The sequence below is a fragment of the Cibotium barometz genome, chromosome 11 (assembly GCF_041138505.1).
Source record: "Cibotium barometz isolate CiBa-2024 chromosome 11, ASM4113850v1, whole genome shotgun sequence".
Taxonomy (NCBI): domain Eukaryota; kingdom Viridiplantae; phylum Streptophyta; class Polypodiopsida; order Cyatheales; family Cibotiaceae; genus Cibotium; species Cibotium barometz.
The window spans coordinates 50069162-50213340 of NC_141056.1; the positions used below are offsets into that span (position 1 = coordinate 50069162).

General features: G+C 44.9%; 1 protein-coding gene across 1 annotated transcript; it reads right to left on the reverse strand.

Annotated features, from left to right (window-relative positions):
* Window positions 1–20520: 20520 nt before the first annotated feature.
* LOC147634290 (Sugar isomerase (SIS) family protein) lies at window positions 20521–118063 on the reverse strand. The gene is made up of 23 exons (XM_086805421.1): window positions 117731–118063; window positions 117494–117570; window positions 94780–94861; window positions 94635–94682; window positions 94351–94506; window positions 94168–94264; window positions 94035–94077; window positions 93618–93685; window positions 93418–93502; window positions 93282–93330; window positions 93115–93187; window positions 92971–93031; window positions 92782–92848; window positions 60132–60188; window positions 59977–60030; window positions 24802–24930; window positions 24570–24633; window positions 24398–24471; window positions 24187–24240; window positions 24027–24095; window positions 21417–21506; window positions 21206–21313; window positions 20521–20773 (listed from the first exon to the last, which is right to left on the reverse strand). The coding sequence occupies exons 1-23, from the start codon at window positions 117773–117775 to the stop codon at window positions 20708–20710; spliced, it is 1716 nt and encodes a 571-aa protein (XP_086661547.1). The 5' UTR covers window positions 117776–118063; the 3' UTR covers window positions 20521–20707.
* Between the last annotated feature and the right edge of the window lie 26116 nt (window positions 118064–144179).

The window sequence follows — 144179 nt, forward strand, 5'->3', positions numbered from 1 at the left end:
TTGCATCATTATCCCAAAAAATTATATCATGAGGTTCATTAAGGTGCCTTTCCCTTTGGCTCCAAATAACTCCTCCAACGTATCCCATGCCTTTCCCTTTGCATTGTTGGACTCACATGAAGAAGGCATGTTGGGCTTACAAAAAAAATAGTGATTAATGTCCACTAATCACTCATTAGTGATTAAGTTCACTATTTTGAAAAACCAAAAAACTGGGCCACCTTGGAGTGAAAGAATGGATGCCTTTCACTAAACATTTTCAAAAAAGCTTCAACAGGCTTCAATAGCAATGTGTCCACATGATAATAATCACCCTAAATACTTGATTAAGCAAAGAAATCATTACTTAATCTCTATTTTAACCAAAGTGCCTTCTGTAGTTGCCACAGTGCTAGAGGAGCTACAAGCAAACATTTTCAGCTAGATCTGATGCTACACGCGTGTTTGCCATGCCCAAAAACCTTCGGGGCTAAGAGGAATTAGATCAATTCGTGGTGATTGGCTCAATTTTTACAAAAAACCAAAATTTTTCCTTCAGGACGGCCATGGCGATTCCGCCTCTTATGAGCATCGTTTTGCTTCGAGCCTCCACGTAGAGGGTCACCTAGGGGTAGCTTGAAGCCCCTAAGAGGGCTTGATCATTGTTGAAGTGGTTTATGCACAGCAAGGCAATGTTCAGCTGTGGGTGCAGATGGGCTATGGTGAGAAGAGGTAAAAGTGACTTAATTAATGAGGGATGATTAGCAAATGAGATTAGGGACTACACACAGCTTGAGGGTGACTTACACAGCTCTAATACCATGTTAGAAAACATGGGAGCTCAAGGATAGATTGAGCACATGATTAGAGCAAGGATTAAGAACTAGGAAGCAAGACTATGCTTAAGCATGGCTAGATTAGCTAAAGACAAATCATATGAGCATAATGACAATGTGAATAAGGCAAAAACTAAAGTGTATTCTTCATTAGATGAGGAGCCTTTAAATAGGCTGAAGTACAAAAGGATTAAGGAGGAGATTAGGATCTAATCCTAATCAAGATGCTTATCACTTGCCTAGAAGTGAGCACCCAAAGCCTAGAGTAGAGAGCAAGAAGTAGAGATTCTCCACTAAGGCATATAAAAAAGCTGAAAATAGGACCATCCAAAAAGGAGCTACTAACCCTTAGAGAAATAATCTGCTAAGGTCCAAATCTAAAGCCAAGCTACTAAACCTTAGAGAAATAATCTACTAAGGTCCACTACTAAAGCCATGTAGAGGGGCCATAAATTCCAATAGGGCCCTCAATTTGGACAACATTTGAAGGAATTAGAGCGGGATTAATCTCTGGTTACTTGTTTTTTCTCAAAACAGAGAATTGGATTAGTACACATTTGGGTTGTACACATCTTTGAAGAGTGTTTATATATGCAACATTGAGCATATTGGGATGATGATTCATGTTTCCCACACTTGATTGAAGTATTACATTGCAAATTGATGCATTTCGAGCCTTGGGAAGTGTTCCAAAAATAGGGTATTTTGAGCCTCCAAAAATGGGTATTTGTGAAGTGTTTTGAATACTTTGAAGTGTCTGGGACATTGTTTGGAGATTATTTGGGCTATACATAGCTCATTTGCAGGTGTTTGAGCTTGTGGCATTGTGTTGCCAATATGGGTGATGGCCTCGTACAAATTGTTGGTGAGAAGCTTAACAGGAACAACTTCCAAGTGTGGAAGTACAGGATGCAAAGGCTATTGGGCCTTGATTATAGGTGATGAGGAGGAGCCAAGGCTCTTAGTGGAGAATGTAACTCTCATACAAAAAGGACGGCACATAGGACATGGACAGAAAGAACATTTAAAGTGTTGCATTACTTTTCTATATGTGTGACAGATGCCATGCTTTGTCATATACAGGATTGCTAGAGGCAGGGGGAGATCTGCTTCTAGAGGTCGTACAAGTGGTTGTGGATGGTATGATAGACCTCCACAACAACAACAGGATTCTCAACCATCATATGGTGCTCATGGTGGTAGAGGTTATGCTCCTCATGCTAGAGGCAGGTCCATGCCTAGTAGAGGTTATGCTCCTCATGCTAGAGGCAGATCCATGCCTAGTAGAGGACGAGGTCACTGGCAACCTCAACAACAACAGGGAAGTGGCATTGATTGTTGCCACTATTGTAGTAAGCTTGGACATATGGCCAGAGATTGCTATAAAAAGCAGAATGATGTACGAGGTGGTAGAGTGCAACATGGTGGACATTATGTGCATCTATTAGAGCAATGTTGGCAATGAGGATCATCTGTTTGCCATGAAGCATGTAATGGGCAATATGTCATCACACAAGGAGAGTGATGATACTTGGTATATGGATTCAGATGCATCAAACAACATGACAGGTCATGGTGAGTGGTTTGATAGGATGTTGCCTACGCATACATGGGGCTATGTGGCTACAGGGGATGACACTCAGCATCCCATTACACATGTTGGTAATGTTCCGTCAAGATGCATGATGGGAGAGTTAAGACAATGTCAGATGTCTTGTATGTGCCAACTATAACAAAGAATCTTGCATCCGTTGGTCAAATGGTTGAGCAAGGAATGCAAGTGAGATTCAATGAGCATGGATGCTTCGTTGAAGATTTCAAGAATGGTTGCAGGTTGATTGCCAAGGGGCAAAAGGATGGAAGGCTATTTAAGTTGGATGCAGGTATCCCAGAATTGAAGTCTGCCATGTTCTCAAAGAGCCAGGGTGTTGTGCCTGACATAGACATATGGCACAAAAGGATTGGACATGTGAATATGCAAAAGTTGAAATCTATGCAAACCAAGGGTATTGTTTTTGGTGGTTTGCCTAGGTTCAAATATGATGGTAGCAACCATGTGTGTGATGCATGTTAGTTTGGAAAGCAGGCAATGTTGCCATTTCCAAAGGATGGCCAGATCAGTAGGAGGCCATTGGAGATCATACACAGTGACATATGGGGTCCCGCACACAGACTCCATCTATTAGTGGTTTTGCAGGTACTATGTCACCTTCATTGATGATTTTAGCAGGATGACATGGATCTACTTCTTGAAAGAGAAGAGTGAAGCACTTGGGAAGTTTATGGACTTCAAAGCATTGGTGGAAAAACAATATGGCCAATGGATAAAATGCATAAGCACAGATGGAGGTGGGGAGTACACCTCACATGCATTTGACAGGTTCTTGCGAGAACGTGGGATTTGGAGAGGCAGATTACTTGCAAGTACTCACCTCAGCAAAATGGTGTTGTTGAAAGAAAGAACAGGGTCATTGGTGAGATTGCTAGAGCCATGCTCAATGAGAAGCGTATGCCAAATTACTTTTGGGCCGAAGCATGTGCTACAGCAGTGTACTTGTTGAACAAGACACCTACAGCTGGCATACATGAGAGTACTCCTGAGATGAGGATGACAAGTTGTAGGCCTGACATTGGACATTTGAAACTTTGGATGTGTGGCATATGTGCATGTGCCAGATGAGAGGAGGAGAAAGTTGGATCCAAAGGCCGAAAACTGTATATTTATTGGGTATGCACAGGACAGGAAAGCATAGAAATGTTACAATCCAATGACTAAGTAGGTGGTCTCATTAGTAGGGATGTAATATTCTCAGAGATGGCTAGTTGGTACCATGATAGTGAGGATGTCATGGTTGATGACATTGATGCAAGTTTGGATGTGAACTTGCCTATTCAGGAGGAGTCCACTAGCATGTCTGGACCACATGATACATCTAGTGAGAATGTGGGTTCTTGGTCTAGGAGACTAAGACATGATGTGAGCACATATGGGAGTGCATTGGACAAAGGAAAAAAGAAGGTGGAAGGCATTGGGATTGGAAATGCAGGTTATGACTCATTTGGCAGAGTGAGAGCCTTGATGGGGAGAGTTGGGCATCCCAGTGGTGAGTGAGGACTCTAGGTGTAAGGTCCCTATCTTGTGTTGATGATTAGAATATAGATCTCGTGTGTGTCTCCTATGCACTGCCCTCTTCTATTTCTTATTAGTTTTTGAACATGAGCTCTTGACAGTACTCAATATAAGGTCAAAAATCTCATTGCGTCAAGTGAGAACAGACTTGGCAAATGAGGATGACCAATGAGTGTCTGATGATTATGTGTTCAAGTGCAACAACCATAAGGTATGTTATTCAATCTAACCTCGAAAAAGTATTCATTCCAAAACTAAGCCATAATCATTATTACTTATATATACATTACTTTGATTTTTGGAAATAGGTACCAAGGAGAAAAGAAAGGACCATTCAATGTAAAGACATTACAAGGAAGCAAGTTTTCGTGGTGCAAACGACCATCACATAGAGATAAATGGATTTTTGACAGCATATAGTTGCATCAATCTTGCATCAATCATGACAACATTTTGTATTTCTTAGAGCAATAGAAACTAAGACAAATATTCTACATTTTCTTATCGGATGTTTAAAACATTGATAGCATGTTCTCATTTTTTCCTATGAAGCGTGCTATTGTGTGTGGGATGATTCTTGTTGTTGGGGTGGTGAGGCTTGTCGTTGAGGGGGTTCGGGACGCTCTTGGGTTGGTTTCTCTTCGGGACCCTCTTGGGCTAGTTGCTCTTCCGGACGCTCTTGGGGTGGTTGCTCTTCTGGAACTGAAGCTTGCTATCGTTTGCGAGGTTGAAGTCTTCAAATTCATTAGATTCTGGAAGCTCGACAACAAACCTGTCGTCGACTTGTGTTCGGGGGTACTGCCGTGGCAGTGGTCCTGGTCGTCGCGACCGTGGTGGAGGGGGCACAAATGCAGCAAAGATATTAGGCGGCTTGCTATGAATGTCGAGAGCAGATCTGTACGAAACAATACTGTTGTCACCTTCATGAGGAAGAGGGTCATACTACGGGGTTTAGAGGGAGCTCCTATTTTCTTGGATGATGATCTCACGAGGATGCAGCTTAAGCATAGGAGAACTTGCATGCCACTACTCTTACACGCGAGGAGAGAAGGCAAGAAGGCCTTCTATCGAGATGGTCGAGTCATCATTGATGGCCGGCCTATGGATTAGCAGTTTGGGGCCTATGGGACACAAACCAGGCCACTGACAGAGATACACATGGCAGTATGAAACTGTAATGGTTCACTATGGGTGGTGCAACCTGGACGACTGGAGCATGTTATGGTGGGGAGAGATATCATACTTCTGATAGAGACACATCAGAGCCCAGAGAGAGGGCTACCTCGAGTAGAGGGATTCCAGTGGGAGTCAGCATATAGGAGGACCACATGCCAAGGTACCTCGAGAGGGTCGGGGGGGGGAGTAGCAGTTCTATTTAGACGGGAGCTACAGGGGAGACTGAGAGTGGTAGCACAGGATCCAGAGGCCAGATACATGTGGATCAGCTTATAGCTCTCATAGGACAGGGTTATATACATAGCTCTATGTTACTTTTCTCCACCAGGGTCCTCCTATGTCATTACAGAGGACATGCCACAGGAGGAGGAGACAGGAGCCTCACCATACACTTGTCTGTCAGAGGAGATTATGCATTATTCTACACTAGGGGAAGTATTTCTCACGGGCGACTTCAATGCCCACACACAGAGCAGACAGTGTGAGGTGTATGACTATGATGACATGGAGATCCTCCACCCTGTGGATCCAGAGGAGATAGGGGCTAGTCGGGCATCAGAGGACACTGGACCAGACAGAGGACATTATGGGGACCACTTACTAGAGTTGGGAGCCAGGCATCATCTCGTTATTTATAACGGGATGCTACAGTGGCCGGGATCAGGAGGGCTGACATGCTTCCCACATGGGGGTCATACACGGACCAGAGGCACGGTGGTAGATTACATTATGGGGTCTTTGGAGGCATCACAGCTTGTCACCTCATTCTCCATTCCACCTCATCCTATTGGGGCAGATCATACATACTTGGCATTTTCACTAGCTGGATCACCAGTATCACCAGCCCCCCACATACCGACGCCACACACTACCATCTACTTCACACATGACATGGTAGACATATACACTGGCAGAGTAGAGGATGGGCTCCTACTCATGGATCCCCTGGCACCTATGGATACCATTAGAGCCCAACTGGCATCACTCCTACACACGGCTGCATTACAGAGCTTCCCACATCGTGTACACTCATCAGGAGAGCCTGCGAGATCTGGGACTATGCCCCAGAACAGATGGTATGATGACGAGTGCAGAGCCCTATACTCACGGCTCCATATACAGAGAGCCTTGGGAGCCATCACAGAGCAGGATTCGAGGAGAGAGATGAGGAGACTTACTCGCCGCAAAAGGCGGGCCTTCGCAGAGATATAGGAGCTAGAGATCTTTCATTTCTTCATGAGTAGAGATAGCCCTGTCTCATGGCGGCACTTCAGAGAGCCCTAGACATCCACACCTATTGCAGACCCACAGACATGGCACACATATGCAGAGGGCCTATACCACGCCCCACAACAGCCACCTATACCTCAGCCATAGGAGCCTCGACCTACCACAGCTAGCTTCTTTACCCACTCAATGGTACAGGAAGCTATCCGCCGCCTATAGCAGCATGGACGGGCCGCCGACCATATGGGCCTGCAGGGTGAGCATCTCATATATGCAGTAGATTCTTTGGCTCTTTTTCTTGTTGCACACCTGTTTAACAGGGCACTCGTCGCAGAGGGTTTCCCTGAGGAGTGGACGATGCACACCATTGTGCCGATTCAAAAAACAAAGGATATGCTCAATCCGAGCAACTACAAGACGGTTATGGTTGGCCACGTGTTGGCCAAACTCTATGGTGCAGTGCTAGAGCAAGAGCTTAGCTTATATGCTGAGCGAGCAGGTTTACGCTCATCAGGGCAAGCAGGCTTCAGGAGAGCTTTCTCTACCACTGACCATGTATTCACTTTGAGATGTATGATTGATCAAGCTAGAGTGAGGAAGAGAAAGCTCTATTGCTGCTTTGTGGATTTCTGGAAGGCATTTGACACAGTACCATGAGAGAGGCTCTTTCAGCGCCTGCAGTCTCTTGGCATTCCAGTAGATATGACATGGGGCATCTATGCATTATATGAGCAGGTTTTTGGGCGAGTCAGATGTCCAGGAGGTATGTCTGAGACTATTGCTAGCACCATTGGTGTGAAGCAAGGATGCCCACTTTCCCCCACGCTATTTGGGTTATACATTGATGAGGTGGTTGACTTCATTACACGGGGAGGTGGAGATGGAGTTGATTTAGCAGGTACCTCAGTACATATTATGCTCTATGCTGATGATATTGTATTAGTGTCTGAGTCTCCAGGTGGTCTACAGTAGCATCTACATGCACTCGATGATTTCTGCACACAGAGGGGTCTTACTGTGAACCTTGGGAAAACCAAGGTTATGGTCTTTCATACATCGAGACAGAAAAGGAGTCAACCGACATTCACTCTCGCAGGACGCCAGGTGGAGGTGGTGACATCATACATGTACCTAGGGGTTACCTTCTCTGCAGCAGCCACACGCTTCACCATGGGTTCAGTAGCCAGAGCTAGATTGACACGAGGATATGTAGCATTGGCTATGCTAGAGAGACAGTGCCACCAGGTGCATTTTCAGGATCCCCGGACGAAGGGGTGGCTATTTGACACATTAGTCACACCGGCATTGATATATGGAGCAGCGGTATGGGCGTCAGGCCTTGCTACCCATTGGTGGACACAGATAGAGAGACCACAGGCCCTCATGATGGCACGCATGATACGTAGCAAACCGTCAGTACCTCATGACATTATTCGAGCAGAGTTTACTGTGCCTCCTATGATGGTAGAGGCCATATTTCAGACTATATGCCTACTAGACAGATTCAGAGAGATGCCACAGGAGGACAGATTGTCATACAGAGCTTTTGAGGCATCTAGACAGCTGGCTGAGGCAGGAGATAGAGGATCATGGTATGCACAGGTCACACATTGGTTCTTACAGCATGGTTTAAACATGGATCATCTACCACCATTCCAGTATGACAGGGATGCACCACGTATCCGTCTCTCTCATAGTGAGAGGAACAGAGTATTGAGACAGGATCTATGGCAGCTCTCTATACACGAGAGACATGGATATCGCCTACACAGCCTCTTCCACCGAAGATGCTATACTACAGAGATCACTTCATGAGTATCACTGATGATGGATTTATAGAGAGGCCTAGATTGTGCGGAGAGGAGGTGGAGAGTGAGGAGCATTATGTATGCAGATGTATGTATGCAGATGCAGAGCATATACAGCCACCATCAGAGAGAGAGATCCCATTTTATTCAGAGAGCCACATTCCCTACGCCAGATCTTTGAGGCAGCAGACCAGTGCATATACTGGGGAGATTCATTCTAGACATACAGCGCCACAGAGAGACATCATTACAGGCTCAGACAGCTCCAGAGGGGGGACGACAGACATAGATTGCTACATTTTTTCAGAGATCCACCCCCTCCTCCTAGCCCCCCCTACACGGCAGGGAATTACTCTCCAGAGAGCAGAGACACTTAGAGCCTGCAGGAGACAGAGGACACCTGGCTTTCGGACACCATGCCTATACCAGAGAGAGATGACAGAGATCAGAGCTCAATTTCACAGAGAGGGTACGGAGCGACTGGCTCGCTTCACAGCACACCCAGGCATGTTCTTCAGGGAGCTGTGGACATCCCCTTCATTGATGTATACCATTTTATACCCCCAGTATGGTACAGGATGGAGCTAGCTAGGTTGCATATCATGATTGTATACTCCACGCATATAGCTTTGCATTCTCCTAGTAGTAGAGCTCCACCCCCTTCACCACTCATTGTACTTATTGCACACCTAGATTCAGCTTTTTTTAGTTCAGTACTTTTTCATTTTGTTGGGATGACAGGGAATACCCAATACAGGTACTCCGATTTGTCTCATAGGCCGAGTTCGATCTTTTGGAAGACGTCAATAAAATCTTTCTCTCTCTCTCTCTCTCTCTCTCTCTCTCTCTCTCTCTCTCTCTCTCTCTCTCTCTCTCTCTCTCTCTCTCTCTCTTACGATATATAAATACTGAATGTATGGACTTACTGTCTCACGGTGCCATGGAATTCTTCACCTGAATTGGCCAAGTAACAAGTCTTGGATTCCATATCGTAAAGGATCAAACTCCAGTGAGAACTACAACATGCAATTAGGAGTATCAGAAGTAACATCAAAATATATAGTAAATATAGGTCACAATACTAAGACTATAAATGAGATTGCATGTCACTTACTCTTCATTGTATGCCATTAGAATTATTTGAGCTACATCAAAATTTATCGAACTAAACCACGGACATACATCAACTAATGAAGTATGTTGTGTAGTAAGAACCGAGGAAAGAAGGGAATCTATAATATATACACGATTTTGAACATCAAATGGGAGATTTGATATAACCAAGCTGCACAAGAAAACCACATCATATTAGTTACTTTGGACAAGCAACCCACTTTACAATCACGATGATGAAAAGGACGTAGCAAACCTTAGAACTATTATGATAATTCTATCGTTGACCTCCCTTAAAACATTGGATAAAACATCAATCTCCTCTGCATCAAAAGGGAAAAATTGCGCAGTGCCTTGCACCGGAAGTCTAACATGAAATGAAGGGACAAAATAACTCAAAGCTCTCACATTTGACTTATGCATTTCCCGAATAGCCGATTTATTTAACCGCAATTCTTGGAGCTCCTGCATCCTGGCTTGGTCGCCAATCCTTTGTGCGTTGAGCCTTGTGTCACATGAATGACTAACCTGTGTCACTTCTATGATCTTAGCTTTCTTCGTCAAAGGCGAGATTTCCAAAATTTCCTTCATTCTCTTGTCACTTAGTAGGGCGGGCTCCAGTGTATGGTCATATCTGAACCTGAGCAAACGAAGCGAGTTCATGTCTTTCGGCATCACGTCGATTCTGTGTGCATGCGTAGCAAGGACATAGCTATCCTGAAAAAACTCGACAAGCCGATCTTTCACCACAGTCTCTTGCAAACATCCTAGGGCAAAGGCCTCCCAACGCATATTAATGCCAAAATTCTCGCATGCAGACCGGACTACACGCTAGAATGGCAACTTCGGAGCCACACAATGCATATGTTGAAACCCCAGATGAAAAGTTGTTCGACTTCCTATAAAGTTCGACAGCATCATCGCCATCCTGAAATCTCATGCATGTTTAATTTCAATTGCTCCATCGAAGACATGATCGTTTCTGCTCGTTCGTATCTTGAGGAGAAAGGGCAGCAATTTTAGCAGACCACTTTGAGTGGTACAGTCATGTTTGACGGCATCCAGCACGTGCACGTGAATGATATCGTGCCGTCAACAACCCTGAGAAAAAAGTTAAACAGGGATGTTTTAAAGGTGCTAGATGATAAGAAGAAGACACACAGTAAGTGCCCCATTCACAATCGCAAGTGTCGTCTTGTTTCTTACCACTATGGATTTATCTGCTACCTGCATATGTGCTGCTTGAGGATGAAAAAGTTGCAAATGAAAAAATTGAGGAGAAGCCAGAGGAACCTCCAAGAGTAGAAGATGAAGTTCAAGAGATTACGGAGGAGATAAACTTGGCTGCGGAGAGGGACTTAAGTGAGCAGTTGGATATTGATGCGCTCACAAGAGAAGACACCTTAGTGGTTACAGGTGACGAGCAGCCCTCTATGATAGAGGAAACAGGGGACATTCCAGCCCCACTACTCCCCACATTTCCTATTGGTGGTGACAAAGAATATTTGTTAATTACAAATTTTCAAGCTGTCTTTGACATAAGGGAAGACTACTGTCTGGTCATCATTGCATAGAATCTTGAGGAAGATGAAGATTTTGTGGATCCAGATTTGGATAAGTATCTCTTATTGGATTCAAATGTCAAGGAGAGTGAGTTCCATTCTGCTGCTGTGCCGACACATTATCCATGATGTACAAGGATGCAAAAGGCTATGAATCCAGCCTTCCCACTTAAGGAAAATTTAAGGCTACTTAGCAAAGACTTAATATTTCACACATGGGAAGGGACGGTCCAAGACACTAACTCAACAATCAATATATGGACAAATGATTTACTTGTTAATGACAAAAATCAGAAGGTGTGTTTACTTGTTAATTACCTTTTATCGTGCTGAGTAGCTTATTCTATTTGTTGTGTTGGCTCATCGACAATATTGTTTTGCAGCTGGTTGTGTTTGAGGATGAGTTTCTCAGTCGAGCAGGCAAATGCGTGGGAGGAGTCGGAATGGACTCAACACTGGGAGAGTACATAAACCGATTTAAGTTTCCACAATACATTATATTCCACAAGAAATTCTCAAAAGACAGTGCAAAATTTCCTTTGTTTGCAATCAAGACATTATCCAGATACCTTGGGGCATATCTCGTCACGTGGAATGCAGACAGAGTCATGCTTTTGGAGAAGCAGTTAGCATTGTGAATCTTTGGGCAGGGCCCTAGAGTCTATGCACTAAGGAGTAAATATTGCTTAGCCTATGCTACTTATGGATTGGTGTGTGGGATAAAGGATCCCGATATGCTAAGTGATTATGGAAAAAGGGAGCTTCTGAGATTCACAAAACCGAGGGTTCCTCCAGTTTGCTAGTTACAGGATGTTGCAGAGCCATCTTCAAAAAGGGCAAGGCTTCATGCACCCGAGGATGTTAGTGAGCAGGTTAAGGAGTAGTAGTATATTCCTATCTCTTGTAATAATATTCTCTCGTGTAATGTCATGACAATTTTGCATATGATCATTTCTGAATTTGAAATGTTAATCATGGATCTATGGGTATCCAAATCTTCCCATTTCTTTGTTTTGTTACTCGACCATTCTGCATGCTTAATACTTGCATTAGATCTCCTCCATATATCTTATTTTCTTTCTTTCTCACAAGTTTTACTGCTTGATTAATTTGGGATGCTTTGAACTGCTGCTTCTTTTTGGCTTTGTGTACAAGCTTCCTATATGTCCAGTGATGTAATTCCTCTAAACTGTTAGCTTTTTATGCTCCTCTACCATGTCTTGTATGACTGAAATAATGTGTTTTCTCCATTCCTGGGTTGACCATATTGATAAACTACCATACTTCTTTGCAAACCAAGGGGTATGATAGTATATAATATGCTTCAAGAGAATAAAAGAATACATTAATTAGTATATTTTTTAATATACAGTATTAAAACTAGTTCAATGCATAGTCAATCTCATACCATATGGGTGATGTGTTGATCCATCCATGCATCAATCATTGATCTCTTGAACTCATCTAGCACTGTTTGAAATATCTCATGGTCATCCTTCGTTCACACTTTCTTGTCACAGAACTTAAACGTGGTGTCTAGAGATTTCCACACCTTGGCTTTCCGTGTTCTTGCTTGACCATTGTCTGCATGGTCTACTACTGCATTATAAACGCACTTCCATCTCTTGTATTTTACGATTTGCACTGGTCGTCTTCTTCTACGACCTTCTGGTGTTGGTTCAAATAGAAACCTTCTTGCTCTAACACCCCCAATGGAAGGTTTCTTAGGTATAATCTTCCCATCCTTAGACCTTTTTTCATCTTGTTCAATTTTTGCATGTACACCATGCAAACCAATGTCTGATATAACTTTCTCTAGTGCTTTGATGGATGTAACCTTTGCTGTGTATTGGGCTGTAGAGTCCATGCAATAAAAACAAGAGTTTTTCAATGATTCTACAAAGAGCATGCATTGTACAAATGTGGACACTTGACAATGGAATATCAAGAATTGGCTTGAAGTTTGGATCTTTCAAGTGCCTATCCGGTGCCTTCTTCCAATACCTCTTATCAAACACCTTTGTACTGCACATGCAATATAAGTAGGGACTTTTTGAATTGGCATCCTTTGACACATTGTGCATACATTTCAGAGTTTAAGATCACCCGCCATATGCCACTCCACCTTATATTGTCCCATGCCTTCCACATCCAAGATTTTGTCATTTCTCTGCTCTCGCTGATGATCTTGAGTATCGATGTCTTATTAAAGAGCCAATGCAGAACATCAAAATTCTCTGATTCTACCTACAATACATAAGAAACATAGGAATGCAACACCCATTAGTGTTTTTTATATGCAATTCTTTTTTCACAAACATATTTGAGTCTAATAAATTTTACCTCAAACGATCCCAATGACAATATATTGTTTTTAGATTGAACACTAAACCATCTAGGATCATCTTTTAGAATAGATGTATCAAGTGTCCTGTTCATTAGTGTGTAACCCTTTCTAACTTTCTCTCCTTTCACAATTTGACACTCATCAAGCTTTAGCACAAATTTGAGGACACCATCACATTCTTTAGGAGTAACTTCAAACAACTGAACAGCATATGATTGTAAGGCCTCCAAGTCCTAGAAAATATTATTGTATCTATTGTAGACAACATCTCCTGTTGGTGCAGCATAGGTGTCTTCAATATGAAATGGGGTTCCTAGTGCTTGCAGTACCTCTTCGTTTACTTGTTTACATATTTTTTTAACCAAAGAAGGATTTGGAAATAATGATCCTTTCATACTAGAATCCTTTATCTTTTCCTGCAAAGTCTTATAAATGGCTGAGTACCCTCTGTGTGATATACCAACCTCATCAAGTATTGCCTGGATGTCCTGTGGATTGAGTTGATTATCTTTAAAAAAGTTATCTATTTGCTTTTCTGAGACCTTCTTATATTTCTTCTTGTACATCAGTGCTTCTGCATACTGGCGATCTAAAAGAAGACTTAAATGTGCGCCAAAAGTTTCTGTCATTGATTCTTTATCAGGGTGTAATAATGATCTGATATATCATATTGAAATGCAGAAATTGATATACATGAACATATGTAATAATGATTGCTATTCATAAAATATCACAATAAAAATAATAAACCAGTTAATAGAAAGGAGCTTACTTGATTGCATGTATTCTCTTCTTGATGCCACCACCTCCTAGCTTCATTTGCTCAATATCCCTTAGTTTTTTTTGTCGTCTACGGAGACCTAATGCGGTCTTCTTATGTCTTAATTGAGACATTTGTTTTTCAAGCCTTGAAATGGTTTTCTTATTGCTTAATAACTTCTGCACACAATGCTCCATGGTTTTCTTTAAATGAATGTTCTCCTTCTGCACACAATGCTCCATGGTTTTCTTTAAATGAATGTTCTCCTTCTCAAACAAATCTCTTTCTAATTATTTAAGAACATTTCTTGTTGCTTCCAAATGATGTGTATATCCTAGGAGCCCATTATAGCCATCTCCAACAAAGTTAAGCAGAGATGTCGTATTCCTAAATGGGGGTGTGGAGTTTGTAAAAGGGTCTTTTGGATATAACCTCCCACCAATCTATAAATCTATGTTTTTCTTCCCTTGCATCCTTAACATTTCTTTAGAAGCAGTACACAAAGTATTAGGTTTATTTCTCTTACTTAGAGGTTCATATTCATGTTCAAGCTCGATATGCAGGTTGTAAATGTCTCTTTTCTCTTTATTTCTCCTTGATCTTGATCCCTCTACCATCCTCTTGATTCTCTCTGTGTTCCTCCTTGCTCTTGATTAGTAGAAAAATCTGAATGGAAAGAGAAAGGTGCCAAAATAGTACAAAGAAGTAGAGTCCAACTAATTTGCAAGAAAACCTTGATTTTAAAGGTACCAATACCTGCAAACTTTGATATGTAATAACTTCAAAATTTAAGGTAAAGTTTCTTGCAGGGAGGGAAGTCGAAAACCTTCGAAATTTGAGGTGAAATTTCTTGCAGAGCGGGGAGGGAATTCGAACTATTTTTGGATGATCCTTGGTTCAAATTTCAAGAAATATTCTATTTCGGCTTGTACGTAGAGATTTTGAGATATAAGCCTTTAAACTTGGAGAATTGACCAATTCATGTAGTACATATAGTACATGAACAGATTGAAGACTTCGAGAATTGGTAATATTTTATCATTTTTATGTATATTTAAGAATAAAAATATATCTTCTATATCTCAAGAAAATGCCAAGAAAAAATACGCCAAAATCAATTTCACCTTATTTTTTAGGCCTTTTGGATTATCTCTCTCTAACCTTAGTTGGCACTTCTTTAGAGGGCCCAAAGTTGAGTCCAAAATTCCCCTAATGGCTCCCTACAACCTAGAGTTTCTCCCCTAGCTTTACACCCCCTAAACCTCCCTAGCTTTGCTTTCCCCCTATAATCCCTAGACCCTCCCCCTACCTTATTCCTAATTGTCACCCCCTTTGTCTTTTAGCTTTACACTCCCTAACCCTTAGAACCTCCTTCTACCAAACCCCCCTCCCCTAATGGGCCCCCATTTCTATTTTCCACTCCCTTTGTCTTTTACTCAAATTTGTACTCCACCTATGGCATGTCATTAGCTCAGCCAAAAAGTGATGTAGAAAATCTATCAAAAATAATTCTCCTCTAAAAAGTGGTGCTTATACCTCCAAAATTCCCCTTATATACCTCCCTATGACCAAAAAAATCCCTTTTTCAAACCTCTTCTCTTACCCATGCCCCATCTTGTACTAATCATCTACCCTTCCATTTCAATGTTTCTAGGTTCTCAAGCCTCCATAGCCTTGTGCTAGGTTTTTCCACTCCTTGCTTCATCGTTTGTAGCCTCTATAGGCCTTATAAAAATTGAAATAACCCTTTGCAGCCCTATCTCTATCATATATAAGGCTCCATATCTTCCCATCAAACATTGAGTTTTTCTACTCCTTGATTCATCCCTTGCAATCCCCCATAGTCCTTACCAAAATCGAAATAAGCCTCTATAGCCTTGTGCTAGATTTTTTCCACTCCTTGCTTCATCCTTCAATGGCCCCATATTCTAAATCAAAATTTAAATATCCCCTATAGTCCTCGTTACATCTCCTATTATCCTTATCAAAATTAAAACAACCCTTGCAACCTTCTCTCTATCCTATCTAATCCTCCTTAACTTCCCAACCACTCTATTTCAATCATTTTTCATCCACCTCTTCCTTGCTAAAGCTTGCATATTCATTTTGTATCCATTTTTGTTCAATTTCCCCTTGTTAGTTTTAGACATGTCTTCTCCATGCTCACAAAGATGCCCAAATGACTTTATGCAAATATCAAAAATGATTTTAGGCATTGGATGGGAGAAATTTTCAAGAAAAGGTTCTTGGGTGTCCATGCAACCAAGTGCAAAATGTCTCCATAGAGCCAACAAAAAGGCATTTTGAAGAATCATTGGAAGGGAAGACTCCTTAGGTTTGCTTGAAGCGTTAAACACATGTACATGGCACATAACTTGGATCTTGGCCCTGACAATGGCTATAACAGGATTCTATCAAAGATGCTTACGTAAAGATTTGGAATTAACAAACATTTTGTAACACATCCCTCTTTAGTTCTCGCGCGCCAGAAAAAACTCTTCTTTATAGATATATAGAATGATCTAGATCAAGACGATCTAGATCTTAGTCTTGATGATCTCAAAATTCCAAGACAAAACATGCATCTTTTTTGCTTCTTCTTTTTTTAAAAAAAATTCAAGATTTTACGAATGTTTTTAGGTTTTTTTTTCTAATGATAGGGTTGCTTTAGCAACACTCCAATGTCATATTTATCAACTCAATTTAACAAAAAACAACACTTACTAAGATTAATACCTTTATTGAGATAGTAAAAAATGCAAAGAATGCTAACGTACACTAATGTTCTAATTAATCTATGGCTAATGCTAACGTACACTAATGTTCTAATTAATCTATGGCTAATGCCCATAGTAGTTAGGAGGAAGTGGAAAGATAGCTTACCTCAATCACATCTGAGACAGATTTCTCTTCACTCAACCACTCCCATGAGATAAAGAATTGAACAAAATAAGAACCATAGAACACCAAAGAGATTAATGTTAGAAGTAAAAATCTATTCTAATCCAAACCTACTCCCAATCACTCCAATCATACAAACACATTTCCTCTCAACAATCAACTAAGTATTTACAACTAAGGTTAAGATATATGGGGGAAAATTAAAAGATTATTGAATAGAAAAATATCTCTACTCCTTTACCTCCTCCAAGACTATTTTGATCCCCGACGACAGTGGTGCCATTTATTCAAGTCAAGAGCCTTCTTGCTCTCTAATAAGAAATCATAGTACTAGTGATTAGAACTTGTCTTGGATCATGGAAGTCCCTTTGCAGAGGCTAAATAAGGCAAGAGGTGTGTCAATCCCTCTTTTTTAACCCCCCCTCTACTCATTAATCAAGGAATCATAGTACTAGTGGTTAGAACACTTGTCGTAGATCATGGAAGTCCCTTATTTATAGAGGCTAACAAAGCCAAGAGATGTGTCAACCCCTCTTGTTTAAGACCTTGCTCTCTACTCATTAATCAACTAAGGAATCCTTCCTAAACAAATGGTGAAGCTAGAAAGCTTGAACCACTCTCTTCTACAATCATGCTCAAGTACTCTTTCACTCAAGCAAGTAAGCATGCACACTTCATACACACCATCCACACACACAAGCATGCACATTATAATTAAGAAAGCAAGAAGGAAAGATCTCATGAGAATAATAAAGCTTTGCACTTGAGAAATGATAGAATTTTCCCATTCACATTATCAAAAGCTATAAATATACAGGGGGGCTTTGCACGACTGCCCAACATAAGTGGGTGCCTAGTTCCTATCTCTACCCATATATATAAGGTTTATGGCTATGTCGAAGGCTTCAATACAATAGTGGCCCACATCCTAAACATAAGCAAGCATAAGGTCAAGATGCAGGACGTGATGGCATAAGAGTCAAGTCCTACATTCTTGTGTGGATAGATCCCATATTGACAATGCATAAGGTGGGATTGTTGAGATAGCCTCTCTATCCTCGAGCTGAGAGAAGGGGAGCTTCCATATAATTCCAAATATGGCTAGAAGTTGTATCAAACCCAAAAGGGCATATACGACTTCTATTGTTGTTTGATGGATGCAAAATGATCATATTAACCTAATTGCCACCTACCAACACACAATGACCACAAATGGCTCCCAACCATGATCTATGTAGAGGTATAATCACCACCCAATTCATTCATTAGTTCTCTTTCTTCATTATCTTAATAGATCCACATCAATCATTAAAACTTCTCACCAGAAGAGTATATCTATAGAAGACTACATTAAAAATATCCAAAATCAATTATTACTTTCAACTTAAATATTGAGCAAAATGGATTTGAATGTTGTATTGAACAAAATCTTGCATGCTTTGAGAGTGTTACCTTGCCTCTGGCATGCAAACTAATACTACCCAACACTGTTGTCATGACAATTTACTTGAAGTATAATTGAAATTATAATGCCGTTGTAACACTCTAAAATTAAAAGGAAGGTAGATAGCTAGCATGATTAGTGAGGCATTAGGCACTATAGAAACATAAAAATTTAACCCAAGTGAAACAATTGGCTTTATAGCAAGGCTGGCTCGAATATAATCCTTTGTGCAAATAATACATTACTTGTAGATTTCTCACAAAATCTTGTATTACCCAAAAAAAATCACTGTATGAAAAGATTTTATACAAATTTCTTTGTCTTGCAAAAGCTTGTGGTTCAAAAACGTTTTCATATTTAATAAAATCTTTCCTATGCAAGGACCTTGATTTAAAATGGACATAAATTTCTTAGAACTTATCCAAACATATAGTCATAATTGTACCCACTCTAAATAGAACCAATTAATCCATCTACTATATTGAAATTGTACAAATATTCACCTTAAAATTGTCTAAAATTTTAAATATTATTAGTAAATATTTAATAAAATAGATTTACCATTTTTCTTACCTTGAAAAAGATTGTTCACATGACTTAAGAAACATGTGTATGTAGTTGTAATTTTAAACACTACTCTGAAAGGTTTTTTATGCATGAGATTGAAAAATGTGAACCCTTAACAAAGTTAGGGATAAAAAGTAAATAGTATCCCCTTTTATCAAAAAGCGATATTATTGCTCTTGGATTTTATGTGCAAATAGTTCTTAGTTCTGCATTGGAGATTCTTCGTTATATTATATTTCTTTTTCTCTTTTTTAATGGCGGCTACTAGAAGGGAGCAAAGTACTTTGTGAGGACCCCTCATATCCTCTACAAAGCGAGAGCAAGGTAACTATTAGGTGTCCAACCGAGGATTGGTCTCCAAGTTAACCCCCATCAACCACTAGAACAAGTTATATTATATTTCACTTATTATTGAGAAATGGGAAGCAAACTCAAGTACGTGTCAACTCCTAATTTTGCAAGCACTTGGGCTTGGGCTCACCATCTAGTCCCCAGCATGAAGACTAAGATCTTGATATCACTAGATTAGCATGCTTGGATATCATGCTAGGCAAAAAGTGCCATGCAAGAAAATGATTCATAATGAAGATACCAAGGGCAGAGAATTCAATTCAATTTGTGTTTTCAAGTTGCATTGAGACAAAGATTTTAATGTCAAAATGGTAAGAAGACTTAATAAGAAAGGGGCAAGTACTTGGAATGACTTGTGGGATTTTGACTTTAGAACCATGTTTGTCCTCAAAAGAATAGACAAATATTTAGTCATGAACAGAGTGTCTGAATGACATTGCTTTTAGATTTTATTTTTCCTTTTTAGGCATCTCCAAAGTCAACACCAAGAAGCACTTGTAACGTTCTTATTTTGTGTATAAAAATCTCAAGCATTATGTCATAAAAAAGTGCACATTAATTGCAAACACCAGCTGCAAAATAAAAAACTTCATCAAAAAAAAAACTTTGATAAATGCAAAGCAAGCTCAAGGACATGTTAAATTCCTAGCAGTTGTGAGTTAAGTTAGACTTTACTAAGAAACTTCAGGGCACTTGAGATACTTGGTGTGTGGTATTAAGAAGAAGTTGCTATCTAGTACACATGAGGTGGTTGAATGCATGTGAAAACAAAATGAGAAATTGTACCAATATATAGTCATCTCCCAATACTCCATAGGAGTTGGAGGCATCATCAATTTTGCCTTGCTTTAAGCACCGTTTCAGTAGTTGTATTTCAACCCTTTAGAAATTGGTTCCATGCAATTTCAAATGTTTTCCAAGGTCAATGTAGTTCAATAAGAGTAAAATGTGATCATTATAGTAGGACTATCATGGCACCCAAGTTGATAATCTGGACACATGCCTAAGTAGAGGACATACACTGCAAAAGACCATTTTGCAATGTCCTTCTACTCTTACCTTCCCTCACACTAGATGTTATAGTATTGCTTGACAATCAGACTTGATTGAAAGTGGCAAGTTTGGTGTGAGTCACTCTAGCACCTTGGCATGCAATTGGCAATGGTCTCAGGCTGCCTACAAAACCACCCCTGCTGTTGGACAGGTGAGATTCCTGACTGGCGTGGCAAGGATGGTCCCCCGTTGTTGGGCAGGAACAGTTCTGTATCTGGACTTAATGTCTAATAATGATGAGACAGCTTACTTTAAGATCTACTCCATTAATCGCAAACTTTCTGAGTTCTTTTGTCATTATGATTAGTCATTATAAATGAAATCAAGATTATGAAAATACAATACTTTTCAACAACTCCATTAATATTCAAATATGTGCAACTTGTCACAAAAATGCCGCATTTATTGACAATTTGAACTGCCTCTTCCTGAACTCCAGAATAACAAACAATTTCATTTCGTTGGTAAGATTGCTGGGGGGAAAGAGTCATGTGTAGATGTGTAAATATCGGATTTGACCTGCAGAGAATAACAACATCAAGGTTAGCTGCATTATTTCTGAGTGTTCTTTAACTAAGGTTGCATATCCACAAAGCTGAAGCTAGCCATTGCAGGCCTGTGTTCGACATGAGAGTCTGCTCACAAAGCTTCAAATCATCAACTCCATCATGCATGGCATAGATGCTGTGCTATGTCACCCTAAAAGAAATTGCAGGTTCATGCACAGAGATATGTCCACCTTGATGGACAATTCTTTATGGATAACCCACCTTACTGAGTTGCTAATGCTCCTCCAAAGGTAAACAGGCACACTCAGACATGATGGAGGTAGCACTAACAGAGAAATGCATGTACACACCCACCCAGAAAGCTCATGATGGCTATATAAAAGAACCTATGTAATGATTTCAGGTAGGAAAGATAATCGTGTTAAAAGATTGCATTGATTACCTTTATATACTGATTGAGCAGAGTTGAAGTGCTGTAGTTGAACCCGGTAACTGGCTTTCCTTGCACTCTTGACTCATTCATTTGCTTCCGTACACGAGATGCCAATGACTGACCTCAAGGTGCACAAATCCAAAATAAATCGACTGCTACCCAAAAAACAGAACCTAAGAGATCCTTTATCAAGACAGATTTCTTTGAGAGAGACGTTTACCTTGCCAAGTTCCACACCCCATTGATCAAAAGAGTTGATCCCCCAGATGAAGCCTTGAACAGCAATTCTGTGCTCATAAATAGCCAGCAGCTGCCAAAAAACCAGTTTACTATTGAACTCGTGATTCATAATGGGAAGCCCACATTGTCACAGGTAATGGTAACCAGAATGCACACTATAAATCTGGCAGACGTCTCTGTCCATGGATAGACTCCTTTAATAATTGAGCCCTAGGTACTTTGCTGTAGACAATCCTTGGGTATCAACACTCAACCCTATACTTAGGCATTTGACCCTTTTCAGCCATTGGCCAGCTTTCAACTTGACCCGAGGCTATCTACACCTCATCCTTGCAAACCCTAGGCCCCCACCCAGGGTCCTATTAACCCTAACCCTCCGCTTAACAGATCTTGGGTTAGTTCATCCCTTAACCATAGGCCAACTGACCCCCTGGTTAATACTGGATTCCACCAGTTTGGGATGTTACACAATGTTGCAATGAAATGCATTTCATTCAATACGAAACGTTTACATTTCACGTGTTTCAAACGTGCATTTTTCATGCTTTTATATTTAAAAACAAGAGAGGACCAAAAAATGTGTGCATGGTCAAATCGACCTTTTTCTTGAAATTTGTGCCGCCTGTACCTAGTCCTGACAACCTGTACCTGCCAGAGATTCCTCATGAGGAGCGGGATACATACGCCATGTTGTATGAGGAAGTTAGGGCACTGTCTCAACTCACACCATCCACTGCTGAACGATGGCATTAGCACACGTGTTGCAGTTGAAGGTGGAGAGGTTGATACATTTGAGTCAGATTCTACCTGAGAGTCCAAGGAATCTGTGGCTGTAGATGTGCGGGAGCTGAGAGCTCTTGAAGATGAGGGATTTAAGTTTTAACATTGAACATTTATCGTGATTCATTTCATGAGACCATATGTCATCTTTTAATGTTAATCTTCACGAGTCATGAGTCATGACATTTGGTCTTTACTATTGTAGCTTGTACCAGGTCACTCAGTACAGCCTTGATTCATAAATAATGAATAAATTCTGCTTTTATTGGGGTTTGCAATTCATAATGCATGTTGTTAGAGTCATTTTCCATTTTCCTTGAAGTAGCTTCTTAATTTTTGCTATTTCATACGATACCCCTGTCAAGATAGTACTTTAAAAAATCCCCCTCCCCCCTTTTTCCAGCCGTTTCTGAAACGTTTGGCAACACCCGGGATGTAACACCTCCCCAAATCAACAGGGTATGCACTCCCACAGCTCTTTGGGGGCTTGGGGCTTCCACCCCCCCCCCCCCCCCGGCGGGGGCCGCGCGCGGCCCCAAACCCTTCTGGCTTCTCACACTCCTCCACCTCACGGCAGAGCAGCGTCAGTGGTGGCACACCATAAGGCCAAAGATCAGATCCTCACTAATGTCGGCAATTCTCAGATTGGGTTGGAGTGGTGCACACCGGATACTTCCGCCACCTCCACCTTTGTGTGTGGTGGTCTTCACCCCTCTCGACGTTCCTTGACCCACAATTACATTTCCCCTTTGCTCTTGCCAGACAGCTGCATGTTTTTTACTAAGGAGGATATCTAACTAACCCCCATAACACTGAGCCCAAGTGATCATTCTTCAAGGAGACACCTGGTACATGATCCATCCCCCATTGTTGTCACAGATCTGTACTTGAGGCTATGGCTCCATCAGAGACGTCTCTGCCTAGACTGCAGTGGGGGATGCTAGGAGCAGGCAGTGACATGGCTACTTACATTTGTACAAATCTTTATGAGTGCAAGGTAGGGACTTGTTCTCAATTGAGGAAAAAAGAAGCTAGTTCTCACTCAAGTGAGAATTAGAGTAAAATGTTTTAAGATTAGGTATTTGTGTGAATAAAATGTTTTAAGATTAGGTATTTGTGTGAATAAAATGTTTGAAGGCTCTTCTTTTGGAAAAAAAGAAAAAAGGCAGGTGAGCAATTATTAGAACAGACTTGGAGAGGGGTGCACACCTCTACAGGTGGTCTCAGAGAGAAGCCAGGTTAGTGCTGTAGGGGCTGTGCTATACAGACAGCCCTGTACAGTCAGCATGACTGTATAGATGACTCAGGGTTGCACGACCTGCATGTGGACTGCAAAGATATAGCTTTCGTATCAAACTTGGTGCGCATGGGCAAACAAGGCAGCAAGCTTGCATGCATTCCATCACAAGAGATAATGTCGGGCTATTCTTAGCCATGTAGCACAGTTGTCATGTATGATGTAAGGGATGTAACTGAGTAGTGCTCATCAACAGCTTCATGTTGATACTGACCAACATGTAATGTGCTAGGTCAGCATTCCACATCAATGTGCCATCGTGTTATGTAAAGCAAGGCTTGTGTCACAAGCAGGTAGTCAAAGGTCAAGGCCACTTGTCGGCAGTTGTTGAGAAACTTCAAAAAGTTACCTTTGTAAGATTATTGCTAAAAGTTGTCCCAGAAAGAAAACCACTTGAAATCCTATCAATTCTAATCCCTAACGTAAAAATCTGCATTCATTTTATAGCACAACCGTGGGTGCATGTTGAGAGAAAAAAAAAACTTAATTATGAAAGATGGTTTGACAAGATACCTGACCAAGTGTGTATGGTGTAAGCTTGGGCAGCAAGATGCTAAGCGATGGACGATTGCCAGAGAACGTCTGCTCAAATTTCAACAAAAAATACCACACTTAGATAGAAGTGAATCAAGTGATGTTTCAAACATCATTATTTTATATTCAAATTGCTTACTTTATGAGGCACCAGGTGTTCAGGCACACCCTCAGCTTTCAATTCCTCTGCTGTCTGTGAGAAACCAGACATACATACTCAATGAAGAAAATATATGCTGAGATGAAGGCTAATTGAAGTCTGTGCTGTTCTTCCCTTTTCTTCAAACATATCAAAGATTTGAAAACCATTCTAAATCCCACAATGAATGTAATTCAACAAACAGTTGTACCTTTCCATAAGCAAGAGCATCAGCTTGTGCGAAAAAATTGCACATGAGCTCGTCATGGTTGTTCACAGTTTCTCCTGCACATCCAAAGCAGCTACTGAGTCACTTCCCTACCTAAACCGAACAAGACTTGGAACAAAAAATTTGAAGCCCACAAACTCCGACTGTCACACACCTTTCAGATATACTGGCTGTTGACTCTCGATAACCCCAATGAAATCACATGGAATAACACGACCCTACCAAGAACACATGTGAGACCTTTGCATATGATACTTACCATACGATTTCACCAGGAACAAGACTAGGTACAAGCCTACCCTACTTGGTCTTGCTGTGCCACCTACACTTGTCCAGTATGCCTTTTAAAATTGTAAGAAGGATCAAAGCTTGATAGGACAGCACACCTGGTGGATCAGTTGGTAAAAGCTGTGTTGCCCATTGGTTCCAGGTTCTCCAAAGTCAATTTCACCAGCTTCAAAGGGAAGAGGAACACCTTCTATCGAAACTCCTTTGCCATTGCTCTCCATACTAAGCTGAAACAAGATATATAAATATCAAACAATGTCACTTGGCAGCTTTTCTGTTATCCCAAAACTATATAAAATTGCTTATGACTTCTTTGCAATTGTCACCAGCCTGAACATTTCCCAATATGAAAGGGGTCTGGTGGACTCTAGGACGTCTAAATATTTGGAAAATACAAGCTTTGGGAATGGGGGATTATCCTGGAATACAAAGGATCACAGTCCTAAAATTTAGGAGAGTTGCCATTTTTGGCCCGACTCCGATGAAAATTATGTTCACGTCATTACGTATGTAAATACCAAGAGTTACCAAAGTACCTATGACAAATGGGCTACTAGTTGGGATATTTTTAGAGATAAAGTTTATGAAAGGACCCATCTCTTAGATTGGAACATGTAGCAAGAAAGTGGATCAAAGTGAGACAAGTGGCCTCACACTTGTTAGAAAGTGGATCAAAGTGAGACAAGAGGCCTCACACTTGTCACTTCAACTATTGTGTGGCTCTCCACTTGTCATTATAGCCTTCTCTTGCCATTTTAGCTCATGGGAGGCCCAAATCTATAAATTGGAGCCCTCTCTCTTCATTTGGAGGGGGCTCTCTTGCCGCACACTAGCCTCTACCATGTTCATTACCTGTATTCTCATCAACTACTACTCAGCTCATAGCTCTAGTCTTTATTTTCTTTTGTACCATGAGGAGATTACATGGACAATATTGTAGGAGCTCCCTAGTTGCTGCTTCCGGATGCTCCCTACTGATGTATTGTAGGGCTAGATACTTACCTTCAGTTCTTTCTTTTCTTTTCCAGATAGTGTATCAGTTGTCACATGGTTGTAACTTTGGTCTCATAGGTCACTTTGGCCTTTTGAAGACGTTAATATAACATTTCATTTCATTTTCATTGTATCACTTTTTCTTTTGAAGACGTTTAAAATAAGCCTCTCTCTCTCTCTCTCTCTCTCATATTACACCCCCATTATGATACTGGTTGGAGTTAGACAGATCTGCATTGCATAATAATTCATGGTTGTCACGGTACGAAAATACAATACCGTACGATACGATACCGTATGGGAATTTTTGGTACATAAGAAATTTTTGGATATCGTACGATAAAATACGGTTTTTATTTTTTACACTTACAACCTATGGAGCTTCAAGCTTGAATGTGAGGGAAGGTTGGGAGGGGAGGAGTCTACAGTGCTTGAGGAACCAGAACATGGATATGTGTCTCTCCCGGTTGGATCTCCCGATTGTCTCCAAAAAAGAACTTGGATGGGTAATGCAATACCAAAGGTCTCCCAGTGTAGCGTTTATGACTAAGGGACCATCCTTGCACAAATACGAGGAGTGCATCTAAGGTGATAAGTTTAGGGACTCCTCTGTAGATCAAAATGGCCATGTCCAAATCTTCTCCCTGGTACATAACTTGAGAATCTAATTGTCTAGCCTACCTATACCAGGGATCCCCAAGTGATGTAGCAAGATTCTCTCATCCTACCAATCAAGTGTACACTACCACTCTACCTCGCCAGATTTTTTAGGTCTCTCAACAACCCCATATGGAATACTGAGTGGACACGAAAGTTGCGAAGTATTGCGAGCATTTGGGATCTTTGTAAAGCAAGGTTTCTGAAACCGGCCTGACGGGCGGTGAAACAAACACTCGCACATAAAACACTTCAACGCCATTGAGGACCTAGAAAAGGAAAACAAACAGGGGGAGCTAGAGTGCTCCTGCAAACAGTACACAGACACCGATTGGCCCCAAATCGCAATCTGCATCATGGCTTCTTGTCCACTTGGCATCCACAAACAAGTCCAGCCATTGTTCGCATCGAAAGACTCTCTCACATTGAGTCTACATACAGAAGCTTTCTCCCATGATCAGGGCTGCCACAACCATCCATAGCCTCTCACACTATGAACAGCATCACACCCTAACACATCCAGTGCTTCTGCATCACAACACAGACTCCCAAACTGTCTCTCAAAAGAGAACTCATATCACAGCACAGCATACCATACAGTTGACACACCTGTACCAACCCTCTCTACCTTCCAAGGGTATATCCATCTCTGTCATGGATTCCTTGTCCCCTTTCCAATCAGTAGCAAGGCTGTACCAAACATGTGTCCATTCCTGTACCCTTTGCTTGCATGTGACCTATCTCCTGGAGAAACCCAAATACATGTTTCCTCAAGAAACCTACGACCTGTTTCCACATGAAACCCTTAGGCCTGTTTCCCTTTGAAACTTCTGTCCTATTTCCATACAGAACCATTCATTGCACCATTCAACAACAGTGCCAACAACAGCATACATCAAGTTACCTGTTCCCTCATGAAACATCTGGCAACATAGAGATGCCCATAACTGTAGGTCCCTCTGTTCCTTTCTAGCAAGAAGAAAACAATTTGCTCCATGAGCACGCAGCCATGCGAGCTTGCATCACTCCCATGCCAAGAAACACTACCTGGTGACCTGTACTGCGTATCATCCTCGAGAGCATCAAGATCTGTGGTCTCTCCAGCTGTACCCATGTGGAGGCTACAAGCCCTGGTGCCCAAACCGCTGCTGCATACATCAAGGCTGGTGTCACTAATGTATCAAAGAGCCACCCCTTCGTGCGGGGTTCCTGAAAATGTGCCTGATGACACTGACGCTCAAGGCCAGCAAGAGCTGCATACCCCCGGGTCACTCTGTCTCGAACTGCCTGAGCCATGGAGAAGCGTCCAGCTCAGCTAGTAAATGTGATGCCAAGGTAAACATAAGAGCTCACCACCTCGACCCACCCTCCTGCTAATGTGAGAGTAGTGTGGCTCCTGACTGCGGGTGAAGTGTGGAAGATCATAACCTTGGTTTTCCCAAGGTTCACTGTGAGCCCCTGCTGTGCGCAGAAGTCATCAAGAGACACAAGGTGTCTTTGAAGCCCAACCTGCGTGTCGGATACCAAGACGATGTCATCAGCATAAAGCATAACATGGACAGTAATACCTGATAGCTCAACCCCAGAGCCTCCTCCCTGTGTGATGTAATCGACCACTTCATCAATATAGAGCCCAAAGAGCGTGGGGGAGAGCGGGCACCCCTGCTTCACACCAATGGTGCTAGCAACTGTGTCGGACAAGCCTCCTGGGCATCGGACTCTCCCAAAGACCTGCTCATATAGCCTGTATATGCCCCACATCATGTCTGAAGGTATGCCTAGTGTCTGTAGTCGCCGAAAGAGGGCACAGTATCAAATGCCTTGCGGAAATCCACAAAGCAACAATAGAGCCGTTGCCTCCGTGCCTTGGCCTGATCAATCAGGCACCTCAATGTAAAAATGCGGTCGATGGTCGAGAAGGCTCGACGGAAGCCTGCCTGGCCTACTGCTCTCAATCCCCCAGCCTCTGCATGAGTGCTCAGCTCTGCCTCCAAAACTACTCCGTATAGTTTGGCCAATATTGCCAATCATGATGGTCCTGTAGTTCCCGGGGTCTAGTACATCTCCCACTTTATGGATCGGCACAATAGTGTGCATCGTCCACTCAGCCGGAAACCCCTCTGACAGAGCTCTGTTGAAGAGATGAGCAAGAAATGGTGCCAATGTATCAATAGCATAGATGAGATGCTCTCCCTGTAATCCTATATGATCTGTCGCCCGTCCATGTTGGAGTCGGCATATGGCCCTCCTAACCATAGGTGGGGTGAAGAAGGTGGAGACTGTGGAGCATGGCTCTGTGGGCTGTGGTATAGGGGGCTGTGCAGGCACATCATAAAGTCTCTCTGCATATGTCTGCCAGGTCTGAGGATCGGCAATAGGTGTGGGAGGACGGGGCCCTCTGAGTCTCCTCCAAGCAGCAGCAGCATCTCTGCTCATGAGAGAGAGAGAGAGAGAGAGAGATAAATGAAATGAAATGATGTATTAACGTCTCTAAGAGGCCATAGTGGCCTATGAGACCAAAATTGAGAGTACATTTGAAGTTGGTGTCTCATCAAAGAGAACAACTAAATGAGACTAAAAAGTATATATATATATATATATATATATATATATATATATATAGAGAGAGAGAGAGAGAGAGCTGTATTAACGTCTACTAGAGGCCGAACTCGACCTAGGAGACAAATCAATGTACAACTGTCAATGTCTTCTGGATGTCCAGGAAAAAAAAGGACAAAATGAACATGAAATAAACTATGAAAGTATTGAGCTAGTGGGGGGGTGTGATGGATGGAGCACTATTGCTAGAGGCTCAGTATGCAACCTATATGCGTAGGGTATAGTTGTTTCTCGTACCGGCTCGTACCGTACGGTTCGTATGGTACGATACCGTACGGCACGAGGTTTTTTCCTTGAATTTTTTTTTTCCAAATGCTTAAAAAAAATATAGAAACTGTCACGACCCTGTGTTTTTCTCTGGACAGTATGCAGGTGTGCACGGGGACATGGTGGACAGTGTGAATGGCATCAGGTTGGAGTCAAAAAGGGAGTCCATGTGTGGACAACCCCAAGTGTGAAGGGGGCCAAGTGATTAAAATCTTCACTCATAACTCATGGGGGCAAAGGGGTTTGGAGGGGACAAAGGTTTAAAAGCCCTTAAAAATAAAAGAACCTCTTTTAGGGGATAATCGTGGCCTTATGCTTTTCTTAGAGGGAGTCGAGCTGCAGTTCCAGTCGCTTGTGCTTTTTGGGAGGCGACTGCTGGATTCTGAAGGAGGGAGCTTCTAGGTCTTTCTCTGTCGTCTGATAGCATGAACTCCACGTGGTTGGACTGCACATGGGCTGGACTGCAGGTACAAGTCGGCTGCGTGGAGGAGAAGACAGTCGGGCAGGGACTGAACAGAGCGTGGGTCTCTCCCCCTTCCTGGTGAAAAGCTGCGCAGGCAGTTATAGGGCTGCTGGAGGCGGATAGAGCTGGCGCAGAGACTGTCGGCATGGACTCCACGTGGATGGACTGCAGAGGTGCTGGACTGAACAGGGCATGAGAGGCTCTCTTGGAAAGAGGGGACTCAAGGAGAAACAGGGGCGTACATGTGGGGACAGCCAGTACTGCTCTCTCTCTCTCTCTCTCTTCCTCTGCTGAAAAGTGGATAGGCCTGCAGGTAGTGTCTGGGCGGGCAGATGCAGCACAGACACATGCTTTACTGGTTTGGAAGAGAGGCTTGTGGGCTGACTGCAAGAAGCGCCCAGCCAACAGATTCTCACGCTCTCTTTCTCTTGGAAGGAGGCGGGCAGAAGGAGGCGCATAGCCGGGACTGTTTTGGGACAGTTTATGAAACGCGTTTTTTTCATCATCCAATTTTTTTTATTTTTTTATTTTTTTATTTTTTTATTTTTTTATTTTATTTTTTGTGTGTACAATGTAGAGACGGATTGCATTGAGAGTTCTCTCCCAGGATTGCAGTTCAGGGCCTTGTGAGAGAAACTGGAGTACATGGGCTCTTTTTCACACGAAAAAGAGAAATAGACTCTCCTCAGCACAATTGGAGAGGCTTGTCTTTTGTCATTGCAATCTCTGATTGCTAGAACAAAAGGGTCATCCCATTGAGCCTCGCCAAGTGAATCCAGATAAGATTGATATCATGAAGTGCAAGGAGATTCCCGACATTCCTCAGGAGGAGAGAGACATCTATTCTATGCTCTATGAGGAGATCATGGCTCCGGCTCGCACTACACGATCTTCTCGAGAGGCTAGCACTAGTGGTGCACCTGCACCTCTAGAGGATGAGGCATTTGAGGACTCGGCTACCGGCAGTGACCTTGAGAGTGAGGCTGCAAAGGCAAAAGATGCAGATGAGGATGAGGATGAGCATGAGGATGCAGATAGTAGCTAGCAGCTGCTGCCAGTATCATTTTATTTGGACATGTTATTTAGTTTGAACTTTGGACATGCTATTTATTTTGATCTTGGATTTTGAGTCATGACTCATCACCCACGTGGTGATCCTTTTGATTTCTGCTTAGTCATCAGTGATCACCCACGTGATTTGTGATATCATCATATCTTACATGTATTTTGTTTTTATTGAAATGAATTCAATGTGGTCTCTTATAAGTTATGTCAACAGTTTTTTCTTTTCTATATTTCAAGTTAAAAATATACATGTTTTTTCTATTTTGTATGAAACCTTTTTGTACCCGTTTCTTACCTTTTATGAAACGTTTCAAAACGTATGAAACCCGTTTCATACCTGTCGTTTCTGAAACGCCTGGCAACTATGGGCAGTGGAGGCATTGTTCCAGACGATCTCCTTTATATACAGGATGAGGGAGATGCCCACGGAGAGATTATCCCGCCGAGCTTTTGAGGCATCCAGACAGCTGGCCGAGGCTGGACACACTGGATCTTGGTATGCACAGATGCTACAGTGGTTCTCACATCATGGGATAGACATTGAGCGGTTGCCACTTTTTCAGTATGATCAGTCTGCTCCACGGGGTTACCTCTCTCTCAATGAGAGGAACAGAGTGATGAGACAGGACATATGGCAGCGCTACATACAGGAGACATGGACAGCACCAGAGAGCCCACTACCACCGAAGATGCTGAATTACAGAGACCACTTTATGAGCATCTCACGGGATGGGTTTATACATCGACCGCGCTACATGGATGTATACATGCCACACAGCTCTCGCGTTGCTATTGGACAGCTACGAGTCTCATCACATCAGATAGAGATAGAGGCTGGGAGAGCGGCACGGGTTCCCAGAGCTGAGCGGATATGCAGATTGTGCCGCGAGGAGGTGGAGACTGAGGATCACTTTGTATGTAGATGTAGAGCCCACCAGGGGGTCAGAGATAGATATGCAGGATCGTTTGAGGAGCACTCTTCACTACATCAATTGATGGAGGCCTCGGACCAGCGACAGCTTGGCAGACTACTACTAGAGCTTCATAGTTCTCGAGAGAGACTCCTCCAGACACCCGCTCCCACTAGGGGTGGGAGACAGTCCCAGCTCATAGATTTCTTCCAGAGAGCTATGCCAGTGCCAGCTGATGTACCACGTGGGGTGACCGCACAGAGAGCAGAGGAATTGAGAGCCAGGAGGAGACCTAGACAGACCGGATATAGAGCACCCCGACTCCGTCACCGAGAGATAGCAGCTATCCGAATGAGACACCAGATGGAGACACAGGAGAGGCTAGCTCGCTTTCATTCAAACTCAGGGTACATGTTCATGCCATTCACAGCCTCAGCATCGGCGATGTATGATATCTTATATCCCTCTTATGGCACTAGATGGAGTTAGACATAGATCTGCATAGCATGCTTGTACTACCCCTTCAGCGTATAGAGATGCATCTTGCCTTAGCACTCCATCCACATCCCCACCCCCTTATATTGTTTGTATATGGGCTCCACCGATCCATGATGATTCACAGTTGTATCCAGACACATGCACACTTTTTTTCTTGTTTCTTTTCTTCCGATGACCGGAAGAACACAGTTGTATTATTTTTTGTCTCATAGGCCTACTTTGGCCTCTCGTAGACGTTAATATATCTTTCTTTCTTTCTTTCTTTCTCTCTCTCTCTCTCTCTCTCTTTTCCCATTCCAGTATAGTATATAAGTGCCCTCCTTTGCTCTCAGCCGCATAGAGCTCAACAGGGTCATTAGGAAGGACATCGTGAGACTGGATACTCAGAGGACTTGGCCCCCACCCGTCCAACCCTTTGGGATAAAGATGGCCTTTTACAAAGACCATTTTCTTCGCCTGACAAAGGACGGCTTCATCACAAGCCCACACTTTATGGACACACATCTGTCATTTGGGGTGTGATGTGCGACTAGACAGATCTGCACCTCATCCCATCAGTTGAGAGTGGAGACAGCCAGATATGGGTCGAAGGCAACTGCACTAGAGGACAGCATATGTCAGCTTTGTCACACACAGGCTGAGACAGAGGCCCACTATGTATGCACATGCCCAATATACCATGAGATTAGGGGGAGGTTCCACTGCCTCTTCTGAGATGGATTTGGACCACTTTCCAAGATCATGGATTTCCCAAACCAGAGATGCTTGGGACTTTTCCTCCTGGAGCTTCGCAAGACACAGGGAGTGTGAGGGCAAAAGGCAAAAGGACCAGATGTATGAGAGATTAGAACAAAACCACACAGCATGAAATATGTGAGTGAATATATATATAATGGTGAGTGCAAATATGTACAAGAGCCCCTAGGTGTGAGGTGACTCTGAGTAGAAAGACCAGTGCAGAAGCAGAGATGATATTGAAGCTGAAGCACGGTCGGTGATAAAGGCTCACGTCGATGTGAGGCAAAGCACTCAGAGCGATGGTCGGTGTCGAAGGTTTGCGTCGGTGGATGCAGATGCACTCTGAGGTGGTAATGGCAGAGAAAGATGAGGTGATGCAGGCTCTGATAACAAGGGTGCCGCGCTGTACCTGAGGTGGTAGATGAAGAGCAGAGAGAGCTGCCGTCTCGAGTGGTGTAGTGGTGGTGCAAGCTCTAGTGACAAGTGTCATGTGCGCAGTGTGTATCTACCGTGTGCTACACGCACACAAGACTAGCTTCGAGGTTGGGGAAGCTTGGAGCTAGGCAGGCTGATTGGCGAGCTAAGTTACGGATAGACTAACGGGCGGGCACCCAAGTATGGGCAGGCAAACGCCCAAGTGTGGACGCCCGATGATCGGAGCCTGGATCTAGTGCAGACGTGCACCTGCTTCATGCAGCTGAGGCCGGCAACAGTCTCGAGGCCCGCGAGGGTAGCTTCATGGCGGTATGGGGCGTCACGAGGTAGAGATTGGTCAATACGTCCATCTAGTTAGCTCAGCTCATGGCTCGGTGGGGACAGCCAAGACTTGTGGGCTTGCCCACGGCTGTCGAGGTTGGGAGGTGAGTCAGGCCTGCACCCCCTTCACATTTGTTCGTTTGTTTGCAGGTTTCGAGTCTTGTACCAGGAGCGTTCCACGAGGAGATCCTATGGAGATTTGACAGTGGTATCAGAGCAAGCCTCGTGAATGAGCAAGTCGGTAGGCAGAGAAAAAGAGGTCAAAGAAAAGGTACGAGTTCAAGAAGCTTGCTGTTTTTTCTGTGCATACGGCTGTTTTTTCAGATTCAGTATGTTGCTTTTTCATCGTGGGAACCCGTGAAGAAGGGTTGGTTTGCTTAGCAAGAAGAAGGGCTAGATGTTCTTTTAACTGTATGAACAGTTTGGAGAGAGAAAAGAAGAAAAAGCCTGTTGGCTTTGTAAGAGAGAGAGAGAGAGAGAGAGAAAGAGAGAGAGAAGAAGAAGCAAAGGCTGTTCATGTCTGTGTATCGCCTGAGGGCTGCGCAGTCTACATGTATGAAGACGCCAGCCGCAAGGTCACCACACCAGTCACAAGCAGCAGTACACGCAGGCGGACAGGTTGGTGCACGTAAGCGGGCTGGTACACATAGGCTGTCGCACGTGGGCAGGCGGATCTTGCGCACGGGCAGTTAGGCGCAGTCAGCACAGGCGGGCGCACGTGGGCAGGAGGGTATGGCACACGGGTTGTATGCGCAACCAGGTGCAATCGGTCATCTCCACGCACAGGCCACCGGGTATGTGTGCAGGCGCAAGCAGGCGCTTGTGCGCAGGCAGGCGTCGAACCCCGTGTACATGTGCAAGCAGCCAAGCGTCTGTGTGGGCAGGCGGGTACACGCAGGCACGTGCGCAAGGAGTCCACGCAGGCAGGCAGCCGCTCATTACAGGTGGGTGATAGAAAAAAAAAAAGCGAAAGCATACTTGCGTAAGTTTTTTTTGCCTTTTGTTTTTTTTTAACAAATAAAAAAACAAAAACAAAACCGACGTCTTGTTTTCATTTTTTTTTTGTGGGTTAAACCTTAGTAAAGGGGTTAAAAAAACCCACTTATTGCTTTATAAGTGTTTTTTTTTCTTTTTTAAAGAAAACAAAATATATATATATATATATATATTTGCCCCAAAAAAAAAGCAAAAGCTAAGTAAGCTTTTGGGGAAGCCTATAAATCTCCCTTAAGCGGGCTTCTAGTCACACATCTCTCAAGTCCTCAAGCTCTCAAGCTCTCAAGTTCTCTAGCACTCTCCGTGTGCAAGATAAATATTTTTTCTCTCACCTTGCCCTCTTCAAGATGTCGACCCAAGAATCTGAGTTGGAGCCCTTTATCGAACGTGAAGACCTGCTGGCTACGGAAGACACTGATGTCGATCTTTTCGACGATTATGTGTCAAAATCAGATTTCCAAGAATTTAAAGTTGCTCTCGAAGCTTCTTCCTCGGAACGTCAAGCACAAATTGCCGCGCAGATGCAGGCTTTACAGAATTTCATCTCTTTGTTGACCACTACCCTATCTACTCTTTCGGGTATGGATACCTTGGCATCTGCTTTAGGCCCCAATATTACTCCTGAACAGTTTGGGGGCGAGCAAAAGCAGCGTACCAAGGAGATAGTGGACACTTGGCTACATAAATGGCAAGTCCATTTTCAGTTCCATCCATATAACGATGGGAAAAAGATCCAATTAGCAGCAGGTTTCCTCTCAGGCAAAGCTTTGCTTTGGTGGAAGGAACTCAACCCTAAACCAACGACTTGGGCACAGTTCGAAGACGTCTTCAAGAAAGAGGATAACTATGATGTTGTTGCCCGGTTTACTACTTTGACCATGACCTCGTAGAACCTCACTTATGAGGTCTCTCTCTCCAGAAATTTAGGGACTTGCAGATGAAAGCTACGAAGATGGATCCCACAACTCTTTTGGGTTTCTTCGTAGCCAGTTTACCCGACTCATACCATTTACAGGTTTTTAACAACAAATGCAAAACTTTGGACGAGGCCATTCATTCCGCTCGTATCTATGATGATACAATGATCTCTTCCAAGTCTAAATCCATTACCGAGCAGGGGAACAAGCACAAAAGAAAGTTCTCCGCACCAATGGTTAGCACGACTGAAGAAAAGTCTTCGGACCAACCTTCGAAGAATTCAACTTTGACACCAGCGAAGAAGAAACGTCTCCTTAAGGCTTTGAAGCTCAAGAAGAAGGAACGTTGCTTCATCTGCGAAGAAAAAGGACATATGCGTAACGAGTGCCCGAAACAAAAGGGTGCAAAGACCAACACAGGACCCAAGCCAAAGGTAGCTAACCAGTTGTCTTTGACAGGTACGTCAGTTACTATACTTTCTCGCCCTAGTACATGTTCTGATTGTCTGTTCAACTCTAAAGTTTTTGGCTTGCATGATCTTCCCCGAGTTTATGGAGAAGTGAATGGCCATAGAATCCACATTCTTCTAGACCCTGGCAGCTCACACAACTTTGTTAATTACAAACTTGTGCAAAAATTGGGTCTTGATACAACGCCAGCGATCATACCTACGAGGTACGCCTACCTACGGGTCGGCAAGTATGAGGTGGAGACACTACCGATCCGGATTCAAGACTACAAAGATACTCTGGAATGCTATATTATGCATCTAGAACATGTAGACTTGTTATTAGAGATTGAGTGGTTTAAGACTCTTCAAGTCCAAATAGATTGGTCTAGTCATATTTTTTCTTTTGAACATAGGAACACCCAGTATAGTATCTTAGGTGATTGTATACATTCCTCTCAGGGACCTCTTGTAAATACAGTTGATTTTGGCAATATAATGAACTCTTCTTTGTAGCTTTCCATTGTGTATTGATTCCACTTTCTTCATTTCTCATACCTTCTATGGATGTCAATGAATTAAGTGTATTTGAAAGTAAAGAATTACAGAAGATACTTGATTTGTTCCAAGATGTATTTCCTAAGGAACTGCCATCGGGCTTACCACCTGAAAGGGCAGTAGATCATCGTATTGACCAGATCCCTGGTGCTCACCCTATTAGTATTCCACCTTACAGGATGAGCCAAGCTGAGAAAGATGAGTTGGCTAAACAACTCGAAGATTATTTGAGGATGGGCCAGATCCGTCCAAGTAAATCACCTTGGGGTGCAACTGTGTTGCTTAGGAGAAAGAAGGACAACACCTGGAGAATGTGTACAGATTACAAGAGATTGAACAAGTTGACAATTAAGAACCATTATCCTCTCCCTAGATCAGATGACCTGATTGACCGGTTAGTAGGAGCGAAATATTTCACGAAGCTAGATTTACGTACTGGCTATCACCAGATACGTGTTCATGAAAGGCATGTCGAAAGAACCGCCTTTCGGACTAGGTATGGCCATTACGAGTTTCTCGTATTACCTTTTGGGTTAACCAATGCTCCAGTCACTTTTCAGCAGATGATGAACGATCTTTTTCGTGAACATTTGGGAAAATTTCTGGTTGTGTTCTTGGATGATATTTTGATATATAGTCGTACTCTTGAGGATCACGTTAGACACCTCATGATTGTCTTAACTATTTTAAGACAGAATCGACTATATGCTAAAATAAGTAAATGTGAGTTTTTCATGATAGACATCATTTACTTGGGACACAAAATCACTAGAGATGGATTGAGCATTGACTATGACCAAATTCAGAAGGTTCTGACCTGGCCTATACCGCGAATAGTAAAACAACTTTGTTCTTTTCTCGGTTTTGTTGTTTTTCTTCGGAAATCTGTGCCGGAGTACTCTCAGCTCACACTACCGATGACCGGCTTGTTGAAAGGTCGTGGACGTAAGTCAAATCAGCCTATCACTTGGAATAACGATCTGGATATGGCCTTCAGACTTTTGAAAGATAAAGTCAAGGAAGCACCTATCTTAGCATTACCCGATCCTAGTCGGTCTTATGTTCTTGAAACTGATGCTAGTGACTATGCCATCGGGGTTGCTCTATTTCAAGATGGTAGACCTGTTGCTTTTGAAAGTAAAAAGCTGGACGGCACTCAATCTCGTTGGCCAACCCTTGAGAAGGAGCTTTATGCTGTGATTCACGCTCTCAAGGTTTGGAGACATTATTTATATGGCTCCAAGTTTCTGGTATTGACTGATTATCAGTCAATCAAGTATGTGTGTGATGCGGATGATTTGAGAGGAAGGAAAGCTCAATGGGCTGAATTAATGCAAGATTTTGATTTTGAGATTCGTTATAGAAAAGGGTCCATGAATAGTGTTGCAGATGCGCTTAGTCGAATTAGAGAGGTGAATACTTTGTCGTTCACCGAGATTTCTACTGACTTATTTCAGTCATTGGCAGAAGATCCAGGACGGGAGCTCATTGATTGACCAAGACTCGATGACTGAGCAGCCTACCATTCAGGCTGCAGGAGGCCAGTGGATGATTCGGAATGGTTTACTATTCCGTAATGACAGAATTTGTGTACCACAGAGCCCGGACATTAGGTCCAAGATTCTTAAGGAGTGTCACAACGCCCCTTTTGCTGAACACCCTGGGGTACACATGACATTATTGTTAGAGAAACACACTTTTTATTGGCCAAAGATGAAAGGGTATGTTGAAGATTATGTTCTCAAGTGTCAAGTTTGTCAAGCAAATAAAGCTGAACGCTTTAGACAGGCTGGGTTGTTGCATCCTTTGCAAATCCCAGGTAATAGATGGGAAAGTATTTCCATGGATTTTATTACCGGATTGCCAAGAATACATCAAGGCCACGATTCTATTTGCGTTGTGGTAGATCGCTTGACAAAAATGACTAGATTTTTACCGACCCGGAAGACCATTACAGCTACGCAATTAGCAAGGCAGTTTATCGAGCAATTGTTTAGACTGTACGGGTTACCACAAGACATAGTCACTGATAGGGACTCTAAGTTTACGAGTGATTTTTTGAATCTTGTTTTTGAGAAGTTGGAAATAACTTTGAATTTGAGTTCCTCGGATCATCCTCAATCTGATGGCCAGACTGAAAGAGTGAATCAAATTTTGGAGGATATGCTTCGAGCATATGTATCCAAAAGACAGAGTTCATGGGAGGATTATCTTCCTATGTTAGAATTTGCAGATAACAGTACTTGAAAAGATGCAGGGGGGAAGAGAGCTTGAGCACTTGCAAGCACACACACACACACTCACAAAACCCTAATAGAGAACACACAAGGTGAGAGGCTGAAATCTTCTTCTTCTCTACTCAACACTCAACACACCATATACAAGAATAAGAGTACACATAATATGAAAGGTACTCAACCAAATACATACACGGGTTCTCTATAGTGTGAACCCGACTAAATGAGCTGGCGCTATAACTATGCCAGTCTCTAGAATGGCTGTCACACAGCCTGTCATCCCACTGGCCGCATATCACCCAAGATCTCACCAACCATGCCAGTGGTGTAAGTGTGGGGCCTATCCCCCAGGCGGGTCATCAGTGGCCACCGCCTCACTAGACGAGCTCGATATCTCAACACTCCCCCTCGAGCTCAACTCCATCTCATGTACACCAAGCGAAGCCCTGAATCTGCGGAGCTTCTCTGCACCCAATGCTTTGGTGAAGATGTCAGCTACCTGATCCTCTGTGCTGACATAAACAAGGTCAAGATCTCCTGCCAAGACCTTCTCTCTGACGAAGTGGTAGTGGACCTCTATGTGCTTCGTACGAGCATGAAAGACTGGGTTCCTGGCCAACTGTATACTGCTAATGTTGTCACAGAAAATGACAACTTGTCTATCCACTGATAGACCCAAATCTGCAAGTAGCTTTCTCAACCAAGCTACCTCACATGCTGCCATAGCAGCTCCTCTGTACTCGGCCTCTGTACTCGATAGAGCAACCGTAGGCTGCTTCTTGCTGCTCCAAGTCACAGCAGCACTCCCCAAAGAAAACATGAAGCCACTGGTAGATCTTCGATCTGAGATACTACCAGCCCAATCAGCATCTGTGTACCCATGTACACTTATCTCTGTCCCAGTCTCATAGAATAGTTCACAATGCAAAGTAGACCTCACATACCTCAGTATGCGTCTCACTGCATCCAAATGCGGTTTCCGTGGAATCTGCATAAACTGACTCACCAACCCAACAGCATAGCTCAAATCTGGTCTGGTGATCGTCATGTAGATCAAACTTCCTACTATGCGTCTGTACATAGTAGGATCCTCCAAGATCTCTCTTGAATCTGCACTCAACTTGCCATTCTGATCCAATGGCACGGAAATAGGCTTACAGCCTGTCATACCATACTTGGACAACATGTCCAAGCCATACTGTCTCTGCAGTAATCCAATACCATGTGGTGACCTAATCACCTCAATGCCCAAGAAATATTTGAGCTCCCCCAGATCCTTCATCTCAAACTTCTGTCTTAGCAAGATCTTTACATCAAAGATCTCTGCATCATGGTCCCCCGTAATGATTAAGTCATCTACATAGATGACAACAAGCACAACTCCTCTATCACCATGTCTCACATACAGCGAGAAATCTGCATTGGCTACATGAAAGCCAATAGTGACAAGATATTCAGAAATCTTGTCAGACCATGCTCTTGGTGCTTGCTTTAAGCCATACAAGGCTTTCTTCAACCTGCAAACATGCTCGGGGTGACCCACATCCTCATAACCAGGTGGCTGCAACATATACACCTCTTCTTGCAAATCCCCATGCAAGAATGCATTCTTTACATCCATCTGATGTAAAGACCATTGCTTTGACGCAGCCACTGCTATCACAACTCTCACCGTTGCCATCTTGGCAACTGGGCTGAAAGTTTCCTCATAATCAATCCCATATGTCTGCGCATATCCTTTGGCTACCAATCTAGCCTTGTACCTGTTTATGCTTCCATCACTGTTATGTTTAACTTTGTACACCCACTTGCATCCAATGGCTTTCTTGCCTTCAGGCAATTGCACTAAATCCCAAGTTTCATTTCCATATAGTGCATCCATCTCCTCATCCATAGCTTTCTCCCAACACACATTTCCAACAGCCTCATCAATGCATGTGGGCTCTACAACCTGCACAACCTTTGCCATATATGCATAGTGATGTGCCACATAACCATCATATGTAAATCTCTGCACAGGGTTCTTCACTCTCCCTGAGCTTTTCATTCATGGCTTCCATAGCCTTCTTTACACCAAGTGTTCTCATAGCTGGGATCCCAAGCTCCTCATCAAGGCTCATATCTGAGCCACTAGACTCTCCATCAACATGAGAATGCCCTGCAGAAATGTCAGGCATACCAAGGGGCTCAACCACTTTCTCTTTTCCTTTACGTGATGTACTAATCACATTTGCAGGACTGGTATTATGACGCAGCCTGGCACTCCATGGTCTATCGACAGACCCACTAGTAGATGAGGACTCTCCTGGTCCACTCAAAGACTGTGATTGCTGACCTGCATTCTGTGTAACCACACTTCCACTCACATCAACCCCAACAGCTTCTTTTTCAGCAACATACCAACTGCTCATCTCATCAAAAACAACATCCCTGCTTACCCTCAACTCACGTGTAACAGGGTTATAACACCTGTATCCCTTTTGCTCAAGGGAATATTCAATAAACACACATTTTTTAGCTTTTGGGTCCAGCTTAGTTCTCAGCTAATCTGGCACATGCACATATGCAATGCATCCAAAGACTTTCAGATGAGACAAATCTGGTTTTCTGCCAGTAAACCTCTCCTCTGGAGTTACATCATGTATGGCTGCAGTTGGAGTCCTGTTCATGATGTATACTGCTGTAGAAACAGCCTCAGCCCAATAGCAATGCGGCATATTCTTCTCTTCCATCAATGCTCGCGCAATCTCAGCCAGGCTTAGTTCCGTACGTCGTACGACTGAAATCGTACGTACTTGCTGTACGGTACGGTACCGTACGGATTTGTACGATACCGTACGATTTTTTTTTTTTTGTGTGTCGTCGTCGTCGTTGTTGTTGTTGTTGTTGTTGTTGCGTGGAGCAATTTCAGTCTTCTAGAGAGCCATTCATCGCCATTTGCAGCCTATAGGGAGCTGTTTGTCAGCGTGTGCACTTGCCATTGCCATATTAGGCAAGCGATCATATTGCCTGATGAGGAGGACGAGGCAATCTTCATGGAGCTCTATAGTGAGCTTGTGGCAGCAGCAGATACTCGCAGCACCAGGAGTCAGCATGGACGGGGGCCCGAGCAGTTGGAGACTGGAGTTCATAGGCCTCCGCCTTCGGCATCGGCAAAGGGTGGCCTTCGCACGTATGTGAGGCGGGGATCCTCGAGCTCCAATCCCCGCCTTCATGATGATATTCCATTGCCCCCTCATGATGATACCCCACTGCCTAGAGAGCCCTTGTTTGATGATGATGGCAACCTACTTAGCGAGAATGATCCTCAGAGTGTCTCGTCCACCTTCGAAGAGTCCTCTTCAGAGAACTCTCTTGATGGACACTCTAGTAGTGATCATGTTGATGATCATGCAGATGTTGGTGATGATGTAGACTTTTGATATGTTATAGCTCTCTAGGCATTGGGCATCTATCTCCTTCTAGCCCATCGATGATGTATTGTAGTATGTAGTATCATGTATGTACGCATGTTGGAACTTGGCGGTCGCCCATGCCATGAGTTTTTGGCCTATCCTTTTGTAGCAATTTTGTACTCTAATGGCATGATGACATTATGTTCATGGTTCTACTATTTTGTAACTTCTTGTCTACAATTTTTAAGTTTAGGAAGTATTAAAAAAAAAAACGTACTAATATCGTACCGTACCTCAAAAAATTTTAAGGTACCAATTAGTACCGTATTTTATCGTACCGTACCGTACCGTACCTTTCGTACTAACTAACCATGATCTCAGCAATGTGCCTGTTTTTCCGCTCAGCAACTCCATTTTGCTGCGGAGTGTATCTGCATGTGAACTGTCTCTGAATACCATTCTTCAAAAATTCAGAGAACTCATTGGAGAAGTACTCTCCCCCTCCATCTGACCTTAGGCACTTTACAGATTTCCCTGTTTGCTTTTCAACCAAAACTCTGAAATTCTGAAAGTGAGTGAACACCTCACTCTTCTCCTTCATGAAATATACCCACACTTTCCTTGTGTGGTCATCAATGAAAGTCACATAATACCTGCAACCTCCCATAGATATGGTCTTCGTAGGATCCCATACATCTGAATGCACAACATCTAGTGCATTTCTGCTCACATATCTGTTACGTGGAAACACATGCTTTGTTTGCTTCCCAAATTGGCATGCTTCACATATTTTCTGCATACCTTCCACTTTAAATTTTGGCAGTCCTGTCACAATTCCTTTTGTCTGCATAGACTTCAATCTCTGCACATTTACATGTCCAATCCTTTTATGCCAAATGTCTGTGTCTGCAACAATTCCTGAACCATTTGCAAACATCGCATCACTCATTTCAGGCATGTCTACATTCAACGTAAACATTCTGCCCACTCTGTTGCCTTTTGCAACCAACCTGCACTTGTCTTGAAAATCTTCAACATAACACCCATCAGGGTTAAACCGAACCTGCAAACCCTGCTCAATCATCTGGCCAACTGAAACCAGATTCTTTGTTATGTTCGGTACATGAAGTACATCTGCAAGGTACTTCACTTTGCCATCCTGCATAGACAATGGCACATCTCCAACATGGGCAATTGGATGAGCAGTGTCATCCCCTGTTTCCACAAAACCTGGTCTTTCCGGGTTTTTCATCTCCTTGAACCACTCCCCATGATTCGTCATGTGGTTCGAAGCGCCTGAATCCACATACCATACATTATCTTTTTGTGCTGCTTCAACATTTTCAGACATGGCATTCATGACATGCTGCATAACAAACAACCTTTCATTATCCTCATTATTTCTGCTTGAGGATGCATAGTTGTTTTGCTGCACTTTCCCATTTTGCATGTCAGCCTGCTTCTTATAACATTCTGCCTGCACATGTCCAGGCTTACCACAATAATAGCATTCACGTGCATCATTATATTGCCTTTGCCAATTTCCACGGCCTCTTTGACTCCCCCTGTCTCTGAATTTGCCTCTTCCACCTGCGTGTTGTTGCTGTTGTTGATTCTGGGACTGTTGTTGTTGCTGCTGCTGGCTGCTGGCCATAATTCTGATTACCTGTTCGGCCACCTCCTTGACCGCGTCCACGGCCTCCTCTACCTCGTCCTCTTCCTGAACTCGTGTAGAAGGCCTGTTGCTCTGAACTGTTTTTGCTTTGTGAAGACTGTTGGTCTTTACCTAAGCTCTTCTCTTCGATAATCAGCATAGACACCAAATCTGTAAAGTTAGGAATGTTTTCCCGAGTCTGAATGGACGTCTTGAACGCCTTGTATTGTGGTCCGAGACCACGTAGACAGACTTCCACCTTGTCATCATCATCTACTGACACACCAATAGATGCAAGGGATTCCACAATACCCTTTATCTTCAGCGCATAGTCATTCACAGACATGCTCTTTTTCTCCACAGTATGAAGTTCATTCTTCAACTGTATCTTACGTGCCTTGGTATTTGTTTCATAGAGCTTTACCAAGGTGTCCCACGCCTCCTTGGGGGACTTGGCATCCTGAATGTGCCCAATCATGGTGTCCTGTATACTAATGGATAGCCAATACATAACCTTCCTAGCTCCTTGGTTCCAGTCTTTAAACTCTTTCACATCTGCAGCAGTCGGATTTATATCCGGTATCTCCGGTGCCTCTTCATGCTCACCTTCTATGTAGTCCCAATAGCCTTTTCCCATCAGGAAATTCGTCAACCTGAACCTCCAAGCATGGAAGTTATTCTTATCAAGCTTCTCAGCCACAATCTGAGTTATCCCATCATTTGACATCTTGCCAAACACACAATTTTACCAGAACCTGCACTCTGGTTTTTCTGCACAAACTGCTGTATTTTCTGCACAGCGGTACTGTAGTACTCTCAAATGTCACAACCAGTGACTTCAATGTGCATACATACACCCAATGGCAACTGTAGACCTCTTTGCAGCACCCACAATGTCTGCACAGTCAATCTGTCTTCCTGCGGTTCTTAAAACAGAGTTCTGCACAGAATCGATGACTTACCCGCAGTGCTCGAAATCGCCTACTTTCTGAAAAACGGAGGTCCAGACGCGCCCGAAACGCGTTTCTGGTCCGAAAATTTGTGTCCGATAGGACAATATATATTTGCCCTATAGCTTTACTACCGCGAAGAAAGCTCCTCAATCAGAGATCGTTGCCGGTGCTTCCCGTAGAGCTCCCGACAAGGGTGTAGTCACCAACACAAATAGGGAAGAGTAGTTGAAGCTCTTACCCTCGTACCGCTTCCTGTGGTTCTCTTGCTTGCAGCTCAGCCCTTAGCACGAACCAGGCTCTGATACCATGAAAAGATGCAGAGGGGAAGAGAGCTTGAGCTCTTGCAAGCACACACACACACTCACAAAACCCTAATAGAGAACACACAAGGTGAGAGGCTGAAATCTTCTTCTTCTCTACTCAACACTCAACACACCATATACAAGAATAAGAGTACACATAATATGAAAGGTACTCAACCAAATACATACACGGGTTCTCTATAGTGTGAACCCGACTAAATGAGCTGGCGCTATAACTATGCCAGTCTCTAGAATGGCTGTCATACAGCCTGTCATCCCACTGGCCGCATATCACCCAAGATCTCACCAACCATGCCAGTGGTGTAAGTGTGGGGCCTATCCCCCAGGCGGGTCATCAGTGGCCACCGCCTCACTAGACGAGCTCGATATCTCAACAGTACTAAGCATACGAGTACAGGTTTTAGTCCTTTCATGCTTATGTATGGTTTTCAACCTAGATCACCTGTTACAGTGCGATTCTCAAGACTTCAGCATGATGCAGCACATAATTTTTTGCAAGCTATGCAAGAAATGTTACAAGTTATGAAGGAATCTATTAGAAGTGCTCAAGACCAAGATAGATTTTATTCTAATAGACATCGTTCACCCAGAGAATTCTCTAAAGGAACGATGATGTATTTGCGAGTTCCGAAAGATTCCGAGACGTTACGGACAGGTCGATCTCCGAAATTATCCCCTAGATACTGTGGACCATTTCGTATTACACGACGGATTGGTTCAGTTGCATATGAATTGGATTTGCCTTCTCATGTGAAAGTTCATCTTGTATTTCATGTCAGTAGACTTAAGGAAGTACTGGGTGGAACAGACTAGGTAGTTACTCCTCAAGAAATCATATATGTCGAGGACATGACATTTGTTCCACACGAACCTGAAAAGATTCTTGGATTTCATGAAAGAAGATTGCATAATACGCTTATCACGGAATACAAGATCAAGTGGAAGGATCGTGTTGAGGAGGACGCTACATGGGAGACATTGACTACTCTGTGAAGCTAAGCAGAGAGTGGGCTGCCATCCAGATGGTATGATGTAGCAGAGAGTGGGCTGATGTCCCAATGGTGAGAGCTGAGGCAAAAACACTGATATGCTCTATGTATAGTAGAGAGGGCTGCTGTCCCATGAGCTGTGGTAAAACGCAGATGATATGCTTATGTAAGCACTGATGTGAGCCCTGATGTAAGCACTGATGTAAGCCTGATGTAAGGCTGAAGATAAACGCTGATGTCAGCCCACATGCAAGCACTGATGACAAGGCTGATGTAAGCCTTGACGTAAGTGCTGATGTCTGCTGATGTAGGCACTGATGTATGCTGATCTCAAACACTGATGATAGCAGAGAGGGCTGATGTCCCATGGTGGCCTGTAGCAAAGAGTGGGCTGCTGTCCCGGGTAGTGGCCGGATGACAAACACTGAGGTGTTGTCCTGTCACGCGGAGATGGTGATGTAGAGCCTGGCAGAAGCAGCAGCGGCAGCAGCGACAGAGAGTGGTACCGGATATGAGCAATGAAGTGGTACACCGATGATGAATGATAGGCAAGGCTATATATACTGAGGGGAGGGGGGGGGGTTCAGCCTAAAAGGTGTAGGCCAGCAACCAAGACAAGAAAAACCCAAATAAAACATAAAAATACCCAAAAAATTTCCTTTTTAGAGCTGGGAAAAATATTGTTCTCTCACACCCCCTCTCAAGCCACAAAGGGGACCATGACAGACAATGAGAGAAGATGATGGAGGCCAGGGTCCCACACTGACACATTGGTAGAAGGAATGTATCCCCCTCTGGAAACAAAATCTAATAAAGTCAGAGAGGGCGATCGTGATGGCGAAGGTGGTGAAGATGAGTGGATGTACATGGGTTGATCGTCTCCCAAAGTAAGATCTTGAACGGGGCTCTCCACTGAGTAAGAAGTCCCATTCCCTGTGGGGTCCAGATCAAAGTTTGGAGAATCAACTTCTAGTGAGAGAAATTGGTCCTCTGGGAGTGCGGGTAGACAATCCATGTTGTGTGCTCTCGAGGTCTACAATCCCTTTGCTCACGATAGCTCTGATATCATGCGAGGGCAAAAGGACGAAAGGACCAGATGTACGAGAGATCAGAACAAAACCACACAGCATGAAATATGTGAGTGAACATATATATAATGGTGAGTGCAAATATGTACAAGAGCCCATAGGTGTGAGGTGACTCTGAGTAGAAAGACCAGTGCAGAAGCAGAGATGATGTCGAAGCTGAAGCACAGTCGGTGATGAAGGCTCGCGGTGATGTGAGGCAAAGCACTCCGTGTGGTGGTCGGTGTCGAAGGCTCGCGTCGGTGGATGCAGAGGAACTCCGAGGTGGTAATGGCAGCGGAAGAGTAGGTGATGAAGGCTCTGATGACAAGGGTGCTGCTGTACCTGAGGTGGTAGATGAAGAGCAGAGAGGGCTGCCGTCCCGAGTGGTGTAGTGGTGGTGCAAGCTCTAGTGACAAGGGTGCTGCGTACCTGAAGGGTGCAGGCTCTGGTGACAAGGGTGTTATGTACCTGAACGGTGGTGAGGAGCAGAGAGGGCTGCCGTCCCAAGTGGTGCAAACTCTGGTGACACGGGTGCTACGTACCTGAGGTGGTAAAGAGCAGAGAGGGCTGCCGTCCCGAGTGGTGCAAGCTCCGGTGACACGGGTGCTGCATACCTGATATGGTAAGGAGCAGAGAGGGCTGCCGTCCTGAGTGGTGCAAGCTCTGGTGACACGGGTGCTGCGTACCTAATGTGATGTCGATGGTGAAGCTAAGCAGAGAGTGGGCTGCCGTCCCGATGGTATGATGTAGCAGAGAGTGGGCTGCTGTCCCAATGGTGAGAGCCGAGGCAAAAACGCTGAAATGCTCTATGTATAGCAGAGAGGGCTGCTGTCCCATGGGCTGTGGTAAAACGCAGATGATATGCTGATGTAAGCACTGATGTGAGCCCTGATGTAAACCTGATGTAAGGCTGAAGATAAACATTGATGTCAGCCCAAATGTACGCGCTGATGACAGGCTGATGTAAACGCTGATGTGAGTCCTGATGTCTACTGATGTAAAACGCAAATGAAGTGCTAATGTAGGCGCTGATGTATGCTGATGTGAAACGCTGATGATAGTAGAGAGGGCTGCTGTTCCATGGTGGCCTGTGGCAAAGAGTGGGCTGCTGTCCCGGGTAATGGCCAGATGACAAACGCTGAGGTGGTGTCCTGTCAGGCGGAGATGGTGGTGTAGAGCCCGGCAGAAGCAGCAGTAGTAGCACAGAGTGGTACCGGATATGAGCAATGAAGTGGTACACCGATGATGAATGATAGGCAAGGCTATATATACTCAGGGGGGGTGCTAGTCGGTCAGCCTAAAAGGTGTAGGCCAGCAGCCAAGACAAAAAAAACCCAAATAAAACATAAAAATACCTCGAAAATTCCCTTTTTAGGGCTAGGAAAAATATTATTCTCACAGGGAGCCCCTTTTGCGGCCTAGATCAGCAGTAGCCATCAGAGGACCAATATAGAGAGCTCTCACCAAACCAAAGTGACGAGGGCAGATTCACCCACTAAAAGAATGGGTACTATGCAATGATACCCACAAAGAACTACTGCAAAAACTGAAACACTGTGTGTGGACAACAAGCATAAAAAGAGAAAAGAAGATCACTGCTGAATATCACCAGAAAAGGTTGTACATGACGTGGAGCAGCACGAGGGAAGTCTCGTAGGTGCTGCCTATCACTGCAGAAGCTGAAACAAGATCTAAGAATGAGGCTAAGCCTAGCAACCTTTATATAGGTGGGAGAGGAGCTAGTCGGCCAGTAGAAAATCAGAGGATTGGCCGACAATGCATAAAAATGCTGAAATGATGCCTAAAAAAAGGCAAAAAAAAAAATGTAGTGCCTAGATGCATATGCAAGGCTCCATATGGAGCCAAATACAAGCATGAATGTGCATGGGAAAGTCCATTGGGGATGAAATAATTTCCAACACCTCCTCTTCAGCGCCAGATGGGTGGACCAACTTCCGCACGCTACAAAAAATCCTCCAAAGAGTCTGAAGTAACACCCTCCTCATAAAAGGCACAAAGCTCGCAAAGATGTGGTACATCTGAATACCGAGAAGAAGCCACGAGAAGATCGAGAAGATATCGAAGACAAAACACCGGATCAATCTGGAGAGAGAAGCCCTCAAGAGATGGAACCATAGATGGCTCCGAAAAATGAGGTACTTCCTCTGCATCTGCAACAAGTATCGGGACCAAAGTAGAATCTTCCTTTGAAGAAGAAGGAAATGAAACAACTACTGGAACAAAAGGATGATCAGTGATAGCTGAATTTGCCAAGGTCGAAGTAGGAACAGGCTCCAAGATAGTGGAAGATGCCTCCTGAATATGTGAGGATATCTCATCCACCTGCTCTATAGAAGAACCACTATCCTCCTTTGAAAGAGAAGAGAGAAAATCTGCAATAATAGCAACAGCATGTAACAGCACAAGATCTCCAAAAGCCATCACCTCCAAGAGCCCCAACCTCCTTTAGAAAGACTAGAAAAGATGGTGGGTGGGAGGAAACCAGAAAGAGAAGAGAATAGAATGACTCTCCAATGGTAAAGGCTGTAAAGCAACTCTGTAGGGACTGGAGTCCTCAATCTGGAATCTAGACACTCAATCCTCAACATCCTCAATGCCCTCATCACAATAGCCTCTTGAATAAAAAAACGCCCAAATTATACTAATAACAGGTGGTAGGGAAAGAAACATTTTTGAAAAGTTTCATTTCATAAAAAATGAATGAAACGCGTTTCTTTGCAACTATGCCCATGATGATGTATTTCATGGACATGATGTAACCTTTTGGTCTCATAGATCATTTTGGCCTTTTGTAGACTAGAACAGAGGATCAGGACCATACTAGCACGGCATGGGAGACGTCCAGTCAGAGTACTCACCATGGAGGACATTGAGGATATCCGCCATCGACCGATGAGAGACATCTTTGGATAGTGATGTATATGATGCTTACCTTTGTTGCTCCAGTTTTCCTTCCCTGATACTATCCATTAGGAGCTCCTAGTACCTTACTTTTCCTCATAGTTGTTGTTTCATTTTTAGTTAGTTGTTTAGTTGTTTTAGCTTTCTTACACAGACATTGTATCAGATCCACCGATTGTTGTAACCTTTTTGGTCTCACAGGTCATTTTGGCTTCCCACTCTCCCTAGTTGCTGCTTCCGGATGTATTTATGTATCCATATTCATGTATTTATGTATCCATGTACTCATGTACCCCATTTTGACTAGTAGCATTAGCTTCCCACTCTCCCTAGTTGCTGCTTCCGGATGCCCCCTACTGATGTGTTGTGGGGCTAGATACTTACCTTCAGTTCTTTCACCGCCTCCCTCCTTCGCTTCGCCTGACCCTTCCGCCTCCCGTGTAGCCGCCGCACCCTTCCTGCTCGCTGCCCACCGTGTGACTACTCCACGATTGCTGTGCGCCCCCCAGCTGGTCGACTCTCCACCCTCCACCAACTCCCCCTCTCTGTTCTCCCGCTTCTCTCACTCCGCCCCCACATGCTATATGAGCAGGTTTTTGGGCGAGTCAGATGTCCAGGAGGTATGTCCGAGACTATTGCTAGCACCATTGGTGTGAAGCAAGGATGCCCACTGTCCCCCACGCTATTTGGGTTATACATTGATGAGGTGGCTGACTTCATTACACGGGGAGGCGGAGATGGAGTTGATTTAGCAGGTACCTCAGTACATATTATGCTCTATGCTGATGATATTGTATTAGTGTCTGAGTCCCCAGGTGGTCTACAGCAACATCTACATGCACTCGATGATTTCTGCACACACAGGGGTCTTACTGTGAACCTTGGGAAAACCAAGGTTATGGTCTTTCATACATCGAGACAGGGCAGGAGTCAGCGGACATTCACTCTCGCAGGATGCCAGGTGGAGGTGGTGACATCATACGTGTACCTAGGGGTTACCTTTTGTGCAACAGCCACACGCTTCACCATGGGTTCAGCAGCCAGAGCTAGATTGACACGGGGATATGCAACATTGGCTATGCTAGAGAGACAGTGCCACCAGGCGCATTTTCAGGAGCCCCGGACGAAGGGGTGGCTATTTGACACATTAGTCACACCGGCATTGATGTATGGAGCAGCAGTATGGGCGCCAGGCCTTGCTACCCATTGGTGGAGACAGATAGAGAGACCACAGGCCCTCATGATGGCACGGATGATACGCAGCAAACCGTCACTACCTCATGACATTATCCGAGCAGAGTTTGCTGCGCCTCCTATGATGGTAGAGGCCATATTTCAGACTATATGCCTGCTAGACAGATTCAGAGAGATGCCACAGGACAGATTATCATACAGAGCTTTTCAGGCATCTAGACAGTTGGCTGAGGAAGGAGACAGAGGATCATGGTATGCACAGGTCACACATTGGTTCTCACAGCATGGCCTAGACATGGATCATCTACCACCATTCCAGTATGACAGGGATGCACCACATATCCGTCTCTCTCATAGTGAGAGGAACAGAGTATTGAGACAGGATCTATGGCAGCTCTATACACGAGAGACATGGATATCGCCTACACAGCCTCTTCCACCGAAGATGCTATACTACAGAGATCACTTCATGAGTATCACTGATGATGGATTTATAGAGAGGCCTAGATACATGGAGGGCTTTTTACCACACGGCTCCCGAGTGGCTATTGGTCAGCTCAGAGTTTCATCACACCGATTGGAGATTGAGACTGGCAGAGCAGCACGGATCCCCCGAGAGGAGAGGGTATGCAGATTGTGCAGAGAGGAGGTGGAGAGTGAGGAGCATTATGTATGCAGATGCAGAGCATATACAGCCATCAGAGAGAGATATCCCATTTTATTCAGAGAGCCACATTCCCTACGCCAGATCTTTGAGGCAGCAGACCAGCGCATACTGGGGAGATACATTCTAGACATACAGCGCCACAGAGAGACATTATTACAGGCTCAGACAGCTCCAGAGGGGGGGCGACAGACACAGATTACTACATTTTTTCAGAGATCCATACCCCTCCCAGCCCCTACACGGCAGGGAATTACTCTCCAGAGAGCAAAGACACTTAGAGCCCGCAGGAGACAGAGGACACCTGGCTTTCGGACACCACGCCTATACCAGAGAGAGATGACAGAGATCAGAGCTCAGTTTCACAGAGAGGGTGCGGAGCGACTGGCTCGCTTCAGAGCACACCCAGGCATGTTCTTCAGGGAGCTGTGGACACCCCCTTCACTGATGTATACCATTTTATACCCCCAGTATGGTACAGGATGGAGCTAGCTAGGTTGCATATCATGATTGTATACTCCATGCATATAGCTTTGCATTCTCCTAGTAGTAGAGCTCCATCCCCTGCACACCCAGATTCAGCTTTTTTATTCAGTACTTTTTCATTTTGTTGGGATGACAGAGGATACCCCATACAAGTACTCCGATTTGTCTCATAGGCCGAGTTCGGTCTTTTGGAAGACGTTAATAAAATCTTTCTTTCTTTCTTTCTCTCTCCCCTCTGCTCCCTTTCGCCTTCCTTTCGCCACTCTGCGCCCTTTCCCCACAGTTCGCGTTAGGCGTCATTTCGCCCCTCTGCCCGCCAGTTCGCTGCCCATTTCGCCTTCCTTTCGCCACTCTGCGCCCTTTCCCCACAGTTCGCGTTAGCCTTCCTTTCGCCCCTCTGCCCGCCACCCCTATGCCCTTTCCTCACCCACCCTTGCTCAGGCCCCCAAGGCAGAAACATAACTCTCTCTCTCTCTCTCCTCCCTGCCTGTGGGAAGGACTGCAGAGTGATTTGGAGGAATGGCCCCGAGTCTCCAAGAGAAACTCGAGGCCCTCGAGATGGCAATGAAGGCATTAATCAAGGAGAACAAGAAGACATCCGATTCCAACCTCAATGAGGTGGAAAACAAACTACACAAGCACATCATAGCTCTCGAAGCACGGGTCACGAACCTCGAACAAGAGAACACGGCACTCAAGGAGGAGGTGAGTGCATTGAAAATGGAAATGGTAGCCATCAAGAATGCTGAGAAGGAAGAAGGGGAGATCAATGACAACACTCTCACGGCCATCAAAGAAGAGATCTCCAAGGAGATCACAAAGGACATGGAAGGAAAGCTCGAAGCCAAGCAATCAGGATAGGTCGAGGTGGTGAAGAAGAACATCCGTAAAGAAGTGAGAGAGGAAACTCAAAGGGAAGAAAACCAAATCATTCACACCACCATTGAGGAGGAGAAGATGAGGCATGCCCGCCGCCTCAACATTCGAGTCACAGGTATAGCCGAGACACCCGACTCCACTCCCGAGAAATCTGGACAGCTTCTATGCATGAAGCTCGGCTACAAGGAAGAGCACCCTCTCCCCTTCACCAAAGCATGGAGAGCCGGGAAAGACTCAACACGCAAGCGAGCCCTCATCCTACAGTTTGCAGGAGAGACGGAGAGGGTCACCTTCATGAGGAAGAGGGTTATACTACGGGGTTTAGAGGGAGCTCCTATTTTCTTGGATGATGATCTCACGAGGATGCAGCTTGAGCATAGGAGAACTTGCATGCCACGAGTCTTACACGCGAGGAGAGAAGGCAAGAAGGCCTTCTATCGAGATGGTCGGGTCATCATTGATGGCCGGCCCATGGATTAGCGGTTTGGGGCCTATGGGACACAGACCAGGCCACTGACAGAGATACACATAGCAGTATGGAACTGTAATGGTTCACTATGGGTGCAGCCTGGACGACTGGAGCATGTTATGGTGGGGACAGACATCATACTTCTGACAGAGACACATCAGAGCCCAGAGAGAGGGCTACCTCGAGTAGAGGGATTCCAGTGGGAGTCAGCATACAGGAGGACCACACGCCAGGGTACCTCGAGAGGGTCGGGGGGAGTAGCAGTCCTATTCAGACGAGAGCTACAGGGGAGACTGAGAGTGGTAGCACAGGATCCAGAGGCCAGATACATGTGGATCAGCTTACAGCTCTCACAGGACAGGGTTATATACATAGCTCTATGTTACTTTTCTCCATCAGGATCCTCCTATGTCATTACAGAGGACATGCCACAGGAGGAGGAGATAGGAGCCTCGCCATACACTTGTCTGTCAGAGGAGATTATGCATTATTCTACACTAGGGGAAGTATTTCTTACGGGCGACTTCAATGCCCACACACAGAGCAGACAGTGTGAGGTGTATGACTATGATGACATGGAGATCCTCCACCCTGTGGATCCAGAGGAGATAGGGGCTAGTCGGGCATCAGAGGACACTGGACCAGACAGAGGACATTATGGGGACCACTTACTAGAGTTGGGAGCCAGGCATCGTCTCGTTATTTATAACGGGATGCTACAGTGGCCGGGATCAGGAGGACTGACATGCTTCCCACATGGGGGTCATACACGGACCGGAGGCACGGTGGTAGACTACATTATGGGGTCTTTGGAGGCATCACAGCTTGTCACCTCATTCTCCATTCCACCTCGTCCTATTGGGGCAGATCATACATACTTGGCATTTTCACTAGCCGGATCACCAGTATCACCAGCCCCCCACATACCGACGCCACACACTACCATCTACTTCACACATGACATGGCAGACATATACATTGGCAGAGTAGAGGATGGGCTCCTACTCATGGATCCCCTGGCATCTATGGATACCATTACAGCCCAGCTCGCATCACTCCTACACAGGGCTGCATTACAGAGCTTCCCACATCGTGTACACTCAGGAGAGCCTGCGAGACCTGGGACTATGCCCCAGAACAGATGGTATGATGACGAGTGCAGAGCCCTATACTCACGACTCCGCATACAGAGAGCCTTGGGAGCCATCACAGAGCAGGAGTCGAGGAGAGAGATGAGGAGACTTACTCGCCGCAAAAGGCGGGCCTTCGCAGAGATGCAGGAGCTAGAGATCTTTCATTTCTTCAGGAGTAGAGATAGCCCTGTCTCATGGCGGCACTTCAAAGAGCCCCGGACCCCGACACCTATTGCAGACCCACAGACATGGATGATGGCACACATATGCAGAGGGTCTATACCATGCCCCACAGCAGCCACCTATACCTCAGCCACAGGAGCCTCGACCTACCACAGCTAGCTTCTTTACCCACTCGATGGTACAGGAAGCTATCCGCCGCCTACAGCATGGACGGGCCGCCGACCATATGGGCCTGCAGGGTGAGCATCTCATATATGCAGTAGATTCTTTAGCTCCTTTTCTTGCACACCTGTTTAACAGGGCACTAGCAGAGGGTTTGCCTGCGGAGTGGACGATGCACACCATTGTGCCGATTCACAAAACAGGGGATATGCTCGATCCGAGCAACTACAGGACGGTTATGGTTGGCCACGTGCTGGCCAAACTCTATGGTGCAGTGCTGGAGCAGGAGCTTAGCTTATATGCTGAGCGAGCAGGTTTACGCTCATCAGGGCAGGCAGGCTTCAGGAGAGCTTTCTCTACCACTGACCATGTATTCACTTTGAGATGTATGATTGATCAGGCCAGAGTGAGGAAGAGAAAGCTCTATTGCTGCTTTGTGGATTTCCGCAAGGCATTTGACACAGTACCACGAGAGAGGCTCTTTCAGCGCCTGCACTCTCTTGGCATACCAGCAGATATGACATGGGGCATCTATGCATTATATGAGCAGGTTTTTGGGCGAGTCAGATGTCCAGGAGGCATGTCCGAGACTATTGCTAGCACCATTGGTGTGAAGCAAGGATGCCCACTTTCCCCCACGCTATTTGGGTTATACATTGATGAGGTGGCTGACTTCATTACACGGGGAGGCGGAGATGGAGTTGATTTAGCAGGTACCTCAGTACATATTATGCTCTATGCTGATGATATTGTATTAGTGTCTGAGTCCCCAGGTGGTCTACAACAGCATCTACATGCACTCCATGATTTCTGCACACAGAGGGGTCTTACTGTGAACCTTGGGAAAACCAAGGTTATGGTCTTTCATACATCGAGACAGGGCAGGAGTCAGCTGACATTCACTCTCGCAGGATGCCAGGTGGAGGTGGTGACATCATACGTGTACCTAGGGGTTACCTTCTCTGCAGCAGCCACACGCTTTACCATGGGTTCAGCAGCCAGAGCTAGATTGACACGGGGATATGCAGCATTGGCTATGCTAGAGAGACAGTGCCACCAGGCGCATTTTCAGGAGCCCCGGACGAAGGGGTGGCTATTTGACACATTAGTCACACCAGCATTGATGTATGGAGCAGCAGTATGGGCGCCAGGCCTTGCTACCCATTGGTGGACACAGATAGAGAGACCACAGGCCCTCATGATGGCACGCATGATACGCAGCAAACCGTCAGTACCTCATGACATTATCCGAGCAGAGTTTGCTGCGCCTCCTATGATGGTAGAGGCCATATTTCAGACTATATGCCTGCTAGACAGATTCAGAGAGATGCCACAGGACAGATTATCATACAGAGCTTTTCAGGCATCTAGACAGTTGGCTGAGGCAGGAGACAGAGGATCATGGTATGCACAGGTCACACATTGGTTCTCACAGCATGGCCTAGACATGGATCATCTACCACCATTCCAGTATGACAGGGATGCACCACATATCCGTCTCTCTCATAGTGAGAGGAACAGAGTATTGAGACAGGATCTATGGCAGCTCTATACACGAGAGACATGGATATCGCCTACACAGCCTCTTCCACCGAAGATGCTATACTACAGAGATCACTTCATGAGTATCATTGATGATGGATTTATAGAGAGGCCTAGATACATGGAGGGCTTTTTACCACACGGCTCCCGAGTGGCTATTGGTCAGCTCAGAGTTTCATCACACCGATTGGAGATTGAGACTGGCAGAGCAGCACGGATCCCCCGAGAGGAGAGGGTATGCAGATTGTGCAGAGAGGAGGTGGAGAGTGAGGAGCATTATGTATGCAGATGCAGAGCATATACAGCCATCAGAGAGAGATATCCCATTTTATTCAGAGAGCCACATTCCCTACGCCAGATCTTTGAGGCAGCAGACCAGCGCATACTGGGGAGATACATTCTAGACATACAGCGCCACAGAGAGACATTATTACAGGCTCAGACAGCTCCAGAGGGGGGGCGACAGACACAGATTACTACATTTTTTCAGAGATCCATACCCCTCCCAGCCCCTACACGGCAGGGAATTACTCTCCAGAGAGCAAAGACACTTAGAGCCCGCAGGAGACAGAGGACACCTGGCTTTCGGACACCACGCCTATACCAGAGAGAGATGACAGAGATCAGAGCTCAGTTTCACAGAGAGGGTGCGGAGCGACTGGCTCGCTTCAGAGCACACCCAGGCATGTTCTTCAGGGAGCTGTGGACACCCCCTTCACTGATGTATACCATTTTATACCCCCAGTATGGTACAGGATGGAGCTAGCTAGGTTGCATATCATGATTGTATACTCCATGCATATAGCTTTGCATTCTCCTAGTAATAGAGCTCCATCCCCTGCACACCCAGATTCAGCTTTTTTATTCAGTACTTTTTCATTTTGTTGGGATGACAGAGGATACCCCATACATGTACTCCGATTTGTCTCATAGGCCGAGTTCGGCCTTTTGGAAGACGTTAATAAAATCTTTCTTTCTTTCTTTCTTTCTTTCTCTTCACCATTTCCATGGATTGAGCTTCCTCTCTCTCCTTGAGCCTCATCTCTCCTACACTCACATCATGGAAATCTTCCACCCTCCATAGCTTGAGCTCCAGATCCTGTGGATACCAACAAGGAGATCATCAGATTCATTACACGTCATCACTACTCCTTAGCATCGTATCAAAAGTTTGCCAAGAGGGAGCTTTTCGAATGCTTTGCTTATAACTTCCTTATGCATCGCAGTCTCAGCGGCATGAGACCTCCATTGAAGAAAATGGAAACAATCCCTGAGTGGGAATCTTCGTGTACTTCAAAGGTAGCATTAGGTCAGTTGTGCTTCACCACTATCATACATGATGAGTATCGGCCTTAAGTGAGGCATCTACTTTTTGTTTGCTTGCCTATTGTTAATCTGTTGCACTTGGTGGATGGAGATGTACCTTACATGGGCAAGATTCACGAGACAATGGATCCGATGATTGAGAACATCCATACAATGACTACAAGAACTAGAGATGTAGATGGAACCAGTACTATTCTCCACTCCAAAGTATAACAAATATTTTAGACCTGAGTTTCAACCACAAAGGAAGGCAACAACAAGCAGATGACAAGGTAGTTCAAGGTTGGAGCTCCACACTTCAGAAATTGATCACCTCTCCTAAACAACGTCGAGTAGTGAAGGACCAATTTGCAAGCTCTGGAGGCAAGGAAGGCATGTCTAGATGGAGCGATGCTCCAACATGACGGGTAACCTTAAGGCTTTTTAAATTTTCTCACACAATGCTGTGATACACATTGCAAATCTCTTGCTATGAACAATGAACATCAAATATAGCATTTTGTGGTTTTCCAAATTTCAGGTTCAGTGTGGTGATTCTCCCAAGCTCCATAACTTGGCCATTCAAATATTAAGCCACGTTTGCTCTTCCTCAGCATTGGAGTGATTTTGGAGCACCAAAGCCACATCCACACGAAGAAGAGGAACCGGCTTGGAGCCCAGAAAACCGATGATCTCATCTTTGTGGATGCAAACTTGTGTTTGCTAACAAAGATGAAACAAGAGTATGCACGAGATTTTACATTGGCTTTATGAAGATGCCGGTTCTGTTCAAGAGGCAATGGCTGAGGCAGACAATGATGAGAGCGAGCCTAATAAGGCTCAAGATGATGTTCCAAGTGATCATGATGAGTCTGAAAACTTTGTGGAAGAGGAAATGTCCAGTCTTGACCGGAAAGATGTAGAATCTACTTCCTAGATTTTAGAGCATAGACTCTGCGCTCTAGTCTCTTTTTGTTTCTCTGGAATGTTAAATTTGAGTTTGGTTTGATGACATGTCTGTGTTCATAACTTCATCGTTAAGTGATCCCCCCCCACCCCTCAGGCCTGCCCTGCCGACGTGGTGTTTCTGTTTCTGTTTCGCCTCCCTCAAAAAATTTCCATTCCCAGTTTCCCACGACTATTGAATAAAAGCGTGGAGAGTACGGATACAGTTTTTATTGCATTGTGAACAGTTGTTCAACAGCCTGGTAAGTCTTTTAGACGGATGTCACAGTTTCATCTAGTTGGTCAAGCTTCAAAACTTGGGGCCATACAACTTATGAGGATGCAGGCTGGTGCTTTGAATAAGCACCAATTCATCCACTCCACAATATAGGAGTTGGAAACATAAGCTGATTCGTTCCACAAAGACTCAGTTCATAATCTCTTGTGAGGTTCTAAACAAAAAGTAGGGAGCCACAATCTCTTGTGAGCTTCTAAACAAAAAGTAGAAATTAATACACCTTGGCATATTGAAGCACCAGGTGCCAAAGAACATTGAAAACACCACACTCCCCCTCAGAGAGGATATCTTGAACCTTTCAACGGCACTGAAAGAGAATTCAAGCTACCCACAAGGCTGAAAAGAATTTCTCCTGATTTCCCCTCATATAGAATAAAAATACTTTCCATCAACATGGTTGTAATATTAAGTTGTGTGTTCAAAGCTTTAAGGAGCAGTATGCTTATGCTTAATGTGAATGGGCACAACTACGAAGAATGCTGTCTGAAAACAGGTCCTTTTGAAAAAAGCTTGCAATACACATGATCTTCCACTCACCCCCTCCAACAAAATCCATGAAATCAATGCTTAAAGGAAAGGCACGTGCCTGTTGAATGTGTGGAGCTAATTTTTCCAAAGCTTGACAATATGGTAAAATTGCCTGCCAAAAAAATCACAAGATTAAAAGAACAATGGAAAAATTCACACTGGAGGAAGCTAGTTCAAACTAGTCCAAATCATGCAGTTAAAAAAGTGTCGTACCCGGGCTGGGTGTCCTAGAAAAGAAACATTCCAAACACTAAAGAGGCCCAATAGTACCTGCAAAAGTAAAGCTCAGGTTACTCTTTACATACTAGATAAAAGAAAAAGCAACAATGTAAAACTTTGATTCTATAAAGAAAAGGAACGATAAAGAGGGAAGTAAAGGGGATCCTACTTTTAAACTTCTTCTAGAAGTGTTTAAACCTGACCTTTTCTTGGCCATTAAAGAGATGCAAGAAAGAGCATACATGACAGCATACTAATCCTGTAAGTTGTCAATGCCCAAGTATCCACACAACTCCCTGAAGCAAGGGAGTAATGGTCCACAGCGAATCCCAGTAATGACTCCAAGGAACAAGCATTCTCTCTTTTTGTCTAGTGAAGGCCGGGAGATTGTCACAATGTGCCCAATCTTTACAAGAACCTAATGTCATTCATAGTTGTCGAAATGCCCCAACAGAATGGAAACAGCAACCTCCAAAGCCTTTTGAAAACAGCCAAAAATGAAAACAAAACCAATCCCAATGCTAAGTCATTATGCCATTTCAGAGGGCTCATTTGTGGAGCACAAGGAGTTGAGCAGGATCAAGGTGATGAATGTGCAAGGTTACAGTATGAAGAAGAGTTGGCTGAAAACATACTACAATGCAAAGCCAGAGCTGCATTTATGACGGCACTCACAATCTTTTCATTGACAACTAGGTAGGACATTAATAACATAAGGCCAAGCGTAAAGTGATAAGACATTCTACCCAATGTGGCCTTTCCTGACTTGCCAACCAATGCTTTCCAACATTGTTGTCAACGGTGCTAGAAAGAGTCGATTGAAAAGTTGGGATGCAAATGTCTGAACAGGGTTGGCCAATGGCTTGGACCTTAGCAATGTTTTAACAAGACCATATGGCATCTAACATAAGAAAATATCCAACATCTATGCAGCTTAAGTAATGGGCAAGCAACATCCCCACCAAAGGCGAAGTTCAGCTTTCTACTTCCTATGACAGGTTTTAAGAAAGTTTAGAAGATGGCTTTCCATGGGTCAGAAATAAAATATACACTACACTAAAGAAACAAGGGGATGGATGAGCTGAGCTTCTGTGAGTTTGATCACTATAGCAAGGAGTGTCGGATCAAATGACTATCAATCGTCATCCTTAGCAAAAGCAACAGTGCACAAGTACATTCAGAGTTTTGAGAGTAAATTCTATGGGCAAGTACCAGATGTCTAGATAGTAATGTTCGACCCCATGGGAGTTGTAAATAGAGAACCTGAAGATAGCACGTAGTGCGACCTGCTCTTCCCCCTCCCCCCTCCCCCCCGCCCCCCCCCTATGGTTCTACCTGTGCCTCGCCCCCCCCCCCCCCCCCCCCCCCCCCCCCCCCCACCTGCTGCTCTTGCCCCCCCTTCCTTCTTCGAAGCTGTCCCTCCCCCTCTCAGCGCCGACCCTATTCTTTTCCGCCCCCCTTCGTAGCCTCCGTTTACGCTTGCTTGCCCTTCCCTCCCCCTCTCCGTGTGCGCGAACCCTCCCCACCGCCCCCTCTCCCTTAGCTTTTTCTTTTTCCGCCCCTTTCCCTTCGCCGCCTTCTTTTTCTTTTTTCTTTTCTGTTCTTTTTTTTTCTTTCTTCTCTTTTTTTATTTTCTTTTTTCTTTCTTCCTTTTTTCTTTTCTTTTTCTTCTTTTTTCTTTCTTTCTTTCTTTTTCTTTTTCTTTTCTCTTCTTCCTCCTTTTTTTTCTTTCTTTCTGTTTCTTTTTCTTTTCTCTTCTTCTTCCTTTTTCCTTTTTCTTTTTCTTTTCTCTTTTTCCTTTTTTTTTCTTCCTTTTTTCTTTTCCTTTTCTTCTTCTTTTTTCTTTCTTCTTCTTCTTCTTCTTCTTCTTCTTCTTCTTCTTTCTTTTTTCTTTTCCTTTCTACGCTCTCCGCCCCTCCCTTTCCTCTCTTCTCCGCCATCTCTAGCCCGTCCTTGTTCCTCCGGCAACGCCCTCAGGTTGTGGGTATTTCTTCATTGTCTAGGCAAGTTTCTGTTGGTGTTGGACTCACACACTCACACACAGAAGCCTGCACATTAGGGTTAGGTGCAAGAAGAAGAAGCTCACACAGAAATGAGAGAGAAATGAAATGAAATGAAATGTTATATTAACGTCTTCAAAAGGTCATAATGACCTATGAGACCAAAAGTTACATCATGGTGGATCTTGAAGACTAAACAGGGTTAGGGTTAGGGTTTACAGAAAGAAAACAGGCATGGAAAACAAGCAGGGAGTGAACACGACTGCTGTAGATATCTCAATGATAGAAAAATGTGAAGTACAAGCCACATGATAGTGACCCCTAAAGGATAAGTGTTCACATGACCGGCCATAAATGTGCCGGGTGGACCAAAACACTTATAAACTGCATATAAGTGAAAATGAACTAAACTGGGGGAAAAAACCTCCACTAACTGAAGTAAAAAGTGCCCCAGTAACCTACTGATGATCACTAGCACTCCTCTGGGTGCATACACAGCATAAAACCCAACAAACCCCCCTGGAGTGATATGTGATCATTGTACATCATCCACCAAAAGGGAACAAATTCAAAGCATTGCGGAATGCTTCAAATTTCGGACGTGGTAATGCCTTGGTGAAGATGTCTGCCACATTCTGATCTGTAGGACAGTAGATCAGACTGATATCTCCTGCCTGGAGTCTCTCCCGAACAAAATGATAGTGAATCTCAATGTGTTTCGTGCGAGCATGAAACACAGGATTCCTGGCCACAGCAATGGCACTCTGACTATCAGTATAGATAGGTGTAGGCTCCTCCACTCAAATATCCATATCAGTCATAGGACGACGCAGCCAAACACACTCAACAGTAGTAGTGTAGGCTGCTCTGTACTCTGCCTCACAAGATGAAGTGGCCACCGTGGTCTGTTTCTTGCTTAGCCAAGAAATGCATGAAGCGCCAAGGAAGAAACAATTCCCACTAGTGGAATGTCTGGTATCAAAATCACCAGCTGAAACCGATCCCGTCAAGTGGGAAAGACTCAGTTGGACACCTACACGTTTAATAGCACAACTTTAAAACCACAGATATGAAATGGACAACTTAAAACAACTTGAAATTTAAATGAACAGAAATGGAAAGATGGACACCAGCACTGGGGCCGGAACGGGCCGACCCCCCCCTCAATATATGATATATTTATTGGGAGTATTTAAAGAATACAATGCTCCATGGGTTCTGAGAACCAGATAATGTCCATGTACATATGAAAACAGTACTAAACAAATAGCTCGAATTTCGATGTAGAAGCTCGAAGCAGATTGACCACTAGTGTGGTCCAATCGCTACGGTCCTGTGCTTTCACTGGACTCCGCGGAGAGCACCACACTGGTGTTCCGAGACCACGCACAGACAGGCGCTCTCGTACTAACGCCTGGCTCTCCCGATCTCAGCACCTTTGGACCGAGGTTCGCCCATATAGCTTGGACAACCCGGCACCGAACGGGTGTAGGCCGAGCGGGACGAATCTTTTACCAGATTTAAACATTAAATGCTTTACTCAAATCTGAAAATCACTTACTTGTAGTTGGTTGATAAAAGACCAAGACTTGTGGAATGATGAAGTCTTCCAGATGATGAAGAAACAGTTGCCTCGTGGTGAACCACCAAGACAAGAGTCACCGCAAGAGATCACAGCCACCTGCTGTGAAAGAAGGAGAGGCTTGTGTAGTTGCCAACCGAAGATAGCCTCCCACTGTAAGCTCAGCCGCCTGAGAGAGAAAAGAAAGGGCAGTTTGCTGGTGAAAACACGCAGCCTGCAAGACCAGAGGATTCGCCTGTAGAGGGCAGCGTATGCTGTATGGAGATGGCCGCCTGCAGCAATGCTTATGTGTGAAGCGCACCACAAATCAATGCTAGCCGCCTGTAGAAGTGGAGGCGCAGCCAACAGCAGAGGAAAAACAGAGATGCGCCTGAAGTGGGGGCAGCCGCCTGGGAGAGGAGCAGTAGGCGCAGCAGTACAGGGAAAAGTTGGCAGCCGCCTGCTGTAGATTCAGTCGCCAGCAGAGATGGGGAAAAGCATGCGCCTGGTTGCTGTAGGAGCAGAGGCGTAGGTGACGACTTCTTGGTCTTCACGTGGAAGGAGAACCGGGTGATGAACCAACGCCAGGAAGAAGCGTTCGGATTTTTACGCTTGAAGGGGTAAACTTTTTTAATAAAATTAATGTGGAGTTTAACTCCACGCTTGCATGAGGGTGGGGGAGTTTGGGTAGGTGCCTTTGCCCACCCCCACACTCACTTAAATGGGGCTCCCCACCTTGGCCCCAAAGTGGGTGCCCAAAGTGGTGCCCACATTTAAATGAATGTGAACACTTCACCTTATAAATCAAAGGGTTAGAGATAAAATATTAAAACAACATATACCATATACTTACCACCTGTTCACATGCACTGAAACTCGTCAGAATACAGAGCACACTTCACGACTCACTGGCAGGCGTCCCCGCTCAGTAAGTAACACGTCAGGCAGGCAAACACACGAATACATGTCATGCGAAAACAGTTTCAAACATGCAAAATATGTGTGCATGTGCAAAAAGTAACATGGACATATCTCCCGTTCATGGAACATGTACAAAATATCTGTCGGCACAAAACTGGCTCGACATAAAACATAAAAATCCTGGTCTTCCTATGGAGTGACAATCCCATAGGTAAGACGCAGTTCCAGGCACGAGTTTCCCTAGGTGTGACAGTCCCATAGGTAAAACACGGCACGAATACTGGCTCTTCCATGGCGTGACAGTCCCATGGATCGAACACAGTCCAGGTCATACACGGGTGGCACTGATCTGGCTCCCGTCCATACGACACCATCCTGCTAACACACGGGTGGCACCAGTCTGGCTCCCGTCCATGTCAGCAAAATACTGGCCTCTTCACATGAGACACCGGCCTGGCCTCAGGTGAACGAGACGCAAAAATGTGGGAATGGACCAAATGGTCGGCCAATTGGTGACACCAGCCCAATCTGAATCACTGTAAGCATGTAACTGCATGTCACCCCCCTCAGGATAAAGCAACCCAAGAGACAAGGTACCCTGCAAATAACGGAATACACGCTTCACAGCTTGCCAATGTGACAACCGTGGGCTGTGCATGAATCTGCTCAACTGAGAGACTGCATACTGAATATCTGGCCTTGTATTACACAAGTATATGAGGCACCCAACAGCCTGAGCATATGTAGTGGCATCAAAGGAAACACTGTCATCTTGTAGTGACAGTTTCATCCCAGGCTCCATAGGAGTACTAATAGGCTTGCAATCCTGAAATTTAAACTTCTCCAGAAGTTTAGTAACATAACGTGATTGCAACAACCCAATGCCTCTGTTATCCTGCACAAACTGTATGCCCAAATAGTAATGTACAAGGCCCAAGTCAGACATGTCAAATGTCTGTTGCAGTATTTCTTTAAATGCTGCAATTTTGTCATCATTTGATCCCATGTGCAAGAGATCATCCACATAAAGACTGATGACCAGCAGATCTGTCTCTTCTTTCTTCACATACAAAGTGGTCTCTGATGGACTGTTCACAAATCCCTGAGTGAGTAGAAAAGCATCTATTTTTGCATACCAAGCTCGTGGAGCTTGTTTCAAACCATACAAGGCCTTTTTCAGCCTGCATACTTTCCCCTCATGACCATGTTCTGCAAATCCCATGGGCTGAAACACATAAACTTCCTCCTCGAGGTCCCCATGTAGGAATGCAGTCTTTATGTCCAACTGATAAACAACCCAACCACGATGTGCAGCCAATGCAATGACACACCTAAGTGTCGACATACGGGATGTAGGAGCAAATGTCTCCTCATAATCAATGCCCTTCTTCTGTGCATAGCCCTTTGCAACTAGACAGGCTTTGTACCTGTCAATGGATCCATCTGCATGTCTTTTCAACTTGTAGACCCATTTAGTACCAATGGCTTTCTTGCCTTTGGGCAGATCAACCAAATCCCATGTTTGATTCTTTTTAATAGAATCAATCTCATCCTGCATGGCTTTGTTCCAATGCACATTATCTCGTGCATCCACGAATGAATCAGGCTCATCATCATCCTGTAAACTGGCTGCCATAACCAGATTCAAATCCATGATGTGTGCATGCTCATTGGTCCTTGTCTCCCTACGAGTACGACAAGCAAGAGGACCCTCTAAATGGCTGTCCTGTAGTGTCCTCAAATACCATCTAGGTATATGTCTGACCTGTGGTGCCTGCTGTCCCATATTTGGTTCAGCTTCTGGCTCATTTGGTTGCTGAATTTCTGCACCACCTACATCATTTGCTGGCTGTCCATTACCCTCATGAGTTGGATCACCAACTGTGGAATGAAACTCCATGGGTAGAAGACCTTCAAATACATCATTTTCAGCCTGATTTGCCTCATAACCAGCCATGGATAATTCTGATTTTTCATCAAAAATCACATCCCGGCTGATAAATATCTTCCTGGATAGTGGGTCATATAACCTGTAGCCCTTGCTCTCACGGCTATACCCAACAAAATGCATTTTGTGGCTTTATCATCAAGCTTCCTCCTCAACTCTTTGGGTATGTGTGCATATGCAAGGCACCCAAAGATACGAAAATGCGATACAGAAGGCTTGCGGCCATGCCAAGCCTCAAAAGGAGTAATAGAAACCAATGCCTTTGTGGGACATCGATTCAAAATATGACAAGCACACATTACTGCTTCCACCCAAAAGATATGTGGTAGTCTTTTTTCCTTTAGCATACATCTGGCCATCTCCATGAGTGACCGATTTTTCCTTTCTGCAACCCCATTCTGCTGTGGAGTGTAAGGAGTAGTATACTGATGTTTTATACCTCTACTCCCAAGAAAAGAATTCAGCACATGTGACATATATTCCCCCCCTCGGTCAGAACGGAGAATCTTCACCTTGCATCCAGACTCTGTCTCAGCAAGTGCTACAAAGGCCAAAAATGCATCATATACCTGTGATTTCTGTGTCAAAGGATAGACCCAGCATATACGAGAGAAGTCATCAATAAATGTTGCAAAATAAAAGCAACCACCTAATGACTTTGTCTGCATGGGACCACAAAGATCACTGTGTATAAGTTGCAACTTTGCAGTTGCTCTTAGAGCCTGATCACGTGGGAAGGAAAACCTGTATTTTCCCAAAATACATCCTTCACAAATGTGATCTGGAGGCTTCTCCATGAGAGGTAGATCTGTAAACATATTATGTCGCTGCATAAGCATAAGACTACCAAAATTTACATGCCCCATGCGAGCATGCCATAACTCCGCATCAACCATAGCTGGAGTAAGAGTGAATGCATGATAAGCAGACTGATCCACTGGCTGAAATGCATCCAACTCATAAAGTCCATGACATAATGTACCAGTAAGCATCAAGGTCAAGGCATTTGCTTTGTCTCTGACCATGCATTTATCATCATCAAAGTGGACTTGCATTCCACAATGTGCTAAAGAAGAAATGGACAACAAATTCTTCTTTATCCCTGGTACATATAAGGCATCTGTAAGGCGGAGAATGGAGCCATCAATGGCTGTAAGCTGAATCTCCCCAATGCCACAAACTGGATATGAAGCATTGTTGGCACACTGAACAGTTTTGCCAACAGGGGCAGGGCCAACATGACTAAACAAATCCCTGCGAGATGTGATATGCTTTGAGGCACCACTATCAAAATACCAAGTACATGCATGCTCTGTCAAACTGAGTGCCTGAGTAGACCAAGAGGCATCATAGCTGCATGTAAAAAAACAGTAATCTCTGTCCTCAACAAAAGAAGCAGTCTCTGGAGGAGCTTTAGGAGCATCATTAACAGACATCCCAGCTTCCTTTGCCTTCTCTTTGGCAATCCTCTTCCTACATTCCGTGATGTAGTGACCTGGCTTCTTACAGTAATGACATTTTCCCTTCTTCTTGGGCTGTCCATCACTTTTCTTGGTATCCTGTGAAGAACCACCATCACCTGAATTTTGATTTGCACTCTTTGGCTGAGATTTCCCTTTCCCCTTTTGACCTGTAGTAAATGCTTGTTCAGCATTTGTGTTCATATTCATATTCTTCCTCATTTGCTCCTCTTGTAGTAAGAGAGCAACAAGTTCCTGATACTTGAGGGGTTCAACAGCATTCCTCATGCTGAGGTTCAAAGAGGTATGGAAAGCCAAGTAAGATCTTGGCAAAGAGTGCAAAATGGTGGACACAAGCTGTGTCTCAGGAATAATCTCATCCACATTGATGAGTTGCTCTCTCAAATCCTGCAGCTTGTTTAAGTGGCTAGACATATCATCTCCTTCATTCATTTTCTGATTTTCCAGCTCTCTTTTCAAAAATGAGATCCTAGCCTCATTACGAGCAACATACATCTGCTCCAAAGTCACCCATGCATTCTGTGAAGTGCCAGCTGAACGAATATGAGGTATAATGGACCTCTGAACTGACAATGCAATGAGTGACAATGCTTGTGCATCCCTGGCATCCCATGTCTTTTGAGCATTTGTTCTCTGAACAGGCAATGGCTGTCCTGGAGCCTGTACCTGTTGTCCTCGTCCACAAGCACCCCCTTGGGGAGGAGTCTCTGGAGCCAATGGACCTGGACGTGGTTCATCACTAACAAAATCCCAAAGACCTTTTGCCACAAGCACATTTTTCAGCATAAAACTCCACAAGGAGTAGTTCGTGCCATCCAATTTGTCTTCCTTAGACAAATATGTGAATACATCACTTTGCTGTTGATTTGCCATTATGCTTTACGCACAATGTTGTACCTGTTTACCAAAAAACCCAAAAGCAAAAAACCTGATAACAACTGTACTCCACTGAATACAGTTTACCCAAATCTGCCTGCACTCTCAATCCTCTGAATGTGCAGCTTAATGCACCAATGACTGAGTAGAGCAGCAAATGGCGTACACAATGCCAAAATGCCCCAAAAATGCCCAAATTTGCTGCACCCAAACTGTGCAAAAATTTGTATATTTTCTTGCTAGAAAATCTGCCTTTTGTGCCTGTATATTTTTCTTGATAGAAAAAACTGCTTGTTGTGCCTGTATATTTTTCACAGAGAAAAATAAGACTGCCCAATATTCAAAATATGTAATGCTTACCACTTCTGTATTGTGCAGGTACTCAGCAACTCAGTCGAGGTGCTGTACGGAAGCATGTACGAAAGCAGAATGTTGACGTTGCAGGTTCTGTTCGAGTGTACTGTGCAGGTACGGAGCAGGTACTGTCCTGCGCAGGTTTGTACAGAGGCGCAGACTCGAAGCAGGTGTCGACTTGCACAATAGGTGGCGCACAGGTGTCGACTTGCAAGCGAATACCAGCAGGCGGCGACTTGTAGTCCACGCTCACCGCACCATGAAGGCGTAGGCGAAAGGTGGCTAGTACACTTGTGTAAATGTAGGCGACGCCTTTTGTAGTACTTTATTGAAGGCGACGTGCGACTGGATGTACGGGCAGCTAGTGCGCACGGCTGAAGCTGAAGGCGGCGCACGATGGGAGTACGGACAGCAAGTGCGCACGTGTGACTGAAGGCGGCGCAGATGTACGGATGCTGTACGTTTGATGTACGGGTAGTGCTGAGCGCAGGCAGTGTACAGCAATGGGCAAGGGCAAAACTTCAATTGCTCTGATACCAATTGAAGACTAAACAGGATTAGGGTTAGGGTTTACAGAAAGAAAACAGGCATGGAAAACAAGCAGGGAGTGAACACGACTGCTGTAGATATCTCAATGATAGAAAAATGTGAAGTACAAGCCACATGATAGTGACCCCTAAAGGATAAGTGTTCACATGACCGGCCATAAATGTGCCGGGTGGACCAAAACACTTATAAACTGCATATAAGTGAAAATGAACTAAACTGGGGGAAAAAACCTCCACTAACTGAAGTAAAAAGTGCCCCAGTAACCTACTGATGATCACTAGCACTCCTCTGGGTGCATACACAGCATAAAACCCAACAAAGGATCTGATACAATGTCTGGATTAAAAAAAAAAAACCCAGAAAATGAAAAATAAAGATGATACTACAGGCACCTAGAGAGAGAGAGAGAGAGAGAGAGCCAAAAGTGTGGTAGCCACAAAATGGAAGTCAACCCTTGCATGTGTGTCACATCCATATAATATAGAAGTACAAAATATTATATGTAGAGTGTCCTTTCACACTTGATATCCAAGGGAAAAAACCACATGGGAAAAAGTGCCCTTGGTTAAGCCCTGTTCACACATAGCACTACCATAAGTGAGCATATGCCTACAAATCCCCCTTGTAGTGAAAGTGTGAACCTGTACAAGGTAGTAGATCACTCTCTATGAGAGTAAGCCCAAAGCTTTACGGAAAGCTTCAAACTTTTTTCGAGGTAAAGCCTTTGTGAATAGATCTGCAACATCATCTTGGGTAGGGCAGTAAGATAAACTGATCTCCCCTGCATGTAGCCTCTCTCTGACATAGTGATAATGAATCTCAATGTGCTTGGTACGTGCATGAAATACCGGATTTCGTACCACGGCCATAGCACTCTGTGGCTATCAGTGAATGGTGGTGGGTGTCTGCTGACACTCACGAAGATCAGCCAATAATCTCCTCAACCATACACAATCTACTGTAGCTATGAAGACTGCCTCAACCTCACAAGTAGATGTGGCAACAGTGGGTTGCTTTTTGCTCAACCAAGATATGCATGAACTGCCAAGAAAAAAACAATTCCCACTGGTGGTTTGCCTGGTATCATAATCACCAACCCAATCTCAATCACTGTATGCATAAAGCTGCAAGTTGCCCCCCTGGGATAGAACAAACCAAGATCCAGGGTACCCTGAAGATAACGAAAAATGCGTTTGACTGTTGGCCTGGGCTATGCATGAATTTGCTCAACAAAGACACCCCAAAAGATATGTCTGGTCTCGTGTTACACAAGTAAATGAGGCATCCCACTGCCTGGCTATAAATGCCGACCTCAAAAGGCTCTCCAATATCATGCATAGTAAGCCGTACACCTAGTTCTACTGGAGTAGAAATGGGCTTACATTCATCCATGTGAAACCTTTTTAGCAAACTTTTTATGTACTTAGTTTGCTGCATAATAATGCCATCATCTGTATGCATAAACTATATGCCGAGATAGTAGTGTAAAGGCCCCAAATCTGACATATCAAATTCAGCTTTGAAATCTGAAATTTATGCTTTGCTACTAGTACCTGTAATGAGCGTGTCATCTACATACAAGATGACTATGAGAATATCGGCACCAGTTTTCTTCACATACAATGTGCTTTCAATTGGACTATTCACATACCCTTGGTTGGTTAGATGAGCATGTATTTTATCATACCAAGCTCTTGGAGCTTACTTTAACCCGTACAATGCTTTGTGTAACCTGCATACTTTATGTTCCTCACCAGCAACTACAAAACCAATGGGCTGATTTACATATACTTCCTCCTGTAAATCCTCATTTAAGCATGCAGTTTTGATGTCCAATTGATGCACTTTCCATCCTTTATGTGCAGCCAATGCAATCACTGATCTTATTGTAGTCATTCTCGAAGTAGGAGCAAAAGTCTCCTCATAATCTATTCCCTTTTTCTGGGAGTAGCCTTTAGCCACAAGTCTTGCTTTGTACCTGTCAATAGTACCATTAGACTTCCTTTTGACTTTGTACACCCACTTTGTTCCAATGACATGCTTGCCTTTCGGCAATTCCACAAGATCCCAAGTATTGTTCTTCATGATAGAACAAATTTCATCTTTCATAGCTTACACTCAATGCTCATTCTCATGTGCTTCTTCATAAGAAGAAGGCTCTTCTGAATCAAAGAGACCACCCATGGCTAACGCAGACTCCTCATCATGCATATTCAATGCATGGCTGGAACTAGCCCTTGTTCTACCTGTGAGTAGAGCTGCAAGTTTGCTTTCTTGCAAAGTTTTCAGCAACCATCTTGGCACTGACTTGGCTGTGTCTATGGCTGTTTGCTCTTCCCTGACAAGATCTTCCACTTCTTCCATTGAAGGAGGCTGAATGGCTGGCTGTTCCACATGTTCTACAAGAGGATTTTCTTGTGTAGGGGCTGGCTGATCTAAATCCCCCCTAATTGCAATGGGTAATAGTCCATCAAACATGTCATGTATGCCTGTATCATTACTTTTATACAAGCTGTACATAGGCTGTACTGAATTTTCAGCAAATACCACATCTCTACTGACAAAAATCTTACGTGTTGTTGGATTATAAAGATGGTATCCTTTGCTCCACAAAAATGCATTTCATTGCTTTATCATCTAGCTTTGTTCGGAGTTATTCTAGCACATGTGCATATGCCAAACACCCATATGTACGCATATAATCCCATGTTGGCTTTCGGCTATACCAAGCCTCAAATGGTGTTATGGTTTTCAAAGCTTTTGTTGGACACCTCTTTAACACGTGATTTGCACACATTATTGCTTCCATCCAAAAATTGTGAGGCAACTTTTGTGCTTTCACCATGCATCTTGCCATCTCCATGAGAGAGCTATTTTTCCTCTCAGCTACACCATTCTGTTGTGGTGTATAAGGCACAATACATTGGTGTTTGATGCCCTTTTGAAGCATATAATCCTTGAATGCATTTGACATGTATTCTCCACCTCTATCTGAGCGGAATGTTTGAACTTTACATCCACACATATTTCAGCCATTGCTACAAAGTGTCGAAAGCATGTAAACACCTCTGCTTTCGCTTTCAAGGAGTAAACCCAAGCAAACCTGGAGTAGTCATCAATGAATGTGACGAAGTAAAGATGCCTCCCTATGGATGGTGTCCACATTGGACCACATACATCACTATGTATGAGCTGTAATTTACTTTCAGCTCTAACAGCTCCATCTGTGGGGAATGGTTTTCGTTGCATCTTTCCCAAAATACACCCCTCACATACATGTCTTGTTGGAGACTCAAGAGGCGGCATATTATCAACCATATGATGCTTCTGCATAAGCATCAAACTCTGAAAATTTACATGCCCAAAACGAGCATGCCATAGCTCTACATCATGCATAGCAGGAGTGTGGGCAGCCACTGTATTTGCATCATAAGTACGCTTGTCATAGCTCTCCAACTTATACAAGCCTTTGTATCGTGTTCCAGAAGTGACTATTTCATAACCCTTTGATAGGTCTTTTACCAAACACTTCCCATCTTCAAATTCAACCTTTAAACCTGGGTCGTCAGAAAGCAGATTTTTCTTTATCCCTGGAACATACAACACATTTTTCATACATATATTGGCACCATTGGCTGCAATAAGTATGACATTGCCAATTCCCTTTACTGGATATGTGGTATGATCTGCACATGATACAGTGCGGCCATTTGAAGCATAAACCAAGTGCTGAAATACATCTTTGCATGAAGTGATGTGGCTCGAAGCACCACTATCAAAATACCATGATACATCCTGTCTATCAAATGCAATGCAAGATTTTCTCCTTACAATTGCTGTATATTTTAGATTCATCTGGTATGACGTTTGCCTGGATGGTCTTGATCCTTCCATGATTGGGATCATTTGTTGTACCACTTGAGGTGGTACACCCTTCATCTCTATGTATTTCCAAGCAAAGTAGTCCTTGAATTCTTTGAGGAGAGCAATTAGTTCCTTTTCCTCAGCTAGAGTCAAATCCTTAGTGATATAGACAGGTTTGGGTTCCTCCCTTGGCTCTGCAATGTCAATTTCTTTAACTTCAGTTGGACTGTCGTACGATGTGGATGGACCATATTCCTTTACTCTTTTGGCCGTGAATTGGACCACTTTTTGTTCGTCTTGATAGTGTATGTTTTGAAATGGTCCAACACTGAGAGTAGGTTTGGTTTATCTTCATCCTCTCCTTTTGTTTGAGACATCACCTTCTTAGCCTCATGCTTGGCTTCAACGAGAGCCTTGTTTTGTTTTTGGCACCCTGCTTTCATGAGCTTAGGCATTTTCGGCCCCCTCAAGGGGTGACCTCCTCCTTATGTTTTCCTTCAAGGGATATCTTACTCAACTCTTCACCCCAATTCTTAGAAAACTCCTCATGCACCTTAGTGGCTTCGAGATATCTCAGCCACCACTGTGTGTCTGTGGGTTTATTTCATAAGGGGACATTTCGTCGAGTGATATACCTCTTCTATTTTTGACATCTTCTGAGGCATTGAGCACTAGTACGGCCTTCTGATCCAGTCCCTTTTGTGCTGGAGGCTTCATTCTCCATATCCTCTTGTCTTGGTTGCACATTGACTATGCACACTAAGGTGGTAGGGGCGTGCCCTGATTCAACATATTGGGTTCCTAAGGGTTGCAAAACATCTATAGTTGTAAGCACATACATCTCATTGTCTGAAGCACTTGGTGTGTCACTAGTGCATGTGAACAAAAAAGTGTACTCTTCCTGAATTACATTAGCTGATTGCTATGCTTTGTCATCGGAAGAGTCTGCTGCTGCATTGCTTGCTTCTTTCCTTTTCTCTTTTGCACATTCACTCATGTAGTGTCCAAGCTTATGGCAATAGTGACATTTGCCCTTTTTTTTGGGCTTGTTTGCATCCCCTTTGTCAAACTTTTCACCACCAGAAGAGGGCTGTCCATGACCAGTCTTGCTAGACTGTTGTCCCCCATGCCTAAAGCTCTTTGCTTTACCCTTATCCTTGGCTGCAAATGCCTTGTCTCCACCACGGTTGCTCGATAAGTTTGCTCTTGTTTGCTCTTCCTGCAAGAATAAACCCACCAGCTCTTCAAAAGTGATGGGATCACCACCTCCTCTAATAGAGAGGTTGAGAGAGGTGTGAAAGCCCAAGTAGGAAGGTGGTAAAGAATGAAGAGTGTTGGTGACCAACTGTCTGTCTGGGATAACCTCATCAATGTTGAGCAATTGTTCCTGCAAATCTTTCACTTTGGTGAGATGATCTGCCATGGAGTCACCCTCATCCATAGAAAGAAGATCCAATTGTCTCTTCAAGTAGGCAACTCTTGCCTCGTTGCGTACCTGATACATTGCTTCGAATGTGTCCCATGCAAGCTTCGATGTCTTGCAAGAACGAATGTGCGGAATAATAGTCCTTTTCACTGAAAGGGCTATCAATGACATGGTCTGTGCATCCCTAGAGTCCCATCTCTTCTGCTCTTGTGTGGGAGTAGGTTCTACCTCAGGAGCTCTTTGAGCATCTCCCCTTTGAGGCGTTGTTGGCTTTATGGTAAGTGGGAGTGTGTCATCACCACACACGATGCCCCAAAGCCCTTTGGCTACTAGCAAATTACGGATCATGAAACTCCAGAGGGAGTAGTTAGATCCATCCAGCTTGTCCTCTTGGGTGAGCACACCAAATACATTTGTAGCATTTTGAGCCATGTCAACAAAACACACCTACAAGCAAACCAAGCACCAATGTGCACTACCAGGCAACCAAACGTCCTGTGCAAAAAAAAAAATTTACCTACAAACTAAAGCAAGCGTAAACCTGCACCAAATTGTCCAATTACACACAATATGTATACATATGCGACAAATCACTGCTATAATCCCCAATTACATGCTCCAATCTGAAAAGCCCCAACTTTTATGCATTGCAATTGCTTCAATGTGCAGTTAATTGGCCAATTTTCACAAAAGCCCCAAATTTCTGCAACCATGGAAGGCTTTATTTGCTGATTTTGACCTCAATTTGAAAAACTCGCAAATTCCAACCCAAACAGCATGTATGGCACCACCTACAATTTGTCTGGCAAAGGGGAATCCTGGCAGACCCCCAAAAGTTACTGAACCTACCATGCCCTGAAATGGCTGCAAAGATTCTCTTTTTTTTTTTAATAAAAATATAAAGCAAAGGTATCTACAAGCGAGGACATCACGGTTGGTACAGGCGTTAGTCGGGCAGCACGGAAGACGCAGGTATAGATGGCAGGTCAAGCTGGCGAGGGATCTGCAGGTACACGCTGGACTGGAGCAGTGCAGGGACTAGACGACATGCAGTATCTGGAGCTGATGAGGTGATCGTGGCCAACGGGGGGAGGGGGGGGCGTCGGACACGCTGTAGTGCAGAGGCTCGGTCCGAGGTAACTCCTCTCGGGCGAGGTAGGTCCAGAGCAGCTCGTGGAGGGTCCACAAGATCCACTATGTCGGTGTCCTCCACCTCCTGGGTCCGGAAGAAACTGGTGATGGTTGGCTGCCGAGGGAGGGGACGGGGTGGCTGGGGCTTGTCTCAAGAAGGTGTCCCTGTGTCTATGGAGCTCAAGCAAGAAGAGGAACAGGCAGTGCTAGTCCTGGAAGTCAATGATCTTGGAGAGGACTGAATCCCTCACGAAATAGACAGTGAAACCTCCCGCGGATCTCATAGTATACTGGGCAACGGCATATGTAATGCTCCTCTGTGTGGTGGCATAGTCGGGAGATCCTCTCCTCTCTGGGTGTCCGTACGAGCTTCCCGTCTCTGAAGATGCGCTCGGCTCTACCTGTCTCCACTCTGAGGCGGTGGGAAGAAACCCGTATCTGGCCAATCACAATCCGCATGGCATGGGACATGTGAACACTCAAGTAGCCCGGCTGCTAGATGAATCCATCCTCAGTGAGTGTGAGGAAGTGGTCTCTGTAAAAAAGCATCTTCGTGGGGAGCTCCGGGGGTGTGATCCATGTGCAATGTGTGTAGAGGCTAAGAAGATCTGACCGGATAACCCGGTTGGTATCCTCGTGAGACAACCGGAAAAAAGGGGAGTCCAAACTGTACTGAATGGGGGGTAGGTGGTCCATGCAGAGCCCATATACTGAGAACCAAGAGGAAACTAGTGCATACCATACTCCAGAGTTCCCCTCAAGTGCTAGCTGTCTGGAGGACTCCAGGGCAAGCCTTGGGTACCTGTGGGGATCCATGTGATTGATGCGATGGAGGTATGTGACTGTCTAGAAGAGTGCCTCCACTACCATTGGGGCTGCAGCAAACTCTGCCTGGACAATCTGGTGTGGGATTGATGGTTTGCTACGGATCATACAGGAGAACATCGTGTCCTGGGGCCTCTCAACTCGCTGCCAATCCTCATTGGATAAATCTGGCCCCCAAAAAGTTGCTCCATACATCAAGGCTGGTGTGACAAGAGTGTCAAAAAGCCAACCCTTCGTCCTGGGCTCCTCGAAATGTGCCTGGAAGCACTGCCGCTCAAGTAAGCTCAAGGCTACATATCCCCGCGTCACTCTGGCATGTGCTACGGGAAGCATGGTAAAGTGTGGGCCACTGAAAGTGACACCAAGGTAGACATAGGATGAGACGATCTCCACAGGATCCCCTCTATATTTGAAGCTCAATCTGGATGTGACGGGGCGAGAGGTATTGAAGACCATTACCTTGGTTTTACCAAGATTAACAAAGAGGTCCCGCTGAGTGCAAAAGTCATGTAAGGCATCCAACTGTCTTTGAAGCCCTTCGGCTTAGTCTGAGAGGAGAGCGATGTCATTTGCATGAAGTAGTATGGGGATCAATATGCCTGCCAGTGTGGGACCAGCCCCGCCTAATCCATCAATGAAGCTCGAGATCTCATCAATGTAGAGGCCGAAAAGAGTGGGTGATAAGGGCAGCCCTGTTTCACCCCAATGGTGCTGTAAATCTCCTGTGATGTATCTCCTGGGGCTCTTACTCGTCTCGTGACGGACTCATAGAGGGTGATGATGCTCCAAACCATGTCAGATGGGACTCCGATATCCTGTAGACGGTGTAAGAGGCACGCTTGGGGTACAGTATCAAAAGCTTTGCGGAAATCAACAAAGCAGCAGTAAATCCTCTAGTGTCGTGCTCTACCCTCCTCGATGATGGCACGGAGGGTGAAGATGTGGTCAAGGGTAGAGTAGCTCCTCCGAAAGCCAGCCTGTCCTCAGGCAATGCATCCCTGGCTCTCTGCAAATGAACTGAGCTCCGCCTCTAGCACTGATCCATAGAGCTTGGCCAATGTGTGGCCAATCATGATCGTCCTGTAGTTATTAGGATAAGTGGATCTCCGGCTTTGAGGATGGGGGTGATGGTGTTGGTGGACCAAGAGGGTGGAAATCCTTCACAAAGGGCTCTATTGAACATGTAGGCTAGTAGGGGCGCTAGGGTATCATGGGCATGCGAGATGTACTCGGCAGTGAGTCCCTCATGATCTTGGGCTCGCCCATTGCGTAGTCTACGAATGGCCTTGAGGACCATGCCCTTTGTGAAGAAGGTGGAGGTGGTGGGGCGGGGGTCTGGTGGTGGTGGGGGGGGTGGGGGTGGGGGTGGCTGATGGGGGATATGAGAGGGAGCGAGCATAGGAGTGCCATGTGTCTGGGCAGGTGATAGGTGTGGGAGGGCGATGTTCTCGGAGTTTTTTCCATGCCTCTTTGCAATTCGGCCCTAAGAAAAGTCGGTATAACTCATCCTCTTTCCGAGCATAGAACTCTCGTTTCTTGCGTTGGGTGAGCCGTTGAGAAATCCGTTGCGCTTGGCGCTTCGTGATTTGCCCAATCCGTACCTCATGCTTAAGACGGGAACGTGTGGCCCGACATTCGTCATCATACCAACAGGTCTGGGGCATGGAACTGCAAGGTGGCTTGGCGGTAGACCACCGCGTGCAGATGAAAGAAGCTGTGGCGGATGTGTGGAGTATGGTGGTGAGTTGTGTTGTGAGGGTGGATACGGGGGACAGTAGGTTCCACATCCTGGAGTTGGCGGTAGATGTGGTTGGAGTAAACAAGGTCAAGCTCGTGATCAAAGAGGACCTAAGTGTAATGTGAGATGGGGGGGGGGGGAGTGGAGGGACGGGTGGTGTGCAGGTAAGAGTGAAAGAGAGGTAGGCATGGTCAATTTCAAAAGGTGGTGGCGGAATGGAGAAGTTGGGGATAAGGTGTGGCAAAGCCGGAGATCCCATAAGGTAGTCCACCGTGCTAGTACCTCCTGAGCGAGGGAAGGAGGTGAGGGCGCCGGGGGAGGGCCATCGGGACATCCCGTTATAAATAACGAGACCATGTGCAGCTCCCAGCTAAACGAAATATCTCCCGTACACTGTGACCTCCTCACGGTCCTGTGATGATCGTTGCAGCGCTGTGTCAGTGATGTCCAGCTCCTGCAGTCTGATAGGGTCGTCTAGATCGAGTAGTGGGTCTTGCTGACTTCCCGTCCTGGCGTTGAAATCCCCGAGCAGGACGACTTCCCCCAACTGTGAGAACTCCATGATATCCTCATATAATGGTAAGTACGGTGACTGGCCATGCTGTGCGGCGTAAGGGGAGTGGCGTGGTGCAAAATAACACACAGCAATGTGGATGACTCTGTCACTGCTAAGCTGTAACCGCACCCAAAGATATCGTGCATCCTCGTCCTTCCTGGCAATGCTGAGAATCTGTTGGAGATGGGATCTGAAAAGGACAGCTACCTCCCCAGAGCCACGTACTCCTCTTGATGTGCAGGTCTCGCCTCGAAAAGCTGACTCCCACTCATACCCGGCTATGTATGGTAAGCCCCTCTCAAGGCTCTGATGAGTCTCTGTATAAAAAATGACATCCCTGCCTGTGAAAATCTCGCTCAAGCCTCCTAGATTCAACCACAGCATGCCATTGCAGTTCCATTCTGCCAACCCCAGGTGTTTGGTCTCATAGACCCCACGTCCCTATTTGGGACGGCGCTCAGTGATAATGACTCTACCATCTCTGTAGATAGCCCACTTGCCTGCTCTGCGGGCCTCATGAGCAGTCACCATCGCCTCACGCCGGTGTGCCACCTGTGCTGGAGTGAGATCTTCTCCCATGTACACCTGTGTGCCCCTGAGGGCAGCCTGCTTGTCTAAGAAGGCATGTCTGCTGTGGTGGCATCAGGGAATCTAATGATGAGGGGTCGCTCTCGTGTCATATCCTTTCCTGCCCTCCATGTATCTGCAAAGGGGGGGGGGGGGGGGGGGGGCGATCCCGTCCACTCCTAGCATCCGGCAAAGTGTCATGGCATCTCCTTTGGGGAAGCCCCCGCCTGTGGCCCCCGTACTCGCACATGGAGGGCCCTATCCTTCTTGCGTTTCTCCTCCTCGAGAGTCTCATGTATGATGCTCTACAGGGGTTTGTGCTTCTTCACCACCTCCACCCAATCTTTCTTAGTGGTCTGCAGTTCTTCCCGCAGCTTATCACTCGCAGCTTTCAACTGCTCCAAGTCAGTCCTTAAATCCTCCTGAATATTCAGTTCCCCTTCCTCCACTGTATGGTCCTTGACCGTAGCCTTTAAGGCTTCCATTTCTCCCTGGAGTTCCCCTATCATTGGGGCAGCTTCTGGCATTCCTGTTTGTTGCAGCTGGGTCTCTTTCAACATCTGAATCACCTCTTCCTGGTGGTTCACTTGGGCTGTCAGTTCTTCAATCTTGTTCTTCTTTCCCTATATCTCCTTGCGCAGGCCTTCCAACTGTTTTTCATGTTGGTTCAGAACCCTGTCCAGCACCTTCTTTTGTTCACCCAAGAATTTCTTGGTGTTGTCCTCCACTATCTTGATGTATGCCTTCAGCTCCTGTAGGTTCATTGTGCTATTTCCCCCTAGTTGCTGCCTTGGGGGCCTGAGCAAGGGCGGGTGGGAAAAGGGCGGGCGAACACACAGTATACGAACAGGCGCAACCTGACAAGCACAGAGCAGCGTGCAGAGCAAGGGAGGTGGAGGGGAAGCGCGCCTGTGTACAGCACGGAAGCAGGGGCGCAGCGCGGCAAAGTTCGTCTCTGCCCTAGAAACTGGGAACACAAAGTATACGAACAGGCACAGCCTGACGAGCACATAACAGCCCGCAGAGCAAGGGAGGCGGAGGGGAAGCGCGCCTGTGTACAGCACGGAAGTAGGGGCGCAGCGCGGCAAAGGGCGTCTGTGCGCTGGAAACTGGGAAGCAGAGGCAGGGTAACAAAGGCGTAGCGCGGCAAAAAGCAGCAACCAAGGCCACCAGCGCGCAGCGTGAACAGAGGAGGGGGGGGGGGCTGTGCAACTTCACGCCATGAGAGAGAGCCAAAAGTGAGGTAGCCACAAAATGCAAGTCAACCCTTGCATGTGTGTCACATCCATATAATATAGAAGTACAAAATATTATATGTAGTGTGTCCTTTCACACTTGATATCCAAGGGGAAAAACCACATGGGAAAAAGTGCCCTTGGTTAAGCCCTGTTCACATAGCACTACCATAAGTGAGCATATCTTCTAGTCTTCACCCCCAGGAGGACTCCATGGCAGCCGCTCCGTCGCCCCCGACCGAGGCCACCGTTACCTTCCTTTTGTTTTTCAAAGCGGACCTGCAGCTTCTCGTTACGACTGTCACATCCCTAGAGGCCTCCACTCTGGTATGCAAGATTGTCGGTAGCCGCCCCACGTGTGGCTAACTCATAGAGATCTTCTTCAGGCTAGCCTCCTAGGTGCGCCAGCAAAGACCGCAGATATTCATCCTTTGGGACGCGACGACTACCAGGTTGAGTTCAACTCACCAGCGGCGTCTGATCTTGTCATGCAGCTGAGCCCCATTGCACTGCGTATGGCCCATGCCTTCTTTGCACGGTGGCAGCACGGCTTCGACCCGACATCTGACCCATTAGCTAGAGTTTCACGCTTTCTTGTGACAGTCTGCTTTCTAGGCCTCAAGAAGGAATACCTTCCTTTTCTCCCAATGATTGGTGGTGCCATCAAGAGAGTGATGGAATCCCCCCCCACCGCTGCCTCGACCCTCGCACGAGCAGCGGGGATTCCATCTCTCTGCAGTTGTAATGCCTCACCGGATTCTATGCCTCACATGATATCTATTCCTAGTCTTCGAGGCAATCCCATTATGCAGCAAGTGGAGTATTCCGGCATTTCAGGCCAATGCTTTATTTGCAGACAGATGGGTCATCTAGCCAGAGTTTGCCCTCGGCGTCAGACTAGGCGACCGCCCCCGGTGGTTCCCCCTCCTACTTCCCACTCAGATCCTCATTAGGGGGCCGAGGGAGGAGCAGGTTCCCAGGCCGCGAAGCACCAAGTTCCGACCATGGATGACCAGGGTTGTTTCCGTACGGCATACGATAGCTTATCCAAATAATAATAATTTTTTTGGAAGGTAATGGTCTTTTTTTTGCTTATCTATGGCTGTTTGAGCTTCCTCTGTACTATGATGCTTCCCTCCTTTCTAAAATACTCCATATCTAGACTTGGAAATACCTAAGTTTATAAGTATTTTTTTAAAACACCGTATTTTATCGTATGATAAGAAAAAAAAATCGTACCGTATTTTCCTGTACGGTATCGTATGGTACGAACCGTACAGTATCGTACCTAGCAACTATGTGGATGACCCATCAGCCGGAGAGTGGCAAACAGTTGGTCCCCGTCTCGGTCGCTAGCTGAGCACCAGAGCTGAGCATCGCCGTCGTGCGCGCCAGGCTGGCAACATGCAAGAGGATTCGGTTCTGTCAGAGAACCATTTCGAGCACTTATCACAGCACCCGCCCGTAGACAGCGGGCCCCCTCCGGTCACGGAGAGGGTCCCCCCGCCCCTCCCGAGGTGGCGGCCGATTCCTCGTCGCGACTTCTCCTCTGGCCTTCAATACCCAGTGGGGCAGGTTGACCCCACCCTCACTTCGTCGAGCCTTCCCCAACAGATTTCCTCTTCGATGGATACTTCTCAGCAACACCCCTCTCCAGCCTCTCCGCCTTCCCACTCCCCCTCGCTTCCTCCCCCGCCACCTCCCCCCACCCTCGCCTCCAGCTCTTCCCACAATCGCTCCATTTGCGCCTTCCTCTTTCTCCGTGCCTACGATCCCCCCCCCCCCCTTTTTTCCGCCTCTCCAGTGCATTCCCGTCGGCCCCCTGCGGCCCCTGATCCTGAGAGGAGACAACCGGCGAGTACCGTTTGCCGCCTGATTCATCGTTTCTCAGAGCCGGTGGAGATGACCATTGCGGCCTCACCAATGAGGCCTCTCCCACCTGAGTCTCCAGGCGGGTCCCCCAGGATTTTGGGGCCGCCTGTGGATTATAGTTTCTTCCGGTGTCTTCCGACAGAAGGGACAAACAAGTTCGAGGAGACCGTAGCCCCTATTCGAGTATGTGTGGTCTTCCACCACTCTAGACCCTCTACGCCAAAGAATGGCGCGATGATCTTCTCTTTCCCCTTGAGCGCAACCCTCGAGACAGAGTGGGATCTAGAGTCGGTGGCCACTACCATACAGGATGAGGCAGTTGAGCTATCGCATCATCTGCAGGATCTCTGGATCACAGACGTTCTTACTCATCTATGGCCTTTGGCCAGGATGGAGCTTGGTGGATCAGCACACCGAGACCAGGGAGGGGAGATGGTGACCTCCAACCTGGAGGTGCTACTTTTTGTGTTCATGCATACCTCTCTCGCAGCACCTCTCCCCCCTTCTTACAGATACCTCCATTGTGATCGATGGAGCACGGAGTATGCATACTCTTGCGCTCGGGCAGAGTGGCAGTACATGGAGGGAAGGATCCGCGCACACTTGGCACGAATCCGCACCAGACAAATTGTGACTATTCCCCGTCTAAGCCCGCGCCCAAGACTCTTCGAGTTCCGGTAGTTCCGCCTCACACAAAGATTGATATGAGGATTGTCTCATGGAACATTCAAGGCTTAGGGAGGCCTCAGTGCTTTCAAAGACGAAGCGTCCTTAGAGGAGAGCTGCATCGAGCTATGGTGGGGGGATCTATCGAAATTCTTTTCCTTCAAGAGCACCATCTTACTGAGGGGCGTACCCGCTGCTGCAGGAAGATTCTACCAGGCAAGAGTCGTACTTTTTGGTCTCCATCCTTCGGCCCTTCAGGGACGCAAGGAGGACCGTCTCTCTCTGTCTGTGGACAGGATCGGGAGTCATAGTTCCAAGACGTGCTCAGTGGGTTACCATTTTGATTGGAGAGGATAGCGTTGGCTTCCTCAACATTTCTGCCCCGAATGCGGTTGCAGATAGTTGGAGCACTGTCCGACAGGCCCTTCCCCAAACTGATTTTTGGTGCATGGGCGGTGACTTCAACATGATAGAGGCAGCAGAGGACAGAATTGGAGGTGGCACGGCCACTGTCTCACGGGTGGAGTACTCTGCATGGGAGGAGGATAGAATTTATGTTGACGAGTGGGCTTGCAGCCGTGGAGGCATGGTTGGTATTCTGGCAGGCACTACATTTTCAGATCATGCCCCAATTATTCTATCCCTAGAGGACCCATGGAGGCATGACAGACATGCGAGCTCCAAGATTCCAAACAGCCTCACTCGGGACCCCGAGATTTGTAGCCGGATTCAGCACATATGGGCGGGTCTAGACTTTTCCTCAAGATCTACAGCGTGCACTTTGGATGAGGGCCTTGGGGAGGTCAGTATTTTCTTACAGGAGGCAGCCCAGAGGAGATTGGAGGGATTTTGGGAGCAGGAGAGGAGCCAGAGGAGGGGCCTATCCTCTTTACAACGTCTTCAAGAGAGTTCCCCGGACAACCCGTGGATTGAGAGTCAGATCGCAGCTGCCCGCACGGAGATTCGGTCCATTGAGGAGAGGAGGGTGGAGTATAGATACCATGCCAAGACCTCATTTTGGACCCAGGTCAGACAGATTGTTCCAGTGGCCTCAGAGAAGCAGCTTGGGCAGCCTTTGATCTGGAACCCCGTGATCTGTTTACCCAGTGGCCACATGCTAGGGGCTCGACCACATGCTAGGGGCTCGACCGCACATATCCTGGGGCGCCTTGAGCATGGGACCAACCAAGTCTCTTGGAGATTGGGTTGCACATAGGCAATTACCTCAGGAGGAGCAGGAGAGAGGCCTGACAGGGATCCGGGGTAGAGACAGACTCAGTATCGACATTGACTCAGCTATTCCTCCGGAGTGGTTGACTCCTATTCTAGACCTGACCCCGCCGATATGGCTAGGCGTGTTCACCAGACACGATATTCTCGTGGCAGTCTATGGAGCAGATGAGGACAATTGTGGTCACTTTTTCTATTGGATTACATGGCAAATTAGAGAGATCAGAGCACCCCTTGGAGGATTTCAGAGGCTGCACCTTGGTTTTCGAGCACGTGCATGGCACATAGATCCAGCACCGACCAAGGTGGCCAGGGAGAGATTTTGGCGGTTATGGATTTGGGAGTGCCGACCTCTCACACGGTTGCAGTGGGACCCTGGAGAGTGGACGTTGTTAGACATCATCCCCTTCTTGCTGGCTTCCTGTTTGGTGTCCTATTTTAGCCTCTAGGGCTGACCATGTTAGCTAGAGGGGCTGGTCACCCCTCACATAGGTTTTCCATATCTTGGGCATTTTTCCCTAGTCGTGGAGGACTTTTTCCCTAGTCGGCTGCCTTCATATGGGCATATATATAGCTGGCTTGCCTCCCTCATTCTTCACTGCTTGCTTAGCATTGTTTGCTGCAATTCCTCACATACGAGGTTTCCTCCCCCCTTGCTCGGGACATGTATTCCTTTTGTCACCTGTGTTTCCTCCCCATCTCTCTCTCTCTCTCTCTCCTGTGTTTCCACTTTCCCTTCTTCCGCTACACATTCTATCATGGTATCAGAGCGTCAGTGATCTTCAGTGTTGGATGCTCCCTCCTCTCCCTCCTGCGTTTTTGCTTTTAGGTGGACAGTGTTAGAAGTCATCTCCTGTCTAGTTTTATACACCAGGGCCTTTGTTGTGGGTGTGCCCGCCCTTATGAGGTGTTTTATCATTTTTCCCCACTCTCCGCATTTTTCCCCTATTTTTCCCATTTTTTCTGTGGCTTGGGAGGCAGCCTTGAGTTGGCAGGAGGATCCATTTGCTGGCCGACTACATCAGGATGTGTGTACTGGAGCTGGCCGACTGTACTTGACCAGTCGTGGATCCTCAGTGCTGGCCGACTGGCTGCATATTGCTGGCCAACTTGATGCAGTCGTGGAGTGCCTTTTTCAGCAGGCCGACTGCTCATATGGGGGCATATAAATAGGCCCCCAGCCCCCTTGCCACTTGTGTATCATACCCGGGATTTTCTTGTGTATATAGAGTAGAGTTACACGCCTACTTCTCTCTCTCTCTTGTGCTGTTTTTTCTGCATGCGTTTTTGCTCTCGTGTTCCCAGATCTGGTCATCATCTCCGCTGCGTATTCTGACATGGTATCAGAGCCTAGGCTCTAGATAGGTCTTGGGATTTGTGTGAGCAAGAGGGGGACTGCTGTGTTGCTGATTGGTGGACTGTTTTGGGCTGATTGGGAAGAGAAGGTGCAAGAGGAAGGAAGGGTGATTTGCTGGACAGCCACTTGCAGGTTTTAGTTCTTCTTTGTTCCCACCCACCCACCCTATTCAGAGTACATCCCCGCAATGGCAGATCTGTTTGAGATGGCCGAGAGACATGTGAAGATCCCGACACTCCCCACGTTCCCGGTGGACCGTCAGTTGGACAGGAGCAACTACGGCATATGGAAGGTTATGATGGAGTCTGTTCTGGAGTCTTACAACCTCGCTGATTTCGTCGTCGTCGGTGTTCCACGGCCGGAAGTAGAGGAAGGGAAGTTACCGTCGATCCAAAAGGACCGGGAGGCTCAAACACAGACGTGGGATCGTGTCAACGCCAGGGTCCGTTCGTTTATCTTTCTCAACTGCACACCACAGGTAATCAATCATGTAAAACATACGACGCTGGCCAGAGGTATATGGCAACATTTGGCCTCTCTTTACAACAGGGTATCGCCCATGAAGAGGATTTCCCTGGAAGTACAAATGCGGGTTATGAGCCCTGCAAAGTCGGCGACGATGCGGGAGCATATTAACAAGCTGCAGGCTCTTCAGCAGGAAGTTCTTCAGGCTGGGAAGGAGATATCGTCAAAGGACATGGCCATAACGTTGCTGTCACATTTGCCCTCTTCGTACTCAGCATTTTACTCGTCTTTGATTACCAGTGGCAGGCTCAGCACCATCACGTGGGAGGAGCTTGTACCCATGGTCCTGGACCAGGAGGAACGATTCACGAACCCTCCTCAGGGTGGAGGTTCGGAGGCCTTAACTGGCCAACGGTCGAAAGGCCGTAACATGCGCAAAGGGAAGGCTTCATCGGAGAAGTCTTCTGAGAAGAAGTCCGTTACTGACCGCGAGAAACTAAAGGCAGAGAGGACCTGTAATGATTGTGGCGAGAAAGGCCACTATTGGAGGCAGTGTCCCAAGCGGAAGACCGAGAAGGGTGAAGATTCCTCAGTAGCAATCATGAAGACTCCGGCTTTTGTGCACCTGGAGGTGGTGGACACCGATGTTTCATTTTCTTCAGACAGGGAGGAGATTGGAGGACTCTCCGCAATGGATACTCGGGAGTGGATTCTCGATAGTGGTGCTTCCAGGCACATGACTCCTTCCCGTTCCGGTTTACAGGATCTCTGCAGGCTTTCTGGTCACATTCTTACTGGGGATACATCCACTATCCCAGTTCACAATGAGGGCAGGATGGAGATAGTTCCCGATGGCAGAGGAGGGGAAGCATTCCTCCCAGGTGTTGTATGTTCCGTCACTTGGTTTTCATCTGTTGTCAGTGCATCAGGTTTGCAAGACTGGCGTACAGGTGTAGTTTGATGAGCATTTTGTTGCTCTCCGGGACAAAGCAACAGGCCAAGTGGTTTGGGAAGGCGGAGTGGAGAATGGAGTTTACAAGCTTTCAGCACTCTCTCTCCCAAGTCCTCATGTTTGTGATGAGTGACAATCTGGTAATGGCCACTTGTGTGTGGATACGCTACAGGTACAGGCTTTCCGGGACCAGATGGTGGATAGCTTGCCAGTAGATGGCAGCAGTTGGCAGGAACTTTCCAGTACTGATGTTGGTAGTTCTTGTGTTCGTCAGCAGAGGAAACTGAACAGGTCACTTATGCTCTGATGTCTCGTCGTATTCGGGACAAAGAACCTCCAGTAGATGAGGATGTTCTTTCCACAGGGACCTTTCGGAAAGCCAGGCACGTGGCAGTTGATTACTTGCAGAAGGAGGTGGTTTCTTTGTGGTTTCGGATTTAGAGGGGGGGGTTGACAGGCTTCAGAAGGCCTTGCATGGTCTTCATCAGGTTTCCAGGACTTGTTTTTGCACCATAACAGGTGTTGATCCTTGTGAGCAGTGTGATGCCTTTTTGACTCAGAAGCAGTATGGTTCATTGATCTGGTTGATGGACGCCAGATTGGACGGGAGCTTCCTGATGAGGCGGTTGAGCTCATGGTTGCAGATGACTCTTTGGGAGGCAGGATTGCGTTTCATGTGGTTTCTGCGGCATGCGAAGGATCATGGACTCTTGTACACAGGAGGGGGATTGTTGGATGGAGTCCGACTCCACGGTTGGAGTGACTCGGTTTGGGGAGGAGATCTGGACACGAGGAGATCTACTTCAGGCCCAGAAGCAGTTTTACGAAGCAATAAGAGGCAGTCATCTTTTGCCTTGTCGCGGACAAAGGCAGAGTACCGGGCTGCTTGTGATGCTGCTTGTGAGGTGGTGAGGATGCAACGGTTGCATTGCAGGTTTGGGCTTCCACTGGAGGAACCCATGGTCATCCAGAGGCACTTTGTTCGTGAACAGATCGTTTGCTGATGACATCCTGCTAGAGTTCTGTTCGACAGAGGACAGTACGGTGGACCTCTTCACGAAGTCACTCTCTCAGGATTTGCTCAAGCGGCACCCCAGCTCCCAATGGTTGGTTTCACAGCCAAGAGCTGAGAGGGAGTGTTAAAGTCATCTCCTGTCTAGTTTTATACACCAGGGCCTTTGTTGTGGGTGTGCCCGCCCTTATGAGGTGTTTTATCATTTTTCCCCACTCTCCGCATTTTTCCCCTATTTTTCCCATTTTTTCTGTGGCTTGGGAGGCAGCCCTGAGTTGGCAGGAGGATCCATTTGCTGGCCGACTACATCAGGATGTGTGTACTAGAGCTGGCCGACTGTACTTGGCCAGTCGTCGATCCTCAGTGCTGGCCGACTGGCTGCATATTGCTGGCCGACTTGATGCAGTCGTGGAGTGCCTTTTTCAGCAGGCCGACTGCTCATATGGGGGCATATAAATAGGCCCCCAGCCCCCTTGCCACTTGTGTATCATACCCGGGATTTTCTTGTGTATATAGAGCAGAGTTACACACCTACTTCTCTCTCTCTCTTGTGCTGTTTTTTCTGCATGCGTTTTTGCTCTCGTGTTCCCAGATCTGGTCATCATCTCCGCTACGTATTCTGACACACAGATCTTGCGTTTTTTTTTCTCAGAATTGCTGCTGGTCGCCTGCATCTTCCGGGCATTTCTTCTCAGCAGCCCGTGGTCTTTCTTCATCAGTTTGACCTCTGAGAACCCCTTTCACACCTGTTTTCTGCACTGTTTTCAAGGCAGCAGCACCTAGTTTGCTGCGTTTTTCTACATGTGGTTGTCATCAGCAGATTGCAGCCGTTCTCAATATTCATACCCCCCCTTAGTGCTGGCCGCCTGTTTTGTACAGGCCAGCAGCAGCATATTTGCTGCGTTTTTTTCTTCTACAGGTTTCTGATGCTGTTTGCTGATCTGAGGCCTTGATGGTACCATATATTTTCTGCTTTTCCAGATTCAGCCCTATCTACTGCCCCGAATACCTCTGCGTTTTCAGATTTGCAGACATAGTTGCTACGTTTTTCTGAATAGATCTTGCTGGTAGCTCTACCTTCACTTGGGCTTCATCTATTGGACCCGAAGGTACCTTCTCTTCAGTGTTTTTCCTCATATGAGGTGTGGATACTGGTTGGCCTGAATTTTCAGGTTTGCAGCCCTCTGTTGGTGCTGTGTTTTCTTCTCCAGTGAACATAGATCACTTGCAGAGGGGGTTTCTTGTTTGGATTGTGGCTTTGGAGGCAGTTTGGTACTCGAGGAGGATACTGAATTTCTGACTTCAGTCAGCGTTTTTTTGATTTTGGAGCATCTATACCTGCATTTTGTTCTTGGCTTTCACAGTTACCCGGTTTCTTCATATTCCTTGCCTTCTGTTGGCGGTGGAGTGCTGTTTTTTACTGGATAGCAGTGTTTTGGCTGCGTTTTGCTTCCCACATAAGTTTTCTACGCTCTGAGGGGGCCTATCTCCAGCTACTTCACTTGAGGATCAGTTTCGGGAGCTGTTTTGTTTCTACCGTGACAAGAGTTTACAGATTTTGGAGGAGAGCAGCGATCTTTTTAGAGAACTTGAGCAGAGTTTTGTCCGAGCCTGTGTTCTTTGCAATGTTTGCAGAACAAGGAGTGTTTTGCCCTTGAGGTGTGATCCTTTCACATGGATCATTTATTTGTTGCTGATTCTTGGGATCTGATTCTACTTATGGAACAGTCTTCTGCTATCAGTGATGCTTTTGAGGACTTTGTTACCACTGCAGTTTATATTCCTGCTTCCCTTCCTCATTGTGAGGAGTCTACCTCTGCCTCTCTTTGTGATGCTTCTTAGGATGCCCCTCCCCCTTGCCAGTTCTGCAAGTTTGTTGTTTTGGAGGATGGTTTTTTGGACCCAGTGGGATGCTTTGGATCTGTGGTTGCTAACTATGCTTGGGGCATAGTGGTACTTCCAGAGTTTTTTGGATTTGGATCAGAATCAAGTTGGGCTTATACCAGTCCGACGACATTTTTTTTCAGAGGGGGATGTGGAGTTCTTTCATCTTGCCATGCCCACCTCAGTGGCATGTACTTATGTACAACATTGGGCAACTCATGGTATGGAGTTTGGGCAGATGGACCCCATCTTTTCTACAGAGTCTTTACATCTTACGATGCCGACCTTTTCAAAGGATGCTTTTGTACAGCATTTGGCTACTCTTGGTACAGAGTTGGAGCAGATTGACACTTTCTTTTGAGGGTTCCAGTGAGGAGCAGTTTGCTTCTCCAGGATTGATTATCTACAGGATCTGATCTTGGTTGGTTATGAGGTTTTTCATACCTTCTCCGGGCTAGATACACGACATTCGACTTCGGGGAGTGTTCTTACACTTGGGTTTGGAACCATTATTTGGAGCAGCACGTCGCAGCCTACATGGTTGTTTTCTTCCAGGGGAGCAATGTACCTGGCAGCTTGTTCTGTTGCTTTTGTAGCTAAGTTGCTAAGGAGATTGCTTGTGGAGTTTTCTTGGTACCTATTTCTGCAGTCTTTCATCTTTGATCGAGGACGGCGTCTCTGGCTTCTTGGAGTTCACTCAGCATCTGGTGCTGAGAGGGGGTGTTAGACATCATCCCCTTCTTGCTGGCTTCCTGTTTAGTGTCCTATTTTAGCCTCTAGGGCTGACCATGTTAGCTAGAGGGGCTGCTCACCCCTCACATATGTTTTCCCATATTATTCCCCATTTTATGGAATCTTGGGCATTTTTCCCTAGTCGTGTGTCGGCTGCCTTCATATGGGCATATATATAACTGGCTTGCCTCCCTCATTCTTCATTGCTTGCTTAGCATTGTTTGCTGCAGTCCCTCACATATGTTTTCCCATATTATTCCCCATTTTATGGAGTCTTGGGCATTTTTCCCTAGTCGTGGAGGACTTTTTCCCTAGTCGACTGCCTTCATATGGGCATATACATAGCTGGCTTGCCTCCCTCATTCTTCACTGCTTGCTTAGCATTGTTTGCTGCAGTCCCTCACATATGAGGTTTCCTCCCCTCTTGCTCGGGACATGTATTCCTTTTGATGATGATATTGAGAGCAGGTTCTCACCTGTGTTTCCTCTCCATCTCTCTCTCTCTCACTCTCTCTCCTGTGTTTCCACTTTCCCTTCTTCCGCTGCACATTCTATCAAACGTAGCATGATCCCACATATCGGGTGGAGACTCTAGATGCCCCTTTCTTTGCATACACAGCGAGGCTCGGCCGCAGGATCCAAATGTCAGAGATAGATGGCACACCGACAACAGCAGCACACTGGCAATCTCAGGGCCTATCACAACGCTTCCTTTCAAATTTCTAGAAGAGGCTTTGGGACAGCTTTTAGCCGAGGAAGATCACTCTCTTCCTTTCGTTGACGGCACACAGGAGTCTGGCAGTGGGGGAAGCTGCAGGGAGGTTCTGACCGCATGCGGAAGCGGTGGGAAGCCTTCTTGAGACTTTGGAGGCTTGGCCCTTTCCTCGCAGATAGAGGCGGTGACCCCATTTGACACTTCAGACCACCTGTGTGGTTGTCCCCCCCCCCCCCCTCCCCCTTTATGAGATAACCTTCTCCTCATAGAGCGGCCAGTCGGAGGAGAAGCATCTCTACCCCTTATGATCACTTGTTCCCGCCCTTATATGAGGCAAGTTTGCATTTAGCCCTTTGTGGTTGTTTTCTCTTTAACTAATTGAAGGATCTTTTTCCCGGAAAAAAAAAATGGTTCGACCCCAAAAGCCTAAATAAAATCTTCTGGTATGGAATCCAAACGTTTTATGATTGGCTCTAGGATAGAGTCAGGGATACCCTTGGGTGGGGTTAGTGGTTCCAGCTTGCTGGAGGTGTGTGTGTTCCTAACCTAAATTGCCTTGAAAACTAGAGTACCACACTACAAAGCATGCAAGCACCCAGATGACTAAGAAAAATATTCAATAGAACTCAGCAACTACAATGATGCCGCCTATTCATTTGCCTGCTTGCATTTGGTAAATCCTACCATCACACAATGTATTTGTAAGCTTTTAGGCATGAAGATATACCGGTAGATTTTTCTCAAGAGGAGCTGTCTTGAAGTGATTGTCAATGCTGTGAGCCCCCTCCAAGAATCTTTGTAAAAGATCATGCAAGCAAGCATAACAAGTCAGCAAAAATGTTTCCAGAGCCGTAAAATGAGCTGCTTCTATAGCCCTTTAAACCGATCTGTTTACACAGCAAATGAAAGCACTTACTTGCTAGCAACTGAAAAGCCATACTGAAGTGACAAAGGTAGTATGCCAACAGCACTGCATACTGCCAAAATATTGGTAAAAGCAATCAAATCAGAACATAGAGCCTTCCAGAAGGTAGGTGTTCTGTTGTATATAGCAAGTTACCACTGTAGCGGCCACCAACCCAGTCCCAGAAAGCGAAGGCGTTATTAGGGTCGATGCCAAACTCCTTAACTAGCTGCAACACATACATATGACTAGAAATCTCTAGAAGAAAGCTGATTACACAAACATTTTGATGGTACAAGATTACACAGAAGACGTGGTATTACCTTGAGGTTTGTACTCACTGCTACCATATGCTTTGAAACTGCCTCTGAGCTGTAATTTCTTTCAAGCTTAGTGTGATAGAAGACGTAGACCTTTACATGACAAAGAATAGAGGTAACATGACAACAAACCCTTTACCCAAGAACTGATGTAATCCAGCTCCTCACAGTCCTCGCATTCAGCATTGTTTCGGCCGTTGTTAAAGTTTTTGAAACTATCACAACTGAAACCAAAAAAAAAAAACAATGAGCATTCAAAAACTTGTGGTTTTTATTAAAAATCGGCACAGAGACAAGAAGTCGACTATGCTTGTGATCCAACTCATGTTCTTTACAAACCCAAGGTTGTCTCCTGAGAGAGCCCATCTAGACTTCGAGCAACATCAATGGGGTCCACATTTGCCAAACTGCCAAACCCACATATTGTTCAAATTAAATATACATGCATACATGTATGCATGCAAGCACACACACACACACAAACACAAACATTTATGCATACATGTTCGCATAAATGCACACACATGGACACATACATACATACGCACACACATACATACAAACAGGCATATAAACATGCATGGTAGATACACACACACACACACACACATGCATACAAACATACATACATATTAGCCTGTAATTAAGTAGATCTCCTTGAAACACACACATACATAGCCTGTAATTAAATAGATCTCCTTCAAACACACAAATAACCTTTTAAACCAAATGCAGTAAAAGCTAATTGATACTCACAACCGCAGCCGCCGTCCCTTAGAAGACCCAGCTGCATTTGGTTCTGTTCAGAAACAACACCAGATAAATATAGATTCACTTTAACTCTGCTATGAGAAAATAGATAAGCAGTGAGAAAAGGTAGCATCTGCACCTGTTTGCAAAGCTGTATGAACAAAGAGTGGACCTAAAAAGCTGCCACCAATTCCAATAGCCACGACATCAGTCAATGGTTTTCCAGTTGCACCAACCTACATGAAGAGACATCAATTAGCTGTACATCGTATGGAGTCAATGTTGTTTTTGCTATCTCCAATTTTGATGGATAATAGCTTACCCAAGTGCCACTCCGTACTCGCTCAGAAAAGTTATTTATTTTGTCAAGCACTTCCCACACCTCCGGAACTACATTTTTCGAGTCGCTGTTAATTACATGGTCTCTGCTTGCACGAAGGGCTACGTGAAGCACGGAGCGATTTTCTGTCTTATTGATCTGAGACAACAGTATCAAATAAAGCCAGTAGAAAGACAGTAGAATATGTTTTTTTGATGCAATACAAGATAAGTGTTAGGAAGAAAAGCATGACTGAGATAATAAGAGCTGACGCCTTGGGGACATACATGATCTCCATTAAACATTTTCTCAATTTTTTCCTTGAGATGAGCAACCTGCAGCAGAAGAGCCAAGGCGTATGCAAGAAAGTCAATAAAGAGCAAAGTAAAAATGAGATCTTAGGCTCCCTGAGAGGAAGAAAAAAACGCCCACCTCCGCCAAATGAAAAAGCTTCTTCATGGTTTCTACTGTCAGCCGTTGTCGAGAGTAATCGAGCAGTATCCCATCAAAGCCCCTGATGCAGCAAGGATCATCCTCATCAATAGCTGCCAAAGCTACTCTAGTGGAGGAAAGCCATGAACGTTTATCTTGCTTAGAGATGAGTTTATAAGAGGCATTCTAGAATATGACACAAAGCTCAATATTTATTTAACTAAATTTCGGTCCTCCAGACCGAAGTTCACCAGCACCCCAACCTTGATGTGTTGAAGTGCTTCGCCGAACAGCGTCCTTAGCATGGATTGGCTATGGATTACAGGCATTCCGACCTGCTGTGCACATGTTGCATGTGTTGTGGAAGACGTTTGATTAAGATGTGCTAATTAAAATAAATGAGGCACTCTCGTATACAGCTGCTCAAGTGTCTGTCCTGCCTCCATGGGTCCTCCAGGGAAAGAATCTGAGAAAGAAAAGTACCTGCAAGAATACCAACCATGCCACACCGTCTACAAGCCCACTCATCAACGTAGAAACGATCGAGTCTGGAGAGGTTGGGGCCTGTACCTCTCCTCTCTGATCTCCTTGGGATACGCAAGAACTTTGGTAAGTGCCATGGATCCTATCCCCGTACAGCCAAAATCAGCTCCTGCCAAGCCAAGTACTCCATGCCTGAAACGGTGTTTGTGCCTCCTCCGAGTCTATCCTCCGCCGCCTCTAGCATGTTAAAATCTCCACCTGTGCACCAAAAATCAGCATGTGGGAGGTACTGACGAACTGTACTCCAAAAAGTGGCTCTACCTGTTGCTGTGTTCAGAGCGTAGAGGTTAAGGAAACCCACTTTGTCCTCCCCAATCCTCATGATCACCCATTGCGCTCTCCCTGTGACTATGGTGCCTGAATCAATCACTGCTGGTAAGAGCTGCTCACTGACGGAGATGCATACCTCGCCCTCGATCCTAGAGGGGCCAAAGGCATGGAGCAGAAGGTGTGGCTTCTGCCTTGGAGAATCTTCCTCAATCTGTGGGTGTGATCCTCAGAGAGATGGTGCTCCTGAAGGAAGAGTACATCAATAGTAGGTCCGTTGACTTCGGCTCTGTGAAGCTCCTCTCTAACGATCCCGCGCCTCCTCACGCACTATAAACCCTGAATGTTCCATGAGACAATCCGCATATCTCCGAGCGGTGGGAGGTAGAACTGTCGGAACTGCCCTCCACTGGGCATGGGTTTGCATGGTGAGTAATCACAATCCGTCTTGGGGCAAAGCCTCGCCAGGTGATCACGAGTCCTGCTCTCCATGTGGAACCACTTTAGCTGAAACCGGCCTCTGGTAGAAACCAAAGTGCGCTAGACTAGCAGTCACCCTTCCACTTGTAGTCCAGATATGAAAACAAATTTGATTGGAGCTAGAGTGCCCCAAATCTGAAAATAGAACGACACTTGTTGGCTCCAAAGCTTGGTGCCCCTTGCGGTATTTCTTTATTCAATTTCAAAAATATGTAAGGCTGAGTACAACAAAACCAGCCAAGAGAATACACCTGTATGTCCAATCTGGCAGCCCACAATACCTCTTAGCACAGAGGATTCACACACACAGATCTGTGTCTCAAAGCAACACTCTGTGCTTCCCTCTGATCAGCCAAGACCATTCAGCAGGACAGCCTTGAGCATACATCTGGCATATCTCATGCACATGATTCAACAACTCAGCACAAACATACATTCACTGTCCAACCTCTCTTTCCACCCTTTTCAATTTGCCATACCCCTCCTCTCACAAGGGGCCAGATAGCACAACTCTGCAGCAGACATAAGCCAATGGAAAGAAAGACAGATGAACAAGTTCAGAGCTTACCAAATCAGCTCGTGGTTTTGCACTCGTGGGACAGTTCGTACCAGTCTGTACTTGACAACGACTGTCTGTACTCTTTCCCCTGCAACCACCTGACTGTTGCACCAAATAAGCTCTGTTAGAATCCCACGTGTAGCTGGAGATGCACCGCTTTACTGTCCAGAACTGACAGGTCAACGCCGGCCTGTACCTGTCCGTACAGCACAGCAGAGTCTCACTGTACCTGTCCGTACAGAGCTGTACGGACTGTACTGCAGTTGCCTAAATCAGCTTGCTGTACCTGCTGTACAGTTCAGCGCAGCCTGTACCTGTTCTGTCCAGCGCCGTCAGCACCTTCCCTGTCCAACGCCGCCAGCACCTGCCCTGTCCGTACAACTGTACCAGCAGCAGTTCTGTACTTGTCTTCAGCTACTGTCAGCGCAGCCTGTACCAACAGCAGCAGCAGTTCTGTACAAGCAAATTCCACCTGGACTGTACGGCCTGCACACGTGGACTGTACGGCCTGCTTTGCACAGAAATCAGCAGCAGAAACAGCAGCAAAAATCAGTCGACTTGCTTCTCCTACTCTCCACGCTTGTTTCTTGCACGTAGGTTACACGCCTCTTCAAAAGCTAGAGAGAGAGAGAAGTGAGAGAGGCATGCAACTCCAAAAGTGGAGTGGCCTCTCTCCAAACTTATCCTAGAGCCCCAACTTTAATAATCATTAAAGTTCCCTAGAGGCCACTAAGGCCTAGGGGCAACCATCAATAAAACATTAAAAACATTAATGTCTTGGTCCCCCCTTTCACATCTGAAGTGTCCACACATCATTTCATTTGTACGGGCACCCCAAATGTGAATCTTTTAATATTTTTGCTCAGCAACCACCATGCCCACACTTGTGCTGTTCCATTTTCACAGGGCCATGACATACCCCCCTCTTGAAAATGGCAAGCGTCCTCGATTGCCATTCAGGTGATACAGCAAAATATCCAAAGTGAAATATACAATATAGCAAGATCAGCGTCCCAAGCTCTCTAAGCCATGCACATGTATCAAAATTCATTGTAAACCAATGGCGTAGTAGTAGTCCAAGTTGTATACCACTGTGAACCATACATAACCACAACATCCCATGTGACTAGTACACATATATCATAGAAGTCCCATAAACAGATGTACTGTCATCCATCAGTACCTTCGGGTGAGATAAAAACTGCACCAAGCGACCTCTAGATGTCATCTGAGCCTGTCTGTATCAAGGGAGTGGAGGTGCTACCCCCCTCTTGAGCATCAGGTAATGCTCCAGACCCATGCTCTACTGAACCTGAATGAGCCACAACAAGAGTCGGCTCTAACTCAAAGGCATCGAGATAAAGCTGCAAAACCTGAGGTGAATCTGTTAAGTCACCTTCCTCCATCCACTTCGCATCCATCGGTGAATAGTTCTTGAACTTCACAAGATAGCGACGGAAAACTTTACCTCGTATCTTTCTTTCCTTATGTGCCAATATCTGCTCTGGAATCAGAACCTCATCAAGTTCCTCAACTTCCGGCTGAGCCTCATCTGATACATCCTCAGGCACATCCCCACGGAAAGGTCTAAGGAGACTCACGTGAAAAGCATTGTGAATCCTCCAGTGATCTGGTAGCTTCAAGCGATAGGCCACCTCACCAATCTTTTCCAATACCTAAAAAGGCCCATAATAACGCATGCTCAACTTAGGGAATAAGCGCTCTTTACCCTTCATCTTCTTGAGTCTAGCCTTTTCACAGCGCAAAAGAACCCAATCACCCAATGCAAACTCTAAAGCACATCTGTGACGGTCTGCCGCTTTCTTTTGCTTTTGCTGAGTTTTCTAGAGTGCCAACTTAACTCTCCGATAAGCTTCATCCATGTTTTCCACATACTGATCAGCCTCAAAGATCTTATCCTTTGTATGCAAAATGGGTGGTACCTTCTTCCCTCCTTCCACAATCTCAAAAGGCGCCTTGCCTGTCGAGGTATGAACAGTGTTGTTATATGCAAACTCCACCAAAGGAAGATACTTTTCCCATTGTTGCTTGTGCTCTGACACATACCACTTGAGAAGATCTAGCACTGTAGAGTTAGCCTCTTCCGACTGACCATCTGTTTGTGGATGAAATGACGATGAAAACTTTAGAGTTGTACCCATCATGTCAAACAACCCTCTCCAGAACAAACTCGTCATCCGTGGATCACGGTCACTAATGATAGACGTAGGCAAGCCATGATACTTGAAGATGTTCGCCATGAACAACTTCACCATATGATCCACTTTGATCGTCTTACGCACGGGAATGAAATGAGCCTGCTTATTGAACCTGCATATGATAGTCCAAATGCCATCATTGCCCGTTTGTGTCCGTGGAAGATCAAATATAAAATCCATGGCAATGCTCTGCCAAGGTCTATCTGGAATAGGTAAAGGCTGTAGTAACCCTGGTGTCTTTTGACGGTCAAACTTTACCTTCTAACATACGATGCATTGCCTCACAAAGGCATCAACATCTCTTCTCAAGGTTGGCCAATAAAATAAAGTCTCCACTGCTTTTACCGTGGCGTCAATACCTCTATGACCTGCATACGGTGGAGCATGACTTTCAATCACAACCTTGAGTTGCAATGGCCTGGTAACACACAGTCTGCCATGCATCAATAAAAACCCATCTCTGAGAGTATAGTGCTCATGCCGCTGACCCTCAGACATCTGATCATACAACCTTTCAAAGTCCTCATCATGGGCATACTGCTCTTTCATTTCATCAAGCTCATGATGATAAGCAAGTGAAACTGCGGAGACCTGTGGCTTGCGTGACAAAGCATCTGCCACTACATTCTTTTTGCCTTCCACATGCACAATCTGAAAGTGAAACATAGACAAAAAGTTTGCCCAACGCATATGCTTCTCTGAAAGCTTAGTTTGCGTGAGGAAATAACGCAAGGTCTGATGATCTGTCTGCAAAGTGAAATCAGCCCCAAGCAAGTAGTGTTTCCATGTAGAAAGAGCGTGAATTACAGCCAACATCTCTTTCTCATAAACCTGTAAATGCTTCTCGGCATCTTGCAATATTCTACTCTCATAAGCTATCACATGTCCCTCCTGCATGAGAACTGTCCTAATGCTACTTCTGCATGCATCACATTGGACAACAAAAGCCTTTCGGAGGTCCGGTAACACCAATACTAGATCCGAAGTAAGCTTTTCTTTGAGCTTTTTGAATGCTGTAATTTCCCGATCAGCCCATCTAAACGGAGTTGCCTTCTTTGTTAAGGCATGAAGGAGTGAAGCAATTTCAGCAAAATACCGTATGTACCGCCTGTAATAGGAACACAATCCTAGAAAGCTGCGTACATCATGCACGGTCCTCAAATCTGGCCAATTAAGAATTGCTTCCACCTTTGCTAGATCCATACAGACTCCATGCTTAGACACAATATGCCCCAAGAAATGTATCTCTTGCAAAAAGAACTCACTCTTCTTGCCATTAATAACCAGCCTATGGTTCCTGAGTTCTGCAAACACAATCGCCAAATGCCTTCTATGCTCTTCCTCAGTTTGTGAATGCACAATCATATCATCAAAGAATGTGCCCACAAACGCTCTATGAGGCCTGAAAATCCTGTCCATCATTCTATTAAATGTGGCAGGTGCATTTGTCAAACCAAAGGGCATAACCAAAAACTCATACAACCCAAACGTGGTTCGAAATGCTGTCTTATGCACATCCTCGGGTCTAATACGTATCTGATGATACCCGCTTTTCAAGTCAATACGACTAAAGACTGTGGAGCCCTATAAGCGGTCCAAAATTTCATCGATCCTCGGAATGGGGAATCGATTCTTGATGGTGTTCTTGTTCAGCGCCCTGTAATCAATACACATGCGCCAAGAACCAACCTTCTTTTGCACCAAGAGTACAGGTGAGCAAAAGCGTGATGAGCTAGGCTGTATCAACCCTTTATTCAAAAGCTCCTGTACCTGACTCATAATTTCTTCCTGTTGGGCTGCACTAACACGGTACGGCGGTCTATTTGGTGGAGTACTACCAGGAATTAGATCAATGGGATGATCTTCTGGCCTCTCAGGGGGAAGTTCCCCTGGCAATGACTCGGAAAAACAATCTTGGAATCCACATAAGAAATCAGTCCTGTCCTTATCTAACATAGACAAATTAGACTTAGACTCATCACATCGTGTGCATCCTTTACATAAATCAAGTACGCGGAAAGATGCTTTTTCATTACTGATGAAATTGCCGAAGCGGATACAATAGGAACAGATTCCCCTTTAAGTTTTACATCCAAAACATGTTCTTTCCCTCTCTGAGTCAGAATGATTTTCCTATTGTATGTGTCCACCACCGCATGTACTCTGTGGCACCATGGCATACCCAACAAAACATCACAGCCATCCAGAGGCATGATGAAAAATTCTTCGCGGTCCACATAACCCTGCAAATGAAGCCTGAGCTTCCCAATGATAGGAGTGACGGGTTCTGCATACCCTGGACAAGCCATGTTAGCCTCATATAACGGCCCCATCTCCTCTGCACGAATCCCCAATCGGCCAGCCAAATCTGGTGAAATGAAGTTGGCTCTAGCACCTGTGTCAAAGAATATCAAGGCATTTTGATCTCTCACTTTGCCCCATGCCCTACACAACTCTGTCTCTTCACCACCTGGCTGTTCCCCCACAAGATCAGGAACTAACCCTGCAGAAGGTTTTGGTTTCTTTGACTTGGGCTCTCCTTTATTGTCAGAGTCCTTTTGGGACTTTCTCTTGGGACAATTAAATGACATATGTCCCTCTTCAGTACAGTAAAAACATTTCCGAGCATCTCTCAAAGCCTGTCTTTCCTCATAAGTTCTCTTGGGCATTGGCAACTTCTTATACCGCGTCTCTGAAGACCCTTTAGCATCACGTGAAGCATGCCCAGATTTTTCAGCTTTCTTGCTCGAGTTCTTACTTCCTTTAAACCCAGATGATCCTCCAGTGAGTAACGCATTAGCTGTCATAGCATTCTCTATCATCTGTGACATGTTCGTTACTCGAGTCTTGATACAATAATCACGCACCTCTTTGGGCAGCCCACAACAATACTTCTCTACCTGCTCAGACAAAGGCACTGCACGGTAAGAAGTCAAATGTAGATGTGAGCCATACGAAAGAGAACACCTGTTTAAATTGTACCCAAGTAGTGGGTGCTATGCCCTGCAGAAGAAGAGTAGACCACCACTGCAAAGCATTTCCTTTGAGAAAAGTGGCAGCTTTTCTCACTTTAGAGGACTCTGTGTAATTCCCACCAGAAAAAGCAACATCAAACTACTGTAAAAAGGTAAGTGCTTTTAATTTATCTTTGGCTCCACTGAATGTATCAAATTTCACAGCAGCTCCCCCTTCCTTATAATCCTTCGCCTTACCCATAGGCGTTAGATTATCATATGGAAGTGGCTTCGCAAGATTGCTGCCCCCAACATTCATGCCCATCATAGGGTCAACATTACCCATTCCCACACCTGGCATGCCATACATTCCAGCCATGTTTCCAAACATACCATTATGCATACCTGGCTGCATACCACCATACATATTTGCTTGCATTCCAGGTTGCATGCCCCCAAACATATTTCCTTGCATTCCGAACTGCATACCACCATACATATTCCCCTGCATTCCAGGCTGAAAATTAGCTCCAAAAGGCCCTGGCATACCCATGCCTCCCTGAGGATAACCCCCAGTCATAGATTGTAACACCGAGCCACCACCAAAATAACCTGGATGCATAGTCTGCTGAGGAATAGATGGCTGTCCAAAGAAGGAACTCTGACAGTTAGCACCATAAGCATGCTGCATGTTCGGAAACTATCCAAAAGATGGATCCTGTGGGATGGCACCACTATGACCTTGAGGAAGGTTCTTAGAACGCACCTTCTTCTTCTTCTTCTTCTTTTCGGGCTCTATACGGGATCTCATAAATTCAGCAAACTTCTCACTTTGTGTGAGCTGCATAAACACATCCATAACACTAGCCAAACGATCTTTAAACCGAGCATCATCTTCCTCTTTACCAAGCACATCTTCTGGCTGTGTTACATCCTCATATTGCTCATCATCTGCAGCCTGTTCTCCTGCAAGAATATCCTCATATACATTTCTCTCAGGAGAGGTCTCTTGCTCTTCCTCTTCACGATAAAAGTACTCGTCTTCTGTATCAGACATGTTACCGAATTTTTCAGCGCCGATGACTTTCCTCGAGTCAACCACGAGCTCACCCCCTTAAGAAAGTTGATGATTGGTCCCGGCAACGGAACCTTGAAACCGACCTCTGGTAGAAACCAAAGTGCGCTAGACTAGCAGTCACCCTTCCACTTGTAGTCCAGATATGAAAACAAATTTGATTGGAGCTAGAGTGCCCCAAATCTGAAAATAGAACGACACCTGTTGGCCCCAAAGCTTGGCGCCCCTTGCGGTATTTCTTTATTCAATTTCAAAAATATGTAAGGCTGAGTACAACAAAACCAGCCAAGAGAATACACCTGTATGTCCAATCTGGCAGCCCACAATACCTCTTAGCACAGAGGATTCACACACACATATCTGTGTCTCAAAGCAACACTCTGTGCTTCCCTCTGATCAGCCAAGACCATTCAGCAGGACAGCCTTGAGCATACATCTGGCATATCTCATGCACATGATTCAACAACTCACCACAAACATACATTCACTGTCCAACCTCTCTTTCCACCCTTTTCAATCTGCCATACCCCTCCTCTCACAAGGGGCCAGAGAGCACAACTCTGCAGCAGACATAAGCCAATGGAAAGAAAGACAGATGAACAAGTTCAGAGCTTACCAAATCAGCTCGTGGTTTTGCACTTGTGGGACAGTTCGTACCAGTCTGTACTTGACAACGACTGTCTGTACTCTTTCCCCTGCAACCACCTGACTGTTGCACCAAATAAGCTCTGTTAGAATCCCACGTGTAGCTGGAGATGCACCGCTTTACTGTCCAGAACTGACAGGTCAACGCCGGCCTGTACCTGTCCGTACAACACAGCAGAGTCTGATTGTACCTGTTCGTACAGAGCTGTACGGACTATACTGCAGTTGCCTAAATCAGCCTGCTATACCTGTTGTACAGTTCAGCGCAGCCTGTACCTGTTCTGTCCAGCGCCGTCAGCACCTGCCCTGTCCAGCGCCGCCAGCACCTGCCCTGTCCGTACAGCTGTCCGTACAGCTGTACCAGCAACAGAACCTGCAGCAGCAGTTCTGTACCTGTCTTCAGCCTGTCAGCGCAGCCTGTACCAGCAGCAGCAGCAGTTCTGTACGAGCAAATTCCACTGGACTGTACGGCCTGCACACGTGGACTGTACGGCCTGCTTTGCACAGAAATCAGCAGCAGAAACAACAGCAAAAACCAGTCGACTTGCTTCTCCTACTCTCCACGCTTGTTTCTTGCACGTAGGTTACACGCCTCTTCAAAAGCTAGAGAGGTGAGAGAGGCCTCCAGAGGAGCAAAACAGTATCAGTCTAAAAACCGATGTTTTTTTTGTCTTACCATTGGGCATGGTAAGAAGGATTGTCCGAAAAGGCAAGCGGAGCAAGTCTCCAAAGAGCCTTCTGCCGCAGTATCCCGTGCTCCTCCAGACCCGCCTACTACCGCCAATGCGGTTCAAATCTTACCTTCTATGCATCCCATGCCATCCGTGGTACTTGATGCTAAGCAGGAGGGTGAGGCAACAACCACACAGAAAAGCTTGATCCGAGCTTATGACTCTGTCAAGGGCGGACAATTCATAATCCTTTTTGACTTGGGCAGTTCTAAGGACGCCATCTCGCCCCAGTTGGCTACCAACATGAGCTGTACCTTAGTGCCCTATCATTTGGAGGTAGACGAGTTTACACCTGGTATCCACACCCACATGTCTCAACACACACAACAGTTTTCTTTTCAAGTTCAAAAGGCCTCATTCCAGCGAGATTTCATTGTCTCACCTCTTTTGGGATGTGACATGATCGTAGGAATCCAGTGGTTTCGTCAGTATGAGCCTATTCCCAATTGGGGGCAAGATACCTTTATTATCTCTAAAGGTTTTCCTAAGCCTGTCATGATTCGGGGAGATAGGAGCATTCTTGGCATTCCTATGATTTCTCATCTCCAGGCCCGACGAGCTATCCGCAAGGGAGTAGAAGGAGCATTGATTTATGCTCAGATGGCTTCTATCTCATCGATAACCGCTGTCTCATCATCTTCAGTCCCTCAGTTGGCAGATCTCCGTTCTCATTCAGACATTTTTAAGGATGATCTCCCACCCAGTATCCCACAGTTAGCGAAACCTCCTAGCAAGTTTCCCTCTTGTCTTTCCAAGACTTTCAAGGGCAAGCTAGAACAGCAATCAGTTCTCAAACATTTGAAAACTGTTCCTTATGAACGCATTTTCACAGTCACCACAGACCACCAAGCACTTCAGTGGCTCCCGACGATGCCAAGTGCCCAGTGGAGTAATCAGCACACTAGACAGGGTCAGCTCTTCCACCAGGTTGGAGAAATGATCAAGTACATCCCTGGTCAGCATAATGTTCTTAGTAGAAAGACCGGCATCCACACCAGTCAGGAGTCTACCATTCTCAAAATCTCTGGAAAAGACTTAATTAGCATAGAAGATCAGTATGTCGATTCCGCAAAGTTTGGTACTCAACCCAGTTTGGCCCTCAATTTTGAGCCTAGCCATTATTCAGTTCACAAACATGCAAGTAAGTTTAGACGAGATATCCACTTCAAAGAAGGGGATTGGGTCTATCAGCGCATCATGAAACAAAGCTTGAAACAAGTGGGCAAATGGTCCCAAGCTTTCATTCCGTAGTTTTGGCCCTTTTCCAATAGTTAAAAACTTAAGTGATGTCTCCATGAAGTTAAAGTTGCCTACCAGTTGGACAATGCATGATGTTTTCCATGTTTCTTGGCTAAAACCATATGTTAGTCCAGAAATGTTTGATGTTTCAGATGAACAGCAGCCAGACGTGGTAGACGAAGCAGAAGTCATCGAGCCCGAGCAGATCCTTCTTCATCGTTGGAAGCATGGTTCCAGTCGACGGATACGTCAGTTCTATACGAAATTCCGAGATCGAGGTACCCACGAAGCCGTATGGCTAGACGAGGAGTTCTTCCAGGAGTACCCCCAATTGTTGGCGGACTACTTGGAAGCCATGAACCTGCCGCCAAGCTAAGCAGAAGGGAATGTCACATGCACTCTGCACTCAGTGCATGATGACAAGATGGCTCATCATCAGCAGTGCAACATCTGTATATTATTAGAACCCAATAGGATGATATTTGTCGTATGCCGTGACCCCATTGTATATCCTCAGTCCAAGATAAGTCAGGCACGAGCTACGTAGGTCATTCCTCAGCCTTAGTCGGTGTCACGTGCATCCTGCACTTGGATGCCACATAGACATTTCTGTACAGAAGGTGCAGGACCTGGGATGGTGAACTGGTCCCATGTGAGCCCAGTCCGGGACAAGTCAGTTAGGGATCCATCTCAGTCGTCCGAGGTCAGGTGTGCATTGTCCTGCACATGAGTCCAAGGTCAGGTGTGCACTGTCCTGCACATGAAACAGTGCCAGTCCGCGCTGTGAGTCTCCCTCTGGAATGATGTCAGATGTTCTGTGTATCTAGTTTGCAACTGGATGCCAGACCTCTGTGGGCATGTAGGTTTGCATATAGAGATGGGGCCAGCCCATAGGGCTACCCCAGTGCGAAGATTTGCACTCTTAGTGTGGGCATGGGGGAGGATGTAGAACCACCCCCAAGGGGCCAGGAGGGCCCATGCTGTGCCCACCAGCCATGGCATGGGCTGGAAGGGCTGTCGGCCAGCCCTAGTGCTTCTGGACAGGCAGCCTGGACAGGCAGCCGACAGGGCTAAAAACCCTACCCAGCAGGTCGGCCAGGTGTAGGGGGCAGTCCCACACCCATGCGCAAAGTGCCCAGCAGCCTGGCACTGTCCCAGCAGGCATGCGCAGAGTGGCCAGAAACTTACATAGTGTGAAAGCATTTAATTGATAAAGACCTAGTCGTGAGGCTTTTATAAAGCTGGCCGACTGGATTATAAGGGGAGTATAAATACTCCAGCCAAGAAACAATGAAGGCATCTCATAATTCACCAAGTGCATCAAGCAAACAAGGGCCAGGACAGCCAAGAAGTTGCTAACGCAAAGGGGTGAAAGACTGAAGGTCAAGGGCAGGATTTTCCAGCCAAGAAAAGGTCAAGTTTCTGTATTTGTTTTCAGATTTACATCATTCTAATAAAGCAAATACACCATCCGTGGTGGGGGCCCTACAGAGGGTAATTGGGACCCAATACTGTGTCCTCTCCATCTCCCCCTTCTCTCTCTATTTTCTGCACATCTCCGTTCAGTTTGTGCGTTAATTCCGTCGCGAAAAGAGTGCTGATTTCTGAGTTTTGAAGTACCGATCCTTCTCCGAAGCTTTCGCATATTACAGTGGTATCAGAGCTCACTTCAAGGACAAAGATTCAGCAAAGAAAACCAGAAAATTTTCTCGCTCGTGTGGTTGGCTTTTAGACGCCGGTGGACTACCCCTTTCGGAGTGACTCCTGTCCCTCGAAGGACGGTTGGTTTTTAGCCTCCGGAAGCCTCCGGAAGTCTCCCATAGAGATAGTGGATGGTCAGATTGCGTTCTGGAAAGGAATTGCATTTTCCCGCTATGGCGAGTTTTGGCGACGAGAGAGAACCAGAACCATGGGACCAGAGTGCACCAGGCAGCCCAGCTAGGGCAACCGGCTTGAGTGTCACAGACATGTTCCAGCAGATGATGCGAGCAATCGCAGACCAAACAACCAAGTTGGATGAGCAGAAGGCACGGATTTTGGCTCTGGAGGAGCGTTCTCGCTCCCCAGCGTCGCGTTTTCCATCTCCTCCTCCCTCTCCTTCCGTATCCCAGATACCAGATCCTCGTCACAGGGACCCTCTCGCGGGGTCACAGCCGCAGCCAAGCTCCTTGCTTGAGATGCAGATGCGTGCATTGGAGATTCGACAACGAGAAGACGACGCCATGCGACGAGTGGAACACGAGCGTTACCTCAGAGCTTTGGACGCCAGATTGACACCGGCGGCGCCCTCGAATCATTTTCCCGAGAAAATGAATTTCAATAAGTATAATGGTAAACTCGATCCCACAACTCTTTATTCATGGTTGCATCAATTTGAAGCTTACTTTGCCGCGGTTAGGAAAACAGATACTGACAAAGTGATCTTAGCTAGTTGGTACTTGGAAGGTGAGGCCATTCTTTGGTGGACTCAGTGGGCTCATGCCCACACCAGAGCAGGTATGGCAGCTTATGTGTGGGACGAGTTCGTCCGCGACCTTAAGCAGCGGTTTCTACCGCCCCACTACCTTGAGCAACTCAAAGACGAGTTCAAGGGAGCGCGTCAGAACGCGCAACCAGTCCTTCAGTTTGCCAATAAAATTTCGACCTTGTGTCTGCAATTAGGCTTATCTGATACGGACAAGAAAGGGCAGTTTTTGTATGGCCTGGACACGCAAATCCAATGGGAGGTGCGTATGTTTAAGCCAGCCACCTTTGAGGACGCACTCTCGCTTGCGCAGAGTGCAGAAATGAAACACAATGGTGGCAAGCCCAAGACTTCCCAGCCGGCTTTTCCCAAGGCTAACGCCTCGGGGGGCAAAAGCCAGAACCAGACGGGGTCTTCCCTAGGACAGAGCCCGGGAGCCTCTGGCTCCAAGAACTCGAACAATGCGTCTAAGCTTACTCCAGACCAGAAAGCGGAGGCAGGCAAGACAGGTGGCAAGTTGAGTGCTGAGGAGCTTTCTCAGTACAAGAAGGAGGGTAGATGTTTCTTTTGTCACACAAAAGGACATACTTCTCGGGATTGTCCGAAGAAGCCTCCAAAGGCCGCCGCCGCCTCCACAGCTTCCGTGGTGAGCACAGCTCCCCCACAGACCCCAGCGGCTACCCCTAGTTCTTCAACCCCCGGTGCTTCAGTTGGAGCAATTATTAGCCGGGAGCTCGAAGATAAGCAGAAGGGCGCCCATGACCAGGAGTATGAGCGCAACGAATTGCTCAAGTCCTTTGGCTACATAGGTGGCCAGAGAGTCGTTGTCTTGTTTGACAGCGGCAGCACGGAGGATGTGATCACGGAAAACAGGCCGCTGGGCGTGCCCGTTTCGAGCTGACTCCGGTGGACAAATAAGTTGAGGGTTTTAGCACAGGTATGACAACGAGCGTCAAGTATGAAGCTCTAGGTGCTAAGTTAGTGATTCAGGGCATAGAGTTTGTGCGTGACTTTATGGTTGCCCCTCTTGTAGGAGCAGACATAATTTTGGGTATCCAGTAGTTTCACAAGTTTCTTCCTGATGTCAAGTGGGACAAGCACACGTTCCAGATCGATCGGAATGTGTCAAACACCCCGGTGACCATTAAGTGTGAGCCAGGTATTCCAATTTTTCCGCTCATAAGCCACTTGCAGGCTAAGCGAGCAGTCAGGAAAGGCGCACAATGTGCGATGATTTACATCCAGACAGCCCAGACGGTGGCCAGTGCTTCCCAGAAGTACTCGGTTCTCCATGAAAAGTTCCAGAAGATTTTTCTTCGGGACAGTCTCCCTCCCCAGCTTCCCCCGTCCAGACCGGAGAATCACAGGATTGACCTCCTCCCAGGCTCAGAACCCCCGAGCAAGTTTCCGAATCGCCTTTCTAAGGCAATGGAATCGGAGTTGGACCGCCAACTCCAAGAATTGTTGCAAGCCGGCTTCATCCGCCCCAGCGTGTCCCCATTTGCAGCACCGATCTTGTTTGTCAAGAAGAAAGATGGGTCTTCCCGGTTGTGTGTCGATTATCGTGCACTCAACAAGCTAACTATCAAGAGCAGATTCCCGATGCCTCGAATTGACTATATTCTCGAGAGGCTGAATGGAGCAAAGGTGTTCTCCAAACTGGATTTAAAGAGTGGGTACCACCAGGTACGGATTGTAGAGGGGGACATCCCCAAGACAGCCTTCCGTACAGAACGGGCCCACTATGAATTTGTGGTTATGCCATTTGGATTGACGAACGCCCCAGCTACATTTAACCGCATCATGATGCGTATTTTCCGGGAGTTGATTGGAGAGTGTGTGTTCATATTTCTGGACGACATACTCATATTTTCAGCTACAGTTGAGCAGCATGACATTGATGTGGAGAAAGTCCTTAAGTTGCTGGAAAGCAACGAGCTCTATGTCAATGAAAAGAAGTCGGAATTTTATCTATTCCAGGTACATTACTTGGGATATATAATTAGTGCTGAAGGCATTCGACTTGATCCAGCTAAAGTGGCCGAGATTGTTAATTGGGAAGTACCTCAGACCGCTTATGACATTAGATCATTTGTGGGTATATGCCAGGCATATTCCACCCACATTGACAAGTTTTCTGATCTCTCGACAGACCTCACCGATCTGCTAAAGGGAGTGAAAACAAGAAGGCAAAAGATTCGAATGACTCCACGAGCGTTGGAGGCATTCCAGAACCTCAAGGTGGCTTTATCAGAAGCGCCTTGTTTAGCCCTTGCCTCGTGGGACGAACCATTTCAAGTGATCACCGATGCGAGTAACATCGCAATTGGAGGTGTATTGCAACAGAATGGTCATCCGGTAGCTTACATGTCTCGTAAGTTACTACCCGCCGAAAAGAACTACTCAGTCTATGATCGTGAACTCCTAGCAGTTATACAGGCCTTGAAACATTGGAAACATTTCCTGTATGGCCGTGACTTCGAGGTTCGCACTAACCATCAGGCATTGCGCTGGATTCAGACGATGCCAAGTGCACAGTGGAGTGATCGACAACACCGCTGGAGTCAGATATTCCAGCAGTTTGGTGGTATGATTGAGTACCTTCCAGGAAAGGCCAATCCAGTGGCCGATGCTTTGAGCAGGAAGGGACAAGTATCTGCGATTCAGACCACTAGACTTGACCTTGTTGGTACAGGACTAGAAGACATGAAGCACACGTACGCGGATTCCGAGGAATTCGGTACACAGTGGGAACAGGCATTGGATGCCACAGGACCATGCCATTTTCTGATACGCGATGGTTGGCTATGTGTCATGAAGTCATTCCGGGCAGCTCTTCTCCATGATGCCCATGACGCCATTACAGGTGGTCATAGGGGCATGAATTCGACTCTGGAGAAATTAGAACGGCAATACTATTGGCCAAAGATGAGGCGTGATGTGTTTACATATGTACAACGCTGTGACATTTGTCAAAAGGTGAAAGCTCCTCGTGGAAAGAAGATAGGGTTGTTACAGCCTTTGCCAATTCCTGAGGGTCCTTTCCAGGACATTTCGATGGACTTTGTCACAAATCTGCCTCCGAGTCCGAGTAAGCGTAATACGCAGTGTTTAACTATTGTTGATAGGTTCAGCAAATTTGTTATGCTTATGCCTTGCAAGGCCAATGTGACCGCATTCGGCATTGGTACCCGATTGGCGGGATTCCTAGGACCATAGTGTCAGACCGAGATGCCAAGTTTACCAGTCATTTTTGGAGGGCATTGTTTGATAATTTTGGTACTAAGTTGAATTTTTCCAGTGCATTCCACCCACAGACAGATGGCCACACAGAGATATACAACCAGTTGGCCTTTGATGTGCTAAAGTGTTATGTCCACGATCAGCAAGGTAAGTGGGAATCGTTTTTGCCTTTAGTTCAAGCTGTTTTGAATGACTCTTTTTCTTCAGCTATTGGCAGGACTCCATATGAGGCAGCGTTTGGAAGGCCTTTCCAGTCGTTGTTAACCAGGACTTCGTCTTCAGTACCGGAGGCGAACAGAGTGACGGAGTCTTACCAAGAGATCCTAGAGTCCGTTACAGACAGATTGGCTAAAGCGCAAGAGGCCTACACTCGACAGGCCAATAAAGACCGAAGGGACATGAAGTTTTCGGAAGGGGATTGGGTGTAACTTCGGATTATGAAGCAAAGATTGAAGCAAGTGGGCAAGCGATGCCCAAAGTTGTCCTTCAGGAACTTCGGACCATTTCCCATCCGGAAAAAGATTAATGAGGTGTCTATGCAGTTAAAGCTACCTCCGAGTTGGACTATGCACGATGTATTTCATGTCAGTTGGTTAAAGCCATATGCAGGTCCACCCCCTTCAGAGGTCAAAGACGAAGCGGAACCAGACATTATTAATGAAGCAGAAGTAATGGTTCCAGAACACATCCTTCTACACCGTTTCAAGCATGGCTCAGGCCGAAGACTACGACAGTTTCTCACGAAGTTTCAGGACCGAGGAACTCATGAAGCGGTATAGCTCGACAAAGAATTTTTCGAAGACTATCCGGCATTATTGACGGATTATTTGGAGGCTATGCAGCTTCCGTCAAGTTAAGCAGAAGGGGATGTCACGTGCATCCCGCACTTGGATGCCACGTAGACATTTCTGTACAGAAGGTGCAGGACCTGGGATGGTGAACTGGTCCCATGTGAGCCCAGTCCGGGACAAGTCAGCCAGGGATCCATCTCAGTCGTCCGAGGTCAGGTGTGCATTGTCCTGCACATGAGTCCAAGGTCAGGTGTGCACTATCCTGCACATGAAACAGTGCCAGTCCGCGCTGTGAGTCTCCCTCTGGAATGATGTCAGATGTTCTGTGTATCTAGTTTGCAACTGGATGCCAGACCTCTGTGGGCATGTAGGTTTGCATATAGAGATGGGGCCAGCCCATAGGGCTACCCCAGTGCGAAGATTTGCACTCTTAGTGTGGGCATGGGGGAGGATGTAGAACCACCCCCAAGGGGCCAGGAGGGCCCATGCTGTGCCCACCAGCCATGGCATGGGCTGGAAGGGCTGTCGGCCAGCCCTAGTGCTTCTGGACAGGCAGCCTGGACAGGCAGCCGACAGGGCTAAAAACCCTACCCAGCAGGTCGGCTAGGTGTAGGGGGCAGTCCCACACCCATGCGCAGAGTGCCCAGCAGCCTAGCACTGTCCCAGCAGGCATGCGCAGAGTGGCCAGCAACTTACATAGTGTGAGAGCATTTAATTGATAAAGACCTAGTCGTGAAGCTTTTATAAAGCTGGCCGACTGGATTATAAGGGGAGTATAAATACTCCAGCCCAAGAAACAATGAAGGCATCTCATAATTCACCAAGTGCATCAAGCAAACAAGGGCCAGGACAGCCAAGAAGTTGCTAACGCAAAGGGGTGAAAGACTGAAGGTCAAGGGCAGGATTTTCCAGCCAAGAAAAGGTCAAGTTTCTGTATTTGTTTTCAGATTTACATCATTCTAATAAAGCAAATACACCATCCGTGGTGGGGGCCCTACAGAGGGTAATTGGGACCCAATACTGTGTCCTCTCCATCTCCCCCTTCTCTCTCTATTTTCTGCACATCTCCGTTCAGTTTGTGCGTTAATTCCATCGCGAAAAGAGTGCTGATTTCTGAGTTTTGAAGTACCGATCCTTCTCCGAAGCTTCCGCATATTACAGCCGGTCAGTCAGTCAGCCAAGTCCCTTAACCCACTTGGAGAGAATCATTCATGCATGTAGAGTCAGTAGAAGCCTTAGGATTTGCATCAGAAAGCACTCTACATTTTGCATAGCATGCATTCATATGCCTGTGCATCACTTAGAACATCACAGAAGCCTTAGGAAATTAACTAGGATTTATATGGTATTTTTCTAATATTTTATAGTATTTTATTAACATTTAATGCCATTATTATAACATAAAGTTTAATAACTTTATGACCAGTCAGCCAACTTTGACCGACTCCCAACTAGTATAAATAGGCAAGCCTTGTGCTTAGTTTCCCATTCAGCCCTCAGAATCCAAGTGCCTCATATCCTCAGCCCTAAGAGCATCCCCGCCTGCAGCCATAGTTCATCCAGCCCCTTTGAGAACCTGCGTTTTGCTTCAATCAACCCTAGCAGTCCAACGCAGCAGTTCAGCAGTCCCTACAGCCTTCAGGCGCAGCCATACAGTACCTCCACAGGCCCAATTCAGCAAGCAAACCTGCGTTTTCTGCATGTTCTTCAGCCGGCCTGTGTACAGTCCACTACAGGTCTTCGTTTTCAGTCCTACAGCAGTCCTCAGCCTTCTATGCATCATCCACACATGCCCCATCCATCTGGTGAAGGTAACACAGCATTCATAAGCATTTTCAGCATATTTTCATAGCTTAGAACAGTCCACTACAGTCCCTTCTCCGCCTCAGGTGTGCAGCCCTTCCTCATGCCCTTGGGAAGAGTGCATAGGCTCGAGATCAGTTCATTGTGGTGTTTCTACAGCTCTGTACAGTTCAGAGCAGGCTTCCGATCCTCCAAGATCTTGCGTTTGGCTTATCTACAGTCCACAGTCATTCTCTCTAAAGTAATAAAGCAAATACTATCTCGGTAACGGGATAGGGGGCCCTTCAGTGGTTAATTTGGGACCCAATCTGGTGTACAGCTCTCATATCTCTCTAAAGTTTGAAGTATTAAAGTGGATTGCTAAACTTGCAAAACTCAGGATGATACAGAAGACGGTGTGAGCATTTGTGTGACAGGATCCTCCAATACGAAGACTTCCGCTGCATATTACATGGCAAAAGCCACCCAACTCCATCCGCACCAGCACCCAAAAATGAGTGAGCATGTCTGTAATCCACAGGTCCTGCAGACATGGGAGAGCTCGATCCCATGCCTATGGATGGCGGTAAACACGGACTCTGGGCTCCATACCGTCCCCAACGCCGCGCTCAGGGGGAAAGAGAAGACCATCGCTCCACTCTCTGGGGTGGAAGGCCTGAAATGTAGAACCACACAGATGCACATGGGAGCCACCGGCTCCTCAAAAACATTGGCTTCCGCAATGGGAAGACATTGAAAGAAACTGTAGTCCACTGGCGGCCCCAAGACTCCCGGAGGGGGGAGGCTGGCAACTGCTTGATGGCCAAGCGATATCTATGGTGTACACAACATTGGATAGGTGATTTTCCAAGTTAACAAGTGCATATGCATACCTGGTGAATACCTAGACATTATTTTCCTTTTGTGTGAAGCTAGGTGAACATTACCTCTTATTTATGCCTGTGAAATGTCCATGGGGCCACGGACGCCCAAGCACCCTATGGACCGCATGTATGCATTGTCTTATGGGTTTTGCCAGTGGTAAGTGTCCACACAACTCAATTTATAGCCTATTTCATGTGGGCGCCCTATTTTAGCAGCCTAAAAGAGAAAAGCGAGATGCTATTTTATCTAGCACCTCTCCCTTCCAAGGTGTATGCAAGAGAAGGTAGAACCTACTTTGGAGTTCTTGAAGCTGTTTTCTTCAGTTTTGGATCCATTTAGAACTTTTCTTCTTCAATTTTGGAGATGCCAAAGCTGTTTTTCAGCACATACGACCAGAACGGACATCCATACGGATTGTGTGTACTGTATGAGCATCCGTATGACCTCTGCAGACAACACACAGTAACAGACTATTTGGTCTGATTTTGAGGTCTCTGGGAGCTAAAATCTGGTTAAAACAGGCTGGTCAAAGCAAAACAAGCTGGTCCCTGTTTTGGAGGTCAAAAACTGGTCAAAGTTGTCCCAAGTGGTAGGGGCTCATCAAGACAAGCTCGGTGGTGCATCAAGCAAGTGTGGGGAATACCCAGGAGGTGTTCCTGAATGGTTGAAGCAAGGATGGAATGCGTGTGAAGACATTGGAGGCGCTGGGAAATTAACACTAATCACTACGAGCATGCGCAGTGTGACCAGTTGTCACAGGTTCATAAGTGCTCTCAGCCTTATGGGCATGCGAGTGTTATGACCAATGGTCAAGAGCTCGTGATTGCCACCTGGCTGTGTGACAAGTAGTCACAATACTCTCGTTTGATTTGTTTGGCATATTGGTTGTATTTGGAAAATCAGGTGCACACCAGTGGTGAATCCCCAGGCACCTGCAATCTTGTACAAGGAGCTTGTTAATAAAATACCAAAAGAGGAGGGGTCGGCCCATCTTCAGCCCCTAGTATGGTGTACTCTGCAATTTTATTTGGTGGTTGTGATATGTCATGTTTTGCAACTTTTAATCATGTTTAAGGTTAAGTAATTCCAAGAAACACGCCTCCCCGTTACTTGTAAAGCCTGGTACACTTGCACAAATAGGTCCATATGCAGCCCACAATAGAAAAAGAGCATCAACAATCGGTATAAGTGCCCAACAGCAGGTACATCCAATCAAACAACCAATACCAGTACATCAAATAACAAACAGTAAATCTCCTAGTAGATCAAGTAAAACAGCCAGTACAACCTGTAAATCAGCCAGTACAGTGGGAACATCATCTGGTACAGCCAGTCCAAACAGTAAATCAACCAGTACAAATTGCAAATTAGCCTGTACAGGGCAAAAACAGGTCGGATAGCTGCAAAACACAACGTAGTACGAGCGATACGGGCTGAACAGATGCAGTACAGCCTGTACAGGTACGGTGCAGGCTGTGCGAGCGTGGTAAGGACATAGTGCAGAATTGTACGGATGTGCAAAAGAGCCGTGCATACTATACGGACATGGTCATACCACCTAAAAATCATGCATATAATATTTCTCCGAAACTGAATATATAGTCCCAATGAGATTAAAATCTACATTTTTCAGCTTGTAGATGGTCCAAAAAAAGAGAAAGGATAGCAAAATATAAAAGAATGCCTAAATATGCCAATGTTCAAGATGTCCACCCTTGTGAGTATCTTGTTCACATCACATTAAAATACAGGATGCCTATGTAAAAAATTGCCCAGCCTTTCATTCAAAGTGTCCAGTGTTTTTTGAAAGAGTCTGAACTCATCACCATAACACACACAAAAGTGTCCTCCTTATAACCTTGGTTCACATGGCCCTCATCCAGGTTTCTCCCAATGGCCTACAAGAGTGGTTCCCACTACCGTAACACAACTCCAAGTCAACCATCTCCCTGTTGTACATCATGCCCTTGTGCCCTCCAAAGCCCATCCACATATGAAATCTAAAGAATGTCTAAAATGGTGACGGAGTGTTTGTTTCACCTTCGGACTATGGCATGGAGCCTAAAGGAGAGCTAGCCAATCCCCTCCTTGATTGATATATTTATTGAACAAAGGTTGAGGCTAGTTTATATGCTACTCATAATACATTGATGGTACAGTCAGGAAACCCTAATCTTGTCATGTATGTTTCAAGCCAAGCCACTTTGGAGGATCTAAAGCTTCAAAGCTCAATGACAACAACAAGGAGATATGTGACTGGTGCGCAATTAAGGTCCCCAGATGGGCTGTGCAACCTGCAGACAGTTTCCAGAAACTTGGGAAGTAAAGGCCACAGGATGAGCAGCCAAAAACCCCGTCAAAGACACATAAGATGGGCAGCATTCGTGCCTAGAAACGGGCTTGAGGTCTATAGCTTGCAGCTTCATTGAGACTAGCACATCCTGCATAGCAATTCTTCAATATGGCATTAATCCTCCCAATTTTTTTTATTTTTTTTTATAAAAAACCAAACAAAAGTCAATCCAACAACCCAAAAGTTGTAGGCTATTAAAAAGAAGTCTAAACTCAACCCTCAACTACATACATGTAAAAAACTATAAGCAATTTTATTGAAGTGATTAGAAAAGCATGTGAAATGTCTTGGGGAGGGAAAAAGCAGATACTTTGAACTAAGCTAAACCCAATTCTCAATTAGTGCAAACAATCTTGTGAACCTTGTGCAGGTCACCAGAAGTGGCAATCCATTTTCTACAGATTAGCTCACAATCATAGATTTATAAATTAAATTGGGACAAAAGGCCAAAACAAATAAATAAAAAATGATGATGGTGACCTACGTGATCGTGGATTTGCATCGCGTCTCGTCTGCCAACAAGTCCCGCAGATGGGTCTTCCCGATTGCTAAGGCATGGCTCTGTCCCCCCCAAACAAACCCAAAAAAAAAAAAACAGAAAGAAGTAGAAATAACAGAGATAAATGCAGTTAGAAAACACGGATCCGAAATGCAGGAGGTTTTAGGGTTTCCTCGCATACAGGGAAAATGAGTTTTGCAAGAAGAAGCGAGAGCTTTTTACCTGCAAATCTTTCCATTCGGGGCGCTCGCTGACGAGGACGGCCATGGCTGTGTTATGTTTTGTGTGTGTGTGTGTGTGTGTGTGTGTGAGAGAGAGAGAGAGAGAGAGCCTGCAGCTTGAACCTCGCTTTTCGGATATTGTCCTTTTTGTGCCCCAAGCGCCCCCAATGTGTGCACGTGTGCGTCTATGACTTTTTGGAGAGGACCATCCACATCCAAGATTCAAGTGTGCAACTGCTGCCAACTGCAGCCGAGGATAGGCTTTTCAAAGGTTTTGAGAACCAATGACTACACACAATCAATGAGTCAAGTTTATGCTCTTCTATTCATGAGTGAAAATCTAGCTTGTTCTCGTGATGTTTATTTGATGAGAGCCTTCCAACATATTGGTATCAGAGCTTGATGGTTACGGTGGGAAAGAAGAGCTTTACCATGGGTAGGTTTACATGGTTTTGCCCGCCCGACCTACCTTACCATGCTCGAACGTAAAACCAGCCCGACCTACCTTACCATGCTCGAACGGGCATTTACGCTGGAGCACATAAAGCACTTTTACTATGTGCTTAATGTCAAATAAGGAAAGTCTACAAACTCATGTACATAGTTGCTTAAGACTAATAATAGATTTTTAAGTTTACACAACCTAGTGTGAAAAATGGTCATTTGTAAATGTGTCATTTTTTACAATAATCATTCCCTTGCAATAGTGTACTTGTGAGCTCTCCTCTTCCCTCTTCTTGCTTGCTTGTAGGCTATTGGATTCATGCATGCTAGACGGATGCTTGATTGAATGGGTTTGCTTGTAGGTTTCCCTCTTCCATTGGCTTCTTCTTCCCCTGCCTTTTGTGAGAGAGAACCATCACGAAGGTTCGTCTCTTTTTGCCTCCACATCTATGCATAGAGATCCCTCCCTTCACCCCATTGTCAAAGGAGCACTTCGGTGTGACAATAGAGTGAGGACACGAATGGGCAAGCTAGCGCACCCACATAGGGAAGTCGCAATTTGTGGCCCCAAGGCAAAGACCCAACAACACATGCCTCAGCGAGGCTAAAGGTAAGCTCTTGACTTGAACATATTTAGCGTCACTATTAGAGCTTAGCTCCATTTATCTATCCATTCTAAGCTATTGGGATCGTCCAATATTGCCCAGTGTTGATTAGGAAGTCACACTCCGAAAAACATACAATTTTAGAGCCTTGAATTTTAAAGTCGTTTATCCATCCATTCCAAGCTATTGGGATCCTCACCCAATATTGCCCAGTGTTGATTAGGAGGTCACACTATGAAGAACATATGATTTTAGAGACATGGATGTGTTTGTTTGTTGCTTTTGGTTTGATTTGAAGTTTATTTGCATTAGGGCATTCTATTTTCATCTATTAGAAGGGTAAAACTCTAGTTCATTGGTGATTTTCATGAAATTAGAGCCTAAGAGACTTAGATTTCATTGCTTTGACCTAAGGATTAGCTTAACAATATGATTAGAAGTAGAATCCACTCCGAAAACATGAGCACTGAGCTCCATTAGGGTGAAGTAGAGTAGGATAGTCAATTTTAGTTTATGCATTGTTGTTAAATTGGAAGCTTAGAAGCATACAAATCTATCAAAAAACACTTAATTACTTGCATTGTTGAATTGGTAGCTTAGAAGCATATAAACCTATAAAAAAACATGTAGTTACTTGGATACCAACTATTAACTAGGATTAGGACCATTAATCACACTCCATCTAAAAAATCTCAAAAAACACCAAAAACCTGGCCAAACTAGCTCTCAAATAGGAAACATGAGCCCATAGTCTCGCGCAAAAAGATATGAGTCTAGACATGTGAGCCTACAAACATGAGTCTAGAGATACCAACCATGCGCCTAGGCATATAAGATGTGAGCCTGCAAATGTGATCATGGAGATGTAAATCTAGAGGTAGATATACCTAACATTGTACGCACCAATTATTATTACCAAAAAGACTCGTACGAGCACACCTACTCCACGTCCTTTGAAGATCTTCATGTCATAGAATCTGTACCACCAACAAATTCTAAGGAATTCTTGTCCTTCACAATTATTGGGGAATCAAAGTATAATTATTAATACCCACTATAAGTAGGCCTGGTTCCTAGATTTTCATGCCCCACGTAGGCTTATCTCATAAAATGGAAGTACGTGAGCTGAGTTCATACAAAAAAGCCGTGAGCATGCACACGTGAGCCTATAGACATGACATGAACTAGATATGTGAACCTGTAGACATGAGCCTAGAGACATTGGCCTAGATATGTGGGCTAGCAAACGTGCATGGATATGTGGGCCAGTTGACATGAATCTAGACACATGGACCTATATACGTGAGCTTGTAGGCATGAATCTAAACATGTGAACCAAGAGATGTGAACTTGCACATCTGAGCCTAGCAGTAACCATTTTCAAACGTGCACTAGAAGCACTAATAAGGACCTTTGATGCAAACCCGCCGATATGGACTAATTATTAGAGACGATAACACAGTCGACTTTAGCACATCAAACCATACTTCCTCAAACCCACCTATATACGTGAGCCTGTAGGCGTGAATCTAAACATGTGAACCAAGAGACGTGAACCTGCACATCTGAACCTAGCAGTAACCATTTTCAGATGTGCACCAGAAGCACTAATAATAAGGACCTTTCTGATATGGACTAATTATTAGAGACGATAACACAGTCGACTTTAGCACATCAAACCATACTTCCTCAAACCCACCAAGCCTTTGATCCAGGCAAACAACCATCACTCAGCATAGTGCTCCTTGTTACGAGGCTATACTCCTTTGGATCCACCTCAAGCTAGGAGCTTTGGGAAGAAATAAGCTGTATTCACGAACTGGCTCTATCAACAATATCCTATATTTATGAAAAAAGCATTCAACTATTCTATCTTTGGGCGCAACTCTAGTGAAGAAGTAAGAACGGGACCAGGCCCTCAAGGTTTGCTCCCAAATGAAGCAATCAAGCCATGTTAGCCTACCACAATGTTTTAAACAATTGGTATTGGGTCTTCTTGGGTTTATCCCAAGAAGACCATGACAAGTAGCCCAACAACCACAGTTACGGCAAACCGGACATGTGTCTTTTATTATACCACCAAGGACAAGTGTTTCACAATACACCCAATAGCAAGTGCATAGCGTAAGCAAGAGTCTTGCTCTCCACATGAGCTTATTATAGAAGCGCCTTTATTACAAGTTCCAGCTCTTCTCTATTTGGACGAGAAACCGGGAACACGGGGAAGGGTAAAGGCCAGTGTCCTAGACTAACTCATCAAAGGGATCCACGAGGGCATTCACATAACATGTCCTTAGCCACGTATTTAGCATAAAACCTCAAAGCCATGTCAACAGAGGACAAGTGTCATTGAAAATCACACAACCCCATAGGGCAAGAGATTTCATGTCCTAAAAGAGATGGTTTCACAACCACCTCCCTATCGCCATGTGAATATGTAGAAGACATGCTAAGGATGGCATTTTAAATGGGAAGAGGGGTTGTAAACAAACATGGCACGTAGAGGCTCATAGTTAGGCAAAACCAAGCCAATCTCAAGGATGATTACCAAGTTTGATGGAACCAAAGATCCCATTTAGTACCTAGAGAAGTTTGATCAAATTTACGAGGCCATGGGATGGATTGATGTTCTAACAAGATCTACTCATTCAGACTTTACCTTAAAGGAAAAGCAGGCCAGTGGTTTAGATCATTAAACCCACTTGAAAGGCGAGCTACGAGGTCTTTAAACACACTTTCATTGTGGGATTCTCGCCAAATGGAGCTAGATGGAGCCCTCATTATATGCAGATCTATAACCTCAAGCAAGAGGAGGGAGAAATAATGCCATATTACATTACTAGAACCAAGTATCTCCACATGAGATTCAGCACCTAAGAGATGATTTGTCACTCACATTGATCAATTTATGATTGTTTTTAAGAGCAAGAGGCTTCATGACCATCTCTATAGGTCTAGACACTACATCTTCGATGAGTGTTGCTTGTGAGGCAATAAACATGGTAGATAATCTACAAGATAAGGATGTAGAAGTCATCCACTTAAACCAAGAGATAAGGGACACATCATCCAAAGTCTCATCAACCAAGGGTGCCTAACCAACACTAGCTAGAGTCCTCGTCAAGGACATGAGCATGGATGAGTTGGCCGAGAATCTGATAAACCACTTAGGCCAATAGTGGCAAGGATAGCCCTAAGGGAAACCTCAAGGCCAGCCCTAGCAAGCACCTCAAACAGGACACCCACATCTATTCCCATGAAGAGATATGGTTTAGTGCACAATTTATCGCCAAAATCATACAAATACAATGTCTAATGTTGAGGCCTAGACAACAACTTTGTGCCCATTGCTAGTGCCATGGGAATCACAATACAACCCATTTATTGTGGTACTAAGGAAACACATCACCACAACCTATGTTCTCAAGGCTAAAGCAACCAATAGCCCTACTGCCCATACCAAATTCCCTACTTCTTGTACCAGGGAAACCCATCACCACAACCTATGCTCTCGAGAATAAAGCAGCCACTAGTCCTACTGCCCATACCAAATGCTTCTTAACTAGTGCATAATTCAGCGACCATTTGTCAAAACCTTATATCGAGAGATATGTACAAACTACCACCAATGCCATACCCACCTCTGAATTGCACTAATACAATAGTACTCGGTAACATTGCCAACAGACTCAAATAGTCTAGAATAGGAGAGCTATGAGTCATACAGTTCATATGGATATCCAAGGTAACTCCCAATGCCCCCTTGTTTGAAGCCATGGTGCAACAAAGGGCAAGAGACTTTAGTAACATGTCACGAAGATCAAATCTTCAATGTTTCCATTGCAAGGGCCCACACCCTGCTACCGAGTATCCTCATAGAACCATCATACCTATAGTACACCAACTCTATCCCCAAATCGAGTGTCAAACCTCAAATGTCATTCCAAATGGAGACACATGTTACAAGTGTGGATTTGGACATACCTTCAAGGATTGTCCAAATCCACACCTGTTTTACAAGTGTGGATTTGGACATACCTTCAAGGATTGTCCAAATGTCATTCCAAATGGAGACACATGTTACAAGTGTGGATTTGGACATACCTTCAAGGATTGTCCTAACAGATGGAAACCATCGAGTAGTAGTGGCAAAAGTATCAGTCACTTTGGCGAGCCCTTAACTTGTGAAGTGTACAAGAAGGACTTATTCATACAGTTCCCCTTAATGCCATCATAAGGCTCCAAGTCGAGGGCAGTTTTAACCAAGGAGACATCCAAATTAACGAAGAAGTAGAAAGATTAAGCTATGACCTCAAAGATAGCATCCCAAGAGCTTGCATCATCGAGGGTAGTTGCCACCAAGGAGACATCCACCAAAGCAACGAAGAAGTAGAAAGCTTAAGCTATGACCTCAAAGGTAACAGCCCAAGAGCTTGCGGTGCAAGCACAAATGATTGTAATAGTCCCTGAAAATGATAAAGAACCATAACTACAGGTCCAAAGAAGAAAACCTCAAAGAGCATGTGGAAAAACAGCTCATGGGTCAATTGTCAAGGGCGCAACGACATCATGACCATTGAAAGTGGTTCAAACAATAGCTCTGAAACTACCTCCCTTGCGAAGATGACAAGCAATCTCCCAAAAAAACAAGCTCTTCCCAGAGAGAAGAAATCCATTAACTATGCAAACTTTCCGAAGAAACTCCCAAAGTACCCCAACCCCGTCTTGGAGAAAGAGCGAATAAAACAAGTCCAAGAGCTTGTAAGGAAGATATAGGCTAAACTAGAGCCACTACTTGAGCAAGTGGTCGAGTACAAACCATTGACCCCACCTAAGCAACTCCCTAACCCCATTCTAGAGCCAATCATAGAACTAATGAAGGGATCTTAGTGCCTACAAAAGGACTTAACCACTAGGACTGTAACAAATCTTAAGAGGCTGTAAAAAGAGCCAATCTAGAGCCTCTACCTCTGGAACCAATCTAACAAGATTTCGCATTGCTAGATGCAGTGAAGGAGGACTCAATGAGAGGTAAAATTTGGCCTTCCATGGGTCATTATAGTCACCACAATATTTTTTCCGATGTGATAGGTGACGACTTCATTTTGACCCCATCAGCGGTACTGCCTCTTAGGAAAGGAGCAATGCACATCCCCTACCAAGACCACCTCGATGGGAGGTGAAATTTGGCCTTCCATGGGTCATCATAGTCACCACAATATTTTATTCGATATGATTGGTGACTACTTCATTTTGACCTCATCAGAGGCACCGCCTCCTAAGGAAGGATCGATGCACATCCCCTACACATAAGCAGGTTTAAGCCCACCTTCAAGTGAGTCCGAGTGAGTCCGAGTGAAGTGACCATGAATATCACACAAGGGATGTAGCAGGCCTCATAGCCTTCTTATCCTTGGAAGTTTGAGTCACAAATTTCCTTTCAAAAGGAAATTCTGAACTTTGGAGAGATTGAGTGCTCTCCTTCCATACCAAAGACAAAAGGATAGCCAAAAGTTCCCATGAACAAGTTGGGACACTATTTCAAAAGCGATGAAAGGTTGTCGGTGCTGGTGTCATCATAATCATCAAGGATTGCTAGGAGGCTTGGCCCCACCACTCGTAGTAGGCACAATCCTTGTGGTTAAACTTGTTGGGAGTGATGGGAACATAGCTAAACCTTTGGGCGTCCTTTCAGGATATAAATATTAAGACCTTGAAGCTAAGCTTCCACGACACATTCATGGTGATGGATTTTTATAGAAGAGGGTCATACACCATGATACTCGGAAGGCCTTACATGTGAGATGTAAGGATAATTCACAATTAGAAAACTAATCACATTTATATACACAAGGGTAACCAGTCCTTGAAAACATGGAAGACATCCCATGGATCAAGGCATCCTTGCCAATGAGTTTGACACAACCGTTGAGATCACTTCAGTCAATATTTGTAGAGAATGCAACGTAGAAGCTCACACCACACCTGGCAACCATGGTTACTCTTCCATAGAAGCTTGGAACAAGGTTTACACGATGAGATGGTGTCAAAATCACATCTATGTTCGTGCTCGACACATTCAAAATAGAACTAGCCATGGAAACAACTTGCCCTAAGTCAGGTCTTCCCCAAAAAGACCATCTAGCTACATGGGCTGCCTTGGTTGACACTGGGGCTAGCCCACAACATTTTGTCCTAGGAGATGTGGACTTCATTAGGCCACCTAACCCTCACACCATCCGCAAGTAAACAATTTCCAATCCATGATTGTCGGTTGTTGTGGAGTTGAATTTTATATTAGAACTAAGCTTGCATCTTACAAGTTTTATGTGACTCCCACGTGTACACAACAATGAGAAAGAGAATCATCCTTGGAAAGGGATGGATAACGATGGCCGCCACCGTGAATGCATTGTCACCTGGCAAACAAGGACCGTGATGCTCAAGCTCCCCTATGGAATGGTTACTATACCCTTTGTGGATGAGGGCACCCTGAACATATCAACATCCCAAGCCTCTTCCTCCACTTACAAAGCCCCCCATCTCTCTCAAGCAACCTCTAACACAACACAACACTCGCACCCTGAACATATCAACATCCCAAGCCTCGTCCTCCCACCTACAAAGCTCCCATCTCTCTTAAGAAACCTCCAACACCACACAACACTTGCGCCTTGCCTCGTCAAGCCACTCCCTTAAACCATTATGGAGATCCAAAACCTCAGCAGGGTGAAGACAAAGACCATCTCCCAAACCTCAACCTTGGTAACCCTCTGAGGAGTTCATTAAGAAAGAGTGGGTACTAAGAGTACCTTGGCCAAGGTAGATTTGATGCCCAAGAAAAGACTTGGCAACCACCATTTGGCGCAAAGGCCACCTATGAGTAGGAGCCCCAAGCAATAAGGTTTTACCCCCACCCCGAGCCCCATTGGATCTTCATGAAGATGTTAGAAGCTCAAGGCTTCAAAGGACCAAAACAATTTCATTTTTGGGTTCTAAAAACCTCATGGATTGCACCCCAATCTTCAAAGTCAAAAAGAGAGTCAATGAGGCGGTGACCAATGGTGGCCCCGCGAATGCATTGTCACCTAGCAAACAAGGACTGTGATGCTCAAGCTCCCCTATGGAATAGTTACTATACCCTTTGTAGATGAGAGCACCCCGAACATATCAACATCCCAAGCCTCTTCCTCCACTTACGAAGCCCCTGTCTCTCTCAAGCAACCTCTAACACTACATAGCACTCGCATCCTAAACATATAACCATCCCAAGCCTCGTCCTCCCACCTACAAAACTCCCATCTCTCTCAAGCAACCTCCAACACCACACAACACTCGTGCCTTGCCTTGTCGGGCCACCCCCTTAAACCATTATGGAGATCCAAAACCTCAGTAGGGCGAGGACGAAGACCATCTCCCAAAACCTCATTAGGGTGAAGACAAAGACCACCCCCTTAAACCATTATGGAGATCCAAAACCTCAGTAGGGTGAAGACAAAGACCATCTCTCAAACCTCAACCTTGGAAACCCTTCGAGGAGTTCATTAAGAAAGAGTGGGTATTAAGAGTACCTTGGCCAAGGTAGATTTGACACCCAAGAAAAGGCTTGGCAACCACCATTTGGCGCAAAGGCCACCTATGAGTGGGAGCCCTAAGCAACAGAGTTTCACCCCCATCCCAAGCCCCATTGGATCCTCATCACACGATGTTATAAGCTCAAGGCTTCAAAAGACAAAAAAACCTTTCATTTTTGGGTCCCAAAAACCTCATGGATTGCATCCCAATCTCCAAAGTCAAAGAGAGTCAATGGGGCGGTAACCTTGGACCCCAATTTGAGCTTATCAAGCAGCCCACATTCCGTTAGGTCCCAACCAAGCCGTTAGAAATATAGAGCTTCTACAGCACAAGCCTCTACAACCATGCCATGAAATGCCAGACCAAAGATGGAGTGGCGATGCCTCTAACATCAACTCCAAAGCTTAAGCAAGAATGGAGAGTAGTGGTTTTCACCTCGACTCACCTTTAGAGAAGTTGAAAGAGTCCATGGACTCCAAGCAAGAATGGAGAGCAGTGGTTTCCACCTCGACTCACATACTGACACGACCTTTAGAGAAGTTGGAAGAGTCTGTGGACTCAAAGCAAGAATGGAGAGCAGTGGTTTCCACCTCGACTCACATACTGATGCGACCTTTAGAGAAGTTGGAAGAGTCTGTGGACTCAAAGCAAGAATGGAGAGCAGTGGTTTCCACCTTGACTCATATGCTGACACCACCTTTAGAGAAGTTGGAAGAGTTCGTGACTCTAAGCACAACACCTTGCCCATGTTTAGTGCCCCTACCCATCCCTATTCTCGTTAAAGAAGAGCCACCCATGGTGCTAAAAAGAGAATTGTGCATACACCTAGTGGAACTGCTGAGTGACCCCGAGGCTAAGCTTATGTTGTGAGGAAAATAAGTTAACATATGGTTGACCTATAAAGTCACATTGGTGGAGAGCAGCAAAGTGTGTACTTAGGTATCTCAAAGGAACTTTAATTTTGGTTTTGAGTACACTTATGCGTACTTTCTTGAAAAGAGCCACATTGGAGAGCATAAAAAGCATGTACTTAGGTATCTTAAAAGGAACTTTTAATTTTGTATTGAAATTTGTGGTGCCATTGAGGGCAATGTATGAGTAGAGGACCCAGATCAAGAGAATTTGGCTACATCACACTTGGAAATTATCCCACATGAGCACATTTGTAAGAGGTTTAGGGGCATTTTCAAGCAATGAAAACAAGTAGCTCTCAAGCCCATGTTTAGTGCCCCTACCCATCCCTATTCTCGTTAAAGAAGAGCCACCCATGGTGCTAAACCCCAAAGAGAATTGTGCATACACCTAGTGGAACTGCTGAGTGACCCCGAGGCTAAGCTTATGTTGTGAGGAAAATAAGTTAACATATGGTTGACCTATAAAGTCACATTGGAGAGCAGCAAAGTGTGTACTCAGGTATCTCAAAGGAACTTTAATTTTGGTTTTGGGTGCACTTATGCGTACTTTCTTGAAAAGAGCCACATTGGAGAGCATAAAAAACATGTACTTAGGTATCTTAAAAGGAACTTTTAATTTTGTATTGAAATTTGTGGTGCCATTGAGGGCAATGTATGAGTAGAGGACCCAGATCAAGAGAATTTGGCTACATCACACTTGGAAATTATCCCACATGAGCACATTTGTAAGAGGTTTACCCTCCTCATATAAAAAGGGGCATTTTCAAGCAATGAAAACAAGTAGCTCTCAAGCCTCTCTACTATGAGTACAAGTTTCATCTTAAGAAAAAGAGTTGTCCTCTACCTTGCGAGATGAGGACATCTCGCACTTTTTTATGGTAGAATTCTTTTATGCCCTTGTTGGTGTAGAATGCTTGCTCCCTTGATGTACTTTGTATTGCATTATTTAATCGTGTCTCTTCTTCATGTACCAATGCAATACAACCCTCAAATGTTGGTTCAGGTAAATTCTTTAGAGTGGTCACTAGTGCACCATATTCCTCTAGCATGCTTTTTATAAGTATAGAAAGTGTATCCTTTTCACCTATCTTTGCATCCATTCTATCAAACTGGGTCATGATACTTTTCATTTTACTTATGAATTGTGCTAGTAAGAAGACCCGCTCAGAAAATCCACCATGCCTTGATCTCATCACGACAGTAGTATCGGGGACCCAAACCAAAGGCTTCAATAACCATAGCCAAGCGGATATTGTTACGAAAGTGCTGCCGACCCCACAGTGTTACCCTAGTTATGTCTCGATAGGTCCGCCATTTGGTCTGAGCTACAAAAGTTCCCAAGTGAGGGAAGTTAGAAGGGGTTGATCAAAATGATGTAACTTGTGGGGCGTTTTAAAAACAAACGAATCCATGCCAACTTCTGAGGTTCCTTATATTCTGGTCAACCCAACAGAATAATGGGATAAAATATCTCTTATATAGAACTCATCATTAAATAACGATTCATTCAGATCATATCATTCATATCATTAACACGATAATGGTCCATTAAACTGAAAAATTTCTTTCTGAACATTCCTCCACGGAATTTTAAGTTAAGCAATTTCTCAAATTGTCATCCCTTAACTTGATCGAAGGAAAGGGAACTTTAAAAATGAATGCAGACTCAAACAAAAGCCTAAATGTGGACACTACAACAAGCTCGGGCACAAGGAAGAACAATGCAGATTGAAGAACCAAGAGGCCAACTATGTGGATGCTTCATCAAGTAAAGTGAAATCCCCGATGAGCATCTCTTCTAAACCAAAGCTACATCGACAAGCCTCACCACACCTAAGCCCATGATTGTAAAAGGTCACCGATGAGTAGACTTAGTCATTTGTATTATGTTTTCTTATCACACGTGACCACTTGAGAGTAGCAATTTATGCACCCTGGGGGGGGTGATGACATCTTGTATTACAATACTTTACCACCTTAAATAGCACATTGCACTAAGGGGTGTGATCAATCTTTTGTAATTCACATCCAACGACCTTGTAGTAGCCTATACATGAAGGGGGGGTGTTGAAATTTGTGGTGCCATTAAGGCAAGGTGTGAGTAGAGGACTGAGATTAGGAGAATAAGGCCACATCACACTTAGACATTATCCCACATCAGCACATTTGTAAGAGGTGTATCCTCCTCATATAAAAAGGGGCATTTTCTAGTAATTAAAACAAGTAGCTCTCAAGCCTCTCTATGAGTACAAGTTTCCATCTTGTAACCCAATTGTGCTTGAGTCACTCTTGATTAAGTCATTTTAGGATCACCATTATGTTGTTAATTAGGCTACACCCACCAAGGATTAATGTTTTTTAATCATAGTAATTAGGGTTAAGCACACCATGGCCATGCATGCTTAAAGGTGCCATGTTTAATTTTTGACATTTTGGTATTGATATCATCTTGTGATTTGATGTGTTTTCTCTTAGTGATGGTTCTATTTTGTGGAAAAGCAAAAAGAAACTATGGCTTTATCTCCTACTCTACTGAAGCGAAGTATAATTTAGCCAAGAATGCAATGATGCAAAAATTTCTTTGGATGAGGAGATTACTTGGAGAGATCATGGAGGATAAAGAAGACTTGACTCCGATATTTTGTGAGAAACAAAGCTGTATTCAACTTGGAAAAAACCTAGTTTTTCATGCGAGGAAGAAGCGTATTGAAGTTTATTATCATTTTCTACGTGAAAAGGTTCAAGAAAAATAAGTGGAACCAAGTTATAGATATTATCACAAAGCCACTTGAAAAACTCAAGTTTAAATATTTCAAAGATATGATGAGTGTAAAGGAAAATAGGGGGAGATTGAAGGATAATGTTCACTTCTTTAGCACCTTGGACACATTCTCACTTGTTTAAGTGTTCTCGCATTTATATGGTTGTAGACTAAGGTTTATATATGATGATTATAATCATGGATAGAGAATATGAACAATTATGGTTAGTCCTTCGACATTCCTCTTGAGAGCTATTTAAGTAAGTCCAAGTCATTGTATTTGGTACATACACATACACATACAATATACGCACTCTAATACACAATTAACGAGTCAAGTTTATGCTCTTCTTTTCATGAGTGAATATTTCCTTCTTCGTTTACACGTGGGAATGAAGAACATGGAAATCACACAAGGGATAAACTTTAGCTGATGTTCTCAAGATGATAGTCAAGCTTGAAAGCAAAGTTAGGCACACCACGCTACTAATTCTAGCAAGAGTGCACCATGGTTGGCAAAGTGGTGATGCAAATCTACTACTCAAACACAAGGATAGTAGGCTATTCACACATGGTCAAAACTTCTAGGCTTCAATTTGTGGGTGATTTTGTTCACACAAACTCTCTTACAATTCAGCTAAATGAGCTAAAAGAACATTTCCAAATCTTTTTTTTTACATTGTTTAATTGTCGTGTAGGAAGATATCAATAAACTCATTGAGTGTGGATTCATCTATGAGATTGAACACTTAGAATGGGTCTCACCCATTGTGGTTGTGCCTAAGAAGAATGGAAAACTTAGAGTGTGTGTTGATCTTAAGAAAGTGAATGCTGCCATACGTGCATGGATCACTACCCCTTGCCATATTTAGAACATGTGCTTGAATAAGTTATGGTGGGTAAGGAGGCTTAAAGCGTTTTGGATGGATGTTCAAGCTATATCAAATTTCGATTAGACCCGAGGACCAAGTAAAAAAAAAAGCTTTTGTCACTAAGCATGGTGTGTATGCTTACAAAGTTATGGCATTCGGTCTAACCAATACACCAGACACATTCCAAAGACTTATGAGAATATTGCTTTTAAGGACTTCTTAAGAAAGTTTCTCAAAGCTTTCTTGGATTATTTGTGCATTCATTAATCTTGGAAAGAGCACCTAGCGTGCCTAAAAAGGGTGTTTGAAAGGTGTTGATTTTATCGCATATCCTTAAACCCTTACAAATGCTAATTTTGGGTAAAACACGAAGTTATTCTTGGGCATATAGTTTCCAAAAATGGGATTTCCACTAATGAGAGAAAAATCAAGGTCATCTTGGAATTACCCCTACCAACAGACTACAATGGAGTCCAAAGGTTCATGGGCCATGTCGGCTACTACTACTCTTGGTTTATTCTTTTCTATGTAGAAATAGTGCGTCCTTTGTATAAGCTATTGATTGTATTTTTATAGATTGAGGAGTGTCAACAAGCTTAGACGCGCTGAAGCAAGCCTTGTCTAGTGCTCCAATCTTGCAAAAATCTAATTGGGATCTCATCTTTCATGTACACATTGATGCCTCTAATTTTGCAATTGGATGTGTTCTAGCATAGCTAGGGGGACACAAATTGGACTATCCTATTAGTTTTGCAAGTCGACAACTAGATGCGGTTGAACTCGATTACACCACCACTAAGCGTGAAGGGTTAGCAATGGTTTATGCTATAAAGAAATTTTGGCATTACCTTCTTGCTAACAAATTTTTTTTTCTATGTTGATCATCAAGCCTTGTTGTATTTGGTAAACAAACCATGCTCCATGGGAAGGATCACAAGGTGGTTGTTGATTCTTCTCGAGTTTAATTTTACAGTAGTTGTAAGGCCTGGCAAAAAAACATGTCATGGTAGATCATCTATCTTGCATACCTAATGGTGAAGCGCCAATTGGAGTTGATGATGAGCTACTGGATGCTACACTATTCAAGGTTGAGGCTCTTCCATAATGGAGTGAAAAATCATTAACTTTCTAGCTAATGGCTTTCCATTAGCTAGAAAGTTAACTTTTTTTTCCATAGGCAAAAAAAGTTAAGGAAAGATCTAGCCTGAAAGTTACTTAAAGAAGCAGAACCTTACTCCATGTTTTGCATATTTTACATGTGTGCTTGTTGCTTGTATATTAAAAGCGCACCATTGGATTTTAGGTGGAGAGCTAGCTTTAGAATAGTTGTTTACACTAGCAAGGGTGGCCAAATGAGCTCGAGGACTAGACTTTTAAATTTGGCTGCCTAAGAGTGTGAACCCTAGAGGTCACCTTCCTAAACTATTTTCACATTTTAACACTCTGCACCAGATTCTCCATTTCCTGAGTGGGCACTTGCTACAACTTTTTACTTGGCACTATGGCCTGGAGCAACTTTTGCCTCTGGTTGGGCACCACATTCAACATTTGATCTAGTGTTATATTTAACTTCATTTTGCTAAGATCCTCCCTAGGTCATATTCCTCTTCAGGATTGCTGCTCCTGACTTCCTGACTTGGCATAATTTGGCTTTTGCCCATCTTTCCTTCTTCCTTATTGGCTTCTTTTTCCTTGTCCTAAACTTCCCTTGTCAGTTCTTTTATCTAGACTTGCTCCGGATTCTTTTCCAATTCCTTTTTTTAGGATGCTTTTACTACTCTGGGATGTTGTAGGCTCCGCAGTTGGCACCCTTGCATCTCTTCTTGAGTCATCTTCACACTACCTACTAGTGGCTTTTTGCTTGCTGCAATGCCTTGTCTCTTCATGACCAAGCTTATCCTGTCCAGATTAGTGTCACCATTCTCATTCAGGAGTGGGCTTTCCTACATTGTCCGTACCATTCCTTGGGCACTTTGCACAAGTTTAGTGATTTGTTCTCAGACCCTCTACTGCTCTATCCACTATTCTGGCTTCTACTTCTACTTTTCTTCTGGGTCAACATTCAAGACTGCATGTCACTGTCTTGATAGTTCCTTTTGCAACCTTGTCACCGCCATTACTACTAGTGGCTTCTCTTGATGCTTTACTGCCCATTCATCCACTTTCACCATGTTTACTACTGCATCAGCTCCTGCTGGGTTTGCCTCCCTTTGCGGCCTTTCTTCTTGCAATTTGTGTTGATGATGACATTGTTGTATGGGACAGTCAGTTTGCTTTTGCCGAGGGGTGTTGCAGTAGTAGCACCCTTGTGCATATTCATGGGCATACGATTGATATGCTACTACTACAACACCCCTAGGAAAACACCCCTAGGAATAGGAAAATTGGTTGTCCCACATTACAACGTCATCAACACAAATTGTAGCAGTAGCATATCAATCGTATGCCCATGAATTTCATTATATCCTTACAACCTTTTGCTGAATGGGACATAGAATTTGTAGGAGAACGCTAAGGTAACAATGAAAGAGAATGCTAGATTAAGTGTAAAATTTCTGTATGAAAATAACATCACTAGATTTGGTTGTGACTGAGGCACATACTTCCTAAATGAGGCAGTGGCCTTCTTATTGGATGAATTTATGGTAATCCATAGGAAGTCAACACCTTATTATCCACAAGTGTACGGGCAATTTGAAAGTACCAACAAGGTTCTTTGCTCAATTCTCGCAAAGATAGTTGAATCCTTGCATAGGTTGGGAGAAACATTTTTCAGCTACTCTTTATGCTTATTGTACAGCTTATAAATCTGTAATACCTTTCTGCCTTGTTTATGGCCTAGATACTACACCCTCATTGACCTATTGATCTCTACACTAAGGGCAAAAAAAGAAGCCAATATTGACATATATGATATGTTTGTAGAGTTGGAAAAGCTAGATGAGGCAAGGCTATATATAGTGGTGGTGGGAATGTGGTGGTGTTGAAGGAAGCATTGATTTGATGCCAATGTGAAGAAATGCAAGTTTCTTGTAGGTGACCTAGTATTGATGTATAACATCAAAAAAGAAACTAAAGCTTTGTGGACCCTACAAATTGGTTGAATACTCCAAGAGCAGTGCAATGCACTTAAAAACTCTAGGTGTCCAAATGGAGACTTCCATTAATGACAATAAGCTCTGCCATTACTATGGGCCCTTAACTTAAGAATAACTCATGGGAATACATGAGGCCTAAGAGAAGGTTAAAAAAAAGAAGGAGCTTCAGAGGGAAGCCCAAAAAGAGGCCAAAAACTAGACAAGAAGAACTCAGACAAAGATGCCAAATGCTATACTCAAATATGGCTAAACTTGTGGGAATTGAGGGAGAAAAGGAATAGGAAGTTAAGCTTGCATAATTGTGACTGCATATATCGGAGGGTAACAAATTTGTACACTAACTAGGTCTACTAGATTGCAGTGTAAGCCAAAACCTAATGTCTTACAAGACTTAGACCTCCCTTTGAAAACTGATATTGTCTTCCATAAGTGCCCAAGTACCCCTATGGGAAACCAAATGGTGAATTACCTGGGTGTGTGCAAGATGGTATTTGGCATAGTAGATCACCATGCCCAAAGGCAAGTTCTTTGTGATGCCCCTAAGTTCTTTATCTAAAGAACTTTTGCTTTGGTAGAAACTGGATGGGCCATACAGATGTACTATGGATTGGGATTCTAGAACCAACCCTTAAGATTTCCGATCAACAAGTTAGCATTCTTCTTTTAGAGGACAAATATATAAAACTTCTCGACAAAGAAACTCTTTTGGCCATGTCATGGACACTGCATGCATCCTTGGAGGATGGAGAAATTTCCACCTCTCTAACCCACGCCCAATCTACTACCAAAGATGTTAATAACTTGCCTAGATATAGTCAAGCTATGCCATATATTAGTAAATAATCTTATAGGCCTCTACATAAACACCCAATCTAGAAGCAACCCCATGCCCAACAATCACAATGTTGGCTACCCAAACAACTTCTCATAGCTCAAAAGTGCCTCCCCACAATAACTTAATTTGGGTACCCAAAATCACCAAACCTATCGGGAACAATGCCCTTGGGACATCTCCCAAAGAAGAAGGAAACTAAAAGCCAAGAGAAATCGGTCATCTCGAGAGGACAACTTGAATTGCTTTTGCCTATCTGGATCAGAAAATGTGGCAACAGAGTATTCCATACTGACTTTTGAGAGCTCCTCCTTGATTTCCACGTCATAGGAGTTGGCATTGTGATGCCTTCAGTAGTAGGAAGATGGAGTGCTTTGGCTATATTTTCTAGCATGATTGACATGGCCTTGTGCCCTTCCATCTTTACTATGTTGCTCAATGACAACTCTGCTAAGTGCACGTCAGCTTTGAAGTTTTCTTGTAGATTTGTCTAGTTCTTTGGCAAAGCCATACAGTATGACTTTCTGTAGTCACTCGTGCTGAACCATAGGGCCCAACATGGCATTTCAAGGATCAAACTCCACTTGCTTGCTGTGCTGCTAGTCATGGCGGATACTGGTTGTTTGCTGAGGTTTTCAAGAAGGGGGAAAGACAGATGATGGCGAGTGAGTAGGAGATGGCGAGACAATGGGAAGAGTGAGAGAGCAAGTTGCAAATGATTAAAGGAGAGTGAGGGTAGTTGGGGTGGGGTTTGGCTGTGTTAGGATTCCTTGATTAGGGCTACATTTTTGGGGCATTTACTCCTTCCCATGATGATTTCCCTGAAAGCGAGGTAGTTGACCAAGAATGTCATGATTCCCACGTGTATGTGCCGTATTTTGTGTGCCACATTTACTGCTCTTTGCTCCACGTTCTTATTCCTTTCCTTCTCATCATACATTCTCTATCCATTTGATGTCACTCGTTGGAGTGCTATGCATGTGTCTTCATCTGGTTGCACTGTATAGATAGGGATCGACACCATCATGCACTGGCCCGTTGTATCCTTTTGATCGGTTGGTTGCTTGCCTTTATCATTTCTTTCTCTATAGGGTCTAAGTCTGAATCTGTTTATAAGCTTGGATAGTGTTTCACCACTTAGTGTTTTTAACTTGAATGTGCCTAAACTTAATTGCTCTACTATCTGATAGGGACCCATCCAATGTATTTTGAGCATACTTGGGTGTGGTCCAAGATTTGAATTGAACAATAGTACTTTTTCATCCTCCTAAAGGATCTTGTGCTTGCTGTTTCTATCCACCCATTTCTTTCTTCTTTTTTGAGTGATGTCTGCCACCTATGCACTGTGTAGCCTGCTTTCTTCCACCTGCATGAGATGTCTGCCACCTATGCACTGTGTAGCCTGCTTTCTTCCACCTGCATGAGATGCTGCATCTGCTGGTTGACTGATTCTTCTGGGCTGAGCCTTTTGGTCATGGCTATTCTAAGGTTTGGGACAACATACTCCATTGGAACTACTGCCTCTAAGCCATAGATCAAAGAGAATGGGGTGAACCTAGTGCTTACCTTGTATGCTGTACGAAATGCCCATAGTTCAGAGTACATTTTTCATCCTAGTCTGTTCTTTTTTGATAGCCTGTCTTTATGAGGATCCACTTCAACACTTGATTTGTAGATTTTGCTTGACCATTTTCTTGACGGATAGTAAACAATTGATTTTTTTTTTTTGTAGTATCATGTGCTGCTTGACCGCCTGCGGATAGTAAACAGTTGATTTTTTGTGCAATATCATGTGCTACTGAGTCAGTTTTTGAATCACTTCATTGATGAAGTGTCCTCCTTGGTCACATACCAGCTTCACTAGACATCCAAACCTTGTCTCATGATGTTCTCGTACAAGAATTTAGCTACTGCTACAACTGAATTGTCCTTGAGGGCTTTTGCCTCCACCCATTTAGTGTAATAGTGAGTTGCCACGAGGATGTATTTGTCACCAATCCTTGTTGTTGGAGATTTGAATGGTCCTACAAAATCCATTCCCACTTCTGAAAGGGTTCAAGTGGTAGGAATAGCTGATGAGGCATCTGATCATAGTAGTTGATGGCTACCCGATTTGCTGACACACATCACATTTCTTGACATGATCCCATGCATCTTTAAGTGCTGTGGGCCACCATACGCCTGCTTGCAAGACTTTTTTGCCCATTGTTTCTCTAGAGTAGTGCCCGCTTGACACTCCTGGATGTGCTTCTAACAGCATAGTTGTTTGTTCATGGTCTAGCACACATTTACGGACAACTTGGTCAATGCCTTTTTTGAACAAAGCTCCTGCAATCTCAAGGTAATACCTGCTGAAGAGAGCCAGTTTCTTCCGCTGATTTCTGCTTGTCATCAAAACGGGCCATGTCCCTTCTGTGAGATGAACTATAGCATGTCAAAGTACCAATTTCTTTTGATGGATATAGACTGAACAGCAAACATGTTTGCATCTAGAAACTAATCAGCCACCCTTGTAGGCTGCTCTCATGTGTCTATTCTGCTACGGAAGTCTGCTATTGCATTTTGATTACTGGGAGTGGTAAACTAAAACTCTTGCAAGCATCCACCTTGCTAACCTCCCAGTCAGATTTGGTTTATTCACTAGATACATTAGGGCTTTATGATCTACATGAAACACAAAGTGATTTTCTAGCAGATAATGATGGAATTTATTGACTAAGTAAATCAGTCTCCCAGGGCTTCCCTTTTAGTGGTGCTGTAATTTTTTTTAGCATTTGACAGCATCCGACTAGCATAATAAATGGGCTTGTACCACCCTTGGAATTTATTGACTAAGTAAATCAGTCTCCCAGGGCTTCCCTTTTAGTGGTGCTGTAATTTTTCTTAGCATTTGACAGCATCGGACTAGCATAATAAATGGGCTTGTACCACCCTTCTTCTATCTGTTGCATCATCACACTTTCAATTGTTTTGTCCGATGCATCCACAAATACATGGAACATCTTGTCCCATTCCGGTGGTTGGATTATCAGTGCACTAGTAAGCATTTGTTTTTCAAAATTTGGAAGGCTTTGTTGCGCTCCTCTGACTAGAGGAATTCTGCTTCCTTCTTTGTGAGGCTGTATAGTGGCTGTGTTACATCACAAAGGTACTTGAGGAATCGATTGTGCCATTTGATTTGGCCCAAGAATCTGCTGAGCTCCTTTAGGTTTTGCGATTGATTCAGCTTGCTTATCATCCCGACCTTGGTCAGATCGATAACAATTCCATCTTTGGACACTATGTGTCCAAAGCCAAGGATTATTCTTCCCCTTATAGCAAACACGCACTTCATTGGATTTAGCTTCAGCTTAGTTTGCTTGCATTTTTCCATGCATAGACGTAGTTGGTGCAGATGCTCCACACACTTCCCGAAGACACTAAAGTCATCTACAAACACATGTATGAATTTAGTTAAATAATCATAGAAAATTTCATGTACCATCATGTGTTAGAATATTGGGTGCATTCTGGAGTCCGAAGGTCATGATGTTTGACATGAATGCTACCCATTCCATGAGATGAATGCAGTCTTCTCCATGTCTTCAAGTGCCGTTCTAACCTTGTTGTATCCACCACTGAATCCATCTAGGAAAGAATACATTTTGTGGTGTACTACAACATTCAGCACATCGAGTCTATGAAAGGTAATGGAAATGGGTCCGGTATAGTAGCTACATTCAGCTTTATGTAATCCACACAGACTTTGAGCTTGCCATTCTTTTTGGGCACGATCACAATGGGGCTTAACTAGGTTGCTTTTGCTACTGGTTGGATGAATTCTACTACCAAAAGTTTGTCTATTTCCTCCTTGACTTGCTTGGTGTAGTTGGAATTCATCTTGTGCCTTTGTTACTTGATCGAAATTGCATCTTCCTTCAGGTTTATTTTGTGTTGGTAGAAGCTTGGGTCAATGCCGGGCATATCTTTGCAGCTCCAAGCAGACATCTTTATACTGGGTCATCACTTCTTGGAGATTCATTTGTATTGCTTCTTCCAGTTTTGCACTGATTTTTACCATATGTGGATACTCCTTTGTTCCCAAATTGAGCTCCATAATCTCCCCTTCTTGTACTCGGATGGATTGCTGTCGCTCCCTGTCCTTGTAGCACATTGCCTCCATCCATTCATTTAGCCCTTCGGGGGCTGATAGGTCTTCTTCTACATTCCCTGAGGATTCACAGCTTCTTCTGTCCACTCCTCTAATACTACTTCTGTGTTAGTTATAGATTCTTTGCATGAGGATTCAACTTCTTTTGTCTGCTCCTTTGACATTACTTTTGTGTCAGTTTTGCAGTTTCTTCCACTGGTTGCATGTTTAGTACTTCTATTAAGTACTTGTACACAATCTTTTCTATGTCCAGCTAGAACAAGGGTATGAGATGTGGGTTTTCTCAAAGGATTCTTTCCTCCTCATCCTCTTCAATCCCTTCCAACATGTTTAGTCTTTCTGCATCATACATCGGCCTAACAGAGGGATTCACTTTCCTCTTGGGATTTGTGGAGATTTTTACCTTCTTTTTTCCTTTTCTGATTGTGATTTGCTCCTTGTGCCAATGGTGTTTGATCTTGCCTTGCTAGAGCCACGGTCTTCCCAACAGCATCGGGCATGATCCCTCATTTTCCATTTGGAAAACAAGAAATATGATTGGGAATTCATTTCCAATGATCTGAATGTGTTCCCCTCGGACTAATCCTAGGGGTTGGACTCTGCGCTAATTTGCCATCTTCACAACAAAAGGAACATGGTCATATTTTATGAGGCCAAGTTCTTTCGTTGTGGATTCTGATAGTATGTTTATTCCTGAGTCTCCATCCATTATTGCTTCTTGGATCTGCTTCCCTTTTAACATTACTATTATCTAGGGTACATCACTGTCTGTTTTACTATGATCTGACTCATTGTTAGAGGAATTAGACAAGCTATTGTGCTCTTCCTGGGGACCTAGCAGATTGCTCAGCAATTTACTCTTGTAGTTGGGCACTAAGGATAGGACTCGAACAAGGGATATGTCCAGTTTTAAACCTTTCATATCCTCGCATATGTCATATTGTCCTGCCTTTTCCTGTGGACTGTTGTTTTGTTGAAGAACTTGTTTTGTTACTTGCTGCTATCTCCTTTCCGCAGCACCTGAGGGTTTCGCCTCACTATTGATTCTTGCTGATTGAGCTCTTTCTGTGGACTTTTCCATCCACACTCTAGTCTATTGCTCTTGGGCAGGCTGTAATTGCTTCTTGAGCACATTGTCTTTTGCTAGCTGTGGCTGCAGAAGCACCTCTTCTTCCTTCGGTTTGTCAGGTACTTCCTGTACCTTGTGAGGCTTACCATCTTGTAGCTTCCCTTAGTCTGCCATCATGGCCATCATGCAACACTTCTTCGTCTATTGCGAGGCTTATCTTCTTGTAGCTTTTGTTCTTTTGCCTCCTCTAGACTTTCCTTTGTTCCCCTTGGATTCTGTCCAATCTGAAGGGTTTTCTTCCAATTTCCTTTATGTGCTTCTTGCACTTCCTTTGTCATAGTGACTTGTTTTTTACCCCATTCCATATTGGTTTCCTTCTGACTTATTGGTTCATTTGACACAGCCTGCTTCTCTTTTCCCTTTTGGGATCTAGTGATGAGACGGCCACAATTGGTTGTACACCTTCTAGCTCTTTGATTTTGATGACATTTATGGATGTTGCTGGTGCATCCGCCCCTCCTACCTTTTCATGCAGCTCTTGTTGGTGCTTCTGGCTTTCTACTCTGATGGCCAGGCTTCCGACAGTAATAACATTGAAACCCGTCTGACTACCCACCGCCACCTCTTCCTCGGCCTTGCCCTTGCCCTTGCCCATAGTAAGGTTTATATAAGGTGCTGGTATAGCAGCTATGGGTGCTGCTATTGTTACTACATTGATATCTACACCTGCCCTGTTTTTGACATTTTATCGACAATTGGATGTCAGGTGTGTGAATGTTTGGTAGATAGCATAGGTTGGTTTCATCTTGCATTCCTCTTTCAGATGTCCTTCATTCTTGCAAATTAGGTAGAAGATGCCCGTTTGGTAGTTGGAGGAGTTTGAGGTCTTACCAAAGTTCATAGCGAGCTTCTCCACAACCTTCTTGTTGGCCAAGACATCCACCTCATCCTTGTTACCTTTGTGTTTGCTCTTCTTGCTGCATCTGTTTTCCTCCTCAGCGTTTGACTTAGATTCTGAGTCTTCTGATTTTAACTCGGTTCCAAAGTTACTACCTAAAGAGTCGTACTTCTTGCTTTTCTTTTTCATAGACTTCTTTTCTACGTTCTACTCGTTTAGCTGCTTCCATGAGCTCGTGGAACCCTTTAGTGTCGATGTTGGTGGCTGCCACCATTGGTTTTAGTTTCTTGTTAAGACCATGTGGAAACCAGTCTACAAGAATTGCTTCATATGGTCTGCCAACAAGAGAAAGTCGTGCACGTAGAGTGCAAAATTTGGCTGCATAATCTTCCACTGGTAGCATCTTCTGTTTCAGACTTTTCAGCTTGTCTTGCAGTTCAAAGTTAGTCATGACAATTTTGAATCTTTTGAGGAATGCTCCCGCTTTATTTCATTAGAAACATTAGCACGAGTGTGATTCACCTTCCACATAGCCTCGAATTTTGTGACATGGGTGTCAGGGTCTTCAGCCTTATTAACCAAGATGAGTGGGGCATGCTATTGCTACAGTTGATTCTGCACTGGCTGGGTAATGAGTTGTCTTGCTCTATTGGTTCTACAAGAAGTTCCTCTCCCCTTTTGGAGTGTTGTGCTAGAATGTTGCCTTCGTGAGTAAAATGGTGAGAATGAAAGTAGCAAGATTGCCAAAGTGTTGGTGATCAATCCGACGGGCAACACAGTCACCACTAGTTAGAAATAATTCTGTCAATGCCTAAGTCCAATGGGTTCAGAACTCACAAGCCATCAACCTAAACAAAGAATGCACATAGAACTACAGAAGATCACTCTCTCACTCATTCACCCAGACAGTACAATGAATAATTCTCAAGTGCTCTATATCACTATTAAACTTGTACAATGCTATTCTGCTTCAGACTAACTGTGTATTTAATGTTCTCTCTATCCCTCTATATATCTATCTCCTAACTGCTAACTAATTTCTTCTTTGCTATCATGGAAGGACCTTCTTCTTGTACTATCCGGCCATTGCCCTTACTATTACAAGAATCATTCTGTTATCAAATTGTTACAATAAAGTACATATGATTACAATAGGTGCACGTGTGTTGCTGTCTGTACACGACTGTCAGTGTAGTAGTGGCTTTTTACTGTTGGCCTATGTTCTCCGACGGCCAGTTCTTCAGGTCCCACTAGTTAGCTTCTGTCGGACTCTCAACAACTATGGTCTCAAGACGGCATACCCCAAGTGTACATGCTTGCCTAATTAAGATAAGATTAACTCTATTGTAGTGCAAGTTATAGCCCGAGGGATGGCCATGCCTTATGTGAAGCTGACATCCCATGCACTACATTAGATAGAAATTAAGCTAACTCGCTATGGACTCAAGATGGCATTCCCCAGGTGTAGATGCTTGCCTAAGCAAGATAAGATTAACTCTATTGCATTGTAAGTTATAGCTCGAGGGATGGCGATGCCTTATGTGAAGCTGACATCCCATGCTCTACATTAGATAGAAATTAAGCTAAGGTCTACTTGGGTGTCTAAAAGTCTGTGAAGTTTGAACACGCAAAACTAATAAGTGACTTATCTAATGAGAGGGAAATTCCCTTGGATTGGATGGAGAACTAAGCTCTTACCTCTTGTGCTCTTTCTCTCTCTAGCTCTATTATTCCTTGCCTCTTATCAGTTCTATGCTTATGTATGTGGGTGTGAGAGAGTGTGTGTCATTTCTTCTCTCCCATATGCCTTGCCATTGATGCTAGTGAGAGTGTGAGGGTGTGTTTAAGGAGAGAGTTGTTGTCTTGAAGCTACCTAGGAACTCTTCAACAAGCCATGGGAGTTCCAAGCTCAACATAGATAACTCATGTGCTGATAATAGAAGGCAGTATTCTCAATTGCTAGCTTGCTATTGTTAGCCTAGAAGTCCCTAGTGTGAACAACCCTATACATGGGCACTTTTTACCTTGTGCTGTGGCAAGGGTTTTTTCTCGTGTGAACACACTCTTGTGTGTTAGCCACATCAGCCTTAGGGCTAAGACTATTTGTACTCTTGTACTCCATTCATTCCTTATCATTATCATTGAGTACTTTCCAGCATCAAGCTTCGTCTCTCTCGCTCTTTGAGCTTTTTTGTCACTGTATGTGCGTGTGTGCCTATGTGAGTGTGCAAAGCATCTTCTCTCTCATCCAACAGCGGCCTTGGTTTCAGCACCAACAGCTCAGAGCGGCATTCACTGTCTCGATTTCAGTGCCTGTGTTTGCATTTAGTTTGAGACGGCTTTCGCCCCACTGGTGTTCGCATCTGTTCTTGCCTTGACTTCCTGTTCGATTGGCCTTGATGCCTTTCTTGTCATTGGCATTGGCTCCTGTTGCACTTTTCAAAGATTGGCTACAAAACCAATAGGTCCTTGCTAGTAGTCTCTGAAGTAGTGAATTAGGTGTACATTGGTGGCCTTCTTCAGCTTTGCTGCAGTACATCCTTTCATCATCGCTGTCTTAAGCCTGGGTAAGCTGTTGCACTTTGCTCTTTCCATAGATCTAAGGTTTTTGCCTGCTTAGTACATTGGTCAAGTAAAAAGGCAAACAATTGATTAACTTGAGAAGGAAAGAGAAGAGATAAACAAGCAGCATGCATAGGCCACCCTCGCACCACGCAATGCAAAACTGAAGGAGAGCAAAGAACAACTTACCATGACATTTGAGAGCCATCAGCAGGCAGCAGGCAAGTGGTAGCACACTTAACCACATATCTCCAAGACTCCAGGACAACATTACAAACCAAGGAGGAGGCGTTGATCCAAGTATTAACAAAATTGGAAACATAGGTACAAATCGCTTAAGAAGCTATAGCCAAATATGATAATCTTTTGTAGGCAAGGGCAATAAGGGAATAAGTCATCATGATACTCCTTACAAAAAAGGACCAAAGGATAGTTTAGCTTAGTAACTAATGCAACAACAAAATAGCCACACAGCTAACAATGCCAAATGTACAGTTAAAGAACCTCGTGGAGTGAGCCTTGCAATTGGCTTTGCCTGTTTTTTGTTGGTGGCTCCTCGGGCCCCTTCACAAACCTTTACCTTTCTCTTTACCACACTAACACTCTCATTTTTGTAGTATGACATTAGTATTAGTGAGGATCTTAACTCGGGGGGACCTTGCATTAATAC

Coding starts and splice junctions, on each gene's coding strand:
- LOC147634290 (XM_086805421.1), bottom strand. CDS start 117,775: ATGGCCGTCCTCGTCAGCGAGCGCCCCGAATGGAAAGATTTGCAG. Junction 94,862..117,493: donor CGATGCAAATCCACGATCAC/GTAGGTCACCAT, acceptor TTGCTGCATCAG/GGGCTTTGATGGGATACTGC. Junction 93,503..93,617: donor CTCTCAGGAGACAACCTTGG/GTTTGTAAAGAA, acceptor TTTTGGTTTCAG/TTGTGATAGTTTCAAAAACT.